Source organism: Schistocerca nitens, chromosome 1 (assembly GCF_023898315.1).
Source record: "Schistocerca nitens isolate TAMUIC-IGC-003100 chromosome 1, iqSchNite1.1, whole genome shotgun sequence".
In the NCBI taxonomy this organism is placed as follows: domain Eukaryota; kingdom Metazoa; phylum Arthropoda; class Insecta; order Orthoptera; family Acrididae; genus Schistocerca; species Schistocerca nitens.
Window position 1 is genome coordinate 658,083,022 of NC_064614.1, and position 144,179 is coordinate 658,227,200.

Here is a 144,179-nt window from a genome sequence, read left to right on the forward strand (position 1 = left end):
CGCGGTTGATTTGAAGGTTATTTTGGACAGTTCGAGGGGATTGTTTGCCCACCCAGTTCGCTCAACGTGGATTCCGTCGAACAACAATGGGACGTAATCTAAAGATCAGTTCGTGCACAAAATCCAGCACCGGTAACACTTTTACAATTATGGACGGCTATAGAGGCAGTCTTGTTGAGTTGATGTCACGTCGAGTTGCTGCACTACGCCGGGAAAAAGGAGGTCCGTCACGGTACAAGATGTCCCATGACTTTTGTCACCTCAGTGTATGTCTGCTTCAGGCACAGATATTTGTTAGAATAACTGGGAGTTCTCTCAGCATATAAGAACGCCTCCCCCTGTATGCATTAATTAAACCAGGAATACTTTCCTTACTCCACTGTGGAGACGTTTGCGGTAATTAAAATGTACCTTGAGCTTATATTCCCTAGCGCAGCCACGTTTGCTATGGCTCACTATCTTCCAGTCTGTGAAATCAGACGTCAACAGAACTCCTGATTGGCCACCGTAGGTAGAATTCAGGGAACACTGCAAGGGAAATAGCATCGGAGCCATCGCGGGAAAAGATGCGAATCTCCCTCCAGAGATGAAGGTTCGCAGTCGACGGAGAAGGCTTGGAAGCCGTTGCGCGACCCAGCAAGTAAGCTTTTAGCGAATGTTATTGTATGTGAGATGGACTTTAAGGTTTGTTTACATTGGCTTTTTTTGGGAATATTTGGGCGCAATAGCGTTGCCGTCAACATTGATGAATGTAGATGCAGTTCACGACAATTTTAATGTTGGTCTGGACAGTATTGCAGACGTTGCAGGTAGTTGCCGACATATGGCCGAGTAGTTGCGACATATTGCCGAGGAGCTGCCAGTGTTGTCCACCTAGGATGGAGAATCTTTCGTGTTGGAGGGCAATATCTATCTCTGTCTCACAAGCTGTGATATAGTCACGATCAGAACAGTCATCCAGAAAGTCAAGAAATAAGTGAGATAAACGGTCTAGGGACCGATGACCTCAGCAGTTTGGTCCCTTAGGAACTTACACACATTTGAACCAGTAGCTGAAAACCGATCGGGGTAAGTATACTACTGTCCAGTCGCATTCAGCTGACCGCCTACCAAAAGCCCGAATAACCACCTATTGCAGTCAGTGAGGTTCTGGAAGGTACCGACATGGATGTGGACCCATGCCGCCTCCAGTGACGTGATCAACTGCGCTAGGTTTCTCGGTTGAGGATCCATGGCTCGAACAGCCCGATCGAGGTGGTCCCGCAAATTCTCGATGGGTTTCAAATTGGGGAAGTACGGTCAACTCATCCTGGTGCTCTCCAAACCACGCATGTATACTGCGACCTGTGTGAAACGTTGCATTGTCCTGCTGCTAGATGCCATCATACTGAGGACAAATAGGCTGCATTCAGGAGTGCACATGGTCCTGAGGGATAGATGCATGCTTGTGTTGATCCACTGTGCCTTACAGAACGACAAGATCAACAAGGGAATGACACGGAAACATTCCCCAGACCATAACGCTTCATCCACCAGCATGGGCACTTTCGACGATTGTAGCAGGGTGTTTACTTTCAGACGTTTCACGCCGTACATGCTAACGGCCATCTGATCGATGGAGCAAAACACTGTCAAGATCACCTGTCACCACTCGCTGGACCGTCAGATGCGGTACTGGCGTACCAATTCCAACCTTCGTCCCCGATAACAGCAGTCAGCGTAGGAGCCTGCTGCGGACGTCCATACGCAGCAACGTTCTCTGAAAGGCCGTTGGGGAGACACTGTTGGCACCACCTTGGTTCATCTGGGAGGTCAGTTGCTCAACAGTTGCACGTCTGTTCACCCGTACGCATCTCTGCAGTCGTCGTTCACCCTTGTCACCTTCGGCCAGTGGTGTATCACAGTTGCCTCGGCGCCGGTTTTTAATAGCGCCATTTTGCCACGGTATACTTTAACCATGGCGGCACACGCACAGTTTGCTAACTTAACCATTTCGGAAATGCTTCCACCCTTGGTCTGAAAGCCAATCATCATACCCTTCTGGACGGCAGATAAATCGCTCCGTTTCCGCATTACAACGACTGCACTGTTTTCCGCGTCTACTTCGACACGCTTTATTATATCCTCCACTGCTAGTGCTGCCACCTGCCGTCTGTGATTGGTGATTGCACGTCGACGTCGAACATAGAAGATGGACACATTAACATGACTGACGGTCTAGTCTGCTCTCTTTGGTATTTGCATCGCTTTTAGCACTTCTCGGACAAATTGCTTATACGAGATATTCTAAATCATGATTCGACATTCTGGAAAAATTCTGAGAAAAGGTATGCATAGAGCACCAGTTCTCATGTTAGATTTTGCGAAACATTCCTGTTACTTAGAAAAGAATACGTGTACAAAACCCTATTTATCTCGTTCTTTCTAACTTATTCCTTGAGTGATCTAAAGGCAGTAGAACCACACTCACTTCCACTAGCTCGCATTCATCATTTTATGGCGGCACTTTAACCCCCTGTAAACACTTCTAGTAGGAAATTTATTGCCACGAAATTAGTCAGGCAGTAGTGGCTGGTACTGTTTTAGTACAATTGGCTGCAATTCATGTGACCGCAATACTGTCGAACAACATTGTCGGGACACAGTGTCGGTATTTAGCAATTTTTGTGACCTGTGGAAACGTACATTTACATTGCTTAGGAACTCGAATACAAGATAATCTTCGTGTGGTGTTCTTTTCTTTCTTTTTTGTTTTTGCTCCTGTTAAGATGCAGCATGGAATCGAAAATGGTTTTAAACTATATTTTACCGAATGAGATTTTCACTCTGCAGCGGAGTGTGCGCTGATATGAAACTTCCTGGCAGATTAAAACTGTGTGTCCGACTGAGACTCGAACTCGGGACCTTTGCCTTTCGCGGGCAAGTGCTCTACCAAGTGAGCTACCCAAGCACGAATCACGCCCCGTCCTCGTGCTTGGGTAGCTCAGTTGAGCCGTCCTCGTGCTTGGGTAGCTCAATTGGTAGAGCAGTTGCCCGCGAAATGCAAAGGTCCCGAGTTCGAGTCTCGGGCCGGCACACAATTTTAATCTGCCAGGAAGTTTTATATTTTACCGCTCCATCGAACTGGTTTATAAGTTTACGCTTTAATTCACGTTTTATTTGTAACAAGAAACAAATCAACTGTCTCATTGACTCGTGGTATCGCATAAATAACCTGATGAGTAAGTATTTCTTTAGGCAGAAAAATTGAAATTTGTGGTAAGGTCTTATTGGACCAAACTGCTGAGGTCATCGTTCCCTAAGCTTACACACTACTTCATCGAACTTAAACTAACTTACGCTAAGGACAACACACACACACATACACGAGGGAGAACTCGAACCTCCGACGGGGGGGGGGGGGGGGGGGAGCCGTGGGGCCGTGACAAGGCGCCATGGACCCCTCGGCTACCCCACGAGGCCAAGGGCATCTGGCGACTCTCGGGAACGACTCCAAATAAAAGTGGGAAGGCATTCAGTTTACCGTACGGAATTTTAAATATTTGTAGATATATCTCGAAATTGATAAACTGAATGTTTTATTATTTATACGTACCCATAGAAACTCCGGGAGTTGTGCGTGTTTCGGAAGGTCAGGCACATGCACACATGGTTATTGTCTCTCCACACAGCTTCAACGGTGTAGGAAATGAAGCTGACTTACTTGACAGCCTCAATCACAGAACCCCTTTTTTTGTTTGTTTCAACGAGTATTTATGAGACAGTTTTGGTAAGCAATATGAGCTTCAACTTACGAAGCACTAAAAAAACAACGGAAGTTGACAGATTTCTTTAAGTAAGCGTATCGTTGCAGTGGCATTCTTAGATAATTACTATGTTCGTTATTGCTGTCTTTCGTAATTCAGTAGTTTTTCGTATCCTGTTCCGCCTATTTTTCTTAAACCACTGTAACTGATAGATGTAGCTGCGTTACCAAAATTTAGAAATACCTCTGCAACTGAGACGTCAGGGGAATCTGATTCCTTGAACTCTCGATTCTCCAGACGAAACTGTAGTCGCAAGCCGAATAAGCCATTTGGCTGCGGATGAGATATTTCTGATAGGAAAACATACGGGTAGCGAAAAAGATTTTCTTCAAACTTATAATATACAGTAGGTCTAATGTAGTTTTCTAATTTTTGCTTTGATGCCTTCGAACGAGTCCTAATTTCCCATATCTTATCTTCGTGATCCTTACGCGAAATGTTTGTTGGAGGCAGCAGAATCTTTCTACACTCAGATTCCGAGTCTCTAAATTTTCTCGGTAGTCTTTTACGGAACTAACATCGTCTTCCTGCCAAGGATTCCCATTTGAGTTCACGAAGGATCTCCGTAACATTTGTGTGTTTATCTAACCTACGGTTTACAAATCTAGCAGCACACGTCTGAATTGCTTCAATGTCTTTCTTTGAATCGACCTTGTTGGGATCTCAAATACTCAAGAATGGATCGCATTACTATTCTATATGCGGGCCCTCCAAAGATGAGCTGAATTTTTCTGAAATTCTTGCAACAAACCGACGTCGACCATTCGCCTTCCCTGCTCGTTCCATTCCATATCGCTTTGCAGAGTTACACGGATGTCACTGTCAAGAAGCATATTACCAACGCTGTATCTGAACATTACGGGATTGTTTCTACTACTCATCTGCATCAACACATATTTTCCTATACTTAGGACAAAGTCCGCAGCTCGTTGTCTAGTGGCTAGCGTTGCTGCCTCTGGATCACGGGGGCCCGGGTTCGATTCCCCATCGGATTGGGGATTTTCTCTGCCCAGGGACTGGAAGTTTTTGTTGTCCTCCTCATTTCATCCTCATCATCATCATTCGTGACAATGGCTAGATTTGACTGAGTAAAAATTGTACTGCGTGAAAACCGGGACTTTGTACGGGCGCTGATGACAGCGCAGTTGAGCGCCCCACAAACCAAACATCATCATACTTAGAGCAAACTTCCATTCGTCACACCAACTAGAATTTTGACTAAGTCATCTGTAAACAGCCGCAGATTGCAGCTCACCCTGACCGTCAGATCATTAATGTGTACAGAGAGTGAGACCAATCATATCATACTTACCTGGAGCACTCCTGAAGATATCCTCGTCTCTGATGAACACTTGGCCGCCGAGGACAACGTACTCGATTCTGTTATGTGGTTTCTGCATACCTTCGTAGCGTTTCTGTTTTGCATGTTGGTATTCTTGTTGCTATGGATTTCTTTATCGATTGTAATTTTTTATTTGTAGTTTACTATTACTAACTGAGTTTACATATTGTCATTTTGTGATTTGTAGATAGTGAATGGAGCTGTGGGTGCCAGAAAATGGAGTACCACGTGGAGAAATCGGAACATTTCCGACATATTCTTTTGTTTGACTTGCTCATAATTCCTCTACGTCCATAATAATGGGACTAAATGAGTCCAGTCGTTGTCTAAGTGGAATTCTAACAACCACTTATCAGCTCTTTCTACCAAAAATACTCTCCTAGTTTGATGGTTTATTTTTAGTAACTATCGTCACCATGAAGACTTCATGATCGCTAATCCCTATCTCTATACTGACACTGTCGATAAGGTCAAGCCTGTTTGTAGCTACAAGATCCTAAATATTTTCACTGTGTATAGGCTGTCCAACCAGTTGCTCACGGCAGTTTCCGGACAGTTGGTTTAAAAGCACTTCGCAAGACTGCTTGTCCGTACTCCCTGCAATGAATCCATAGACGTCTAGTTTATACTCAGTAGGTTAAAGTCGTCTCCAATTTTTTTTGAATGATTGTCACAGCAGAATCGGGTGGCTGGTACTCACGTCCCGATAATTTCACAGGCTCAATTTCGACCTCGATAGACACAATATTTTTGTGGACTGCAGTGAACATCCCGCTCCCCCTCCCTCTCCCTCCTATGGCGTCTAACGTGTCTTGTTGATGTACGTTCCATGCCCCGATAAATATTTCGGAGCTTTTTAAATCGGATTTCAGCCAGCTCGGTTCCGAGAATAACTCAAGCGCGATTACTTTCCTTGAGGGCAGTAAATTCAGGAACTTTGTTACGAACACTTCGACAATTCACTCTTAAAATTCCAACAGTCGAAGTGTCTTTGCTTTGTATACAGTCTGATTTCGCTCTCTGCTTATCGATTGGCAAGCTTTTATCAGAGGATCTCAAACCACCGCCTAACCTAAAACACCTCTGTGTATACTCCAGAAGTACTCTGCTACCGAAACAGCTGCTTCCTTTGTGAAGCACACCCCTGGCCTATAGAGGGAGTCCTACAATTCTCCAGCCCATAACGTAGGTTCAGAAATCTGCAACCAAGATCGTCGCAGAATCGACGAGACCTTTGGTTCAGACCTTCCACTCGGCTCCAAACCAAAAGACGTGATCAGCTCTGGGTAAGATGCTGTAAATTGTGAGTTCCTATTGAACCCCGCAAGCGAGGCCAACAGTCTTCACCACTTTCGCCAGTCGTCCATACGTACTGAGGATGGCCTCACAACCCAAGTGACAGACATCATTAGTGCCAACGTGAGCCACATCGTGAACACAAGTGCACCTTACATCGTTGCTTGTCGTAAGCAGGGCCTCCTCCACATTTCAGATGAGATTTAAGAATTAAACTATAGAGGCACAAGGGGAAAGCTAAATATGCAACTTGCTACTCTCCTGGTGAGTAACCAAGGTAGAATGGAGCCTCAGTGACATTATGTCATATCTAAATTTATGATTTCCCCCTCCTGCTCCCCAGGGTCACATATACAAGATTTTCTAGGTTCCCATTATACCCTCCAAATACTTGTATTGGGGACCAGATACAGTATGATTTCAATAGGTTCCCGCGTTTTGGCACGTTACAGGTTCTTCACTACAGAAAAAAGTGTAAAATAAAGTATTCCACTGTTCCCGTCTTCTGGGTGAAATAGCGATGGCAATGATTGTGACTAACAGTTATTTTAAGCCTCTCGCTTTAACAATACTTATTGCTAACCTCTGTGGTGCCCGTGAAGTAAGGGTCGGACGATCTGTCGAAGAGCGTACAACGAGACACAGGCATATCATATCATTTATACTTATTATCACATCAGGTAAGTACTTAAAAATGTAGCAGTAATCATGCACAGTAAATAATGCCACTCTTTATCCACTAGAGGCACTTTACTGTAGCTCTGGAATGAGTTAATAGAACTAAATCTTGTACATTTTAGTATGTTTCTTTGTGCTAAAGTGAATACTTTCGTTTGTAGCAGGCAAATACTTAGATTTCAGGGTCTCAAAATTGTGCCATCAAGCTCTTTCCTCTTCTATTCAACTCAAGGAGAAGAGAATCCAACGCGACAACTTGACTACAGAGAGGGACAGCTAAACATGACGCATCCTGTGAAATCCAAGAATAGTTATTCGTAATGATGGATTAAAAAAACTACAGGGATAGACCAAGGCACCAAAACGGTAAACATAAGTTTGTCAAAGCGAAATATTTCATTGTTCCTGGGCAGTAGCCTACTATATTATTAAATAGGTATGGCCACTTCTATTTAGACTGCAATTTACCGTTTCATTTTGCTGCCGAGAGATGGCAGTGACAAGACGATCCACTTGGACGCCTGGATCCCATGTTAACCACTTCATATTTTTTTCTTTCAGAATCGCCGCAGCTTTTGGTCCTTGGCCGATTGTAACAATGTCCTGCACTGCTTGCTCTGGGGTTTTGTGCAACTCGCTTAAAAGGAAGCAGCAGTTCAAGAGTAACATGGGAGTACCCAGTGGCATGGTTTGAAGAGTATTTCTCAGAAGAATACATATTATATTTTTATTTCCAAATTTTAATTGTGCAAATAATGTAAAACACTACTTCATTATCGTCGTGTCTCAAGCTTAAAATTTTATTACATTATCTGAGGATGCACAAAGAATAAATATCAGGAATTTCAGATTATAAACAAATTAAATTTATTGCTACGTCCAGTATACAATTATGTATGCTTTGCAGTTAGCAGGTTGTTTCTTCCGATTAGCTATAGCTGCTGGCTCTAAACTTCAGAAGAGGACGTTTCATTGTTGATAAAGTGCCATACGTTTTAGACAGTAACTCTATGATGTGAGTGTAGAATGGTAGAGCGGAATTTATAAAAAATAAATTAGTTTTGATTTTCTGTACATTGATACAAGCTACAAACAAAAATACTAGGCGCTGGGGGCTGTCACATATAAAACGGAATCTCTTAATCTTATACGGACTCTGTAAGTACACGTACTGACAAGGGAACTTGATGGAGTGGCCCTCTTCGATTTTCTTCATGCTTATCTTGAAAGGGGGATGCCTGATATTGAATTTCCTGAAGCAGTAAAACAATTACCTTTGAAGATTATAAGATTTCCAAGCACTGTTCAGTATAAATAATTTCTAGCATTTTTGACATATTCGCCGACAGTTGAGTGACTAAAGCATAGTCATAATTATAAACTTGCTATTAGAATGCACAAAATTACTTTCATTTAAATTCGATACATGCTAATAAATGGAAATGTTAATTAAGAAAACTGAAACATGTTAATAATAATAATGTCTTTTCATTTTTATAATTGGTCGTATTAAAATAAATAAAAGTCTGATATAGGAACGCGAAATGCAATAGATCAATAAGGCTGTTCTGAAACTTTACAATTAGAAGGCTTTTACGTTATATACTATCCAGTCTGTAAGGTGCTATTGTAACATCCAGCTCGTGTCGCACGGTTGCGTAGCCCGCTAGGGGCTCTCAACTGCGAGTTCCCCTAAGGTATGACCAGTTTGCAATATGTCTTGACAGATACTTACAGTTATGTTTCACCATTGTTGTGGCATGATTAGTTGGTTTATTCCAACAATAATAAAATGCTGAAAAAGATATCATTCATTTTTCCGTTGTTCCATCACATTTATAAATCCAGATACGGAAAATAATAAGTACTGGTAAGCTGTGCAAGTCTATCACACAGCTAACGTGAAAGTAGCATCGGTTCTACCGAAGTGACAAACCAGGTGGCCGCTAGAGTGTGAGAAATTAGCGAAGACAAAAATCTGGGCAAATACTTTGCAAATTCCACTAAATGGGTATACGTTTGCTCGCATTGTTAGCGATTTTTCCTCCTGATCAGCACAGTATTGAAGAATTGCTATTTTGACCACGCAAGAATTAGCCAAGTGCGATCTCATTTGCTAGTTTTTCCATATAGAGATTAAAAATGTTACATGTTACAAGAATTTTTTATTGTTTACCACTGTAGTTTAAAACTCTCAATCCTTTCCTTTACTACAGGCGTTCATTGGAGCTCGTTAGTCTAATTAGTAATTATATGATTATTGCTACTATTTTTTCAGCGCAGGAGGATTAGGTTTTACTTTGTCTGCGTCTTGTATCCAAATTTAAGGGAAGAAATTCACTTGAGGGCGCTGACTAACTTTTTCCCCATACTCAAAATTGTTCTGCATGTTATATGATACAAGAACAGAATTAGGGGCTTTATTTAATTACTGTACTGGAACACAGTAACTGAGACATAGTTAATATAATTGTTCTTTTTCGAATTCTCGTAATTCAGATACTTTGTTGATTTGCAATAGTTCTGCTATGCTATTTCAAAATAGAATCTCGCATTTTATTGGTATAGGATTTCTGACTCATTATTACTGTTTTATTATTCACCCATCAAGTTTTACTTTGTTGGAATAGAAATTATACGAATAAGCGCCCAGAGGGAGGGAGGAACTCACCAAATATATTGCACGCACAGGTCGCCAAAACACCTGTAGTCAGCAACAGGTACCAGGTACCTCACGAACAATCTCGAACGCGGCAAAGTCACATTCGGTCTTCTAACGAACTGAAATTACAATTAAATCGATACCATTAGCTGCTGACGGGCGTTGATATACATCAACGGGGACAGTTGAAAATGTGTGCCCTGACTGCGACTCGAACCCGGTATCTCCCGCTTACATGGCAGATGCTCTATCCATCTGAGCCACCGAGGGCACAGAGGATAGTGCGACTGCAAGGATTTATCACCGGCACGCTCCACGTGAGACCCACGTTCTCAACTTATAGTCCACACACTACCTTCGTAGTGCCCCTGCCATTATACCCACTACTCGCGGCAGACAATCCACCGAGTCCCGTAAGAGTTCAGACAAATCGTGTGCATCTGCACTGAAGAAGGTCATCAACCGGTTAGCTTTAAACGATGGAAGGGGACTACGAATCTAATGTGTGGACTATAAGTTGAGAATGTGGGTCTCACGGGGAGTGTGCCGGCGATAACTCCCTGTAGTCGCAATATCGTATGTGCCCTCGGTAGCCCTGATGGATAGAGCGTCTGCCATGTAAGCAGGAGATCCTGGGTTCGAGTTCCGGTCGGGGCACACACTTTCTGCTGCCCTCGTGGATGTATATCAACGCCCGTCAGCAGCTAATGGTATTGATTTAATTGTAATTTCATTCTAGAGAGCTGCACGGTTACCAATGACATGTCCGAAAGAACAGATGCCATCTTCAAATTCTAAAGAACTGTCTCCACGACACTACCTCATTTTACAGATTAAAACTTTATTGTCATAAAATGCAAGTGATGATTTGTACTGATACCCTCGCGTTTCTGTAAATATAAAATTCCCTCCCCCTCCAAACCGCAGACACCCTACTCTCACCAATCTATACGTTATGAAGAACTTGTAATAAAACCGTAAATGACATAGCTTAATGACGGAAAGTTAAAAATCTGTACATCTACAATTGACCAGCAGCACATTTCAAGGTATTAGAATGTTGGCAACCAACTGGCACCCTGTAGCCTAGCTGGCCTATGCCATGGTCTTGGCTATCCAGGGCAGGAACTTGGAGACGCGCGTGTAGATGCCGGGGCTGTCCTTGTTGCCACAGCCGATGCCCCAGGAGACGACGCCCACCGCCACCCAGCGACCATCCTCCTCTTGGATCACCAGGGGGCCGCCAGAGTCACCCTGAAGACAACATATTATATTATACTGTAGTATACTTAGAGTTGTGAAAGTGTCATAGGCCACTGTTTACTGTCATAAGTAAGCATACACTACAGTTGTTTTCAAAGTAGCTTGGGTCGCTTGGGCCGGTATTACGCTGTCACATTTTTTTGTCAAAGCTGATACGTCAAACATTTATGTCAAAGAAATTTGATACTGTAATAGAGAACTTTGTCAAATTTCGCCTTTCGTTAAAGAAACATGATCAAATCTAGGGCCTCGCCGTAGATTTGATCATAATAGTCGTTCGTCTTCTGTTCAATGCAATGTGACATGTAACCGCTTGGAGCGCTGGCATCGATACAGCTGCAAAGTTTAGTTGGCGTGTTCCTTCTACTCTTTATAATAACCTTCCTTCGACAGGGGTAGGGGAATGAGCCAGGGCACAGTGCATGCTATTATTCATATGCTGATGGGCAGGTGAGGTACGTTGCAGGCGACTTCAAATTCACAATCACAGCTACAGCTACATCTGGAAACACTCAGGCAGCTTTTCAGCAAGCCCGAATAGAGGACGACATACACTAAAATAAAATTTTTTTCTTAGCTCTCCGTTCTAGTTCGTTTATTTTTGAAATCTGGATGCCACAAGTTAAAAAGTGCATCATCTGTTTCGTACTTTTCATTAATTTTGTAGTTGTTGGAGCACTAATTCTATTAACTAAATTATTCAAAACTAAAAATATTTCTTAATGCTCATATAGTGCACTAAACATTTTTTTAACTTCAGATCTTCCTCCTTCAGTGCTTTATAAATCACTTCAAAAGTTTCTGGAATAATTTTGGTTAATGTGCACTGCGGTAATCAAGTGCTATACAGTAAGCTGGAGTAGCTCTCTACTGTAGCAGTTTTATGGTGAACCTGTCTTCTACACGTATAGCATTACTCAAGTGGGCATTCTGCCTTGTAATATAAGGAACCACTTTACTGAGCAAGTACTGAAAAGCACTCTCTTCCATTCGTAATTTATATGACTTGACGCCCTCCACTTGCAGCTCTCGTAAGGAATTTCGCTGAATGCTTTTATTATCTCGACGTAAAACCCACGGCCTCACCCAAATATGTTTCCTTTTTTTCCCCCGCTTTTCTTCCAAATGCACACACAATGCAGCTGTGGTACAAACAATCAATTATTCAAAATAACAATCACAATCGTATTATTTATAAAATAAAATCTATTTATAAAATAAAATCTGTTTATTTATGTAACTTTGACTAATTGCTTGTAGATTACGCAAATGATTACATACTAATATTATAACTTTACAGTGTAAATTGCCCTGAAGATGACCCCATCGTGGGTTGAAACTGGTTGGCGGAAAAATAAATAATGCGAGCGTGACTGTTATTTTGAATAATTGATTATAAGTAAATTAATCGCTGTTTATCTCCATACAACTATGTTGTCTAAAAATTTGTGGTACAAACGACTGCAGCGCATAATAACAAGTCGTTGTTGTCCGCCATCTTGAACTCTGACGAAAGATATGAAAACAGTGTAATACCTCTTTTTCGCGCCATGTCAAATATCTGTGTCAAAGAAATTTGAAGAATATTTGATCATATTTTTTTGTCAAAGAATACCGTCCTTAAGGTCGTACCGATGTTACCTGTACGCCTGTACGTTAGGTGTGTTGCATATCAGTCGGGCGTTACCTTACAACGATCGTTTTCTTTACGTATTCAACCAGTATTTTACTAGGTCCCTCGAAAAACTGGAAGCGGTGAACCGTGTAGAAAGAGAGTGAGGATACATAAAGGGCCGCAAGGCCAATGGAACATTTTTGTTCTACATAATTATACTCCTGCCCGTTACTTAAAAATAAGCAGCATTTATAATAGAAAGGAAACTGTCAATGTTAAATTCCAATATGATTGGAAAATTATTGATTGTAACATGAAACAGTGATGCTTTGGCAAAAATAAAGCAACCAATACAGAATTATCATATAGCGCTAGAAAACGCAATTTCCTCAAAAAGAAAGGTAACATTAAAAAACGCAAAATAAAAGTATATCAAACATCGGTTCAATATTTCGCTGAACTTACACAAAACCTGTTTCTGTTCTTCGTAAACATCATTCGCACTTATCAATAGTGACAGAAAACTCTTGCCTTTGATCATGATGAAGAGCTTTCTATTAAGTACAAAGTAACTACAATAATTACGTATTTTTTATATTTCTGCACGTAAACTGCACTTGCATCAAAAGTAATTACTTTCGTTAAATAAAAATGCAGTTACGAGTTCAACTAATTTTTATTATTTATAAAATGCAGTTTATATGTCGTAAGGATATAAAATGCACAGTGGACTAACACCGAATGATGAGCGGTTCTAAATTTGTGTGAAACAAACAACCAAATAAACAAAAAAACAAAGATAAGTCGTCGGCTTCCAGTTTCTTTCTTACAAATGCATGTATGAAACTTCCTGGCAGATTAAAACTGTGTGCCCGACCGAGACTCGAACTCGGGACCTTTGCCTTTCGCGGGCAAGTGCTGTACCATCTGAGCTACCGAAGCACGACTCTCGCCCGGTCCTCACAGCTTTACTTCTGCCAGTAAAGCTGTGAGGACCGGGCGAGAGTCGTGCTTCGGTAGCTCAGATGGTAGAGCACTTGTCCGCGAAAGGCAAAGGTCCCGAGTTCGAATCTCGGTCGGGCACACAGTTTTAATCTGCCAGGAAGTTTCATATCAGCGCACACTCCGCTGCAGAGTGAAAATCTCATTCTGGAAATGCATGTATGTTTCTTTCTCTACCAGTGTTAACAGTACTTCCGGTAAGCCTACAATTTACTATGTCATTTATGTATTGTACCAAAACCACCGAACAGTACTAATGCTGGAAGGAAGCCACATATTGTGACTGCTTAAAAAACTGCTCGCTGTGCACTAGTTCGACACTATTGTCTGTAAAATTGCGGTATCAAGAAGTAGACATGCGATTACAATGGCATTTATTCCACAGGAGCCTCTAGACGCGCGACGCAGAGTCAAATAGGGTCAGCATATGCTGCTAGAGAACACGCTGCTTTGCGGTTTGTAGACGCGTCAACAAAGCATCGACAGTGGTTGCATGAGGACCAGGACGAACAAGTGGCTGACTGATGATATTCACGACATGTTTGATGGGCGAACGTGCAGACGAGGGAAGCAGTGGTACCTGTCATCCTTCGAGAAGGCTTGCACATTCCTCGCCACATGCAGCTGTGCGTTGCCTTACTGAAATATGCCTTGGGGACCTGCCGAAAGGATGAGTAGAACCTCGGGCTCTAAAACTTCCCAGATGTAGCAGTTGCTGTTCGGATTGCCCTCAATACTAATCGCACACTTTAACTTCGCCCCTATGTTGAAGACGCTGAGAGCGAAAGCTTGAAATCGGCTCATAGCGCATTAGCTTCTGGTACAAGCCTCGCCTTATTGTCCTAGGGCAGCCAACAAATAGGTTATCAAAGAAACGAACATATAATGGGTTAATGCGTAGCAAAAGGGATACGAAAGATGGTGGCGAGCCGTTAAAAGGAGCAGATACATCCCCTTCGCGCATTCCTTGTATAATAATATTAACCACTACGCGTAACACCCGACATGAATGAATACTACGCAGAGTGTTAACTAATACGTGGGAGAACTCTGAAGAATGGATGGAGAGTTAAAAAAGATGCAAAAAAGTTCAGATACAGATGAAGGGCTTATTTCAATAGTTGTACAAGTCCAATTTTGTTCATTCTGAGATACAGAGTCCTAAAGTTAAATGAGCGCTGAAAAATCTGCAGTTGAGATACCAGAAATATTCAGGTATACGAGAAATATTCAAGTATATATACTTGAGTAGTTCTGGTATCTCAACCACAGATTTTTCAGCGCTCATTAACTTTAGGACTCCGTATCTCAGAATGAACAAAAATGGACTTGTACCACTATTGAAATAAGCCCTTCATATGTGGCCTTTTCTTTATTTTCTTAGTTACAAACACTTTTTTATGTTTGATTCATTTCTGTCTTTTTGTTTATAAATTTCCAGCTTGATCCTGCACGTATTTTTTCTTTTCAAATGTTGCCTTCTGGTGGCTAAACGAAATGGTCAAAATATTTACCATTAGCTCTAACACAAGCCTCTAAAGCACAGCATGGTTTGCCTTCCCCATCCCCCCCCTCCCCCCTATTCCATGTGTCTGTTGTATTTGCTGAAATCCTTCTTGAACATGCTGGCGAAAAATGTCAACATTCACATTAGGTCTTGAATATACTATGTCCTTTGTATGCTCCCAAAAATTAAAATCCAACTTACTGAAATCAGGATATTGAGCAGACCAAGATGCTGCCCCAAGATCGATCCATTTTTTGCTTACAGAGCAAAATGATGCGGAGCTCTACCATGCATGAACCACTTGTTTAGATGTAAGTGTATTGGAGAGTCTTCCAACAAAATATTTAAGTGCTGCATTAAAAGCTCACTGCATGGTGCTCTATTCGGTGTTCTATGCAAAATGAAAAGTCCAGTTAATCTGTCTACAGTTATCATAAACTGTTGCTGATATTGTAAGACGTTGTGGTCTCCTGACCTTCAGTGCTTACATATTCCGCCCTCACAATCATGTTCCGTACATCAAGACGCTTCATTCGAACCCAAACTCGATAAGATAAAGTCAATGTTGTATGAATTCATGTAAACGATATGCAATTGACAAGTGAGCACACTATGGTTGAAATACTCAAGGCTGGCGTGCACACATACATTCCGGACACGACGGTCACAGATGCTTTTAGTTCGGGAGAGAGGCCGCATAGCGGGACGCCAGGCTCTTCAGAGGACGACCCAGCCCATGTCGGCCGGTGACCGCCCGTAGCAGACAGCGTGGGCCCGAGTTGAAAAGGGGGAACGACCCCATGTTCAGCTTAAAAGCAAATTCCGCTACATTGTGTGGGAGCGGCCAGCCTACGCATTCTTTACATATAGCACGCAGTTTCAGAGATTTTCACAGGGAGACAGCAAACGCCAAACGCCAAAGCTACAAGCTTCCGGATTGGTCGCCTTAAACGAAACGTCGTTCTCCCGTTTTAGAAGAGCAATGCTGATTGGCAGACGATATTTCTGACGCCTTGAGCTGAAGGAATAATGGAAGAGACCGAAAGATATACCCCTTCATGTCTGGCGTGGAGATGCGCGGTTCGGTTGTCGCTCTTGGAGCGAGAACACGTAACGAGAGCGTGCGCGCTCGTACGTGTACTCGAAAGAGCGAGGAACAAGTCTCTCCTCAGTACTTCACTGGGAGAGCACCTCTGTCGAGAGCGAATCAAAGGGCGACTCTATATTGAGTCCTTGCGATTAAGCATTGTTCACTGTGTTGGCCGACACACATATTGTGCGGTGTGAACTGACAGAGTTATAGTTAAACGCCTGCGAGCGAATTTTTAGTAGCATCGCGGTGGACTGGTTATCTGACCGGTGTACCACGCCAATAGTTAGACTAGGGGCGAATAGGAATCCTTGACTTCATCAAGGCATAGGGAGAGCTTTATTGGCGAAGGTCAATTCAGATAGATCGAGAGTTATTTTACTTGTCAGCAGCGAGCGGCGCAGACAGCAGTTATCGCAGCTTACGGTATTGTGCGCTACAGCTATTGCAAGCCCCATATTTCCTCCACAACAGTACACTTGACTGCATTTCACACCCGACAGCCTCGACCGTACCTAGCAACATTCTAAAGGATAAAATGGCTCTGAGCACTATGGGACTTAACTGCTGTGGTCATCTGTCCCCTAGAACTTAGAACTACTTAAACTTAACTAACCTAAGGACATGACATACATCCATGCCCGAGGCAGGATTCGAACCTGCGACCGTTGCGGTCGCGCGGTTCCAGACTGTAGCGCCTAGAACCGCTCGGCCACTCCGGCCGGTATCTAAAGGATAATTATTCAAGTTGAGTAAGCGCGCCTCTCAGCCATTCTGCCAAGGCAACAAGCATCTTAAACTTTGTATAGAAATTTCATTAGCGAATCCTATCCTTGAGAGGTAACTTCACATTCCGAAAAGAACCAGGATATAACTTGTTCAATTCATAACTAAAAGTGCCATTGAGATTTTTCAGAATTTTTACAAAATAAATAATAACTTTCGTTAGTTTCATGTTTTTCTTACACTAAATAGCGCTTCTCCAGTACCCAAGTATGCCACTAGTTACGTAAGAAATTTTGTGAATTTTTGTGTCATTTCCTTACAGCGGACGACTCCAGAAGATATTTATTGTTGAAAGTTTTTCAGGCAGTTCTCTTTAGAACGTTAGGAGCGTTTGTCTGACTTCTGTAGTAGTGTGGCAGTGGAAATTGCATCTTGCAGGAGCCACAGGGTAAAGGGTACATCTCTGATTAATCCGTTGCGCAAAATAACAGAATAATAGATCAACCCCACACTTCAGAATGTCTTGTTTCCAAAACTGCAAAAGGATTCTCATCCGCCCATACATGAGTGGGATGAAAATTCTGCAACCCATTCCTGGTAAACTATGCTTGATCAGTGAATGGTATGGTAGACAAGAAGTGTTGTTCCTGAGAACACGTCCCCGATAACGAATTACAAAAACCTTTTATGCTTTGAAAATCTGTTACAGCACGGCCTTGCATTGTCTGAGCATGGTATGGATAAAGGAGATGCTCTCGTAATACTTTTCACTTTGTCACAAGGTGCATATTCTCAGTTTGGGCTATTTTTCTGGTACTGATGCCATTACTGTCAGTACGACGAAGTACCTGATCGTCTAAATCAGGTGCTCTAAACTAGTTGGTTTTCCACAAGGAAATGACCTTTTCTCAAACGACTATATCTTCACAAGACGCTCACGAATTCTCTGAAAGGCCATATTGTTCGGTAAATGTCTATTACGAAATATTTCGGCCTAAAAACGTGTAGCTTCAGGCGCACTGCAATTTGCATTCCATACTTCAAGTGCATGTCCACCGTGTGCTCATTACAAAACATTTTAGCCAGAAATGTACAGCACAAGCTAGTCAAATAGGAAGGAATGCGACCGAGCAGGCGTCACGCCCGTGGCAAATAGTCAGACAGAACACGTCGCTCATTAGCTGAGGTTACTAACCCATGACTGTTCGGAAGTACCCTTCTCGGACATAGCCTATTCGATTCCTGGTAGAGGAATAATGTTCAGTACACACTAAACACTAGTCCAGTGAGAACTGTAGAGCAAGCTTCCACTACTAATAGTGATCTCAATACTAAAATGTTTTGTTTAGTTAGTACGATGGAAACTAACATAAACATAAGAAGCCTTTGACTTATTACTTCCCAAAACAAAAAAACATTTGAAAAGAAAAAAAATACCTGTAGAACCAAAATGGAAACTGAAAAACAAACGAGACTCAAGCGTAACAGCAAAAAAGTGTCTGTAACAAAGAAAATAAAAAAAATTGGCCATTGCTTATTTTTGAATATATCCATTCCCCAGAGCTTTCCCACATATTAGCTATCACGCCGGTACATAACAATCACTTATTTCTGCTGTGCACAATACGTAACTAAGTTTGAGAAAGAGCACAAACATTTCGAAGCGGCACAAAATCAGCCGACTTTCATTGATGAGAGAGGGGACAACTTAAATTGTGGGATTAACATGTAAGGGGCGAAACCGCATGTTATAGCCCAATGGCGCCCCAAACCACCACACTTGGCGTTTGTTCGCTATACCACCCGTCAATGCAGTCTGCCGATTGCGTTCTCGACAGTAGTGTCTAGAACGTACGCGGCCATCACTGTAGGTCAAGATGAAGCAAGACTCGTCCGAAAACACTTGGTATGACACTCAGAACGCCAATGGCGATGGAAACCGAAGCAGTAGTATGCGTACCATCGCTCAGGTCTCAGCAGGTGGTGTCGAACAGTCGAAACAGACACATCCACACTGATTGTAGTGCTCGAACGTCGAACCACCAGTGTGGACGAGGCCAATTTGTTGGTTGCGGCCATGCAGACAAGATGGCGGTCATCCCGCGGTGTGGTCACACCTCGTCCGCTCTTCCATTTGTACTGACCTTTTCTGCCCACTGGTTCGATACAAGAGTCATTGTCGTAGCAGCGTGCCCTGACTGAGGTAAAATGTCACAGTTCATCAAATGTGTTTTCGGAGACCAATAATTCTGCCCCGTTCGAACTCACTGAAAAGACTATATTGCGCCCTTCGACGTCGACGAGAGTTATCGGCACTCCCTTGCACGTTTCCACATCGTTTGAGTGCTTGCACCAAATGAGCGTGGCGAAACACTGAAATGTTCAAATGTGTGTGGATTTCTAAGGGACCAAACTGCTGAGGTCATCGGTCCCTGAACATACACACTACTCAAACTAACTTATGCTAAGAACAACAGACACACCCATGCCCGAGGGAGGACTCAAACCTCCCGCGGGAGGGGCCGCGCAGTCCGCGAAACATTGACCTCTCCGGCGCTGCTGGTCCTACGTGTGGAATATCTTTCTGCAATCTTAATCACTGTTGTACACGCGTTTCAATTTTGAATGATTCAGACTATTCTTCTGGTTGTTATTATCTTTAAAAACAGTAGCATAGTAATGTTCCTATTGCTCCAAAATTGCAAATACATAAACGGATTTGTAGGAACGTACTGTTTGCGACACAGCAACGAACGTGAACACAAGTGTTAATAGAAGTAATAAGACCATACCTAGAATCTCAGCTTAGGGGAGGGAAGGAAAAGCAGCTCAATTTTAATTGAAAATAAAGCCCACAGCTACACTACTGGCCATTAAAATTGCTACACCACGAATATGATGTGCTACTGTCGCGAAATTTAACCGACAGGAAGAAGATGCTTCGGGCATGGATGTGTGTGATGTCCTTAGGTTAGTTAGGTTTAAGTAGTTCTAAGTTCTAGGGGACTGATGACCACAAATGTTAAGTCCCATAGTGCTCAGAGCCATTTGAACCATATGAAGAAGATGCTGTGATAACAAATGATTAGCTTTTCAGAGCATTCACACAAGGTTGGCGCCGGTGGCGACACCTACAACGTACTGACATGAGGAAAGTTTCCAACCGATTTCTCATACACAAACAGCAGTTGACCTGCGTTGCCAGGTGAAACGTTGTTGTGATGCTTCGTGTAAGGAGGAGAAATGCGTACCACCACGTTACCGACTTTGATAAAGGTCGGATTGTAGCCTATAGCGATTGCGGTTTATCGTATCGCGACATTGCTGCTCGCGTTGGTCGAGATTCAATGACTGTTAGCAGAATATGTGGGTTCAGGAGGGTAATACGGAACGCCGTGCTGGATCCCAACGGCCTCGTATCACTAGCAGTCGAGATGACAGGCATCTTATCTGCCTGGCTGTAACGGATCGTGCAGCCACATCTCGATCCCTTAGTCAACAGATGGGGACGTTTGCAAGGCAACAACCATCTGCACGAACAGTTCGACGACGTTTGCAGCAGCATGGACTATCAGCTCGGAGACCATGGGTGCGGTTACTCTTGACGCTGCATCACAGACAGGAGCGCCTGCGATGGTGTACTCAACGATGAACCTGGGTGCACGAATGGCACAACGTCATTTTTTCGTATGAATCCAGGTTCTGTTTACAGCGTCATGATTGTTGCATTCGTGTTTGGTAACATCGCGGTGAATTCGTCATCGCCATACTGGCGTATCACCCGGCGTGATGGTATGGGGTGCCACTGGTTACACGTCTCGGTCACCTCTTGTTCGCACTGACAACACTTTAAACAGTGGACGTTACATGTCAGATATGCTACGACCCGTGGCTCTACCCTTCATTCGATCCCTGCGAAACCCTACATTTCAGCAGGGTAATGCGCGACCGCATGTTGCAGATCCTGTACGGGCCTTTCTGGATACAGAAAATGTTCGACTGCTGCCCTGGCCAGCACATTCTCCATATGTCTCACCAACTGAAAACGTCTGGTCAATGGTGGCCTAGCAACTGGCTCGTCACAATACGCCAGTCACTACTCTTGATGAACTGTGGTATCGTGTTGAAGCTTCATGGGCAGCTGTACCTGTACACACCATCCAAGCTCTGTTTGACTCAATACCCAGGCGTATCAAGGCCGTTATTACGGCCGGAGGTGGTTGTTCTGGGTACTGATTTCTCAGGATCTATGCACCCAAATTGCGTGCAAATGTAATCACATGTCAGTTCTAGTATAATATATTTGTCCAATGAATACCCGTTTATTATCTGCATTTCTTCTTGGTGTAGCAATTTTAATGGCCAGTAGCGTGTTAAAGATCTGTGTTTATTAATTAGAAGAGGTACTAATGCAACTCTTTGCAACAAGTACTCCTCATTACAATGTACTTAACAGATTGATTGTACGAAGGTCGTTCAATAAATAATGTCCCCAATTTCGGAACATTTTAGGTGCTTCAATCTGAAGATTCCTCTACAATTTCCAGAGTTTGAAACCGATTCGACAGATGTCAGAGCCGTGTTGAACCGCCAAAATGAAATCTACGCGAGACACTCGTTACAAACAACGTGCTGAAATTGAATTCTTGGTTGCGGGGAAAGAAATCGTCGTGGAGATCCATAAACGTTTCTGTGTGGTGTATGGTAGTGATGCATTATATAACAGTACTCTTGAGTGACGGGAGAATAGAGCATCAGGAAGAGTAATGCCATACTCGGCCATGTTCGGAACGTCTTTTCACGGCCACTGCTCCCTCTGGTGAACCGCGCGGGTGTCATAATTCGTGCAGAGCGGTGTGGCAGTTAGCTCTACGGCTACCGCTGAGAGTTGGAAGTGCGTGCGCAATAATTGAGACTCTTGGATATTCAAATGAGTGCTGAAGATGGTTTCGACGGATGCACGCAGGAGGCCGCAATATTTAAAGTAAAGCAATTTCATCAGAATTTTTGGAGTAGCCTGACGCTTCTGGAGATGCCTTTCTGTCGCGGGTCGTTACGGTACCTTGGGGTATCACCTTCAGCCGGTAACAAAAAGCAGACACTGCAGTGGCACCACCCGAAATAACCGAAAAAGAAGAAATTCAAGGCAACTCCCTCTGCTGGCATAGACATGATGACAGTCTTTTGGTATAGTGATGGTGTCATTATTGTGGAAATGCTGCTAAAAGAGACAATCGTTAATTCAAAAGCGTATGTGAAGACACTGAACAAACTCAATAAACTCTTCCGACGTCCCGTCTGACATGAATCCAAAAGAAATCTTGTTCCTAAACGACAGTGCTCGAACACACGCAAGTCTTGAACACGGAAACCCATTGCCAAACTGCCTCATGTGCCGCACAGCCCACACCTGATGCCCTCGGACTGCAATCTTTTTGAGCCACTTAAGATGCTCTGCATGGGATAGACATGGAAGATGAAGAGAGCGTGATCCTTGCAGGGAAAACATGAGTACGACTTACAGGACTCGACATTCTGCTAACGGGGAATATACGAGGGCGTGCTGAAAAGTAATGCCTCCGAATTTTTATGTGATAATTCTTAATGCTCTTTAAATGAAACAGACCTTATCAACATTCTTGATGTACACATACTTGTTTGTGGACGTAGTCACCCAGGCGACGAGCACGTTTCTTCCAATGAGAGACCAATTTGTTGACACCGTCACTGCGAAGTGCTTGGCATTGTCGAAGCCACGACATCACCTCTGCTTGCACCGCTTCATCACTATCAAAGCGAAGTTGTCGACGACATTCTTTAAGTTTTTGAAAGAGATGAAAATTGGAGGGGGCCAAGTGGGAACTTTATGGAGGATGATCGATGACAGTGAACCCAAGGTGTCGGAGTGATGCAGATGTCGCAGCGCTCTTGTGTGATCTGGCATTGTTATGCTGAAGGAGAGGGTGCCCCACGTGTGGACAAACTCTACGAATTCGTAACTCAATTACAGCACGCTGTTTTTCAGGCATCAACATACATACGTTATACACCGCCATGGTACACACTATAATTCGGAACCCTCTAGTGGCAGAAGGGTGTGTAGAAATGAAGAATAAATATAAAGAATGTTAATAACGTTTGTTATATTTAAAACGTTTAAGAGATTGCACATAAAATATTTCGGGCATTACTTTTCATCACTGCCTCATACGAGTATGCTCTTACATAATGTCGGTATAAGGCCACGGAATGTAATGAAATCTGTGTAAAAAGTTTTTAAAGAAATAATCTGCATTGGTTATGGAATAATTTTTATTAAAAGTCACGACCGGTTTCGAGCTACTAGAAGACGCACCCTCATGTGATAAAGATTATTTTTAATATGTCATCCTCGAAAGGTAGCTGCCTTTCGGCGATGATCTGTTTAAAAAAAGGCTTTATCAACTGAGGATCACTTTCACTATAGTCTAATACCGCATTTTGTTTCAATGATAACTGATTTCATTCAAGTACTGAACAACTGTACAATGTCAATGACACATGGCTGATTAGTGGACACTGGACACGCCACCTGCGTCTGGGCCTGGCTGCAACTGCTATCATTCAAGATATTCAGTACTTGAACGAAATCGATTATCAGTGTCAAAAGAGTGGGACAATTCATTTCAATAATTCAGCTTTCGTAGGTTTACCCATATGACGACACGTCAGGCCTTCCTAACATATTATCATCATTGTTCTTCTGTAACCTTCGTCGGTTGTGCTGTCCTTGGAAGTCAACAAAGATTCTACGATTCTGCAGAAGTATCTCGATGAACCTGGTTAGGCTGAAGTCCGTGGTCAAGTTGTGGAGCTTAGTTAACCGTAACCGATGGTTGACGGTGTCGTACGCTGCTAATAAGTTGACAAATGTCATTTCGGCCGCCCCCAAGAACTTCAAAACTATCTTCTAAGAGTGCGTGAAATGTAGGACTTTTCTAGTACAATTTGTGCCAGGATGAAATCCAGATTGTTGAAGTATAAATAAAGGGTCAATTACAGGGAGAGGGCGATTTAAGATGTGTCTTTACAGTAGTTTCTAGATGTGACATAGTACTGCAGCTGGTCTAATGTTCTTCGATTGTCCTGTGCTTTGCCACGGTTTAGCAGGGCAACTACTCGGCTCTTCCGCCATATCCTTCGAATCTCGTATACGCAAATACATTGTTGAGCAGTAGGCACATGCAGGGTTAATATGGAAAGATGGGATTACGACAAAGAGGACAGTGTCAAGTGCGACTGTGGAGGAGACCAGACAGTTAAATATATGCTTCAGTGTCGACTGTCTCCAAACTCATATATGGGACACGACTTGTATCAATCCTCAGCGAATGCAATAGAAGAGGCGGAACTTTGGTCGAATTGTACATGAAGTAATGTTTGTTGATCGTGTAAATATGTATGTTTCTGACACAAGAATAAATAGTAATACATCATCCGCGTTCTGTTTTGTTATGAGATTTTTTGCGTATGCACTTCAGATGGTTCTTATCTTCCTTCTTTATGCTGCTGTGTGTGCTGCCGTCCAGCATATCGACCAGCATCTCCTTCCACATGCCATTTTAAGACTGTGTTCGTAAGTTCCTCTTTATTGCTTTAACATATGTCCTGTCCAGTTTCTTTTTGTTCTTTTTATTACACTCAGCAATTGTTTCTGCTCTCCTATTCCTCCTAGTACCTCTTCGTTTTCGCCCTGGCAGTCCAACATACTCTTTCCATCCTCCGCCATGTCCACAATTCAAAAGCCTCCAGCCTAACGCTATACAGGACGACACTCAATACAAAACATTATTTCAGTCTTTACCATATTGCTGCGGAAAACTCTCCTGTTCCTACAAAATGATTCTTTCACCATTGCTACCCCGGTTTTAATTTCTGTGCTGCACCGTCAAAAAAATTCTCTGGCTAGACACCCCTGCCGTAAACTGTCGTATAATTGATGAGCCGCCGCGCGGGGTAGCTGCCCCGTCTAAAGTAAAGGCATCTTGTTGCGGTCCGCGCGGCTCCCCGCTTCGGGGGTTCGAGTCCTTAGCGTAAATTAGTTTAAGTTAGTTTAAATAGTTTCCAGGCTTAGGGACCGATGACCTCAGCAGTCTGGTCCCATAAAATCTTACCACAAATTTCCAAATTTTCTAATTGATGAGCTAAAACTTTGGGACCACAACCAGCAGCGAGATTGAAAGCCATCTGCTGGTGTTGTGGGCATGTGACACTGCAAGGAAAATATATAAGGGAAGCACAGACAAATGAGCAATCATTCCAACGACGATACGGAGCGCAGATGGGGAAATCCACTGATGTAAGTGACTTTGACAGTGACATGGTCTGGCGCCTAGATACGAGCATCTCGGAAAAAACGAAAACGGTCGTCCGTTCACTTGCTACCGTCGTGAACGTCTATGGAAATTGGTCGAACGACTGTGAAACCATATGTAGGCGATAAGCTCTCAGGACATGGAAGTTGGAGGCTTGTCCACCCCATAAAGAAGGTCTGCCGTACAATGCTGGCGCAGGTACAAGTGTTTCAGAGCATTAAGTGCACATTGTTGAACTAGAGGCTCCGCAGCAGACAACCCTTACGTTTTCCTATGATGACTCGATGAGATCGTCAATTACGTACGACTGTAGTAGTTACAGAATCGTCAAGATTGGCCATGTATCAATGAAAACATATCACCTTGTCCGAAGAAAGACATTTGTTGCAGCAGGTCAACTATCGTGTCCTAATACGCCGTCATCCATGCGAACGTCTCCTCGAAACACGCACTACGCCACGGGCAGGGACCGGTGGCGGTAGTATTATGCTTTGGAGGATACTGACCTGGATTTCCACGTTACCTGTGAAGTAATGACAAGCACCGTGACAGCTGTGGATTGTTGTGATCAACAGTCGGAAGACTCTCCATGCTTGCTTGTCCTGTGCAAGGCTCTTCATCTTTGTGTAACTACAGCAACCTACATCCATTTGACTCTGCTTACTGCAACGAACCCTTGATCTCCCTCTACAATTTATACCTCCTATATTTCCTTCCATTACCAAATTAACGATTCCTTGATGCCTCAGGATGTGTCCTAACTACAGATCCCTTCTTTTACTCAAGACTGCTTTATCACCCAAATCGACTCTCTGTACCTCCTCACTACGCAATCCATCTACCGGTCTAATTTTCAGCGTTCTTCTATAACACCACATTTCAAAAGCTTTTAGTCTCTTTTTGTCTCAACTGCTTATTGTCCACGTTTCACTTCCACATAAAGGTACACTCCAGACGAATACCTTCAGAAAAGACTAAATAGCACTTAAATTTGTATTACATGCTAGCAAATTCCTCTCTTTCAGAAACTCTTTTCTTTTTAGTGCAAATCTGTATATTATGTGCTCTCTGCCTTGGCATCATCAGTTATTTTGACACCTAGACAGCAAAACTCATCTACTACTTTTAGTGTCTCATTTCCTGATCTGCTACCTGAGCATCGCCTGATTTAATTCCACTACATTCCATCAAACTTGTTTTATTTTTGTTGATTTTAATCTTACAATCTCTTTACAAGACACTGCCCATTCCGCTCGACTGCTCTCCCAAGCCATTTGACGTATCTGACAGAATTACAATGTCATCAGCAAACCGCAAGGTTTTTACTTCTTTTCCCTTTCCAAATTTATGCTTGATTTCCTACATAGCTTGCTCAATGTACAGATTGAATAACATCTGGGACAGGCTACAAACCTGTCTCACTCCATTTTCATTCCTTCGTCTCTTATAACTGCATTCTGATTTCTGTACAAGTTGTAAATAGCCTTTTGTTCCCTATATTTTATTCCTGCTACCTTCAAAATTTCAAAAAACTTACTCCAATCAACACTGACAAAAGATTTTTCTAAATCTGCAAAAGATTGTTCTAAATCTACAAATGTTACAAACATAGTTTTTCTCAACTTATCCACTAAGATAAATCGTTGGATCAGTATTACGTAGCATGGTCCTACATTTCTCCTGAACCTTAACTCGTCTTCCTCGAGGTTGGCATCCACCAGCTTTTCCATTTTCTGTAAATAATGGCTCGATAGTATTCACACCTGTCACCTGCCTTCATTGGAATTATTGCAGTCTTCCTGAAGTCTGAAGATATTTCGCATGTCTCATGGATCTTGCAAACCAGGTGGAATAATTTTGTCATGGCTGGCTTTTCCTAAGGATTTCAATAAGTATAATGGAATGTCGTCTACTCCTGGAGTCTTGTTACCACTTAGGTCTTTCAGTGCTCTGTTAAATTCTTTTCGCAATATCACATTTCCCATCTCATCTTCATCTGCTTCTTCAGCTCTTTCTATAGTAAAGTCCTGAGTTCGAGTTTTATAGACCCTCTATACACTCCTTCCTCCTTTTAATTTCCCTTCTTTGTTTTATAGTGGCATGCCATCTAAGCTTTCCTCCAAACATCTCTTTAATATTCCTCTAGGTGACACCTATCTATACCGTAGTTATCCACGCTTCTTTAACTTTGCATTTGTTTCCTACCCATTTCTGATTAGTCACTTAGCACTTTCTGTCAATCTCATTTCTTTTTTTTTTTTTGCTACATTTTTATATTTTATTCTTCCGTCAGTTAAATTTAATATCTCCTATGTTATAGGAGAATTTCTACTGGTCCTTGTGTTTTCAGCAATTGAACATCTGCTGCCTTTGTTATACCATCTCTCACAGTTACGCTTCCGTCTTCTGTTGCATTCCTTTCCCCTGTTTTAGTCAATCGTTATTTCATTTTCTCTCTGAGATTCTGAACAGCATCTGGTTCTTTCAATTTATCCAGGTTTCATTTACTTAGTTTCCTGCTTTTTTTCAAGGTTATATACTTTTATTCTGCAGTTGGCAAGCAAAAAATTATGGTGTCCACATCCGTCGCTGGAAATTTTTACAGTTTAAAATCGCTGTCTTACTATCATACCGGATGTCTGTTCTAAGAGTCGTCAGGCGCATTTTCTCTGACGTTCCGGCAGATATTTGCAATTTTGTTTTTTCAATGTGTTTCTATAGTCAGCCCAAATAAACAGTGCTCATCACGTCTTTCATGTGCCCCCAGAGTCGGTGGAAATCATTTATTTCTCGCTTCAAAGAAAGTGATTTTAAAGCGGAATCTCAAGTGCCCATTCGATTGAGCGGTCCTAAATTAGTTTAGTGCGATACTCATTTTATCGAGATATAGTAACATGGACAGTTAAGCACGAAGAATAACCAGTATTCCTGCAGCGAATGCGCCGTTCTGGCCTGCGGGGACTGCTACCCCCATAAAGTAGCGCTGGTCAGTCGCTGCTAGAGTACTGTCTGTTCTTCGTTTTTTACGATCCATGTTAGAACTGGACTTAAGTGGGCTGCTCTGTCAAATGGGCATCCAAGTTAAAGATCTTTTGATTTGTAACGGGAAAGAAACAGACACTTTCCATTGACAATGGGCGTCACTTGAAAGATAATATGTATAGTTTTTGGCCGGCCGAGGTGGCCGAGCGGTTCTAGGCGCTACAGTCTGGAACCGCGCGACCGCTACGGTCGCAGGTTCGAATCCTGCCTCGGGCATGGATGTGTGTGATGTCCTTAGGTTAGTTAGGTTTAAGTAGTTCTAAGTTCTAGGGGACTGATGACATCAGAAGTTACGTCCCATAGTGCTCAGAGCCATTTCAACCATTTGTAGTGTTTGTTTGGGCTGACTCCAACTACACACCGCAAAAACTAAATTCCAGATATATTCCGAGACACCAGAGAAAAATCGCCTGACGACTCTTAGGAGAGATACATACGCTGCATAATCAATCTAAAACCTTCCAGTGTGTTCAAGTCGTTTCATGATACAGTCCTTATTCATGATTCTTAAACCGAATGTTGGGGATAATTAAATTATGATCTGTGAAAAATTCTACCAGGAGGCTTCCTCTTTCATTTCTTTACCATCGTCCTTGTACTCCTGTTGTTTTTCGCTCTTTTCGTGTACATACTACCGAATTCAGTCACCAAAGACAATAAAATTTTTGTCTCCTTTAGTTAGCTGAATGATTTCCTTTATTTCATCATTCAGTCTTTCAACCTCTTTGTCACCTGCGGAGCGAGTTGGTATTTCAGCTTGTGCTTCTGTGGTGGCTATTAGCTTCGTGTCTATCGTGACAAGTATAAAAGCTGTGGAGTACGTGAACATTACTGCGGAATATCTGCAATCGTGCATGCTTGGTGTCTTCCCCAATGGCACTGGCATCTTACAGCAGCATAACTCTGTGTGTCACGAGGCCAGACTCGTACTATGGTGGTGTGAGGTGCTTGGTGGTGAACCCACGTTAATGTTTTAACCACCTTGTTCGCTTGGTCTGAACCTGATGTAACAGATCTGGGACGCTATCGGGCGCACGCTCTGCGATATAAAACAGGTCATAATACAGAGGTGTCCAAAAAATGTATCCACTGTTTAAAAGTTAATAACTTGCAAACTAATTGACGGAGTTGTCTCATTTTTGGTGAAAGTGTAGCTTAAAGTCCAACTTAAAGATATCACTGTAGATGTTCGAAATGGTCACCATTAACATCCACACACAAACGATGCCGCCGAACTACAGCACGAACTACTAACTGCAACGTGTCCAGTTGGATATTTGCAATTTGCACATGAATGCACGATGGACCTCGAAGTTCATCCAATGTGCGTGGCTTGTCTCGATAACCGACGTCCTTAAGTGTTCCCCACAGGTAAAAGTCCAGAGGAGTTAGGTCTGGGGAACGTGGTGGATTCTCCACAGCACCTCTAGGGCCTATCCATCTTCCTGGTAGATTTTCGTCGAGATACGCCCTAACATGATTTTGGTAGTTGGATGGGGCACCATATTGTTGAGAGTAAACTCTTCCGTCTCCATACAAGTCTCGGATGGCAGGTAAAATGGATATCTGAAGCATCTGAAGGTACACCTCACCGGTAACTGTGCCGTGAAAGAAGAATGGCCCAATCAAGCCCCGGTAAGACAACCCACACCACGCTTTTACTCCTGGCAAATTCACGGCTTTGTCTACATGGACGTTCGGATTTTCGGCGGCCCAGTAGATGCAATTGTGGCAATTTACTGTACCATTGAGTTTGAACTGTGCCTCATCAGATCACACAATCATCTCTGCAAACTCTTCATCGTTGCGCACCATGTTAGTAAACCACTCGCAGTACTTCATTCTACGATCTGAGTCGTCCTCGTTCATTGCGTGTAGCAATCGTGGGATGTAACACTTCGACTTTGCTGTATTCAAAATTCGCCGAACACTTGAGCGACTCACCCCAGTTTCACGGGCACAATGTCTCACAGACTTCTGTGGTGAGCGAGTGAATTGTTGTAACACACGACGGGAGTTAGCTGGACTTGTTACTGTTACAGGTCGTCCAGATCGTTGTTTGTGTACATCTTTAACACAGCCTTCGGCTTCAGATTTGTCTCGAATGCGACGAATCGTTAAACGTGTCGATGGCTCTCTTTGATACTCATTTCCCCATTGCCGTTGAACCTCATTAATGTTTTCGTACTTAAAATATTACTTCAAAACTGACTTCCTTTCATCGAATGTAAGCCTTGCGCCAGCCATGTTTGCTCGAATAACTAGGTGCAACTAAGAACAAAACACTGACTATCTGGCGACTGTCATCTGACAAAACAAAGCAACGCAATACAACGCTTGTGTGGCGATTGCCGGAACTACAAACCATTACACTACCAAAGATGAGACAACTCCGTCAATTAGTTTGCCAGTTATGGACTTTTAAACAGTGTATACATTTTTTTGGACCCCTCTGTATTTAGACTGATCACTGCATCATGTTGTATGATATTAATATTTCTCTCATAATCATGTCTTCAAGAAGAAATGTGCAGCATGCTGGTGTGTCGCGTGCAGCGAGTGCCTCACCTGACACGAGTCCTTGCCGCCCTCGTATGCGCCTGCGCACAGGTGTGTGTCCAGGATGGGCTGCGAGAAGAGCGGCTCGCAGCGCTGATGCGGCCACACGGGGATTCCCACCTGCCGCAGCACCGGGCTGCCGGGGCCGCCGAACTGGATGGAACCCCAGCCTGCGCAGAAAGTTAAAAGTTGTGCGCTGTAGGAACGTTTGCGAGGGGCGAGTCAGGGTCTAGGGAAACAGTCCTACCGCCCCGCGGCTGCCAGTGATGCAGATAAACGCTGCCCTATTACTTGACTTCATTGTCAGCCTTGCCGTGTTGTGTTTCGTTGTTCGCATTCAATCAACAAGGGATGTTGGCCCACTGGCGGACACACAGTTCATAGGAGTCCTATCAACATTTTACAATAAAACTATTTCATGGTGAAAATACACATTAATACTAAAATTCACCAAAATAAATAAAAAATAAGTATTTTTCAACATCATTAATTGTATTTTAATAAGTATTTAAAATGATATTGTAGTGCCCACAGAATTTTACGGAAGTCGGGAGACACTTGTTTTAAAAAAAAATGGTTCAAATGGCTCTGAGCACTATGGGACTTAACATCTGTGGTCATCAGTCCCCTACAACTTAGAACTACTTAAACCTAACTAACCTAAGGACATCACACACATCCATGCCCGAGGCAGGATTCGAACCTGCGACCGTAGCAGTCACGCGGTTCCAGACTGAAGCGCCAATAACCGCACGGCCACACCGGCCGGCAGACACTTGTGTTCCAGCCGTTTCGAAAACGCGTTATTTTAAAACAGGGCGTAAGAATGAGCATGGGATACTGCACCCATTTATTGTGTGTGCAGGCGAAACTAGAAGGCAGATAACTCGTCGGCGCTGGCAAGTGTTCAGCGCGACCTGCCAAGAATAAGCAAATACGGCCCGGAAGCTCCGTGGCCAGCTGCAAAGAGTAATGTAGCATTGTATAGTTAAAAAACAAATGGAGAGACTCGAAATAGTGACTGTTTATTAGACGTTGAACTGCTGTTGAGAGTACGTGGACTGAACGTGGATAGTCAGCCACGATAAAAGCTTATGTATTAATTGTGTTCAAAAATGTGTAATTAACTGATTCTGGGTGCACGGTAATGTGTGGGCTTACGTCATAAAGTTTAGTTGTTTTTTTGTACAAAGTGGAAATAAATAAGTTCTGGTGCATTGAATGATATTCCAAGAGAACCGTATTTTTTAAATAAGAAGAGAGACAGCGAGAGAGTGAAAATTTCCCCTTCCTAGCAGTGAAATCTTCGGAGAAGCGTCCGGGCAAGCAGAAGACATCGGCGCTGCAAGAAACTAGAAGCAGCATTCTTCAACAAGTCCACGAAAACGCTTAACATTACACCAGGCCACTGCAATATGTTTGTACTGTTTCCAACACAGAACTCAATGTGTGAAGCACAAAACACTGGGAGTGTGAACACAAAAAGAAAATTAAACAGAACAGTAATATCATTGTTGTTATAGAATTTTAAAATAACAGTTGAGTGCTCTCTGTGAAACGTTGTGCTCTTTGAAGACTGGTAGATTTGGCTGATCGTAAGGCAATTTCGGAATGTCGCTTCGTGGAACCCCCAAAAAATTTATTACCTAGAGTTTCCGGGATGTTCCAGATTCAAACGTTCCGCTAAATCATTAGCTAATTTTGAAAGTTCTATTTTGTTTACGGGCAAAAGTTTAAATGTTTAAGAAGTTTGATTAGCTCGTCTTTCAATTGATTAATGAAAAGATTAACCTAATGAGCTCTTACGCAGGGAAAAGTGCTCTGCTGCTTCTCTGATGCTAAGGTTTCCAGCTAGTATGTCATCGGTAGCTTTTTTCATTGTCTCCACACCTCATTTTGATTTCAGCTGCCATTCCGACACTATTCCTCTCAATATGCATGTAATATTAATTTTCTCCCCAGTATTGGGTTCAAACGTAGAGTCTAACACAGAGGCCAATAAAATAGGCTTAAAAAGACTTACTCTTATTCATATACTGGTAAGTATTTTTAACAAAAGAACGCTATTTATTCTTAATTCATGCACATTTTAATCAACATTTTAATTGTTTCGTGAGACTTATCAGAATGTGCTCCAAAATTCTTATAAGATTATCTGCTTAGGACTAGTAACAATGCATGTTCCTTTAACAACGGATTTCTTATCACTAATAGGTACAAAATGAAAGGGGCGTGAGACACAACACACAAGCGCGTTTGGTTAAAAGTTTAGGACAGTCAGCTTCTACTGTCTTGCACATCAGCCACACAACGTAGACCCAATTCGACTAACAATAATGCTCTTACAATCATAGGTTTTGCTCCAGACTGTACCACAGAGCACACTGGTCTGGTTGCTGCGTTCCTGTCACATGAATTCCTTGCAGGTGCAGACACTAGTGGCTATACTTTATTTATGAAAAAGAAAATCTGTGTTCTCGCGAAATAAAGTTCTGTTGCTGTTTGCCGACTAGTGCTATAGCAGTTTTTTTTCGAATGCCTCTTAATTTATCACTAATATCTTCCTATTCTCAACGACTCACGGACTTACTTGAAGTGTGATATGACCATTTTCCACCTCCCTGCAGCACCGTTTATCTTGACCACCCGAGATTTCTCATTTAAAAAAATAAAAATTTGCTTTCCACACAAAGTAGCCGTCTCTCCTGTGTAATTCATCTCTGATCAGTTTGGCTCTGTCGTACAAGCCTAGAAAGTCGAAGCCAAAGTGTCTGGTGCAGGTCTTCCATTCTGCCCCAACTCGGAGATCCACGGTCACTGCTGGGAACAATGTTACAGATTGTGCGTTTCGTCGAAATGCCACAAGCAAGACTGGTTGTTTTTACCTTCTTTGCCAACCGTTGGAAAGAACCTAGTATGATATCAGAACATAGACAGCAAACATCGTTTATTCGGATGTGGACAATAATAATAATTTGTTGCACCCAATGCCCTCAATTCCTGCTCTCCTCTTACACTGCTTCCCTTGTGCAACGTACCTAGTTCTCCCACTAACAAGCTACTAACAGTCAAGTAGACACGTGAGCTGCGGACCAGACTTTTCTGCAGAGAAAACAGCATCCATGGGAGTAGATATACTGTACTTGCAATACTCGGGAACCTCAAGTATGTTTTTCGGAATAGCTCCCTCAGTACACCTACTTTCAACACTTTAGAGTTGTTCGACTGACGTAAAAACAACATGTGCACGAACTTTAGACAGTTCGTTCCAAATTCGAAAATATCATTCGCAATGGTATTCCATAACAGTTAAAATCAAAGAACGTACATCCCAAGCTTGTAAATAAGGAGACTTACTTACATTCAATAGGAGCTAAAATAAAAAGTGTACAACAGCAGATAAAAATAAAAATGAAGCGAACTTCAGTTGTACAGGACGTCCGGATTTTGAATATGTTCGTCGAAAATTAATCAACCGTCAGATCTTTCAAGATTGTAAGGAAATTTGGTATCGCACGGCTTGCAGTGTTTCTCGAAACACATGTTTTCGACGTTAAGTAGAGTGAAATGGAACGTCATGCATGTACCTATTCATCTATTGTAATTGAAAAACTGATTGAGGCTGATAGTGCTAATGATTAGTTACATCAGAAACAGGTAGAAACAATAAATTTCATAGCAACCAGCTGTGGCATAATATAATTTTCGATTACAAAAATTTATTGCGACAATCACATAAATAAATATTCGATTTGAGAGAAAATAGTTTTACGAAGCGATGTACCACTACTGTGACCAATAGAATACACAAAGATAGGTCACAAGTATCGATTTAGTACGGAACTCGTAAACTATCAAAATTTCTCAAAAAGTTTCGAGTCTCGATTAATAAAAAAACAGAATACTCTTAAGACAGTGATCCTGCATCAGTGGTCATCAAACTGCAGCCCGCGTGCAGCATGCGGCCCAAATCAAGCGTTCGTTCTCAGCCGTATTTTATAGTACAGGTAGTGCGCTTCTAGCAACTAACAGTAGAATATAACAACGTCAACTAACGTTGAGAGCTTCTGAGCAGTATAAGATAGCGCAAATGTATATGTTCATAGATAGAGAGAGAGAGAGAGAGAGAGAAAGTATTCTCTGAGGTGAGCGTCAAACTTCATTCAGCTCACGGCCCAGTTCATCAACGTCAATTAAAATGGTTCAAATGGCTCTGAGCACTATGGGACTCAACTGCTGAGGTCATTAGTCCCCTAGAACTTAGAACTAGTTAAACCTAACTAACCTAAGGACAGCACAAACATCCATGCCCGTGGCAGGATTCGAACCTGCGACCGTAGCGGTCTTGCGGTTCCAGACTGCAGCGCCTTTAACCGCACGGCCACTTCGGCCGGCTAATTAAAATTAAGCACATCTTATACTATTAATGTCTCTGCAAGTATTTTTGTTTGTTGCTGAGCAAGCTCGTATAAGATAGCGCAGATGTAAATGTTCATAGATAGATAGAGAGAGAGAGAGAGAGAGAGAGTATTATTCTGAGTGGTCTACACTCTTTCGGCGGCATTTACTGCGCTGTCTTATACGATTTAATACAAAAGGTTATTACAATATTTGTTCCCCCATTGATATTCTTCTAAAATATTGGCACTAGTGCATGCAGTAGATTTTTCAGTGCACCACTAGTAGAACACTCCAGCTTCTCTGGATACTTTGCCGTTAGTTGACGCCCTTGCTCTCTTAGATTACATCATCCTATAAATTTTGATTCTAGTATCTTTATATATATATATATATATATATATATATATATATATATATAGAGAGAGAGAGAGAGAGAGAGAGAGAGAGAGATACGCATCTGCCTCACCAGTGACGTAGGCTGTCCTATTGACGAAGCCCTCGTCGATGGCCGGTAGACAGACGGGCATGACGTAGGAGTTGAAGGCAGCTCTGCGGCGCAGGCGCAGAACCGCGACGTCGTTCTCGTAGGTGGAGCGGTCGTAGCGCGGGTGCATCGTGGCCTCCACGACGCGGAGGTCGACGGCACGGGTCTCGTCGCGCCGGTCCAGGTCGTACTCTCCCAAGCGTACTGTGATGTCGGTCAGTTTATGCCTATGAAAACAGAAACGACCATTACTTTCTCTCTTTCTGACATTTTCAATTTGTTCAGACTTCAGTGAAGGATATGTTCGTTCTGGAATCTTTGGCCGTTGTTGGTTTAACGAGTTTTCTCGAGTTTCGCCAACAAGAGTGGCTAGTATTGTCAGCGATTCATCCTCCAGTGCTGGTGGCGAACTGGACTCTAGCCTGTGTCTGTAGATTAAATTCGGTGATTCAGCTGCCCATACCAATGAGTTTTATGAAACCTGCAACACCTTCAAAAACCACCCGCAAGATCTTCATATTCTCTCGCTCACAACGTGCAAACTATTGGTCCTACAGAATAAATAAACAGGATCTTTTCGTAGGAAATTTAATGTCGTTTGAGTTTGTACAGGCATACGTTTTCGCCCAATGCTACGGTTTTCGATGTAGTCAAGAAAAACGCATTTGAAGGTCACATTTGGATGTTTTTCTTGAATAATTAGAAAACTATGGCCTCTAGCGAAAATGTATTCCAGTACAAAATGTAGCTACCTTATATTTCCTACAGAAGGGTCCAATTCTTTTTTTTTCTGTAGGACTAAAATTTGCACTTATGTGGCGAGAGGACATGAAAATTTTGTGTGTGGTATTTGAAGGCATTGCAGGTTGCATACAACCCATCGGTAGCGGCAGCTGAATCACCATGTGTGTAACCATTGCGCCAACATCTGAGGGCTGGTCATTACCATTGTGGTTCTCCCCTTGCTAGCTGTAACGGTCTTTCGTTGCAGCCTGGCAATTCAGGATCCGTTTAACTTGAGACTTTTTTCCTTCTTGATGAAACTACTGTCATTTTTGTGAATTTCTATGGCATCCATGAACAAACAGGCGTGGAAGCACTTCTCTACATCGAGAATCTGCGTATCGCTGAATTTCAATATGTGGCTAGAGTCGCATTGCGCGTTTGAGCCACGGCCGACTCCTCCACTTCCAGAACACAATAGCGTTTACCTTGAGGTGACGGAAATCATGGGGTAGCAATAAGCACATATACAGCCGGCGATAGCATCGCGTGCATAAGGTACAGGTAATCAGTGCATTGCGAGGCTGTCATTTGCACTTACGTGATTCTTATGAAAAGTGTTTCCGACGTGGTTATGGTCGCACATTGGATTTAACAGACTTTGAAGGCGGAATGGTAGTTGGAGCTAGACGCATGGGACATCTCATTCCGTAAATCGTTAGAGAGTTCAGTATTCCGAGATCTCCAGTGTCAAGAGCGTGCCGAGAACCGAGATTACCAAATTCCAGGATTACCTCCCAACACGGACAACGCAGTGGCCAACGACCTTCATTTAACGACCGAGAGCAGCGGCGTTTGTGCGGAGTTGTCAACGCTGACAGACAATCGACACTGCGTGAAATAACCACAGAAGTCAACGTTGGGCGTACGACGAACGTATCCGTTGGAACAGTGCGGCAAAATTTGACGTTAATGGGCTATGGCAGCAGACAACCAACTTCAGAGCCTTTGCTATCACGACATCACCCGTAGCGCCTCTCGTGGGCTCATGACCGTATCGGTTAGACCCTAGACGAGTGGAAAAATGTGGCCTGGTCAGATGAGTCACTATTTCAGGTGGTAAGAGCCGATGGTAAGGTTCGAGTGTGGCGCAGATCCCACGAAGCCATGAACCAAAGTTGTCAACAAAGCACAGTGAAAGCTGGTGGTTGCTCCGTAATGGCGTGGGTTGTGTTTGCAACGAATGGACTGGGTCCTCTGGCCCAACTGAACTGATCATTGACCTAAAAGTATTATTTTCGGCTACTTGGAGACCATTTGCAGCCATTCATGGATTTCATGTTCCCAAACATGTCACCAGGCCAATAATTTTTAGCAACTGGTTTGAAGAACATTCTGAACAGTTCGAGCGAACGGTTTGGCCACCCAGTTCGCCCGAAATTAATCCCATTGAACTCTTATGGGACGCAAAATCTGCACCGGCAACACCTTCGCTATTATGGACGGGTATAGAGGGAGCATGGCTCAGTATTTCTGCAGCGTACTTCCAACGACTTGTTGAGCCCATGCCACATCTAGATGCTACACTATGCCAAGCAAAAGAAGGTCCTGCAGGATATTAGGAGGTATTCCATGACTTTTGTCATTCCAGTGTGCGTTCGATGATTCTGGTATTGGTGGATAATTTGGTCATTACAACACATACTTTTCCACATGTTCACGTTATGCGGTATATACCAGACACTGCGAGTGGATTTCATTGTTTTTTTCCAATCTGTGATACTCTCTGATCTTCTTTGTTGATTTATAAATGGTCTCTTCACCGTGTACGCGCAATAAAGCCACATGTATGGCAGAAAGTTCGAAACGGATATTTCTTCTTCCAATGAAACTGTCAAAAAAATTTCACTGCAATGACATTTCTTTTTAAATCTCCGAGGTATTACAATAAATTGTGATGCAAAATTTAATTTTTATCTACTGTTGTCACAGACTTTTCATTTTCGCTCCCAGTGATTCTTGGTGAGAATCTATGTTCTTTGATTGGAGTGGAACATCATTGTGAATGATATTTTCTGATTCTGAACGAGTTGTCTGAAATTCGTGTACAGCTGAAATTATTTTAAAATCAGTCGAACAACTCGAAACTGTTGAAAGTAGGTGTGTAGGTCGAACTATACCGAAAAATGTACTTGAGATACCCAAGTATCGCCAAGTATCTAGCATGCGTCAGTAAGTATTAATCATACGTCTTTCCTGGCTCGGGTGGTGATTGAAAGTTTGTGTAGGCAACGTCCCTGTGTGTTGGTTTTCAGTTCACGGCTGGGCGGGGTAGCCGTGCGGTCAAGGGGGCTTGTCACGGTTTGCGCTGCTCGCCCCGTCGGGGGTTCGAGTCCTCCCTCGGGAATGGTTTTGTGTGTGTTGTCCCTTGCATAAGTTAGTTTATGTTAGATTAAGTAGTGCGTAACCCTAGGGACCGATGACCTCAGCAGTTCGGTCCCATAGTCCTTACCACAAATTTTTTTCAGTTCACGCTGTCGGGAGAATACCGTATGACGTGTACATGCACTGAAGTCTCTGTTGAAGTGATCGACCGATCTATCAGCACCAGAATCATCGAACATAAACAGTATTGTAGGTTAGGCTGTGGTTGGCGCACGTGGTATGTGAGGCCGACCACAAGATAAGATCTGCCGATACGCGGGTGCTCACTGTGGAGAAGAGATGCCAAGTCTGTTTCTTCAGAGAGCCATAGAAATACCCAAACGTGACCATAGTTTCAACAAGAACGAAGATATCCTCAAGCTAAGCGCATCCTAGATTCCTATGCTGCAGAGAACTGAGTGACAATGGAGGAAAAAATAGACAGATGCATTATCCAATTGATAGCCACTGTTCCGCGTGGTGGTATCCACATTAATTTGAAATTTCCAGAGGATACAGTCTGTTTTGAACAATACGCTGCAAACATGGATGAGTTATTGTTCTGCCAGTATACTAATTTGTATAAATCTACATACCCCAGTACTAATGTATTTGGTTCGTTTCACTGGACAACATATCTGAAAATGGCCGAAAAAGGTACCCTACGGATATTTTAATTTGCAGTAACTGACTGACGGTTATGTGAACAATTTATTTGCACCCTGTATCAGTTAGTTCAGAGCACCACTGTCACACTTCATAATATTAGCAATGCGTCGAAGCACTGTTCTTATAATGCCATTTTTTGCTCGTTTCCCTTTGCAGTGGACACACCTGACAGTAAGTCGAGGCCGCAGTAGGTTGTAATGGCCTGAAACACACATTATTGTGGGATCGACGACAAACGGCCTTTTTCGGAGCTGATCATTTCAGTATTACTGTGCTGACTTGAAACACGTAAGATTGCTATAGAAGAAGACAACTCCCAAAGTCCATTATCCACTATTTATATAATATTGGAATGTTATATACACGCATCAAAAAAAGTTTTGCAACACACCGGTTCCCAGAACTGCTGAAGATAGACGTTGGCTGTGGATATTGTATCATAGACACAGTCCCTTTGACTGTTCAGAGATGTCACTAAACCCGTCCAAAGATGTAAACAACCACGCATGAGCAGCGCCTATTAGACGGAGGGGCTCCGACACCCGATCAGTTCGTCATTCCACCAGGAAGGAGGCACACGGCTTGTGTTGTCTGTAGTTCAACAAGGCCTAGACGGTCAATACCGCGGGCCGATCGCGTCCGCATTGTTACTTTGTGCCAGGAAAGGTTCTCAACAAGGGAAGTGTCCAGGCGTCTCGGAGTGAACCAAAGCGATGTTGTGTATCCTTGATGACTGCACGACACAAAGCTTTACGCCTCGCCTGGGCCTGGCAACACCGACATTGGACTGTTGATGTCTGGAAACATGTTGCCTGGTCGGACAAGTCTCGTTTAAATTGTATCGAGCGGATGGAGACAACCTCATGAATCCATGGGCCCTGCATGTCAGCAGGGGAATGTAAAGCTGCTGGAGGCTCTGTAATGATGTGGGGCATGTGTAGTTGGAGTGATATGGGACCCCTGGTACGTCTAGATACAACTCTGATGGGTGGCACGTACGTAAACATCTTCTCTGATCATCTGCATCTATTCATGTCCATTCTGCATTCTGACGGACTTGGGCAGTTCCAGCAGGACAATGCGACACCCCACACGTACAGAATTGGTAGAGAGTGGCTACAGAAGTGCTGTTTGCAAGAGATCTCCACCCCTCGTACTCTTATGGATTTGTGGACTGCCCTGCAGGATTCATGGTGTCAGTTTCCCCCAGCACTATTTTAGAGATTAGTCAAGTCCATGCAACATCGTGCTGCCTGATGACTTCTGCGTTCTCTCGGGGGGTGGGGGGTGGGGGTGGGGTGGGGGGTGCTACACGATGTTAGGCAGGTGTACGAGTTTCTTTGGCTTTTCAGTTTAGATACCATTCAGTTTTTTCTAAAACATGTGACGTCTTGCCTCTGCGAGGGATTAAACGGCAACAAAAGTTTAATTAATTCAGTAGCGAGTTAGGATGTGAATAGGGACTTCATAGAAACTTCAACCCCTCCCTCCCCCTCTTTTATAGATGCCCTCTGCATCTAGTACGCAGCGATATATTTCTGCAAGAAATTCATTCGACCATGGGAAAATAGCACAGAACATTTTAATAAGTGTGACTTTCCTGGTCATGAAAATTTACGTTTCATTGGACTGTTCTTTTCCTACTTATTGCTGTGAAAAAAAAATGGCTCTGAGCACTATGGGACTTAACATCTGTGGTCATCAGTCCCCTAGAACTTAGAACTACTTAAACACACACATCACACACATCCATGCCCGAGGCAGGATTCGAACCTGCGACCGTAGCGGTCACGCGGTTCCAGACTGAAGCGCCTAGAACCGCCCGGCCACACCGGCCGGCTATTGCTGTGAACGTCAGTTACTGAATGGGTTAGAATTTATTGTGTCTACTACTTACGATAGAAAGAAAGATATAATGAAAGAGATACAAGAGAATTAAAGAAATGTACTGAATCTGTTGGTGTGGTAGAATAATTTCTACCAAGTAAGATGGATCCGACGTTGTGAGTGCTAGTAGTCTGTGTTTTGCTGTTGGATGTATGTGCAAATGTAGTTTCGCGCAAATGTAATTTGCGATTTGATAGACGAGAAGCTGCCATTCGACTGAGACCTTACTATACAGTTCTGTTTCTAACATGAAATTCGTAATATTCTTCACACTTTAAGCCTCAGTTGTTAGCAGTAATGAGGAAGAAATTGGTGTTCAGCTGTTCATATCAATACAAATTCTTAGTAAATGCTTAGTAGACGTTATGGACACCGTAATAAAGTGCAAGTGCGGCCTTGGCGTCCAGCTGACCAGCAGTAGCTTTCCAAAAACGTTCAAATGTGTGTGAAATCTTATGGGACTTAACTGCTAACTCCTAAGCTTGCACACTGCTTAACCTAAATTATCCTAAGGACAAACACAAACACCCATGACCAAGGGAGGACTCGAACCTCCGCCGGGACCAGCCGCACAGTACTTGACTGCAGCGCCTTAGACCGCTCGGCAGTAGCTTTCCCCCGGACTACCGAGCATTAAGCTGTACAGATATGCACCAGCCGCTAAGGTGTCTCACGTGGTTATGAGAGCAAAGAAATTTGGATAGTCCGATTTCATGGATGGTGAAGTTAATTACCTGCCATCGGAGGACACATCAGGTTTGCAGGATGCTGTAACAGCCAGGTGAGGAATTGATAATAGACTTCGAGTATTGTGACAAGGAGTTTTCATATAATGTTTTGGAATAGGGAACATTTGCCGTTATGAGTATGCATCACTCGCTGTCCTTTTCCTTTTGCGGTTCTCTAGAAAATTAAAATACAGGAAGCTGGCCAAGACAATGAGGAAGAAAGGAGCAAAGGAGTAGTTGCTCCACGGCATTTCTCTGCATTTAGGGAGAACTTTTGAAAATGAAATTAATTTACAAGTATATAAAAACATCTAAAGTAATAAAATATTCCGTGTTATTATGCCGTGATTCGATGGACTTGACACTGAAACCAAAAGTTTCGTTCCCATCTGCAGAGGATATTTTCAAGGGGGATCGTAGTTTCTTTGAGTGTCCGATTCACACCCTGGCTCGCTACTGACTCCAGCAAAATTCCGCTTACTAGTGCTCCCGCGCAGTGGTGTGACGTCACATGCTTTGAATACCCGGACGCAACTGGCCGTTGTGCTTGCCGTCGTGAGCTGTTGCTGTCACCCAATGGTGAAAGACTGGAACACATCTTATTCAGCCACGGGATCCAGATGTCATTCAATTTCACGCCCTCCTCCTTCCCACTGAAATTCCCGGGGTGTTTTGTAATCTCTATGGCCTCTCTGTACAGCTTTTCATGGTACCCGCTTGCGACTGCCAGTACTTGAGACTTATCAAAATCAATCGGGTGGTCTCTTTCTTTCAAAGCGTGTTCCGCAACAGCTGCTCTGTCAATCTCTCCCCTTCTTCAGTTGCCCTTGTGCTCTTCTAGTCATTTTTTTGTCACTTCTTTTTCTTCTGGTTTTTGATTTTTGTTGGGTTTTAATGTGAAATCATCCGACACGCCGTAATAGCCCGGAATATTTTATTAATTGTGGCATTTCCCACCGTGAAAGTTTACATTTTAGAAAAATGTCTAGTTCTTAAATGTTCAAATACCTGCCCGAGAATCCTAATTTTTAATATCCTTCGGGAATGTACCACAGTCATTCAAAATTTCTAAAAATGACAATGTGATCGCTTGTAATTATTTTTTAGTTTCCAATATTCGCCAAATTTCGGTTTCAGTACACTTGTCACGCTGTAGCTGCAAGGAACGGACTGTAAATTTTTCACATTGACAAAAAACGGCAAAATTAAAGGCCGTGACTGCTTTTTAGTACAATGAATAAGTAATCGGTTTTTGACAGTACATTTTTCACAACATTGACAAAAAACGGCAAAATTAAAGGCCGTGACTCTTTTTTAGTACAATAAATAAGTAAAAACTTTTTTGACGTGCGTGTGGACAGGATATCAACCTGACGTAAGTCATGCTTTCTTACCATACGCCTGTGACTCGGTCGTTTGGTAACTTGTCCTCACACACGTCGAGTACGTTTTCACCTGGTCATTGTACTAATAAACCGTCATTGCTTGCAATTCTGTCATTTTGTCTACACCTGCATCCATACTCCGCAAACCACCTCAAGCTGCGTCGCGGCGTGTTCTTTGAGCAACACTGTCACTTTCTCCTTCTCCTGTTCCAGTCGCGAATGGTTCGCGGGTAGAATGATTACTGGTAAGCCTCTTTGTAGGCTCGAGTCTCTCTCATTTTACCTTCATGGTCTTTTCGCAAGATATACGTACGGGAAGCGGTACATTGGTTGAATTTTCCAGGAAATACAATCCCCTAACTTTAAGAATAAATCACACGGTGATTCAGCATGTCTCCCTTGCAGCGTCGGCCATTGGCGTTGGATGACCACATAACGTGTCGCTTTCGTGCTTACTACACTACTGGCCATTAAAATTGCTACACCAAGAAGAAACGCAGATGATAAACGGGTATTCGTTGGACAAATATATTATACTAGAACTGACATGTGATTATATTTTCACGCAATTTGGGTGCATAGATCCTGAGAAATCAGTACCCAGAACAACCACCTCTGGCCCTAATAACGGCCTTGATACGCCTGGGCATTGAGTCAAACAGAGCTTAGATGGCGTGTACAGGTACAGCTGCCCGTGCAGCTTCAACAAGATACCACACTTCATCAAGAGTAGTCACTGGCGTATTGTGACGAGCCAGTTGCTCGATCACCATTGACCAGACGTTTTCAGTTGGTGAGAGATCTGGAGAATGTGCTGGCCAGGGCAGCACTCGAACATTTTCTGTATCCAGAAAGGCCCGTACAGGACCTGCAACATGCGGTCGTGCATTATCCTGCTGAAATGTAGGGTTTCGCAGGGATCGAATGAAGGGTATTGCCACGGGTCGTAACACATCTGAAATGTAACGTCCACTGTTCAAAGTGCAGTCAATGTGAACAAGAGGCGACCGAGACGTGTAACCAATGTCACCCCTTACCGTCACGCCGGGTGATACGCCAGTATGGCGATGACGAATATACTCTTCCAATGTGCGTTCACCGCGATATCGCCAAAAACGGATGCGACCATCATGATGCTGTAAACAGAACCTGGATTCATCCGAAAAAATGACGTTTTTCCATTCCTGCACCCAGGTTCGTCGTTGAGTACATCATCGCAGGCACTCCTGTCTGTGACGCAGCGTCAAGGGTAACCACAGCCATGGTCTCTGAGTTGATAGTCCATGCTGCTGCAAACATCGTCGAACTGTTCGTGCAGATGGTTCCTGTCTTGCAAATGTCCCCATCTGTTGACTAAGGGATCGAGACGTGGCTGCACGATACGTTACAGCCATGCAGATAAGATGCCTGTCATCTCGACTGCTAGTGATACGAGGCCGTTGGGATCCAGCACGGCGTTCCGTATTACCTTCCTGAATCCACCGGTTCCGTTTTCTGCTAACGGTCATTGGATCTCGACCAACGCGAGCAGCAATGTCGCGATGCGATAAACCGCAATCGCTACAATCCGACTTTCATCAAAGTCGGATACGTGATGGTACCCATTTCTCCTCCTTACACGAGGCATCACAACAACGTTTCACCAGGCAACGCCGGTCAACTGCTGTTTGTGTATGAGAAATCGGTTGGAAACGTTCCTCATGTCAGCACGTTGTAGGTGTCGCCACCGGCGCCAACCTTGTGTGAATGCTCTGAAAAGCTAATCATCTGCATATCACAGCATCTTCTTCCTGTTGGTTAAATTTCGCGTCTGTAGCACGTCATTTTCGTGGTGTAGCAATTTTAATGGCCACTAGTGTAAATGAAGCTCTAACGAAACGAGCTGCTCTTATTTGGATATTCTGTACTTCGTCTATCAAACCCGCTGTGTGATTGGACTGACGAGCTTCTAGCAAACAAAACATAGTACGTCATTCATAATGGAGAGAAATCTTTAGAAGTAAAAGTAATATAGGACCATTACTTTCCACAGTATATATAAATGTCCAAGGCGATAACACAGAAAATGCAGTGAGTATTCAAGGGTGATGTTGTTGTACACAGAGAAGTCACGTCAGTATAAAACTGTAGCGAAATCGTAGAAGACCTGCAGACCTGCAGACGTGGTGCGGACCACAGACTGACGAGCAATATTCAAGTATAGGTCGAACGAGTGTTTTGTAAGCTACTTCCACTATGGGTGGACTACATTTCCTGATGATTCTGCCAATGAATCTTTGTCTGCATCTGTCTTACCTGCGATTAGATCTATATGTTTGCTTCACTTTAAATAGCTCCATACACATACATCTACCCATTTTATGAACGTAACTGCTTCCAGCATTCGTTCTTCAATCATGTAACCATACAATAACGGGTATGTCTGCCTATTTATATGGGATACATTACCCCAGTTTTTATTAAGGATCTTTTGCCAATCTCAGTACCAAGCGCCGGCGGTCTGCAGGTCTTCTTGTATTTCGCTACAGTTTTATACTGACGTGACTTCTGTGTGTACAACAACATCACCCTTGAATACTCACTGAATTTTCTGTGTTATCGCCTTGGACATTTATATATACTGTGGAAAGTGATGGTCCTATTTTTGTTTGCTAGAAGCTCTTCAGTCCAGGTACACAGCGGGTTTGATATTCTGTACTCTCGTATTTCGTTTATTAGACAGCAGTGGGGAACTGTATCGAACGCCTTCCGGAAGTCAAGGAACACGGCATCTACCTGGTCGTCGGCGTCTACTGTTTTCTGGGCCTCGTGGAGGAACAGAGCAAGCTGGGTTTCACATGATGATTCCTACACAGGTGATTTTCAGTCTTCAGAAATGTCATAATAAGCGAACATATAAAGTGTTCAAGAATTCTACAATTCGATATAAGAGATATAGGCCGATAGTTTTGACAACTTTGTATGTAACTGTCTCCTGTTCCTTGCAGCTACCACTTGACAGTGGCGGAATAGACGAAAATGGCAAGTGAAAAATAAACAGTAATTATAGTCAATGGCGAAAATGTTGTCATGTTAGAGACTTAATTATTGTTTTTCGTGCTGTTCCCGACTTGTTTCTGTAGGCCGGCGGGTGTGGCCGTGCGGTCTAGGCGCTTCAGTCTGGAACCGCGTGACCGCTCCGGTCGCAGGTTCGAATCCTGCCTCGGGCATGGATGTGTGTGATGTCCTTAGGTTAGTTAGGTTTAATTAGTTCTAAGTTCTAGGCGACTGATGATCTCGGAAGTTGAGTCGCATAGTGCTCAGAGCCATTTGAATCATTTTGAACTTGTTTCTAGTGAATAGTGATTATTATCTGTAACAGAGTGAATCGGTATTAACTGATGACCACACACATTCTAGATTAGCAATTGGGGAAAATATACACTTAAATCTTTTCGAGGGACCTCTGATATCTCTCATTTTCTTACGAGACTCATTTCTCATTATGTAGGTAGGAGCTAATAAAATATTTTCGCATTCGGTGGAGAAATTTGGGGATTGAATTTTCGTGGTAAGATCTAGCTGCAATGAGAAACACCTTTGTTTTATGAATGCTATTCCAAGTCGCTTATAATATGCATGACATTTCGCGATAATACAGCAGCCCTTCTTTGAACTTCCTCGATATCCTCCGCCAGGCCTGCCTGTAAAGATCCTATACAGCACAGTAAAAGAAGAGGACGGACAAACGTAGTAGATTTGTTGCAGCTTCCAAGTGTTCTGTCAAAACTCGACCTTTGCTTCATCTTCCATCCAATATTTTCATTTTCTGTGTAATGGTTCCAGTTTATATTGTTTCTAACCGCTTGTATTTATTAAAGTCTACAACCTTACATTTGTGTTAAGAGGCGTGTTTTTTAAGTAAGGTCCATTTGAACATAAGTACACAATGAAAGGTTATTTCAAAAAAGCAAATTTATTTTCAGAAAGTACATACTTCACTCTATTTTTCGACATAGTTGCCAAGTTTGTTCAAACATGTATCATACCTCACAACCAATTTTAAAACACCCTCTTCATAAAAACTTGCCGCCTGCTCCGATAACGAAGAGATCACTGCCGTTTTCTCTTTGGCCTTCACCTTTACAGGCGAGTGTGTGTGTCTCCATTCCATGCTCTGTTGCCTTGATTCGGGCGTGATACGCGAAACCCATGTTTCGTCTCCAGTTACGATCTGACTCAAGAAGCCGTCACCTTCTTCGTGATAATGAGTCAAGAGCTTAATTTCACACTCAGATCTTTGTTTTTTTGTGGTCCTCTGTTAGGAGTTTCGGGACCCAACGGAAGCACAGTTTACTAAACTTAAGGTGTTCAGAAACAATGCTGTAAAGCACTGATGTCGACAGGTCAGGAAATTCGTTTGAGTTGTGAAGCGCCTGTTTTCACGAATCCTTGCTTCAACTGAAGACACCAAATCGTCTGTTATCAAAGAAGGGCGACCGGAGCGGTCCTCATCATGGACGTTGTCACGGCCATCTTTGAATTCTCGTACCCACTTACGCACTTTGCTTTCACTCGTAACAGTATCACCGTACACTTCGCAAATCTGTCGATGAATTTCTGCAACAGACAGGTTCCGTGCTGACAAAAACCGTATCACTGAGCAAACCTCACACGTGGCGGGCGAGTTGATAGTCTTAAACATTCTGAAAGCACAGAACAGAACCGTACAGGTTAGCTACAGAGTTGAAATTGAGCACACTTGTTCCAGAGGCACTCCGATACACGACGCACGCGCTCGTTGCGGTATGCGCGCGAAATACTAGTGTTTGCGACAAAACGGACCTTACTTAAAAAACACGCCTTGTATTTATTTATTTTTGTTTTCGCCGCTCTTCAGGCAAACGATCTTAAAATGTCTAAAACGTATTGAAATTTTTACACGTCATTAAAAAATGAATATTTTCACAAAATAAAGATGGAGAGCTGCCTTGGTTAATAGGTAAATAGGTGTACATGTGTTTATGGATGGGGTCCGCCTTTAGCAAAACACAGTTTTGTTTTATATCCCAAACATGTTTCACTGCAGATGCAGTGTCATCAGTGAGCTTTTATTTTATGGCTGTAAAACATAAAGAATGATTTTTACTGTTTGTACACGTGTAGATATTAGTTCTTAAAATACTAATTACAATTTTTTTAAGAAAAAATGGCTCAAATGGCTCTTAGCACTGTGTGACTTAACTGCTGTGGTCATCAGTCCCCTACAACTTAGAACTACTTAAACCTAACTAACCTAAGGACATCATACACATCCATGACCGAGGCAGAATTCGAATCTGCGACCATAGCGGTCGAGCGGTTCCAGACTGTAGCGCCTAGAACCACTCGGCCACACCGGCCGGCTTTTTGAAGAACACATACCTTTTTAGCACGTGGTTTTTCTGAGGTATTATGTTTTTATATAACATTCTTTGTGTTTTACAACCATAAAATAAAAGCCCACTGATGATGCTGCAACTGCAGCGAAACATGTTTGGGACATAAAACAAAATAATGTTTTGCTAAAGGCGGACCCCATCCAAAATCATATGTACTGTTAAAGCAAACACGGACAAAAGAGCTTCAGCCTCAATTTGATAAATATGTTTACGCAGATGAATGAGGTGTTGAATTTTTGTAGACTCCCAGGAGTAAGGATATCGTGGGATCTTAGGTGGTGTGTAGGTTTTATGGAGGTGGATGTTTGTTTGAGGAACTTCGGAGGGTGTCGAGGGATGAGGTACTGAAGCAAGCCTGGATGACGGTGGAATGGAGTGACGAGGACGGAAGCCCTTGTGTTATTTATCAGGTAACCGAAATGTAAATGGAGTTTTTCAGTACTCACGTGGAGGACTTCACACTTTTTATTGTTTAGGGTCAATTGCCACTTTTCGCGCTCTGCAGGTATCTTGTCTAAATCATTTCGCGATTCGTATTGATCTTCTGATGACTTTAGTAGATAGTATCTGCTAACAATCTACAAGAGCTGCCCAGATCGTAGCTTTGTTGCAGTGCTTAGCGCAGACCGCCATCTGTCCACATCTGTCCATGTTGGAGAGTGTGGTGGCCGGTAGGCGAGACGCAGCAGCGGAGCGGCGCGGTACTCACGGCTCGATGCAGTGCGCGGCGGTGAGCACGTGCGTCTCCGAGATGAGCGCGCCGCCGCAGAAGTGCTCCTCGCCGTAGCGGATCAGCGCCACCATCCACCGCCACTCGCCCTGCTCCGTCTTGCCGCAAGCTGCAAGCGCCACATCATCCACTGTCACTTTCTTCTCCAAGGGCGGCTTAGCAACGGTTAAAAGGGAGGTCTGCAGCCGAACAGTAGCACTTACACCGCAACAAGATGGAAAAAAATTGTGGATGGCTCATAGCACGGCGTTTACTTCACTACATACGACTCTAACTCGCACTGTCTGATCACTTTATAGCAGCTTGTTTCCTGTACCAACCAGACAGAGAGTGTACATAAGAGGTTGAAATAAGAGACACATACACTGCTTGAGAAAAGAAGTAAAGCACCCAGAAGAAGAGGCGGAAACGAAATTAAACTTCACCGTTTGAAAGAGTAAGAGATGGTATTCGATGATTAGAACATTGTGCCAAATTTACAAAGAACTTGGCAGTATGACGTTGCAACCCGTCTGGGCGTCATAAACCATCTACGTCCTCTCCCGAAGCAAACTAGCACACAGTTGTTGTCACTAGTCCTTGACATCCTGGAAACTGGCATTGAGATGGAGTAGGCGTCCGACCTGTTCCAACATGTGTTCTATCGGGGCAGGTCCGGGTACCTTGCTGGACACGGCTGCACCTCAACGTCACACGGACAGTTGCATGAGCATTGTAGTAAAATGATACAATGGTACTGGCGCATACAAGATAATACATGAAGACGAAGGGTGTCGTGTGCAGTTGTGCCGTCAGAGTTTGGTATAAGGCACCCTGGTCTCGGCTGGTCCCGGCGGAGGTTCGAGTCCTCCCTCGGGCATGGGTGTGTGTGTGTGTTTTTCCTTAGGATAATTTAGGTTAATTAGTGTGTAAGCTTAGGGACTGATGCCGGCCGGAGTGGCCGAGCGGTTCTCGGTGCTTCAGTCTGGAGTCGCGGAACCGCTACGGTCGCAGGTTCGAATCGTGCCTAGGGCATGGATGTGTGTGATGTCCTTAGGTTACTTAGGTTTAAGTAGTTCTAAGTCCTAGGGGACTGACGACCTCAGATGTTAAGTCCCATAGTGCTCAGAGCCATTTGAACCATCTTAGGAACTGATGACCTTAGTAGTTAAGTCCCATAAAATTTCACACACATTTGAACATTTTGAACACCCTGGCCTCCGCGCGTTCCAAATTTACTGCATTTCCAGACTGAAATTTTCGCTCTGCAGCGGAGTGTGTGTTGATATGAAACTCCCTGCCAGATGAAAACTATACCCTGGACCGATCGAAACTCGAACTCGGGACCTTTGCCTTTCGCTGACAAGTGCTTTATCGACTGTGCTACCCAAGCACGACTCACGTGCCATCCTCACAGCTTTATTTCCGTCCAGTACCTCGTATCCTACCTCCCAACTTCACAGAAGTTGTCCTGCGAAACTTGAGGGACTAGCACTCCTGGAAGAAAGGATATTGTGGAGACGCGGCTTAGCCACAGCCTGGGGGATGTTTCCAGAATGAAGTTTTCTCTCTGCAGCGGATTGTGCGCTGATATGAAACTTCTTGGCAGATTAAAACTGTGCGCCTGACGATTCTCGAAGTCGGGAGTTTTGCCTACCGTGGGCAAGTGCTCTACAGAACGAGATACCCAAGCATGACTGACGACCCTTGCATTTCTTTTGGACAACAATGGATTGGACACGACGTTCTTGTTCTATGGCCGATATGATCGTCAGCTTTATTCCAGTGGCCTTCTTCTGAAGACCCTTGAAAAGCCTAGTTTACGAGATTTCGGCCGTCCTGGTTGGCACAATTGTCCCATGTGCGGAAGTAGTACACCAAACTTCTGGGATTCTGTCACCGTAACTCTGAACTCACCACGTTGGTCAACATTTTGAACAGTTCCTGAAACCGAACAGTTTTGCTTTTGTTACGTACTGTAACTGTACTCTAACAGAACATACGAAAACACTATGAGAAAAATATACCTCTTTCATCGGACGGTTGTTGCATTATTCTGTTTTGTTTTTGTACGTTTTGATAATTGTGTATTACATGCTTTCCACCGTTGTGGAGATATTTTTACAGAAACTAAGGTAATAGCGCTAACAAACTGAATAAATTATAGTTACGTTATTACTCTGTGACGAGCCATCAGGACGTCATAGGCCCATTACACCAAAGCACCCAGAAAACGCCTCCGAACAATGTACGCACCACCATCTGTTCTCGTAGGTCTGCTGAAGTACTTTCTTCTAATTGCCTACAACTGTTTCACATTTGCTACAGAAATGTTTATTCACAGTTCGAGGACCAATCTTTGCTGCTTCTTAGCCATAAAATATTTTAAAACAAATCTTCCTTGATCTTCAGTTAGTAGTTTTTCTACCATGCGTCAATATACTTAGATAAGAGAAAATATTTAGAAAAACGCCATCAGCAGACAGCACTTACTTGGGTTGTTGAGCCTCGAGACGATTTCTTCCAGTGACGGCGGAGACCCGTCCCCTGGCAGCACGGGGCCGTCCTCAGCGGTGGGTTTGTCCGGGCAGCAGATGCCTACAAAACTGCGCGCCAGCACAACCACAGACATGTCATTCTCAACGATCTCTAGGGTATGTTCAAGGCCATATACATTTGCAATAACTATAAAGGAGAGCCTGCAACACTGTACAGTGCACGTTCTGAGTGTCATCTGCAGACTTGAAAAGGTTAACAAGTTGCAGATAAAATAAACTAACGCTACGTAAACAATGCGTGTCTTAACAGTAAATGTAATTTGAGGATTCTGCCTTCATTCTTCTGTACCAATAGGGAAAGCTGGGCAAAGTGTCCATGGCGGGAAAAGTGGCTAATCGGATCCTGGGGACTATAAGATGCTGGTCTTAACGTAACCTCTCTGGAGGACCTTGTTAGTAACGTGTTTGCTATGCTGCTCTTCGGAGTCATAATAAGTTTTAGTTATCCTGATGTAAGGTTAAGTGTCAGTTTGCGCATTAAATATTGAGAAGGAATGTGACTCACGTCATTTAATGAATTTGTGTTGAAAGTGTCATATCTTGACTCCGTAATGCCACTTTTAGTTACCGAAATTTCGGTTGGTTGGTTGGTTGATTTGCTGGAGAGGACTAGACAGCGAGTTCATCTGTCCCGTGATCTAGGATGGCAGAAATCAAGGGAGGAACAACACAAACAGCACAGTCCAGTCAAGGAGAAGGGATAACGTGTAAACTAAGAGGGAAAAGGGACGTCAGAGCAGGAGGAAGAGAAAAGAACAGGAGGGAGGTCGGTGCAAACAGGAAGAGCAGGGGTGCCCCAGAAATGCTACGTGCGGTGGGGCACCAGCACAGCCACCGATTTGTCCCAGCTCCCACACAATACCAATACCGTGATACAACAGGGACAACACAACAGGAAAGAAGACACAAGAAAAAGAGGAACAAAACAGCACAACAGACCAGTTAAAATGTAGGGAAGAGGCAGGGGAACCTGTCCAGAATGGAGGGAATGTCAAGGCCTCCATAATCAAAGCCAACACTAGCTGAGGGACTTAAATTCCAGAGCAAAATTCAAGGGCTTATACTTGAGAGCCCAAACCACTTTAACGAAGAAACTCAGGACAGAGGTAAACATGCGAGGGTCATCCGCTAATATCCGAGGCAAGGAAAGTGGGAAGGGCCAAATGGTGGGGGCAGTGAGTGAGGACTGTTTAATGAAGCAGATGGCCCCATAAATGACCATCAATAACACAGTAAACACTCAACATGTGGCGGGTATGTGATAGTGTTCCGTGCCAACAGAATAAACGAAAGCATATCCTACATGATTGGTAGATTTAGAGCCATTGGTGTAAAGAACTGTAGCATCCTGAAACTTCTATAAAAATATTTGGAACAAATAACGGAATACCACTGGAGGAATGGAAACTTTCTGACCCCAGATGTGATCCATCCGAATCTGTGGCCGAGGAACTATCCAGAGGAGGGAGGAGGTGGGAAGAGTGGTCGGGAGAAAACGTGAGGAAGTGGAGAAGGAGGGGAGATGGAAGTCATGGCGGACAGAAGCGAGATGGAGCCCAAACAGTAAACCCACCAATGGGCAGGCAGTGGATGGGTGACAGCCCAAAGCCACAAAAAGAATAGAATGGCAGGGGTGAGCAGGGGAAGAGCAGATAGTGATGGAATAGGAAACAAGGATCTGGGACAGCCGAATCGAATGGGGAGGGATCCTATCATCAACAAGAAGACTATCGATAGGGCTAGTGCGAAAGGCACTGGTGGCTAAACAGGTATCACAATGATGAACCAGGTCCAAGTGGAGCAGCGTGGAAGGGGCATCTGGTCCATAAACTTGACAACCATAGTCCAGACGACACAAAACTAATGCCCAGTAAAGGTGGAGAATTGTCAAATGATCTGCATCCCAAGAAGAGTGGCCAAGGAAGTAAAGAAGATTGAGTTTAAGGAAACAGGCAACCTTCAGATGACGCGTATGGGGCAATGAAGAAAGATTGTTGTCAAGAAGAAGACCCAAGAAACGGAATTGGGGGACCATAGTCGGACGCTGGGTGTCGAAGTAGAGTTCTGGATCAGGATGGATCGCAGTATGGCGACATAAATGCACCACCATCGACTTAAGAGGCGGGAACTGAAAACCCTGTGAGAGTGTCCACATGGAAGCACACCAGATGATATCATGGAGCTGTCGTTCCACAGAGGCCACCGAATGGTAGCTAGCTCAAATACAGAAATCATCCACATAAAAAGCAGGGATGACCAACGGTCCAGCAGAGGCCACAGGTCCATTAATAACGACGAGGAAAAGATGGACACTTAATACGGAGTCCTGTAGAACGCCTCTGTCTGCGGAGAGCTGAGAACAATGTCAACACAAACAACGACTGGTGGAACAGGAACTGTCGTATGAAAATCGGGAGGGGGCCCCGAAGATCATACTTACGAAGTGTAAAGAGGATGTGATGCCGCCAAGCTGTGTCGTAGGCCTTACGAAAATCGAAGAAAACTGCGATAAGACGGCGGCGCTGAGAAAAGGCCTGCCGTAGTGCAGTTTCCAGTCACACCAGGTGATCGACCGGAGACTGTCCCTCCCAAAAGCCTCACTGGTAAGGAACTAAAATATCCTGAGATTCAACGACTCAGTTTAGCTAATGAGCCACCAACTGTCCTAGTGACTTGTAGGGGACATTGGTCAGCCTGATGGACTGGTAACTATCAAGGGACGACAGACCCTTGCCAGGTTTAAGGATGGGAATCACAACACTGTCTCTCCATTGAGAGAGGAGAATGCCTTGGAACTAAATACAGTTAAACAGCTGGAGGAGATCTTGGCATTATGGAGGATTGAGGTGTTGAAGTGGTGGTAATGGCTGTGCTCCACCATGCAACTGGTCAATGGTGAACCAGCCTGTCCAGTAGGGTACAGCGACGCTCGCAGCATGGATTATCTTATTGGACAGATCACGGACAATTTCATGAATGCAACCTGATGAAGAGGTGGAAACACGACCTGAGAGGTATACAGAGGCCAATCAGCATGACGGAAAGCCCAGTGGGGTAACAAGGTCATCTGTAGGCGAAAAGGGAACGAGAAAAACTGTGGGAAGCGGTCAATATCACAGAGTTCATCACGGGGCGACCAGTATAAGGAAGAAAGAAGGGGAGGGGAAGAGAGCGAAAGATCAAGGGCAGAGAAAGTGCCATATGTGGCACTAAAACGAGTAGGGAAACCATAATTAAGAAGGCACAGGTGATGCCCCATAAGAAATTGGTCAGTGAGGGGCCCTTGGCTAGATGAAAACTGCTGTCCTATGAAGGATGATGGGCAGTAAAATTCCCAAGAGAAGGTGGGGAGAGGGGAGATGCTAAATGAGGGCAGTTAGGACAGCAGATGTAGGTGGCTTTCAGGAGGGAGATATAGACTGCAGACTGTAGCCACAGAGTCCAAGAGTACCCGAATGGCAACTGCTTCCAGTGGCGTAGGAAGTGGGATCCATGTGCTAACAATATCCACATGAAAGCCTTCAAAGGGCTGATCCAGTTCCGACAGAAAGCACAGAACCCATAAAGTGTTGGTGAGTGAGTATCAGTAAAATGAGATTCCTGGAAAACGACACAAGCTGCGAAGTAAAAGGCAATTGCAACTTTGGTAGATGAGACTACTATCCATTACAGTTCCATTGAATAAGCACAGAGTGGGTATACAAATGGGAGGCAGATGAGCTGTAGACAATCACGCCACCGGGACACTGTCACCAAGGATGGGATGACATCCATAAATAAGAGGTCAGACTCAGGTTGTGAGGGGGGCACAGAGGGAGAGTAGGCTTCTGCAAGATCTGGTACTGAAAGAGAGCCGGCGACATTGGGGCGCACAGACTGTGTGCCCCATGGTCGAGTTGTGGTAGCAGGCATGAGAGAGGCCAGCGGGGCGGGAGGGGGGGAGTCCTGGGAGGGAGCCCCATCACCACTGGGTGCCGAAGAAGATTGGCACTTTTTGGCTGGGGAAGGGAAGTGGCAACTGGAGGGGAAGGTATGAGAACCACAGGAGATAGGGGGAGGAGAGGACTACTGGACTGGAGTAAGGAAGGAGAAGGAGGGTGAAAGGACATAACAGAGGCAGAAGTAGAAGTCTTCGACACAGGAAGAAGTTGGTTAAATATCTGATGAGCCTCAGTGTAAGGGAAACGACTCAGGGACTTAAACTTTTGTATCTTCTTTTCTATTTTCCTTCTTAGAAGCTGGGAAGTCTGGTTAGCATAGAGAGTGATAGTCATGACAACACACTTGGGTGGCTCCCTTCATGGAGTGGTTGTCCACATTCACCACATAGAGAGTCCACCGTATAGTGGGAAGACATAAACCCAAAACGCAAGCACCGAAAACACCTCATGGGTGTCGGAACATACAGATTCTCATCACATTGATAACACAACTTTGACATTCTCTGGGATGGAATCTGCCTCAAAAGCCAGAATAAAGGTGCCAGTATCTGTGTGATTGTCCTTACGACCTTTCTGCACACACCAAACAAAATGAACACCCCATCATTCCAGATTGGCCCGGAGTTCCTCATCAGTTTGAAGGATGAATTCTCTATGTAAAATGACTCTATGAACCACATTCAAAGACTGGTGAGGTGTAATTGACATTGGGACGTAGCGAAGATGATCACAAGCATGAAGGGCTGCAGATTGGGCGAGGGAAGACATTTTGATCAACAGGTAACCCGAGACTTCACTTCACCAAAATTGTCTTCAATATTTTCCACAAAAAATAACGGCTTTTTGACGATGAATATGTACTCGTCTGTCCTAGTATGGACCAGGTAGTGGGGAAAGTGTTCCACCACAAGCCGGCGATCCTGGCTCTTCTCCCGGGGTATAGCCAGGGAAGGGAAGGCTACAGGGTCGTAAAAACAGCAGTCAATAATCCGTCACCAACTGAAGAGACAACCGTAGAAGAACAGCCAGTTTTTTGGAGCTTGACACGTTTCACATCCAAAGCCTATCACCCACTCCAATCAGGGGCTCTTCCTAAGGGCGCCACCCAAACACAGCAAGGGCCATTTGGCACGGCGGTCATTTCCGAGAATTCTGATGATCCAGAATGGCAAGTAACCACTCCTACCACAGCTCAGTTGTCAGAAGTGTGATCATTGTGTTGCCAGGGGATACATAAGAGTTGTCAGATGGGTACAAAAGAGCGCCACCACACAGACTGGCTTCGTGCACTGGTGACATGGCGGGGCAGAGGGGGGGGGGGCTACAGCGGGGAAGAGAGGGAGGAAAAGAGGAGCAAAGGGAGGGGAGGAATCCAATTAGTAAAAACTGAATTATTTAAAGTACTTGACTTGATCCTAAGGTAATTGAACTATTCGATATTATACTTCATTAATTATAGATCACAATCACTCATTTATGCGTACATCCGTCTATTGCTACTCAGTTTAAAAAATAGGAATCCTTAGCCTGGCCACTTTGCTTGGCTGTCCCATACATGTTTCTGTGATTTTTACCATTTTCATTGAGTTTCCCTCTATTCTACTGAACAGTACATTACATAGAAACTTCCTGGCAGATTAAAACCGTGTGCCCGACCGAGACTCGAACTCGGGACCTTTGCCTTTCGCGGGCAAGTGCTCTACCATCTGAGCTAGTCCGCAAGCACTTGCCCACGAAAGGCAAAGGTCCCGAGTTCGAGTCTCGGTCGGGCACACAGTTTTAATCTGCCAGGAAGTTTCATATCAGCGCACACTCCGCTGTAGAGTGAAAATCTCATTCTGGAAACATCCCCCAGGCTGTGGCTAAGCCATGTCTACGCAGTATCCTTTCTTTCAGGAGTGCTAGTTCTGCAAGGTTCGCAGGAGAGCTTCTGTAAAGTTTGGAAGGTAGGAGACGAGATACTGGCAGAAGTAAAGCTGTGAGTACCGGGCGTGAGTCGTGCTTTGGTAGCTCAGATGGTAGAGCACTTGCCCGCGAAAGGCAAAGGTCCCGAGTTCGAGTCTCGGTCGGGCACACAGTTTTAATCTGCCAGGAAGTTTCATATCAGCGCACACTCCGCTGCAGAGTGAAAATCTCATTCTGAGTACATTAGATTATTCATGTAGCTTTTATCTTCTGCAGTACAGCTGGTAATTTAACTCATTTTATCGTTTGAATCTTCGTTGTTAGTGGTGGTGGTTCATAATAACAAGGAAGCAAATTTTCTGCAGAAAATCACCTCAAGATGTAGCTTTCACCCTCTACAGTTCCTTCCAGCACAACGGAAGTCATTCTCTGATGTCTTAATACATGTACTGTCATCCTGTCCCTTCTTCCTGTTAGTGTTTTCCAAACGTTCCTCACCCTTCTACAGCACCACATCTTTAGCACTTCGATTATCATCTTTTCCGGTGTTTCCACAGTCCATGTGTCACTTCCGTATAACGTTGTCTTGCAGACATATTTCCTCAAAAATTGTTTATATTCACAGGACATGTATATTAGTATGTTCTGCCGAAAATGATTCGCATTTAAATCACGTCAACCCGCAGGTTCAAGGTCAACATCGATATCAAGGCGCAACACCACCCACCGCTAAACTGTGCCTGTGGCTCTCATTGTCGTCATAAACCGAAGGTAATGGACCAGTGTGACTTGAACAGACGTGCCCGATACCTCGCTCAAACCATACCGTCAAATCAATGACTTTGAAAGAGGGCGCATTATTGGCATGAGAGAATGTGACGCATTCATCTGGGAAACTGCTGCTCGTGTGGGTCGAAGTGTTTCGACAGTGCAACGGGTGAGTGCAGAATGGTTCACGGAAGGCCGTAGAACGTGTTGAGACGGGTCAGGTCGCACCACCCATAACCCCCTCCCCCCCCCCCCCCTCCCGAAACCGTCGACACCTCATCCAAATGGCACTGCAGGACAGGTCCGTGTTCTCCTGGGCTCTGGCGCAAGAGTGGAATGGGTGTAACACACCGTACACTATCATGGGTGACAGTCCGTCGCCATTCATTATAGCGTGGATTACATGCGTGTCATCCACTTATCTGCCTACATTTGACGAATGTGCAGAAACATGCTAGACGGCAATGGTGTGCGGAAAGACGTCACTGGAGACAGGAATGGCAACAGATAGTGTTTTGGGACGAATCCAGGTTCTGTTTGTTTGAAAATGATGGCCGCATTTTGTGTCGCCGCAGACAGGGGGAACGACATTACAGTGACTGCATTCGCATGAGAGTTCAGCGCCAACTCAAAGCCTTATAGTGTGGGATGCTACTGGATACAACCATAAATCACAAATGTTGTGTGCCCAGGGCACTGTGACCTATGTGAATGACATCCTGCGACCCTTAGCCATACCCTTTCTGCACAACACCCCAGACGACATTTTTCAGCAAGACAATGCACGAACACATGTTGCTGAACGAACTCGTGCCTTTTTGGTGTCACAGGATGTCAGCCTTTTGCCCTGGCGTACCAGATTTGTCGCCAATAGAAAATGTGTGACTGTGGTGAAACGACGGGTGCAGTGCTCTGACCCAGTGCCAACCAAAGCAGATGAACTTTGGAACCAGGTGAATGCAGCATGGATACCTATATCACAGGACGCCATTCGCGTCTTATACGAGTCGGTGCCATCACGCATGGAACAAGTTATCACGGTCCATGGCGGACCCTGGCCCTACTACGCAACTGGACACATGCTGAACTGAGGCGATTGAAATGCTAATTATTTACGCAGAACACACTAAGGTACATGTCCTGAGAATGTGAGCGTCCTATCTCCAATCGTTCAAAATGTTCTGTTTTTTTTCTGAACATGAGTGTAGTTATTTTGCTTCCAAGGGAATAGTCTACTTCGTGGTCCCCAAATTTGAAATGAAGTTTCTCACTAATCTCATTTCTACCACTCCTCATTACTTTCTTCTTTCTTCGCCGTACTCTCAGCCCACATTCTTTACTTCTCAGACTGTTCATTCTATTTAGTATCTCCTGTGATAAATCTTCGTTCATGATTTTCTTTCACCCTGCATTTTAATTCCACTCTTAACTCTATCTTTTAATTCCGTCGTTGCTTCTTCGATAAACATATCCAAGAGTCTGAAAGAATGATTGCAACCTTGTTTAAACTCCTTATAATCCTACCACTCCGTTCCTCGTCTCCCATTCTTATTGTTCCTTCCAGTTTCTTGCACATATTGTGTATTACCCATCCGTCCCTAAAGCTTATTTCTATTTTTCTGAGAATTTGGAACATCTTGCACCATTTTACATTGTCGAATGCTTTTTCGACGTCGACAAATGGTATGAACGAGTCTGTATTTTTCTTAAGTCGTGCTTCCATTATCACCGCAACCTCAGAACAGCCTCTCTGGTGCCTTTACATTTTCGAAAGCCAAACTGATCGTCGTCTAACGGATCCAAACTTTTCTATTCTTCTGTGTATTATCCATGACAGCTACTTGGATGCACTGTGTTCAGCTGATTGTGCGATAGTTCTCGCACTTATCTGCCCTAGCTATCTTCGGGATCGGTGGGGACGGTATTTTTCCGCAAGTTTGGTGTACGTCTGGAGACTCATATATTCTACAAATGAACTACAATTGTCATTTGGTAGTTGCTTTCCATAATTATTTTAGAAATTCAGTTGGAATTTTATCTATGCCTTCGGCGTTATTTGATAACAACACTTCCGAAGCTCAGTTACTCCCAGACTCTAATATTGGATCTCGTGTCTTCCATACTGACTCCGATTTCTTCTTCTGTCACTTCACCAGAAGTCCCTCTCCCTCGCTACCTCGTAAAGGCCTTCAATGCACTCTTTCCACCGATCCACACCCGCCTCGGCGTTCAACAACAAAATTCCCCGTGGACTTTGTAAACACGTTTGCTTTTAATTTCAAAAAGGAGTTTTGACTCTTCTGTATGTAAATGGGTGCTTCCGACGACTTTTCTGTTTCTTCACATTTTTCATGTAACCGTTCAGCCTTAGCTTCCTTACGTTTATTATTTATTGCAATTCTAAGTGACTTACGTTGCTGTACTCTTTTGTTTCTATGAGCATCTTTGTACTTCCTACTTTCGTCGATCAATTGGGAGCCGTACAGTAACATAGCGAACTTCAAATCCACACCATCATTTCTCAGTATTTCAGTATCCGACTCCTTTTCACGTTGATTGTGTAGGGCAAGTCTCTTTAACTCAGCCTGCTCTTCATCATTACTAAACTGTGGCCTGGATCTACATTTTCTCATGGGTTCGCCTTTCAATCTAGTATCTGATATCAGAATATCTGCTTGACCAAGATGTAATCCAACTGAGATCTTCCCGTGTCTTTAGGCCTTTTTCAAGTATCACTCCTCCACTTGTGACTTTTGGAGTGTGTATTCTCTATTATCAGCTGAAATTCATTGCTGAACTGTGTTAGTTTATCTCCTCTCTCAGTCCTGCTGTCAGGCCCATATTTTCCCATAACAACGTATTCGGTTTCTCGCCCTTCCACGGCGTTCCAATCCCCCCCCCCATAGTTATTAGCTTACATCTCCCATTACACACTGAACAACCAGTTCAGTGTACTCATATACTCTCTCTATCTCTTCATTTTCTGCTTGCGACGTCGGCGTGTATAGCTGAATTATTAGTGTTGGCATTGGTTTGCTGTCGACTGTGACGAGAATAATTATATCACCAAATTGGTTAAAGTGTCTTGCTCTCTGACCCACCTTCCTATCCATAACGAATTCTACTCTCTTGAAACCATTTGCTGTTGTTGCTGATATTACAACACATTCGTCTGAATACAAATTTTTATCTTCTTTCCATTTGACTTCTCTGACTCTAACTACATTTAGACCGAACCTTTGCAATTCCGTTTTCAGATATTTATAGCGTCCCTACCACACTCAGACTTCTGACAATCTACGCACAGACTCGTAAAATGTTACCCATTCGTTGGTTATGTGTTGGATATGTGACTTTACCATCTAATAAGAAAGACGGATGGGGAGGGTAATATGATATGGAAATCGAGGTAGAGTGTATTAAGTTGGATTTGGAGGGAGAGGTTAAACTTAGGTGGGAGCGGAGATCCATACAAGATCAGCATAGATGGGAATGTGATGGATGAGGTTCCTTTAGGCATGTACGATGATCGTAGAACACAGCTCGCATGTTTGTTCGAATAGTAGTTTTAGTCTATTGTTGCCTTTTTTGGATGGTTTGTAGGTGGTCGTCGATGATGTGCGATGCGGCAGTTGCGTTGCAGTGCAGAGAATAGCTGTGAAGAGACAGGTTTGCTGACCGATACAACAACAGTGCCATACTGGTGAGCCAAAACGTTATGACCACTGCACATCACGAGACGGAATTCTGCCTGATGGCATTCAGTTCACGTAACGTGGTAAGGAGATTAAGGGTGGTTGTAATTAAAATTTCGCTACTTGAGAGGGCTCCCATGAAAAACGAGTGATCGTAAGACAATGTAACCTTGTGGAAACATTTATAAGGCCATGCGGAAGAAAAAGAACGACTCAGCTATTGAAAGGAAAACATTTTAATTTCCTCGTGAGAGGGTAACATTTGTCAACTGTGTACCATGTTTACGTTCCAGGTTACAAACATTGTTCAATATCACAAGTATCTACATCCACGACAGCCTGGAACCATGGACCATGGAATGTTCAGCGGTCGTAACGCAGCTCGTGCACGGCTTGAAGACCGCTCATTGCCTGTAGCATTCTCAGCCATGGCGGCAGTAACTTCTTCAGCAATTTGTGGGGCAGCTGCCGTCGGCCTCTTCCAGGAGCAATTCCCAAATCACCAGTTAATTGGAACTTCCCAATTATGTGTATCAAGCCCGGTGCAGAAAGACGATCTTTCCGTATTCCTTTAGCGTCGACACTAGCGAAGAGCAACAACACTAATGACTTTCTTTCGATAAAACAAACTTAGAGTGAAGCCTTGCTCACCTTGTTCAGACCAATGTTGACAGTGCAAATGTAATGCACACTGATGCTTGTGATTCAACCCTGCGTCGCTGTACTACCGCCCCTGACGGCAAGTCGTGGCACTAACACAACTAACAACGCAAATCGTGCAGTGCACAATCCGAACTTCATCCTTATAAACTTTGGTACCGATATGGTAAATAGTTTTTTGTCTACAGTGTCTCAAATAGCGAGAGTTTAATGATCATCACTTTGAATATAAGCGGAGATACGAAATGCAAACGGGGAGATCCAGTGACATAAGCGACAGCGACAAAGGACAATTTTTTACAGCCCGTCACATAGGACACTGCATCTCGGAAATGGCAAGCTGATCGGCTGTCAGGGTGATAAGTCGTGAGCATATACGGGAAATGATTAAATCCCGGTGAAACCACGATTAGGTACAAGGCGTTCAAGACCCACACCTCATCTCGAAACATGGAAATCGGAGTGTTGTCCGCTCTGTAAAGTAGGGCAGGCGACCATCTGTGGCATATCTCACGACAGAGTAGAATGCTGGTACAGGCACAAATACCGGGTGATCAAAAAGTCAGTATAAATTTAAAAACTGAATAAATCACGGAATAAAGTAGATAGAGAGGTACAAATTGACACACATGCTTGGAATGACATGGGGTTTTATTAGAATCAAAAAAATACAAAAGTTCAAAAAATGTCCGACAGATGGCGCTTCATCTGATCAGAATAGCAATAATTAGCATAACAAAGTAAGACAAAGCAAAGATGATGTTCTTTACAGGAAATGCTCTATATGTCCACAATCATTCCTCAACAATAGCTGTAGTCGAGGAATAATGTTGTGAGGCCGGCCGGGGTGGCCGAGCGGTTCTAGGGGCTATGGTCTGGAACCGCGCGACCGCTACGGTCGCAGGTTCGAATCCTGCCTCGGGCATGGATGTGTGTGATGTCCTTAGGTTAGATAGGTTTAAGTAGTTCTAAGTTCTAGGGGACTGATGACCTTAGAAGTTAAGTCCCACAGTGCTCAGAGCCATTTGAACCATTTTAATGTTGTGAACAGCACTGTAAAGCATGTCCGGAGTAATGGTGAGGCATTGGCGTCGGATGTTGTCTTTCAGCATCCCTAGAGATGTCGGTCGATCACCATACACTTGCGACTTCAGGTAACCTCAAAGCCAATAATCGCACGGACTGACGTCTGGGGACCTGGGAGGCCAAGCATGACGAAAGTGGCGGCTGAGCACACGATCATCACCAAACGACGCGGGCAAGAGATCTTTCACGCGTCTAGCAATATGGGGTGGTTGTAATGAAAACCCATGTCATTCCAAGCACGTGTGTCAATTTTTACCTCTCTATCTGCATTATTCCGTGGTTTATTAAGTTTTAAATATATACTGACTTTTTGATCACCTGGTATTTCGGAGCACAGGGTTCATCGCAAATTGTTGAGCGTGGCGATCTGCAGCCAATGACCGTTACATGTTCCCATGTTGGCCTAACGAATTATCAATTGCGGTTGCATACAGCACGGGATTATCGAAACTGGATCGTGAATCAGTGCAAACGGGTCTTCTAATCTCATAACTCACATTTCGTGTTGCACCAGTTCGACAGTCGTGTCTGGAAGTGCTGTCACCCGTGGGAACGGCTGCTCGAAACATGCACCGCGCCAAGGACGCTGGTAGGTGGGGGCGGCATTATGCTAAGGACATTCACCTGGCCTTACATGGGACATTTGGCAGTAATCCAAAGCAATGTGCCAACTTAACGTTACTGCGGATGATCTGCATCTCTTCATGCTTGATGTCTCCTCCGAGGGCGAAGACATTTTCCAGCAGGATAACTGTCTGCTTCATAAAGTCAGAATCGTACTGCTGTGGTTTGAGGTGCATGATAGGTAACTACAGTTGATGTCTTGGTCACCGAATTTTCTTGACCTGAAACCGATGGAACGTTTCTGGGACGCAACAAGCACGCCACCTCTGCGCCAACAAACCACCGATCCGTAAAGTACAAGAATTACGTGACCTGTTCGCAGACATCTAGTGCCACACACGCTGGTATCCTACCAACGACTTTTCGAATCGACGACACGCAGAATTGCTTCTGTTTTGCATTTTAAAGATTGACCAACATTCTTAAGCAGGTAGTCATAATGTCTCGGCTCACCAGTGTATGTTACGTTTCACTAGGGTGACAGTCCGTGTGATATTCGCTGACGAGTAAGCAGTGTGGACTCACGCCCTGTTGATGATGCACATGGAGTCGAGCAGCCTGGTGAAGGTCCTGCGGAAGTCGGACGGCAGGCAGTACTGCAGCGAGCGGCAGTGGCCCTCCTGTCCGGACGCCGTCAGGCAGCGCTGGTACGCCTTGTCCTCTGGTTGCGACACCTGCCGTACACGCGGGACACTGACACCAAGAATGACCTCTCTCGTCTCAATCTACAATAAACTTGGCTGCAGTTCCCTACACTTACCCGTTTTCGGACGTGAGAACTAGCTTCGACCGTTTACAATCAACCACTTGTGTTCATCAACACATAGCAATAATGCTGTGTGCAGAGTACGCATAGCTCTCCTGCTAGCAGGTAAAGTTTCCCAAGCCCAAGATACTTTAGTTTATAAATTATGCGTAGTTCCTATAGCAAGATTAGATTGCTTTCACGAAGTATACTACCATACTTTCTACACGCTTATAAGTTAAAAGTGAATGTAAATTCGGTTGTGACATACAGAATCAAAAATAATCTAGCAGACAAGGGAAATCTACCCTCTTCATCTTCGCTGAATCAAGCAGAACTCTAAAATATACTGAGAAAACGCTGTATATTGTGCGAGACTACCACTCATTAATCTGAAACAATATACACTATCGAAACAAATTATTAAACCTGTAAAGACGACATCGATTTTTGTCTGATGTCGGCATATATAATAGATGTACTGATAATGGTTTCACCATCGTCCGCCAACAGATAGCGCAGGGACGACACGGGCAGGACGACGAGCGTAGTGCTCTGCTGCAGGTGGGTCTCGTCGTCCTCCTCCGCCTTAAAGGTGCCATCCACCTGCAGCAGAGCACTACACTCGTCGTCCTGGCCGTGTCGCCCCTGCCGTACTAATGGACAACGGCCGTAAACAGGCAATAGCCGGAAATTCAGCGCCATCGGGCGTCAGAAATACACTCTACAAGTGCTACTACTATTTTCATCTATAGTAATGTTTTCTCCTTGTTCTGAAATGTTATTTCACTGATTTAAGGATCTGTCCTGTAATTTTAAATTTTACATACATTTGACCTAAACAGTAATAGTAAATTTCTCATATTTTAGGCTTTTGAAAAATAAAGACTATCTTACAGAGGACGATCGCATCTAGCGCAAAGAGGGGGAACATAATCTAAAAAAAATTTATATCTATATAAGACCGGTGTTTTACATTTTATAGCTAGTTTGACAACGCATGAACCTATTTTCAGTGTATGCCGCCTTTAGGTATGAACTATATGTATTTCACATAAATTCAGTTAGATTACTAATAAGCCTGGTTAAATATTGCACTTATTTTTAGATTTTAATATAAATTTTCTTTTGTATTGTTATTGAATCTGAAGATGGTCATTGTATGGCCGAAACCGGCAATGACTGTCATAAGAACGTGATTGCGTCTATAGATAGCGCAGTGACATATCTAGCCCATTCTGCCTGCAAGCAAGTAATGGCCGTTTGCGCGTACAACGTAGAGCTGGTCAGAGCTGTCTCGTAGAGTGCATTCGTCCGAGACACACTGATCCCACACCAGGCTTTATGGTCTGGGGTGCGATAAGCTACAACTCTCGTTCACATCTGGTGCTTTTGGAGGGGCCGCTAACCGGCGCTCTGTACGTGCAGAATGTTATTAGGCTCGTTCTTATGCCGTCCTTGCAACAGGCAGGTGATGCGTTGTTCCATCAGGATAATGCTCGCCCACACGCTGCCCGTGAAACTCAAAGTGCTCTGCAAGACGTGCAGCAACTGCCCTGGCAAGCACGATCTCCTGACTTCTTCCAGTAATTTTCGGGTTTGTAGCCGGATCCCATCAACATTCTGCCACGATATTTCGGCCCAGAGATGTCCGGCCATCCTCAGGTGAGTAGACGAAGTACTGAAGAACCTGTGGTGGCCAGTCTTTTTATGGAAGACCTCGAGGAGAAAGCTCTTGAGTCTGCTGCCTTAAAGCCTACGGATTCCTGGCGTTACGTAGATGATACTTTCGTTGTATGCCTCATGACAGACAAAAACTGGAAAAATTCCTTTGTCAATTAAATTCTTTACATGAGAACATCAAGTTCACTTTGGAGACTGAGAAAGATGGGATTTTACCCTTCTAGACGTGTTAGTACGCCGTAAGAATGATGGGTCTTAGGGACATTCGGTGAACAGAAAACCCACACAAACAGATCTACATCTTCAGGCGTCCAGCTGCTATCACCCCGCACAAACCGCCGCTCTTCTTAGTACTTTAATTCATCGGGCGCTTGCAATATCGGATGATGATAGCCTTCACGAAGAATTAGTACATCTGGAGAAAGTTTTTAAAGAGAATGTCCATACTTCGCGTCAAATACGGAAGGCCATGCACAATTATAATAACAAGAAGCAACTCTCTGAGGAGACATGACGACTATAAATCAACTGCGTTCCTTCCATATGCCGGGAACGTGTCTTCTAAAATAGGCAGGTTACTTAAGAATAATAATATTAGTGTCATCTTTCGTCCACCAGCAAAGAGTAGGGCCTTAGTCGGATCCGTTAAAGACGATTTACAATTGACGAAGGCGGGTGTTCATAAATTTCCCTGTGAGTGTGGCTCTGCATATATAGGTCAGACGACGTTGTGTAGAACACAGACGACACACCCGTCTGCGGCAACCTTTATAATCAGCAGTGGCAGAACATTGCATTTCCATGGGACGTTCAATGGAATACAATAATACAAAAAAAAATTAGCACCGATTTCCAGCTTCTGGGACTCTGTAATTAAAGAATCCGTGGAAATACGTCTTGCTGACAATTTAATGAATCCTGATAACGGCTTTCAGCTGGATAAAAATTGGAATCCAGTTATTAAAATTATGCACTCACAACGGAATCGACATCCTCAGTCGATACTCAACGATTAGTCTGTTCTTACTTCACCACTGAGGGCAGCACACACAACTTGGGTGCGTCGCGTATGTCATCTCCTAACGCATGCGCCGTAAACCGCCAGTACGATTCCCATGCGCGGAATTCGCTATAAATACCATTACTGCATCAGGTCTCTTCAGTACTTCGTCTACTCACCTGAGATTAGTCGGACGTCTCTGCGCCGAAATATCGTGGCAGAGTGTTGACGGGATCCGGCTGCAAACGCGAAAATCACTGGAAGAAGAAATACGCGGGGAAAATTTCAGAAGTCATTTCCAAACTTGTCTCCAATTGGGCACGTGTGGGATATGATAGGACGAGAAGTGACTCGTACAATTCGTAGAGCAAAACTCTTACAGAAATACGTAAAAAGGTTGGGCAGGGGTGACATAACTTACACCAGGACAGTATTCTCCATCTGTACGATCACTTGCGGGCCAAAGTCAGTCCCTGCACTGCCGCCCGTGGAGACTACACCACATACTAACTGGGTGTTTCAGCATGGGTCGGTACCTGGTACCTCAGAACCGCTTGCGCTATTTATCTGTAAATGTAATCATTTCGCATACTCTATATGCACTGTTACAACAACAAATCCTGAGAGAATTGGAAGCCTGTAGAAGGATGTACTAATTTTTTCTGGCAGTATATATTACTCTGCAATACACATACACCCATATCCCGACCGTAGCTGGTTTAAAAGAAAATTCCATTCGCCAAGAGAAAGACAAAAGAACATGGAACTCCTCTTTGGTGTGTTTCTCTAGATGAATACAACAGACATGACTGACCTACAATGCACATATTTGCACCAACGAGCGCTTGAAATATACAGGGGATGGACAAAGATGTGGAAACGCCAACGCACAACATATTACCATGGCAAATACGGTGTAGGAAATTCGTTCGCATCCAAAACAGTTTCCAGTCGTCTCGGAATGGATAAATGCTGGTGCTGTGTGGTTTTCAAGCGAATATTATTCTTTCTTCCTGCAAAATAGTGGCAAGTTCAGGTACCGATGATGAAGGTGGGTAGGGATAGAGCATTCTTCTCTTCAACGTAGACCACAAAGGCTCAGTCATACTGAGATCAGATGACTGTGGTAGCTGGGGGCTATGTGACAATTAATCCTCATCCTCACAAAACCAGTCACGGACGATGTGACCTGCGTGAACAGGGACCCTGTCGCCTTGGAACACAACAGCACTACTGAGAAACAGACATTATACTCTGGGACGAGCCAGATCAGCCAAAACTGTCACATAATCCTTGGCAATAATGTGATCTTCAAGAGTAATCATGGGGCTCATGGAATACCAGGAATACCACCGAACTCCTACAATGTTTCACTCTTGGGACTAAACTCGGCCAAAGGTTGGAAACAGTGTGAGACAACAGGTATCCGACCAAATGACTTTATTCTGCTGCTCCATAGTCCAGGTTTTATGGCTTCGGTAGCATATTTTTCTGTTACGGAGATTTGTAGCACTGATGACTGGTTTTGGAGTTCCAGTTTCTCGTGCAGTTCTCAGCTTATGGCGCTCGCTTCGTGTTCATTTGGTGCTGACAGGAACCGCGAGTGCGTCATTCAGTTCTGCAGTGCCTTTTGACTTTTGCAGCTGTTGTCGTCTTTTTCTTCGCCGTAATCCTCTTAAATGATAGTCTCTTGCGATCACTTAACACACACTTTCGTGTGACGTAGTGGATGATAATTTTATCTTGGAACTCTTCCATTTGGTCCGTGTACTACTGTAGTGGATTATGTTTTTCCGCTTTCCGTGTATGCGGTACAGATCTTCGATGTGAAGCTCTGAAACACTTCTGCTGCTTTGGTGAAGGAAGCACCTAGCGTATGAGTACCAACAATTTGCCTTCGAATGCACTGAATTCCGACATAATGCGCTCACAACAACCCGGAACGCTGTTCTAACCACAAATGACACTTGCAACGTAGGACAACGCACAGGTCCTGTTCATGGTCTAATACAACAGAGCAATCTACAGGTTGACTAGTATCTGCATTTATGTTCATGCAGGCATTTCTCACTGCTTTTTCGTATTACTACTGTCCACCCCTTGTAAGTTGCCCATTGAAAACGGACTCGACTGGGTGATTTTAACGCAATCTCATGACTACTGTCAACATATTACAGACAAAATTGATATAAAACTGACATCAATAACTATAACTGATAAGAAAGGGAAAACAAGTGGGGAACAAAATTATTTATATTTGCCCTGAAGCGTTTCTCACTAGTCGCCCCAGCCATTTCCACCATCAGTGTATTTGTAACCTACCAAAATTGTGCCCATGCCGCCACAAACTAACATAGGGCTTACGTCGTGTGAAAAGCTTACTACAAACTGAAGCTCTTCACAAGCTTAGTAGCTCTTACTAACAGGCGATGGTTCTAGAATAAGTATGTCAATATTTATAGCTGAACCTTACCAGTGTTTTCGTGTCATTCTTCTCTTGTGGAGAAGCAACTGGCACCAGTGCAAATACTGGAACACGAGAAAAGCAAAGGGAAATTTGGCTTAATAATAATGACCATTACTAACCGTTTATGAAATGATACAGAAACTGACAGATGAATCTTATAAAACATAGTTAAAACTCACAGGGCAACCAAAATAGAGAGAGTGAAGTGTTCGAAAACACACTTACCTTCGTTAATGCGAAGTGCCTTAAAAAAACAGCGCATTATTTCCGGTAACAATAACTACAACGCAATGAAAAACACACGAATGCACAGAATAAAGATCTCCTCCCATGACCACTGGCCCACAACTCATACCCTAGCGGAGACCGCGCGATATTATGCAGTATTCTACACACAGACCCCCTTTCGCACAAAAGAGTAAACCTAGTTTTCCAGAATAACGTTAAAATCAGTTTTTCTAGTAGTAATAAAGTTCAGTCAAAAGCTATTCATGATGCAAATCTTGTCTATGCTCCCCACAGAAAATCTGGAATACACAATATTATTCAGATAGGTGTAAGCTTTGAGACAAGATAGACAGAACCCAATGACATTTTACGTCTCGATAAACTAAACAAAGATGCATTCGCAACTCATATTGCTGAATAACATTAGTTGCCAACAGGAATATCTTACACCTAGCAGTTAAGTGGAGCATTAAGATTCTAAGAGATAGATGCCCACACACAAAAAACATCACCCCTAACCAAGTTATCAACGAGAAGACTGATTTGATAAATATTACTTTCCTAAAAAATCTACCACAAATTGCTCACATTTCTCAAGCAGTCTGCAGATCGAGTTACAATTCTTAAAAAGTTGTGTAGCGATATCTCCTATATATTTACTCATATTGATAAAAAGTACGTAGAAATTTTATTGGCTCTACCATTCCATCAGCTGCAGTTCTGACGAACCACTGTTACTTGACAAAACAGAATCAAGATGAATGGAATCCAGTTAGCACATGAGACTGTGATTTGCTTACAGAAAGGTGGTGGTGTGATTTTTTTTTTATTTACTTATCTATCTGGTTCCGCGGGGAAATGTGAACCAGAGCTACGTGCTCAAGGAATATTTCAGTGTATAGTTTACAGAATGCCGATAAGAAAATTTGTAAACAAAGTAAGTGAAGAATCAGAAAACACGATAAAAAATTGAGAGAGTATACGAATATGAGTAAATAATAAATATGAATAAATAACAAGTTACAGAGAAAAATTTTCAGCTACTGTGAAGTCAACTTGGATATGAATACTTGATTTTTATCGTTTAATTTTTTCAGTTCTGCTGGTAACCTAGTGAAAATGAAACCTGCTGTATAGTGCACACGTTGCTGTACAATGCTTTTAGGAAGTGTTATCCAAGTGTATATTGTTTATCCATAATTTTTTCACTGAATGAATGTTGTAGTTTCTTTTGAATGGCATAATATTGACAACAACCGATTTCACCATGTAATATGCAAGGTGATCCTTATTAGCGTTTAAAAAGCCTCGAAGCGATGTAGATGTCGCTGAGACAAGTAATTTAATATAAGGGACAAAGGGCACAAATGCCGGGAAATACCCCAAAAACTGATGAGAAATGTTGAACATGTGGCGTCGTCATATGACGTACCTCACCGCGCGTGCAGCCGTTGGGTTTGGGCGTGAAGGGATGATTGAGCGATACAGTACTTGCATTCCCGCAAACGGCGCCAATTTCGAAAACCTTTGTAGATGTTATCTGTTGTAAACATAGAAGTAACAAAATTGCTATCCTCGCTGTAACTAAATAAAAGTCGTTCTTATTTTGTGTTTCTTACCTTTTGTCCCTTCTTTTTTTTTTTTTTTTTTTTTTTTTTTTTTTTTGTTTGTAGACATTATTCAATGTCGAAAACATAGGTCATATACTGGTAATGATGGAATTCGGAAGCTTATACCCATGTATTTGTAAAACAACGGTAGGCTTTTGTTGTACTGTACTTCATAATAAGCCAGCGGAGACAGCGAGTTCGGTAAATAATAATCACTACCTCAATTAAAACACGTAATTGCCTAATGCAATGAAAAAATTGCTGCCTGCCAGACGCAAACTCCGAATTCCAAACCCCAGCTAAAGTCGCGCATTTGGGCCTGGAGCCACATCGACGTGAATACTTGACTTGGATTGGGAAGATCACGTGCGACAGACCGATAGGCTCAACCGCTGCACGTGCGGCGAGGTACGTCATCTGGTGATTTCAACATTTGTCATCTACTTCTCCGGTATTTCCCGAAATTTGCGAACCCATGTGTCTTTGTATTAAATTAAGTGTCTCAGCATCATATACGTCACTTCGGAGGTTTTTAAAAGTGAATAGACAACATTCCATTAGAACTACTGATAGCCTTGGGAGAGCCAGTCCTGACAAAACTCTGCCATCTGGTGAGAAAGATGTATCAGACAGGCGAAATACCCTCAGACTTCAAGAAGAATATAATAATTCCAATCCCAAAGAAAGCAGGGGTTGACAGATGTGAAAATTACCGAACTATCAGTTTAATAAGCCACGGCTGCAAAACACTAACACGAATTCTTTACAGACGAATGGAAAAACTGGTAGAAGCCTACCTCGGGGAAGATCAGTTTGGATTCCGTAGCAATGTTGGGACACGTGAGGCAATACTGACCCTACGACTTATCTTAGAAAATAGATTAAGGAAAGGCAAACCTACGTTTCTACCATTTGTAGACTTAGAGAAAGCTTTTGATAATGTTGACTGGAATATTCTCTTTCAAATTCTAAAGGTGGCAGGGGTAAAATACAGGGAGCGAAAGGCCATTTACAATTTGTACAGAAACCAGATGGCAGTTATAAGAGTCGAGGGGCATGAAAGGGAAGCAGTGGTTGGGAAGGGAGTGAGACAGGGTTGTAGTCTATCCCCGATGTTATTCAATCAGTATATTGAGCAAGCAGTAAAAGAAAAAAACAAAAGAAAAATTCGGAGTAGGAATTAAAATCCATGGGGAAGAAATTAAAACTTTGAGGTTCGCCGATGACATTGTAATTCTGTCAGAGACGGCAAATGACCTGGAAGAGCAGCTGAACGGAATGGGCAGTGTCTGCGAAGGAGGATATAAGATGAACATCAACAAAAGAAAAAAGAGGATAAAGGAATGTAGTCGAATTAAGTCGGGTGATGCTGAGGGTATTAGATTAGGAAATGAGTCTCTTAAAGCAGTAAATGAGTTTTGCTATTTGGGGAGCAAAATAACTGATCATGATCGAAGTAGAGATGATATAAAATGTAGACTGGCAATGGCAAGGAAAGCGTTTCTGGAGAAGAGAAATTTGTTAACATCGAGTATAGATTTAAGTGTCAGGAAGTGTTTTCTGAAACTATTTGTATGGAGTGTAGCCATGCATGGAAGTGAAACGTCGACGATAAATAGGTTATATAAAAAGAGAATAGAAGCTTTCGGAATGTGGTGCTACAGAAGGATGCTGAAGATTAGATGGGTAGATCACGTAACTAATGAGGAGGTACTGAATAGAGCTGGGGAGAAGAGAAATTTGTGGCACAACTTGACTAGAAGAAGGGATCGATTGGTAGGACATATTCTGAGGCATCAAGGGATCACTAATTTAGTATTGGAGGGTAAAAATCGTAGAGGGAGACCAAGAGATGAATACACTAAACAGATTCAGAAGGATTAGGTTGCAGTAGGTACTGGGAGATGAAGCAGCTTGCACAGGATAGAGTAGCGCGGAGAGCTGCATCAAACCAGTCTCTAGACTGAAGACCACAACAACAATAAGAATCACCCTGTATGTACTAGGATGCTGAGTCAGAATTCCCAGACACTTGAATAATAATCTATATGCAGATCATTCTGGCGGCCGTTTCTTCGGCTGTTAATATTCTTTGGGAGTGCACAGAACTGCTCCAAAATATCTACATCTGTATGACAACTCTGCAGTCCACACTCAATTACTTGGCACTTTCAGACTATTTCTCGAACAACAAATGGAAAAAATAACCCAGATCTTTCCAATCAGTTTCTTTTATTGCGACGTTTATTTCCACCTATGTAGGTGGGAGTCAACAAAATATTTTCATGATCATGTGAAACAAATCCGCCACACTTCGAAATAAATTCGCTGGACGCGAATACTTGGTTTCAGCTGTATTAGGTAGACACTATAGAAGTACTACCTACTGGTGACCTATGAATATTTGTGCCTGACCGGGACTCGAACCTGTATGTCTCGCTTATCGCCTTAACTATTATGCTATAGACAATAACATCGTGGGTCTCGGTTCCTCATTGTCTCATTATCACTTTTGCGGGAATACAGAGCATAGCTGAGAGAATTTTGTAATGAGTGTGCGAGACTATGCTAGAGGGATGTAGACAGTGTCAGACATGGAAGTTTGGATGGGTCCGGGGGGCGTGCAAGGATAGCATAATGGTTAAGGCGTCCGCTCGCGATGAGCGGGAAATCTGTATTCGCTTTCCCGGTTGGCACAAATTTTCATACGTCACCATTAAGTAGTACATCTATACCTAACACAGCTGAAGCCAAGTTACTCGCATTCAGCAAATTCATTTCGAAGTAATTTCGGACGGCTGTCTATCGTCAACAACGCCTTTCCATCCGGAAATGCAAGTAAAATCCGTCACAGTTGTAAGATGCTGTTATTGACCAAAGCCTTTACGCGACAGTAGTCACGCCCATGCTCAAGCAACTATGTACTGCTACTACTACTACTACTACTACTAATACTACTACTACTACTTACTACTACTATTACTGCAGTACTAATACAACAAGTAATATGCAAATATCTACCGTACGCTGACTTTCGTAGATCTTGCCTACTAGTTGTGTGGTTAAAAAAAAAAGTTCAAATGTGTGTGAAATCTTATGGGACTTAACTGCTAAGGTCATCAGCCCCTAAGCTTACACACTACTTAACCTAAATGGTCCTAAGGACAAACACACACACCCATGCCCGAGGGATGACTCGAACCTCCGCCGGGACCAGCCGCACAGTCCATGACTGCAGCGCCTTGGACCGCTCGGCTAATCCCACGCGGCTTGTGTGGTTATGGACGTGACGTCCAACTTCTGCCAGATTTCAAATACACATCATGATGCAGCTAAGACCCGGAAACCGTGGCAGTGTATAGCGACTTCTGTCGTGGAAGACTTCGGTCAAAAAAAGCATTTTCCTACTGTGGCGGATTTATTTACCATGAGCATGTTACTGAACAGTTGTGGATGTCCAACCAAAAAAAAATTATGTCATAATTTTTTTTTCATATTCGGAGCACAAAGAACTGAAATTTCGTGAAAAGATCTCGCCGTAATGAAAAATTCGATTGTTTTAATGATTGGCAACCTCACTTCCGTATCGTATGCGTATCACTCTCTCCCTTGTTTCGTGATAAAAATATAATACCGTACGAGATAATACAGTAAAAGTAAGCAAAGTAAACTAGTCTTGTATTTCAGTCTGAGGGACAGTGCAGATCTTTCTTAATGTGAAGACAGCACCATTCTGTGTCTGCACGAGATCTTGAACGTGATACTTTACATTTACCGTCAGTCCTGGTAATTTATAGTGGTTGACTTCGCTGACTGTTATGACCTTCTTGCGAAAATAAAACTTCACTTTCAAAAGCCTTTCACCTCAGAAATTGTACGAGGTGTGATCGAAAAGTAACGAGAATTTTTTAATTTCGCTGGCTTTTTTTATCTTGTTGGTACATATCTGATATCTATTTGCATTTTCAGCTGTTTTTAATATTTAGTTTATCGTCTTAAAGGTTGTAAGTGTTTTTGAGTGCTCGACGAATGTTTTACTTTCGAAAAAGATGAATTAAGCAATTTGCATTAATTTTTTTTAATGGAATAAAGTGCAGCACCGCATTCGAAATGTTGACTGTGACTTTTGGCGAATCTACTATGAGTAGGACAAGAGTTAACGGTTAGTGTAAACTTTTCAAAGAAGGTCGAGAAGGCATTGAAGACTAAGACCGTACTACGCCGTTAACACATCAATTACTGACCACAACACGGAAGAAGTAAAGAAAATTGTTCTGTAAAAGCGTCAAATCACAATCAGAGACGTTACTCACGATGTCGACATATCTTTGCCTTATTCCAAGCAATTTTTGAATGTTCTGGGCATGATACATATAACAGCAAAGTTCGTTCCGAAATTGTTGAGTCTGGATGAAAAAAGACGTCACATAGACATCACTCAGGAATTGTTGAAAGAAGTCAGCAACGATCCAGAACTTCTGAAGAAGATTATAACAGGTGACTAAACATGGGTATACGGGTATGACGTCGAAACCAAGGCTCAATTATCCCAATGGAAACTGTGTAAAGGCCAGGACCGAAAAAAATCGACAAGTTCGATCACATGTGAAGGTTGTTCTCACCGTGGGATATTGCATCATGAGTCCCCGCCTTATGACTGTACGGTCAATAAGGAGTACTGCCTCCAGGTTATGCGCTGTTTGCGTGAAGCAATTCGAAGAAACCGGTCATGGAAATTGCATCACGATAATACACTCCTGGAAATGGAAAAAAGAACACATTGACACCGGTGTGTCAGACCCACCATACTTGCTCCGGACACTGCGAGAGGGCTGTACAAGCAATGATAACACGCACGGCACAGCGGACACACCAGGAACCGCGGTGTTGGCCGTCGAATGGCGCTAGCTGCGCAGCATTTGTGCACCGCCGCCGTCAGTGTCAGTCAGTTTGCCGTGGCATACGGAGCTCCATCGCAGTCTTTAACACTGGTAGCATGCCGCGACAGCGTGGACGTGAACCGTATGTGCAGTTGACGGACTTTGAGCGAGGGCGTATAGTGGGCATGCGGGAGGCCGGGTGGACGTACCGCCGAATTGCTCAACACGTGGGGCGTGAGGTCTCCACAGTACATCGATGTTGTCGCCAGTGGTCGGTGGAAGGTGCACGTGCCCGTCGACCTGGGACCGGACCGCAGCGACGCACGGCTGCACGCAAAGACCGTAGGATCCTACGCAGTGCCGTAGGGGACCGCACCGCCACTTCCCAGCAAATTAGGGACACTGTTGCTCCTGGGGTATCGGCGAGGACCATTCGCAACCGTCTCCATGAAGCTGGGCTACGGTCCCGCACACCGTTAGGCCGTCTTCCGCTCACGCCCCAACATCGTGCAGCCCGCCTCCAGTGGTGTCGCGACAGGCGTGAATGGAGGGACGAATGGAGACGTGTCGTCTTCAGCGATGAGAGTCGCTTCTGCCTTGGTGCCAATGATGGTCGTATGCGTGTTTGGCGCCGTGCAGGTGAGCGCCACAATCAGGACTGCATACGACCGAGGCACACAGGGCTAACACCCGGCATCATGGTGTGGGGAGCGATCTCCTACACTGGCCGTACACCACTGGTGATCGTCGAGGGGACACTGAATAGTGCACGGTACATCCAAACCGTCATCGAACCCATCGTTCTACCATTCCTAGACCGGCAAGGGAACTTGCTGTTCCAACAGGACAATGCACGTCCGCATGTATCCCGTGCCACCCAACGTGCTCTAGAAGGTGTAAGTCAACTACCCTGGCCAGCAAGAGCTCCGGATCTGTCCCCCATTGAGCATGTTTGGGACTGGATGAAGCGTCGTCTCACGCGGTCTGCACGTCCAGCACGAACGCTGGTCCAACTGAGGGGCCAGGTGGAAATGGCATGGCAAGCCGTTCCACAGGACTACATCCAGCATCTCTACGATCGTCTCCATGGGAGAATAGCAGCCTGCATTGCTGCGAAAGGTGGATATACACTGTACTAGTGCCGACATTGTGCATGCTCTGTTGCCTGTGTCTATGTGCCTGTGGTTCTGTCAGTGTGATCATGTGATGTATCTGACCCCAGGAATGTGTCAATAAAGTTTCCCCTTCCTGGGACAATGACTTCACGGTGTTCTTATTTCAATTTCCAGGAGTGTACTCCCGCTCACACCACAATGATTCTTCCTGATTTATTGGCAAAAAACCCGTTATGTTGCCCCTGCAACCGTATTCGCCAGACATGGCTCCCTGCGATTTCTTTCTATTCCCGAGCCTGAAGAGAACGATGAAAGGACGTCGTTTTGTGACCACTGGTGAGAGAAAAACGGAATCGTTGAAGGAGCTGAATATCATAACTAAAAGTGAGTTTCAGAAGTGCTTCCAATATTGAAAAAGTGGCACAAGTGTATTATATGCGAAGTGGATTGCTTTGAAGGGGATATAGTTGATGACGATGAATAGGAAAGATTCTGTAAGAAAAAAAAATCCCGTTATTTTTTGATCACTCCTCGTATGCATTGCATTTTGTTGTAGGAGAAACATTGACTCTGACTTAGTGTTTTAATTCCACGACCAAAGCACAGCATAGATCATGTATTCTTATTGTTTACGGTTCTGGCCTCATTAGCCCATCTACACATGTAAAATATGGTGAGAACGATAGACACGCGCGTCAATTGATGCAGGGTGCTGGCTATTACCCTGACCATATTTTAGATGTGTAGATGTCTAATGCGGTCAGAGCCCGCGAACAGACTTCCGGTGTGGGTGCAATCAGCGCGACGCTCAACACACACGCCTCGCTATCTGGGGACATCCGCGAGCGCCCAGCTGTGGCAGATCCTCGCAGGAAGAGCTGCTGACATGCGCCGCGCCCCTCACTCTATCTGCCCGCTGACGTGGAGAGGCCAGCACGTATTCCAAACCTCAGATCCTCTCGAGTGCCACTGTTCCGCACTCGGAGTACAGAATACAAATTCTTTCAGTCCGCTATTTCATTCACACTGGTTTTTATTGTTACTGTCGTTGATAATCTGAAAATCTACAATGGATCTGACGAAATGGAATTTGGAGAAAATGGCAACGAAATGAAGCTTCAACAGTTTTGACAGTTCTGTAGATAGGGAGAGTTACCTGCTTTTGGCTAAAGTACACGCATGACGAAGTGTGGCTTCAACTACACTTTCACTTATTAGATTAAGTCACCTCGTATATATATTGACTCAAGTAGCAGATCTTTTACCGAACCATTAGCCGAGATATTGTATCGGGATTACATTTACATAACAAAATTTCGTTTCAGCTTGTAATCTGTATACCTTTTGCCACAGTTTAAAAATGAAGCTCTATATTTTAGTTTACATCTACTGGGTGGGCGAGAAGTCCCCGTGCTCCCGTTATTATAGAGACTGGTAATTAAGTTATTCCTTACCGATTGTTGGAATTCGTGTTTACATGTTCTCGCAGTCACAATCGAGTTTTAATCTGTAGCTGTGGGATATGTGAGCAGTCATAGTTACACTATTCAGGAGCATTTAGTGTCTACTGTGCGAGTGCACGAACAACAACACACATGGCATACAATGAGGCACGTTATGTGATCATTCCAGGGGAAATTTAATAAGACTTCACTGCTAAAGGCAACACTTCTGGATTGAAAAGGCGTGCTTTTGCTTTCGACTGCTTAAAGACAGGTCGCGGAGTGTAAGGAAGGAGACACGAGAAGAGATATGTGCCGGAGTCTCTGTTTCGATTGGACATCTCCGACTAAGTCGACACCTAAAAGTGCCTCGTAACTCGGTATACCGAGAACAACTCACAGAACGCATATGGGTGCAGCAAGATACTAAGCTTTTGCAGTGCATTAGTTCCTAAATAAACACTTTTCTGGACAGTGTATATGTCATGATTCGTCAGCAAACTAGCTCCCTTGAAATGTCCACTAAGAAGTCCTGGTCTCATCACACCAGACAACTCGTTACCTGCACGTCGTTATGCCGCAAAGGAAGAACTGTGCAATGCTGTCGATGATATATCTCGCACTTTAACTTCGCCGTCTAAGGCGCCTTGTCATGGTCCGCGCGGCTGCCCCCGTCGGAGGTTCGAGTCCTCCCTCGGACATGGATGTGTGTGTTGTCCTTAGCGTAAGTTAGATTAAGTAGGGCGTAAGCAGTTTGGGCATATAAGACCTTACCACAAATTTCCAATTTCGGGCATGCCCAAAAATATGTCAAGAAGAATATGCAGGCGTATGCAAATGTGTTTACTGCATGATCGGGAATATACCGACATACACTTTATACGTAAGTAACTACTTATGCTACAAAAAAATAAATTAGCATTCGATACTAGGGTTAAGGGAACTTCTCGCACAGCCCGATGTCTTTACATCGCAAGCTATTTTGCGCTGTGTGGCATAGTATGCTTCGGGTGCAATTATCATTCCTCCCCCTTAGGTTTCCATTCGCGGATGGTGCTCGGTAAACCTCCGTATGAGCTCGAATCCAACGATGTTATGATGGGCTTTCTCACTAAGAAAGGTGTATGTGGGAGAAAGTAATGTTTTTCTCTATTCTTGTTGGAATATACGTTATTGGAATTTCAATAGCAAATCTCACCGTGAGGGACAAGGGATGTTTTTTAGCGTCTCTCACTGAAGTTGAATGAGTATTTCGCTGACCCCCCGCGTTTACCGTAGGATCGTACATGTTATGGTTTATTCAAAAGAGTGTTTCGGTGCTGGATCATCCCTGAGTTACTATTTAGTGGTAATTGCCTCATCTCGAAGAATGTGTCAGAGTAAAGTACCTACTAATTATACGCAGGTTAGACGAAAGTTTGGCATGGGGCGTCTGGTATGTGCTGTCTACAGGTTGCAGCACGACTTATAGGAGTTATGAAGGCAGCGGCGGCCATGATGAAGTCCGTCATCTTATGTTTGGGTTACGTGTTTCAAATGTGAAGGCACATTATTTTGAACTGCCTCTTTCTCAGGAATACACATATGGAATTTCTTTTAAGATATCTTTATTTGTGTAGAAGTTATGGCACGTTAAAGTTCGAAATTGCACGGTGATCAGTTCTGTTTATTGTTGTAGGTGATCCACAGTGGCACCTACACAACATGCTGCTTACTTCAATGCCCGGCATCCGGGAGAAATGACATTTCACATGTAACAGTATCCAAGTTATTGGACAAATTTCGTGCCACAAATTCTGTGGTGGACAAGCCACGCAGTGAGCGTCCAGTATCAGCCACAGACGAGGAGACTGCAACATCAGTTGTGGCATCGTTTGCGAAAAGTAAACATCGCAGTACACGCCGGTTATCAGTCATATCCGGAGTCGGTCAGCCTTCAATCCTGTGGGCGTTGTACTCACACGAATGGCACCTGTACAGCTCACAATTGTTACATCATGTCACGGAGAATGACCCTGATCTGCGGATGCAGCTTGCAGAATGAGCTCTGGATTAGTGTAACATGAATCCAAACTTCATACTACAGGTGTTGTTCAGTGACTGTAACTTACATCTCTTGATTTTTATCTGTGGGGACATTTGAAATCCATTTTAAATCAACTGTGTATGAGGTAAAAATCAACAATGTAGCCCATCTTTTCCGGTGTACTGAGGAGGTGTGTGCCACTGCTGACCCACGGATCATGCGACGGATCCTGAGACTCCGATTTTGTGTTCCGTGCAATGGAGCTCACATTGAGCATATGCTGTAAAGCCGACTCTGACAAGTGTCCTAAACTTTAATAGGTCATAAGCCCTACGCAAATTAAAATATCTTAAAACAGATTTCAAATGTGTATTCCTGAGAAATTTCGAGAAGATGTTGATCTTATATTGTAGGAATCGTTCAGTAAGGGATTTTTCGAAACTCCATACCTAAGGGAGTGAAGTTGGGGATTAAAGTTTTTCTTGAAAATATGTCGCTGTTAAGGTAATGTTGAAGATAGAACTACGGAAATAGGTATTTAGTTTCCTGGTTAGAAATATAAAAGTACCTGCTTCAGAATTTCTGGAGACTCAGCCACTAAGGGGGTAAAATAACGAGTGAAAGTTTATTTTGAAAATAAATCTTTATTGATGTACTGCTGAAGCACTTTTAAAGCTACATCTATGAAAATTGGTATTTGACATCTTAGATAGAAACAAAAAATTACGGACTTCCGTGTTTTTGGAAATTCACCCCCTTGTTACAAAAACAGGAGAGGGAAGTTTTTATGGAAATACTTCATTAGGAATGCATTTTTTAAACTATATCTCTGAAAATTTGTATTTGGCTTCTCGGTTAGAAATTTAAAGAAAAATACGTATTTCATGGTTTTTTGGAGATTCAACCTCTAAGGGGGTGAAATAAGGGATGAAAATTTTGATGAAAATATTTCATTGTATCAAAATGTTTTAAAGATAAACATATGAAAACGAAGTTATGAAATATGTGTTAGGGAACGAAAGAACTCAAAAGGCAGGTTCAAAAAGACATCCGACTCCAGTTACAAAAATCGCTTTTTGGTCATAAGCACATTCGGAGAAGACCGTGCTGCTATGGCCTTAACTAACGTCAAAAGTTTATAAGATGTTGCAGTTTGTGAACAAGATTGAAATTCGATTAAAGAAAAAATAAATAAAAATATGTGCAGACCTTACAGTCTCCGAGATTCTGCGTTAAATTGAGTTATAATACGTTTAGATTGCTTGCCATTTCTAATTGATAATCTAAAGTCTTATCTTGTAAGTATATTTTTTCTCAACAAACGTATCGAACTACTTTCGAAGAGTATACCACTGCAATTTGCGTAATTTCTTTTAATGATATGATTGGTGGTGAATGTTCCGGACAATTTCTGGTATCCACCACCGTAACTGCGCTAGCCGTGCCATTTTAGTGAACGAGTTTAGGACATCAGGATAATAATTTAATTATTGTAGATTGTTTAGGCCGACCTCGGGGAAGATCAGTTTGGATTCCGTAAAAATATTGGAACACGTGAGGCAATACTGACCTTACGACTTATCTTAGAAGAAAGGTTAAGGAAAGGCAAACCTCCGTTTCTAGCATTTTTAGACTTAGAGACAATGTTGACTGGGATACTCTCTTTCAAATTCTGAAGGTGGCAGGGGTAAAATACAGGGAGCGAAAGGCTATTTACAATTTGTACAGAAACCAGATGGCAGTTATAAGAGTCGAGAGGTATGAAAGGGAAGCAGCGGTTGGGAAGGGAGTGAGACAGGGTTGTAGCCTCTCCCCGATGCTATTCAATCTGTATATTGAGCAAGCAGTAAAGGATACAAAAGAAAAATTCGGAGTAGGTATTGAAATCCATGGAGAAGAAATAAAAACTTTTAGGTTCGCCGATGACATTGTAATTCTGTCAGAGACAGCAAAGGACTTGGAAGAGCACTTGAACGGAATGGACAGTGTCTTGAAAGGAGGATATAAGATGAACATCAACAAAAGCAAAACGAGGATAATGGAATGTAGTCGAATTAAATCGGGTTACGCTGAGGGAATTAGGTTGGGAAATGAGACACTTAAAGTAGTAAAGGAGTTTTGCTATTTGGGGAGCAAAATAACTGATGATGGTCGAAGTAGAGAGGATATAAAAGGTAGACTGGCAATGGGAAGGAAAGCGTTTTTGAAGAAGAGAAATTTTTTAACATCGAGTACAGATTTAAGTGTCAGGAAGTCGTTTCTGAAAGTATTTGTATGGAGTGTAGCCATGTATGGAAGTGAAACATGGACGATGAATAGTTTGGACAAGAAGAGAATAAAAGCCTTCGAAATGTGGTGCTACAGAAGAATGCTGAAGATTAGATGGGTTGATCACATAACTAATGAGGAGGTATTGAATGGAATTGGGGAGAAGAGGAGTTTGTGGCACAACTTGACAAGAAGAAGGGACCGATTGGTAGGACATGTTCTCAGTCATCAAGGGATCACAAATTTGGCATTGGAGGGCAGCGTGGAGGGTAAAAATCGTAGAGGGAGACCAAGAGATGAATACACTAAGCAGATTCAGAAGGATGTAGGTTGCAGTAAGTACTGGGAGATGAAGCTTGCACAGGATAGAGAAGCATGGAGAGCTGCATCAAACCAGTCTCAGGACTGAAGACCACAACAACAACAACAGATTGATTAGTTCTGTTGAGTGATCTTTCATAACGATCGTAAGAATCTGAAGTTACACTATGTGACCAAAAGTATCCGGACACCTTCAAAAACATACGTTTTTCATATGAGGTGCATTGTGCTACCACCCTCTGCCAGTACTCCATATCAGCGACCTCAGTAGTCATTAGACATCGTGAGAGAGCAGAATGGGGCACTCCGCAGAACTCACGGACTTCGAACGTGGTCAGGTGATGGGGCGTCACTTGTGTCATACGTCTGTATGCGAGATTTCCACGCTCCTAAATATTCCTAGGTCCACTGTTTCTGATGTGATAGTGAAGTGGAAACGTGAAGGGACACGTACAGCACAAAACCGTACAGGCCAACCTCGTCTCTTGACTGACAGAGATCACCAACAATTGAAATGGGTCGTAATGTGTAATAGGTAGACATCAATCCAGACCACCACACAGGAATTCCAAACTGCATCAGGATCCAGTCCAAGTACTATGACAGTTAGGTGGGAGGTGACAAAACTTGGATTTCATGGACCAGCGGCTGCTCATAAGCCACATAGCACGCCGATAAATGCCAAACGGCGCCGCGCTCGGTGTAAGAAGCGCAAACGTTGGAGGACTGAAAGTGGAAAAACGTTGTGTAGAGTGACGAATCGCGGTACACAGTGTGGTGATTCGATGACAGAGTGTGGGTATGACGAATAGCTGGTGGACGTCATCTGCCAGAGTGTGTAGTGCCACCAGTAAAATTCGGAGGTGTTATGGTGTGGTCGGGTTTTCTATGAAAGGGGCTTGCACCCCTTGTTATTTTGCGTGGCACTATCACAGCGCAGGCCTACATTGATATTTTAAGCAACTTCTTTCTTCCCACTGTTGAAGAGGAATTCGGGGATGGCGACTGCGTTTTTCAACACGATCGAGCACCTGTTCATAATGCAAGGCCTGTGGCGGAGTGGTTACACGACAATAACAACCCTGTAATGGATTGGCCTGACAGGGTCCTGACTTGAATCCTATAGAACACCTTTTGGATGTTTTGAGACGCCGACCCCTAGCCTTCAGTTCGTCGGTGTCAGCAATTGGTGTGACGAAGACTCTGTCCTTGATATAGTTCCAGAGAAAAAAGTCAAGAGGCGTAATGTCTGGAGAGCGGGGTGGCCAGTGTGTTGGATTGGAAGGAACGGTCCAACACCCTGGCCACCCCGCTCCCCAGACATTACGCCCCTTGACTTTTTTTCTGGGACTATATCAAGGACAGAGTCTTCATCACACCAGTTGCTGACATCGACGAACTGAAGGCTAGGGTACAAGCTGCTGTTGGTACTGTGACAGAACACATGTTACGAAACACCTGGCGGGAAGTGGAATACCGACTCGACATTCTCCGAGCTACCAAGGGAGCACATGTTGAGGTTTACTAACGTAAGTGGTCTTAAAATAAACTAGTAACACTAACCTATGTAATGGTATAAAATGTAACTTATTATGTCCAAAGGTTATACTGTTATAATTTTTTTTTATAATCAGGGCAAGACTTTGTGCTCACCCTATATTATTTTCCGCAGGAAGTGTGATGTATTGCTGTTCACGTAGGAGCAATGTGGTTTGCTGATTTAAGTTTTATGCAAAAGAACTGGTAATGAATTCTCCTCGTCTTATGGTGTGGATTGGCACATCGTCACGATACCTGTTCCGACCACATTTTTTGATGGGTTCCGGTACGCTAATACTAATTTTTATTTGGACATGTTACAAACGTGTCAATATTTCAGTCTAACGAGGAGTGGCCACGACGCTGGGATCATGGATTTACTTCAGACTTTGTACGCCTTTCGTTGGCCATTAAAACAACATAATGTGCAAGTAGAAAGCTGCACTACTCTGGCAATTCCGAAAAAATAGCAAGAGAAGTTTTACGCGTCTGTTATGCAACTGACGTATCCGTGCAAAACTGCTGGCCACAAAAAGTAGTTGTAATCAAGTGGCCAATGGAAAACAGGTCAACCACTTTCGTTTGCACCGCATCTGCCTCGCTGACACACTCCTGTGCAGACGACACAGACGCTCATCGAGCCCCAGGAGTCTCATATGGTCCGTCGTCGAAGTATGGTGGCTCGCGCAGCGTATCTTGGCTTTCCTTACCCGACTAACACCTTCTCAGATCACTTTCCAGACGCTTTTATTCCCAGCTGTGATTCTTTACACCACAGCGAAAACTAACGCTGTTAATGGGATACACATGCATACGGTACGCTACCTTTTTGGCCCCAACAAGAAATCAGAACTGGGTTATTGGATGTACATTAACGATCGACACTGTGCACTTGTTCGCAACCCCAGATACAAGCACGTCTTTTCCAGTTTTCTATGGAGCACATTTCACGACCCGCCTTCCAGCTGGAACGTCTGAGCCATGAGATGCTGATGCTTATTTTGCCAGTATGATGCTCTGAATGCACTAAAAACTGAATCTCGATTAAAATTTCGAGAAGACACATTTGGATGTCCCGTCAGTCCGAAGGCGCTAGCGACTCCTGGAATTCTGGTACGTAGAATAATTAAAAATAATGTTAAAAAATAACTAAATAAATAAACGGAAAAGTACATAACAAAAAAGAACAAAAACAAAAAAAGGAAAAAAGGAAAATAAAATAAACTAAAGAAAAAAAACTGCACAAATACGTCAATTTTCATCGCTACTCTGTATGTCCTTCCCCCCTACTTTCTTCCTTTCCTACACCCTTTTAGTAATAGGTTAGTTGTTTTGGGGTGGGCGTAGATAGGCGCCAACGCCTGAAGAGGTACAATTTCTTTTTTTGTTAGGGCACAAGTGACGGTGGCTCAAATGTTCAAAAGTGTGTGAATTTCTAAGAGACCAAACTGCTGAGGTCATCGGTCCCTGGACTTACACACTACTTAAACTAACTTATACTAAGAACAACACACACACCAATGCCCTAGGAAGGACTCGAACTTTCGGCGGGAGTGTGACGGTGACAAGTAGATCTTTTTTTTGTAATTTCCCTTTCCAGTCCAGAGGCGAAAAAAATGGGGTAGCGTCTAAAAAATAAATTAAAATTATTTAGTTAAAAAAATGGATAGCGTTCTTGCATTGCGAGAGAATCATGTTCGAGGCGACGGTTCGAGTCCTACTGACACGTTTTATCTAATCCATACTTTTTTCATTACTGGTCACATTATTTAATGTTCATGACATTTGAGAGGTAATTAAATGAAAGAAACCTACGTGTATTTTCAAGAAGTTGTAGTGAATTTCATGTTATTTTACTACTTACTATTTGTAATTAAATTTTCAAGGACGAGGGACAGGCTTGGAAAGTACAATCAAACCTCAATAAATAATGATGCGAATGGTGTTATTCACAATTATTAATATAGTAAGTCACAATATGCCAGACCACAAGATTAATGTACAATTACTCGTCGGATGAGCTCTCGACATCACATGTTACAGGATGGTATTTGTCATGCAGACATGGAAAACACTACCAAGGGTGTAGAAAGTTTGAAGTAAATGTGTGATCCTAACGTCGTGGGCTCCCCTTGTAAGACAAGGGAATTATGGATCATGTGTGGAGCTCAAACACACATCGCTGTTTAGGAGCGTGAGTTTCTTGACGGAGTGGCCGTGGTTAACCAACATCTACATTTCCGTTGAAACGCTCAGTGCGAAGCCAAGACCTTACCGTGTTGGACAACTCATTAGGTGAATAATCATGTCCTATGTGCCTCAACGTCGCTACAAGAATAATGATGAACTGCGCTAGGTATATACTCTATACTGTTTCGACCTTAGGTTATGAGGACTTCTCGGACATAACGTAAGCAGCTGAATTATAAAACGATTCCCATGAAAAAATGTGATCGAATCAGCAACACTGATACCGGTATTTTTGGCATGTACTACTCATTTATGCTAACATCAAGGACTGTATGCAGAGAAAAATCCCACACCAGGGAATAAGGGTGACAGTTGGCAGTTCAACAACTCACTCAATAGAATTCACGAATTCGGCACTTGAGGAGCACAGATTTACTATTAGTCGCAGAATGCTTAGAGATAAAAATTTGCGTCGAAGTAGCAATCGGAAACACTGTTCCCCGATTTGTAATTCTATACGAAAGCATTAGAATCAGAAACTGCGCAGAAAATATTGCAGACTTTTCCACTACTTACATGCACAGCAGAGTAATATAGACGGCATTTACGAAAGAAAAACATATTCGCTCGAAAACCAGTCTATGGTTTCTGCAGCCCATCCAAATCAATGTGTGGTATCAAAAGTGCTTACAGTACGTACCAACTGCTGTAAGTTGAGCTGCGACCTGTAAATCACGTCATCGGAGAGTAGCTACTGGCATCTCCCCAGTTCTAAGTAATTCAGACGGTTTAGGGGACAAATACCAGTACACAGCAACCAAATTGTGAAAACTAACATAAGGCATCGTAGTTATCCAATAATCTTTGACAGAACGGAAAATGCATTCTCCTCATAGTCCTTGCGACACTTACCCAGCAGCAGCGAAGCCAGACACAACCGATTCCCGCGACCGCACATCTTCATCTGAGTTCGCGACTTCCGCCCTGCTATCGCTGCCGCCTCTGTGCGCGTAAAAGAATGCCATACAGTGCGGAGTTCTTTGTTTCATTCTGTATAGAAAACCGTTCCCATTCCTAAATACTTTGACTCGTTTATTCCGCTTGTAATGCAATTCTTTGCGTACCATATTAAGTCTAAACCACCGATGACAGCCAAGAGCACGTATGGGTACATATTTCCACCGCCATCTATATAACTGTTTGTGTCTTCAGTGCTTTGACTGGCTTGATGCGGCCTGCCACGACTTTCCTTCCTGTCCCAATCAAAGGGTGGCACTTAACCCTGCGTCCTCAATTATTTGCTGGATATATTCCAGTCTCTGTCTTTCCCTACAGTTTTTACACTCTAAGAGCTCCCTACAGTACCATGGAAGCTATTCACTGATGTTTTAACACACGCTCTATCGTTATGATCCGTTTTCATATCAATGTTTTCGATATTTTCCTTTCTTGCCTCAGTTTGCGGAGACCCACCCCATTTTCATCTTATCAGACCAAGTAATTTACAGCATCCTTCTATTGCACCGTATCTCAAGTGCTTCGATTCTCATATTTCCAGGTTTTCTCAAAAGTTCCAAAGTCATTTCCATGTGACGCTGTACTCCAGACGTGCATTTTCAGAAATTCCTTCTTCAAATTGAGGCCAATATCCGACACTAGTAGAGAATTTTGACCTGGAATGCCCTCTTTGCCCGTGCTAGTATGCTTGTGAAGTCCTCTTGCTTCGAAGTCAGCAAAATTCCTTCACTTCTTCTACTTCGTGGTCCCAGTTTTGATGGTAATTTTATCACTACTCTCGTTTCTGCTACTCCTCACTATTTTCGTATTCCTTCGGTTCACTCTCAATCCAAAGAGTGTGTCGTAAGACTGTTCATTCCATTCAACGTATCCTGCAAATATTCCTCACTTTCACTGAGGAGAGCAATGATATCAGCGAATCTTTTCGTTTATGTTTTTTTAACCTAGAATTTTAATCCCACTCTTGAACCTTTCTTTTAATTCCGTCATTGCTTCCTCGACGTTCAGACTGAATACTCTTTTCAATCCGAGCACTTCGTTCTTGGTCCTCTATTCTTCTCGGTTCTCCTAATTTTTGTATATTACCCGCCTTTCCTTACTTATCCCTAATCTCGAGTGATTACGCTGAGTTATGTTTCACCCTGTTTCCAGAATAAATCTTCAAAGTAGTAATTAATTTCGAGTTTCCATCCCGTAGTTTGTACCTGGAACACAACTAAGCTATCAAAAGCGCTGCCATGTGTCAAATTTCCTTGAATCGACTGTAGGAGTGTCTTAAGTCATGGAGGTAAAAAAATAGAGGTGGCATTACGACATAAACTTGAAGCCGATGTCCTCCATCTTAACTTGCCCAAAACATTAGGTTCAACGCAGTGACACTTCCACATGATGCCACTCTGTGTCGTATTATTAGAGCAAATACCCATTCAAGAACAGAAAACTTTCAAAATTGCCTTACTGAAATTATTTTATTCACGTAAGCTCTATAATTTATAGTACTTAAAACAGTTTTTGCGACAGAAATAATGAACAGAAACACTTGTAAACAGTATCCTGCTAGTTTTGTGGGCTACTTAAAATGGTGCCCACTCTGGCTCCAAAACAACCTACAGTGTAAGTATGTAGCGCCAGCTTCCTTCTTTTCTTATATACTTGGTCTTAGTAGTAAACAATAAATGTTAAAAACGTCTACCACGCTGCGGCATTTTTCACATATTTCAGTGTTCATGACGTCATATCTCTTGTAGTATGTGTGAAAGAATGGTATATTTTGTAACGTAGCTACAGCCAATATTGCCTATTTCTTGATGATTGAATATTGCCTATGTTCGACTATGAAACTGGACTCGATAAGAAACCTGAGCTATCAGTAAACGGAATCTAACCTGCATAACACTATGTGCATGTTGTATGAGTGTCAGTTTCACTGTCATTTAAGCCCTCAACAGATCGTTACATGAAAACCTTAAAACTAACACTTTGATAAGCTATCTGACTGCGTTTTTGAACAAGAATTTACAAGTGATACAGAATCTGACTTGTGCAACGGAATTTACTGGACTAGAGTACATGACATGTTGTGGTGTGTCAGTATCTCTGTTTTGGCCCTAAGTTTTGGACTCATCTCTTCAGATGACTGCCTATTTCCTCGTGGTTTACAGCAATGCGCAGCAGCATGCAGCAGCAGCACCGGCTAAAGATTACTGTTACTAAGAATGAATTTAATGAAAAGGAGTTTCCTTGGGTCATGTTAATTACTAAATAACTTTTGAGAAGGGATTTCATTAATTAAGTCTATTTAAAATTTCAGAATCATCATGAAAAATTATTAATAATGACAATGACAAATGACATATGTGTCAATAATGGCTGAATGAGAGATTAACAAATTATTTCAAATTCTGAGTTACGTTAACGTTCAGTAACCACAACATATTATTTAGATGTGGAGAATAATTATTATTATGTGGAGGATATGGAGGCTTCCAGGGGCGCCGACTTATAAAAATATTGGGGCTGCCCATACTAGATGAAAAATAGTGAGTTTTAAAGTTTTTTAAGCATTTTAGAGTTATATGGTAACATTAGAACCCCGAAAACTGAACTCTCGAGAACTCGACACTTAGGGAAACTCGACAAGCCTGAGACATTTTTTGGCTTTGGAAAAAGAAACAAAACATAAACATGCTCGGTATTTTCGTAAAAAGCTTATTTGATTTACAGTAATAACCATGCTTATAGACTATTACAGAGTAGTGAATATATAGCTCCGAAAATACTGAAATTATATTTAAATAAATCCTAAACTATCATTAAAAGAATAAAACATAAAATATTGCTGTCGCACAGTAATAGCACTTTGATTAATAAGTGAAATAGCTAATTTAAGCTTACATTGAATAAGGCTCAGGGTTCATTAAATAAAAATAATATCTCAAAGTTAATAAAGTTCATATAGAATGTCTAATACTTTCAGACAAAAAGTATGTAAATAGCGGGTTTTGATTGGGTCTTACACAATAAAAATATTTACATATTTGAAAATAACTAATACTGTACTATAGTAATACAGTACTAAACTAGTACTAATATTTCGAAACTGAAAATTTAACATTATGTATGTATTTAATTCTCTACTTTATAAAGATTTTTAATATTTCTCTAAATGCCATTATTAGGGCTAGAGTGTCTGTAGCAAGGTGCAAATGTTGACCGTCTGACTGGATTACTGAATATGAAGTCGCTGATGACTGGTCGGATATCCAATTCATCCAAAACATCTCAGTGGGCATGAAACACCCAAGTTGTTCTATCGCTTCTGTCCCATTGTTGATCGGAGATATGACTTCAGACGTCTAAGGGGTTAAATGGATGTTCTGCTGTTGCTGTCATGATTGGGACTACTTGAAGAAGCTTAATGAACTTAACTACTTCATATATGATTTCTCCAACTGCAGGCTCTTGTGTAATGTACTTTCGTACATCTCGCATGGTTTTTGAAACCATTTGTTACATGACAGTAGGGGATATGCGTTCCAAGTTTGGTTTAAATCAGTCCAGTGGTTTAGGAGGAGAAGTAAATGAGCTTCATGATTAGTATCCCACAGTACCAAGCATCTGATGTGCTGTGCAGTCAATAAGGCATCATGCACTTTCGGTGCATGACACGAAGATACAGTAAATACATATTCATTTCTAGTCGTTCGGCGAAGTGGGAATTTAGTGTGCAGGTAAGCATGAAAAGCATTAATATGCCTCACTGTTAGCTTTGAAACTCAGTACTTAAGTTTTGAGACTATAAAGGCTCTATCGGCGACATAGCATGTCATATTTTATTCCCAAAAAATGAAGTTCCTGACTTTCGCGAGAGCTGCAGTGCACCGTTTGTATAAAACTTAGTAGTAAAAAGCAGCTTCAGATGGTATAAGGTTAGTAAAAAGCATCTTCAGATGGTATAAGGTTTGGTCTATCTATTTTTGACTGCGTTAGTAAATACAGGTTCTCAGACATTAATAATTATCTAGTAGAAAACCAGGCGTAATTCCAATTAAGGAAACTAACCACAGTTCATTGGAAGGAAGGGGAATTTGGTTTTGGAGTCCCGTCGACGACCAGTCCATAAGAAACGAAGCAGAAGCTCAAACGCGGAAAGTGTTGAGAAAGTAATCGGCCGTGATGTTTAAAAGACAGCATCTCCACATTTGCCACAAGAGATTCAGGGGAATCGCAGAAAATGGAAATATGATTGGGCGGACATCTGAATCGTCTCTTCCCGAATACTAGTGTAGTTCAATAGCACTGCGCCGCCTCGCTCACCAAGTTTACAGGATGCAGCCGATAGGTTAATTGCCCAATGGAAGTTAAAAAGGAGTGGTATGGCCACCACAACATGTCGTGTCTAAAACTATTATTTACTTTAATTATATGCAGCAGTAATTGACTCAGTCTCGATTCACTGACAAGGTACCAACAAGAATCGAATTCTGTTGCTAGCTGTGCACGTACGTTCCTTGTGTGCCAGTACTGTTGGTGTATCTAAACTGCAATTGTCCAGTGGTAACGATTAGTGAACATCTGCAGAAGTCTCGTGGAAACGTCCGTTGGCAGATATCGCTCATAGTCAGGCACTGCTCGAGATTCACAATAAACCGATAAATCACTAGCAATGAAGGAGAAATAGGGACTCTGGATGTATTCAGAATAGTCATATATGAACAAAAATCAATTCTCTAATGTACTGTTTCATGTAAGAAAATCATCACTTGATATAAAAGAGTCATTACTTTACCGAGAAAGTGTTGCACCTCCGTCGTCTAAATTGAGTGTGTCCCGTTTCCTCCCTTACATTATCATTTCGCTCTTGCAATGACAAAAAAAGAGTACGTAACAAGCGTCGTTCCCGGAGGAATGATCGATTAGTACTAAGACTATCAGTAGCAGTAGTAGTAGTAGTTGTTGTTTAATCCAGATATAAAACTACATCTAGGCTCCTGTTGTATTGTTATTCCTGAGAAGGAAAATAGAGAAATAGATAACTTACCACCCCATTGCCAACTAATATTATCGTTTACACTTTTCTAAACACGATAAATAACGCCAATGATCTGCTAGGAAGGCCTAACGCGTAGAGCTTGGGAGACAGTGACGTTACCTACACCATGGTCCGGTCCGCTCAATGGAATAACGATCATTCTCCTGGCAAACTTTTCAGACTGGATTTTATAAGCTTTTATGACAAGTCTAGGCAAATACTGGTTATATTCCCCTACAGCCGCCTCTGATACATAATATTTCAAATACCTAAAGGCACCGGACAAAATTTACGAAGTTTACAGACAGATAGCTTACAAGATTTTCCATGTTCTCTAAAAATAAAAAAAGTCATAGGAATAGTAATCACATCCAGACACAGAGATAAGGTAATAAAAGTAAATCCAGGATGAGCGTATCCTGCACAAGTAGGCATAACATTAAAGAAAATTAAAATTATACACTCCTGGAAATTGAAATAAGAACACCGTGAATTCATTGTCCCAGGAAGGGGAAACTTTATTGACACATTCCTGGGGTCAGATACATCACATGATCACACTGACAGAACCACAGGCACATAGACACAGGCAACAGAGCATGCACAATGTCGGCACTAGTACAGTGTATATCCACCTTTCGCAGCAATGCAGGCTGCTATTCTCCCATGGAGACGATCGTAGAGATGCTGGATGTAGTCCTGTGGAACGGCTTGCCATGCCATTTCCACCTGGCGCCTCAGTTGGACCAGCGTTCGTGCTGGACGTGCAGACCGCGTGAGACGACGCTTCATCCAGTCCCAAACATGCTCAATGGGGGACAGATCCGGAGATCTTGCTGGCCAGGGTAGTTGACTTACACCTTCTAGAGCACGTTGGGTGGCACGGGATACATGCGGACGTGCATTGTCCTGTTGGAACAGCAAGTTCCCTTGCCGGTCTAGGAATGGTAGAACGATGGGTTCGATGACGGTTTGGATGTACCGTGCACTATTCAGTGTCCCCTCGACGATCACCAGTGGTGTACGGCCAGTGTAGGAGATCGCTCCCCACACCATGATGCCGGGTGTTGGCCCTGTGTGCCTCGGTCGTATGCAGTCCTGATTGTGGCGCTCACCTGCACGGCGCCAAACACGCATACGACCATCATTGGCACCAAGGCAGAAGCGACTCTCATCGCTGAAGACGACACGTCTCCATTCGTCCCTCCATTCATGCCTGTCGCGACACCACTGGAGGCGGGCTGCACGATGTTGGGGCGTGAGCGGAAGACGGCCTAACGGTGTGCGGGACCGTAGCCCAGCTTCATGGAGACGGTTGCGAATGGTCCTCGCCGATACCCCAGGAGCAACAGTGTCCCTAATTTGCTGGGAAGTGGCGGTGCGGTCCCCTACGGCACTGCGTAGGATCCTACGGTCTTGGCGTGCATCCGTGCGTCGCTGCGGTCCGGTCCTAGGTCGACGGGCACGTGCACCTTCCGCCGACCACTGGCGACAACATCGATGTACTGTGGAGACCTCACGCCCCACGTGTTGAGCAATTCGGCGGCACGTCCACCCGGCCTCCCGCATGCCCACTATACGCCCTCGCTCAAAGTCCGTCAACTGCACATACGGTTCACGTCCACGCTGTCGCGGCATGCTACCAGTGTTAAAGACTGCGATGGAGCTCCGTATGCCACGGCAAACTGGCTGACACTGACGGCGGCGGTGCACAAATGCTGCGCAGCTAGCGCCATTCGACGGCCAACACCGCGGTTCCTGGTGTGTCCGCTGTGCCGTGCGTGTGATCATTGCTTGTACAGCCCTCTCGCAGTGTCCGGAGCAAGTATGGTGGGTCTGACACACCGGTGTCAATGTGTTCTTTTTTCCATTTCCAGGAGTGTATATTTCAGAAACAACAGCACACAATTCACTCGCTCTGCCTGTCTCTTGCTCCCTCCGCCCTCCCCACCCCCCTCGCCACCTCTGCAGGTGGCATAATCATTACACACAGTCTACTTCTTTATATCTCTTGTACAGCATATTTATTCCACAGTAAGGCACTCAACATCTTTTATTATCAACTAAAGGGTGTCCCAGGAGGAATGGACAATATTTAGGGATACGACAGGAACGATCGTTCGTGGCCAAAAAATTTAGTTAACATGAGATGAAACTTAGACACAGATACCTTAAGATCTATGAGCACTTGTTCATTTTCGGTATTGTGAAACACATCTCTTCTACTGAGCACGTGCTCACACCTCTCAAGGTATACATTTCAGAGCCTGTATGTAGCGCCTCGAATGATCGTTCACGTCATATCACTGAATGCTGAGCATTCCTCCTGGAACACCCTATACATGCTCTCGAAAACACTTTTGCACGGATACACTGAATACACTAAAAAGTCTTACAATTTTTGTAAGTGCTGCCTGACAATGGTGTTTAAACGTTACTTTATATATAACAGAAAGAGGATTGTGCATCTGAGAATTTCCTTTTCTTGAGTAACGAATGACGTCAGGTGTCACCTAATTTGCAGAAAGTGACGAACTACAATCCATCACTTTTAATGCCATTGTGAAACTTAAACACAAAAGAAAACGTGCACAATACTGCACGTAATTTATGTAAACAGAAGCATGTGCTATGCCTGGGGTAGTCAACCTTTTCTATCTGGCGTCCGCTTTTATATCTCTGTGGGTAATAAAATTTTCTAACCGACCACCAGTTACACATTAACTGTAATTTACAAAGCAGGGAAGTAACTTTACAACAAAATTTTGTGAAGCAGAGCTAAAGCATGTTAAAGCATATAATAATTTATTATCAAATACTTCATGCCCACACTCTTCGAAAAACAGATGGTTTCAAAACACAACTGCCTGCCGTACACCATGAAAGCTGAAAATCCCTCTAGTGGGTGCTAGGGACTACGTTTACTGCCATTGTGCTAGACAATCATGCTACTATCCGAGCCGGAAATTGACTATTTTCCTAATGGTTTTCTTCGTGACTCTATTTCCATCGTAGCTATGGCAATTATGAACGTTTTAGTTCTTGAATATTACTTCAGATCTGCTGTAGTTCTGTTGCCTCTGTAACCTTCCTTCTATACAAAATCGCGGTCTCTACACTGACGGGAACAGAAAGCATTCGGACAGTTAGAGGAGGTTGAAGTCGAAAAGCAGTGGTTTGCAGTACGGTAATGTAAACAAAAGGCAGAAACACTAATAAAAACCAAGTAAGCCATATAAATAAAAGCGAAACGCACCTGGTTAACACAGTAATATTAAGAAAGAAAAACCGACAATGATCCATTACAGCAGCTGCTGTGTAACGTGGGCATGGAGAGAAACATACTATGATACTTCAGTATTTCCACGCCAGTAGGATATATTGATTAAAATTTCATCCTTATGTGAGCATATCTTTCATTGTTTTTAGTACAGAAAAAAGACATTTCGACATATGATGAGTCGAGGAAGTACCTGGTGTCTGCTGGATTTGTCTAATGCCACTGGATCTTTTCACTTGGAGATCGCAACACGACACCCGCGGAGAACATGCAGTGTCGCTTTTTGCCATCTTTCTGACTTTGAGACATTTCGAATCCTTGGTGTGAGGGGCAGGGCAGCACGAAACCGACAAATCGCACATACAGTTAGCTCCTGCGCCGTGACCGCAGAAACGGAAGGGACGAGATGGACTCAGGACAACAAGGAGAGTAGGTTTAACTCCTTTCAGAAGGACCACACCTGTAGAAGAAGGTAAAACTGTTTAACTGGCTCAGACAACTAGAGACGGATGACGACAGCATAAATGTGATAAAAAGTATCCGGATACTCCCCAAAACATACGTTTTTCATATTAGGTACATTGTGCTGCCACCTACTGCCAGGTACTCCATATCAACAACCTCAGTATTCATTGGACGTCATGAGAGAGGAGAATAGGGCGCTCCGCGGAACTCACAGATTTCGAACGTGGTCAGGTGATTGGGTGTCGCTTGTGCCATACGTCTATACGCGAGATTTCCACGCTCCAAAATATCCCAAGGTCCATTGTTTTCGATGTGATATGAAGTGGAAACGTGAAGGGACACGTACAGCTCAAAAGCGTACAGGCCGACCTCGTCTGTTGACTGACAGAGACCGCCGACAGTTGAAGAGGGTGGTAATGTGTAACAGGCAGACATCTATCCAGACCATCACACAGGAATTCCAAAGTTCATCAGGATCCACTGCAAGTACTATGACAGTTAGGTGTGAGGTGAGAAAACTTAGATTTCATGATCGAGAGGCTGCTCATAAGTCACACATCATGCCGGTAAATGCCAAACGACGCCTAGCTTGGTGTAAAAAGCGTAAACATTGGACGATTGAACAGTGGAAAAACGTTGTGTGGAGTGACGCATCACGGTACACAAGGTGGCAGGGTGTGGGTATGGCGAATGCCTGGTGAACGTCATCCGCCAGCGTATGTAGTGCCAACAGTAAAATTCGGAGGCGGTGGTGTTATGGTGTGGTCGTCTTTTTCATGGAGGGGGCTTGCACCCCTTGTTATTTTGCGTGGCACTATCACAGCGCAGGCCTACATTGATGTCTTAAGCAGCTTCTTGCTTCCCACTGTTGAAGAGCAATTCGGGGATGGCGATTGCGTCTTTCAACACGATCGAGCACATGTTCATAATGCATAGCCTGTGGCCGGCCGCTGGTGGCCGAGCGGTTCTGGCGCTACAGTCTGGAACCGCGCGACCGCTACGGTCGCAGGTTCGAATCCTGCCTCGGGCATGGATGTGTGTGTTGTCCTTAGGTTAGTTAGGTTTAAGTAGTTCTAAGTTCTAGGGGACTTATGACCTCAGCAGTTGAGTCCCATAGTGCTCAGAGCCATTTGAACCATAGCCTGTGGCGGAATGGTTACACGACAATAACATCCCTGTAATGGACTGGCCTGCACAGAGTCCAGACCTGAATCCTATAGAACACCTTTGGGATGTTTTGGAACGCCGAATTCGTGCCAGGCCTCACCGACGGACATCGATACCTCTCCTCAGTGCAGCGCTCCGTGAAGAATGGGCTGCCATTCCCCAAGAAACCTTCCACCTCTTGACTGAACGTATGCCTGGGAGAGTGGAAGCTGTCATCAAGGCTAAGGATGGGCCAACACCATATTGAATTCCAGCATCACTGATGGAGGACGCTACGAACTTGTAAGTCATTTTCAGCCAATTGTTCGGATACTTTTGATCATATAGTGTATGGGCAAAAGTAACAGGGACTGTGTCGCCACAGGCCGTAACACATTACTGGAAGCTAATTTGATATCTCGAGTTGCCATCTGTCGTTAACGCTTACACTGCACCACAGACAACAGTGATTTTCATGACGTAGAGCCGAAGTCAGCTGGGACAGTAATGACCCACTCGTAGCAGATCGACGCCCATGTTTCTGTTGAAGCCCCGGCAAGAAGCCCTGGAAACAGCCATTGTAGAGACCCATACTTCTCTATCTTCTGGAATCCTGGTGTGGGGAAATTTTGGAAATGACAACAGGACGGATTTGGTACTTGGTGAAAGGAAGCTGAATGCTTGGCAGTTGTGGAAACTGTGGTAAACACTGGTGTCATATACCTCATGGCCAGCATATGAAATGGCTTATCCCAGAAGGCTGACAGCTGGCTACAAACAAGTGAATTTCTGCGACAGGCCAGAATTGCGGATCAGTTGTATATTTGACTGATGCGGCTAGCCAATCTCAGTACCATTGTTCTCTACTAAAGCGCTGGTCCCGCCTATCGGATCTAGTCCTTCATACATGAGCTGAGGCCAGGTTCCCTCCTGTCTGGGGTAAATCGGCGAATTTACATGACTTATCCGCAGACCCACGACTAAGGTGCATTTTCGACAGGCCAGCCGGCGAAATTCAAAAGTTCTGGATGTATCGTATCGAAAGTATGTTGCACAGTGAAAGTATTTAGGCCCTGTTGCGTTGTAATACGTTTTCGGATTTTGAAACTCGTTTATATCGTAAAGAGGAAGTTAGCTTGGACAATAGTAGGAAGAAGATAGTGGCTGTCACCAGAGGTTTGCATAGTATCTTCAGATATATTTGTTGAAAGAAGAATAGCACCAAATGTTTCTATTGGCAATCACCATTCCCACTGTTCATCCTGCCTTTTTCCGCTTCTTTCAGATGTCTCCTCCTTTCTGGGGTCTTTCCTGAGACTTGACGTTGAATTTTTGTTACCTAGTTTTTATTGCATTGTAGTCCTCAGCTGGGATATAGTCTAGAAATGGTACAACCACCTCTTCGTACACCATTTTCTTCCATTCGTGTTCGATTAATATTAATGGGTTGATTTCCATAAGATGGTCCTCGATGTGGTTATAGGTCCAGTCCTTCGCTATACCTGAACCAAATAAGACTAGTAACTCTCCAGGCTTCCCCGGCGAGATCCTGACATGTGGAATAATCGGGTCTACTGCCGGATGTTTGTGACGCTCTGGCACAATATTTCGGCCACGTAACTCATTGCCTTCTTCAGGTGCTACCTGAGGCTGCCGTATTGGAGCATCTTGTCCAGTATTTGTGCCCAGAGGGCGCTGGCTGCTTTCTCTGCCGTCCGCGCCCGTCTGGCGCTGCCTGTAATGTGTTGTCTCTTCCCCGGTGCTCCCTCGGACGTCTGCGCTCGACTTGGTCGCCGTCTGTGGCAGCTGTCTGAGGCCCGTCCTGTGTCGGGCGTTCCGTTCACGGTCCGCGCCCGCCTGGTGCTGCTCCTGAGGTTTTGGCCCTTCCCTGGTGCTCCCCCAGACGTCCATGCCCGGCTCGTCCGCCATCTGTGGTCGTGGCAGCTGTCTGGGGCCGGACTCGCGTTTGGTGTTCCCTTCGTGATCCGCGCCAGCTTGACGCTGCTCTGAGGTGTTGGCACTTCCCTGGTGCTCCCACGGACGTCCGCGCCTGCCTCATCCACCACCTGCAGTTGTGGCAGCTGTCTGAGGCCCGTCTCGCGTCGGGCGCTCCGTTCGCGGTCCGCGCCCGCCTGGCGCTGCTTATAAGCTGTTGTCTCTTCCCTGGAGCTCCCTCGGACGTCCGCGCCCGACTTGGTCTCCATCTGTGGCAGCTCTCTGAGGCCCGTCGTTTGTAGGGCGTTCCGTTCGCGGTCCGCGCCCGCCTGGCGCTGTTCCTGAGGTGTTGGCACTTCCCTGGTGCTCTGACAGTCGTCCGTGCTCGGCTCGTCCACCATCTGCGGTCGTGGCGGCTGTCAGAGGACTGTCCTGCATCGGGAGTTGCGTTCGCGGTCTGCGCCCGCCTGGCGCTTCTCCTGCGTTGTTACTATTTCTTGAGGAGTTCCTTGGTTCCTTTCGTTGGGCCCTGATAAGCTCCAGAGCCGGACTCCACGCTGAGCTGAGCTGGTAACCGCTGTCTCGGTTTATTAGGTTGTCTGTGACCTTGATCTCGATGGCCTCCTTTATGACACTGTCCCAAAATCTTGGAGTCTGTGTCACAATTTCGATGTTGTTGTAGTCCATTGAATGACCAAGCTCCAGACAGTGCTCCGCTATGGCAGATTTGGTTGCCTGTCCGAGTCTGGTGTGCCTCTGGTGTTATTTGCGCCTGATCTCCACCGTCCTGGTTGTCTGGCCAATGTATGATTTTCCACACTGGCACGGGATGTTGTAAATGCCTGGTTTATGTAGCCCCAGGTCGTCCTTCACACTCCCTAGCATTGTCTCAATTTTGGAGGGTGGACAGAAGATACTTTTTATATCATATTTTGAAAGAATTCTGCTGATCTTTTGCAGAAATAGGTCCAGCATATGGCAGGTATGCCACCTTCTTCGCCTCCTCTGGTTCAAATGGCTCTGAGCACTATGCGACTTAACTTCTGAGGTTATCAGTCGCCTAGAACTTAGAACTAATTAAACCTAACTAACCTAAGGACATCACACACATGCATGCCCGAGGCAGGATTCGAACCTGCGACCATAGCAGTCACTCGGCTCGTGAGTGTAGCGCCTCCTCTGGCTCCTCTTCTGCACCCTGTGGTCGGCTGGTAGCACAAAGTGCCCTTTGGGTGTCTGTGGAGGAGTATCCATTTCTGCTGAACGCCAGCTGTAGATGTTCTATCCCTGAAGCCAGACTTTCCGTATCCGACAGAGCCCGAGCCCTATGAACTAATGTTTTCAAGACTCCATTCTTCTGTGCCAGGTGGTGGCAGCTACTGGCTTGAAGGTATAAGTCAGTGTGGGTAGGCTTACGATACACACTGTGCCCCAGAGTGCCATCTGCCTTCCTCTTGACCAGGACATCCAAGAATAGGAGCTGTCCATCCTTCTCTAGCTCCATAGTAAATTTTATACTTGTGTGACTTGAATTTAGATGTTCCAAAAAGTCATCTAGCTTCTCCCTGCCATGGGGCCAAATGACAAAAGTGTCATCGACATACCTAAGAAAGCACTTGGGTTGGTAAGTGGCTGATGCAAGTGCTTCCTCTTCGTACCTTTCCATGAAAAGGTTGGTTACGTCGGGCGCGGACGTCTGAGGGAGCACCAGAAAAGAGGCAACACATTACAGGCCGCGCCAGGCGGGCGCGGATGGCAGAGAGAGCACCCAGCACACTCTGGGCACAAATACTGGACAAGATCCTCCAATATGGCAGTCTCAGGTATCACCTGAAGAAGGCAACGAGTTACGTGGCCGAAATATTGTGCCAGAGCGACATAAACATCTGGCAGGAGACCCGATTATTCCACATGTCAAGATTTCGCCGGGAAAGCCTGAAGAGTTACATCAGAAGACTCTACTGGGAGGTGATGTACCTTAATATCAAGAAGCTGGATAAGCTTCGTCAGAGAAAGGGGAGGATGCTGAGTTCTCTCAGTTTCCTTCTGTGATGCTGAGAGGGGGATGTAGTTCCTGTCTTCGCCAGGTTCAAGCATCATGTCAACACCAGAATGGCAAACAGAATCAAACACCGTGCCAGCCTCGCGCTGGTAAGAGAAAGAGTGCGTGACGTGCGCCACCGTCTAGATGTCACATCCAGGGAGTTCCTGTATCTCCACCTTTCCATAGCAGCTAACCTGACCCGAGAAGACTGGGACCAGGTTGATGGTGCCTCCTGGTCCTTGGCTGAATGCACCATGAGGAAATCAACAGCATGTCAACAGGCCAAGTTTGAGGGCCTTAACAAGAAGGTACTACAGGATGGGGACACATGGATAGTGGTCAACCTGAGCGACAAGCAGATTGTAACCTCCCCCTCACTTATCGACATTAATGACAGTGAAAAATTAAACCGCGTGTACCTAATGGAAATTTGGGAAAAGCAATCGTCACCGAAGTTAATCTGTCAGTAAAGAGGGAGGATAGGGTTACATCTAAATGAAAGGCAAAATGCAAATGAAACTGGTGGAAATTAATTTTGAAAAGGGGTAAAGTTAATAAAGAAAGTAAATGTGCGGCCATTACGTTAACAATTAACTAGCGGTAATTAGATATTTGAGATATTGTCCTATGGACAATTACTATAGTAACTGAAAAAGAAAAGTTATTACACATATAATTAGCACTAGAAGCGTGGCAACTGAAGGTTGCCACGTGTAGTGTGAAAACTGAAAGTTTGTCAGAAGTAATAAATCTCGCTACACTCTGACTTAATTTAGCAAAAGAATTAATAAAACCGGAAAATTGAAAGTTAATTTAGTGACTGAAATTAATAGTGAGCTTTGTTTCTGAAGCACATCGAAATTCAGTAAAATACAGTTAGTCTTGAGCTGCCTCAACAATCATTTCAAAAGCTACTTGAATCCACGCAATTTTGAAATAAGAGATTTAACTTTGAACTTGAACTAAATGATTCTGAACAATTAACAATAGTAAAATTTAGTACGTACCAAGCTGAGCTGCAGTCACAGGTAAGCTAAAATATGCTAACAAAACTCGCACTCTTAATTTGTGTTTGTGTAATCTAAATATTGTAGCCAGCTATGAATACCTTAACTGAACTTTGAAATTAAAGTAGTGAAATCGAATGCTATTACTTTAATGCTGGCGTTTGAATTTCAACGACACTTGGGTTCATTCCGGAAAAGGAGGGGACCCTGCTTGGTAATGCAATTGGGACAATGAGCAACAAAGGTTCATGCTACGTTGCTGTAATTTAGTGAGAAAAATTTAACAATTTGAAAAGCTGAGGTCTGCCATACAGTTCTAAAACTTTACGTGCTACCAGTCTCCCTTGTTGGTTGATTGAAGGTTTGAAGTCGCCGATCGAGGAGGTGGCGACAGTCACTCATTGTCGGCCGTCGCTGTTGCAGAAGCTGGATGTTGGCGCGCCTTCTTCTCGACACGGTCACCAGGCGAAACGGGCTCTTGATGTGCGCCAGCTAATGCTTCCCATCCGCAACACCGTGTCAGAAACTATCATAGCAAGTCAAGCGCAATTACATGCTGCCCAACCCCGAAAGCGCGGCAACTCGCGGGAGCGTCACGAAACACACCTGCTCCTCTGCACCACCCCAGCCAAACTCTCTCTGCTCAGCCCGCGCTCCACGCGGCAGAGTTAACACTACCAAAGATCCTAAACACTTTCGTTCTTCACATGACCTATCGATGTATTCGTTCGATAGCATAGTTTTCCCTAGGCAAGACCCAGCGTAAAATACAAATAATATTTACAAAACAAACCAATTATACATCGACATAAATGGATATATATATATATATATATATATATATATATATATATATATATATATAGTAAAACAATTACAATGTATAAAGACACAGAAATGTCATATCTTGAGGTAACAAAACAAGGAAAAAAGTTATAGTACAATAGATGGAAATAGGAGGATCTGCATTTCCGGCGTTACAAGCTTGATGAGGCCACCTCAAAAGCACTCAGCAAGGGCCTCAACTTTGCAGTGACTCCCAGAAGCATACCCGTTGCAGCCTTCATCAGTTCAGTTGAGCAGGTCGCCAACACGCTACCTTCCAATGTGTCTGAAGAGACCCGCAGGGAGATCTGCAAGGCACTCACCAGGATGAAGCCCCCCAAATCCAACATCTCGAGCGAGGAGAGGGTGGCACTCAGGCAGCTACGGGAGGATGAGAGCGTTGTAGTTCTGCCAGCTGATAAGGGTAGCTCCACGGACATCTTAAACAAGTTGGAGTATGATAGGAAGGTACTAAAACTTCTGGAAGACACTGCCAACAAACCACTAGATGGCGACCCCACTGACAAGGTGCACAAGTAGACCTGGAAGTTGCTGAAGGAGACAGGTCTACCTGAACAGGACATCAAGAAGGTTCATCCCAACACACCTGTACCATCCAGACTCTACGGACTCCCCAAGGTCCACAAGGAGGTGGACCCTCTTCGCCCTATTGTCAGTAACATCGGCGCAGCGACATACCTCACTGCACAGTACCTAAAGAGGCTATTGGCACCATATGTGGGCCAATGTGCACACCACATTCGGAACTCGGAGGACCTCCTACAATGGCTAAGGCAGCTACACACCGTGGACTCTGACATCATGGTCAGTTTCGATGTGGTGTCGCTCATCACTCGAGTGCCACTCAACGATTCACTCAATATCATTGGAGAGAAGTTCAATGGTGCCCTGCTCGACCTGTTCAAGTATGTACTGACCTCAACATATTTTCTTTATGGGGGTGAATTTTATGAGGAAACGGAAGGAGTGGCAATGAGCAGCCCTTTATCACGTGGTAGCCAACCTTTTCATGGAAAGGTATGAAGAGGAAGCACTTGCATCAGCCACTTACCAACCCAAGTGCTTTCTTAGGTATGTCGATGACACTTTTGTCATTTGGCCCCATGGTAGGGAGAAGCTAGATGACTTTTTGGAACATCCAAATTCACGTCACACAAGTATAAAATTTACTATGGAGCTAGAGAAGGATGGACAGCTCCCATTCTTGGATGACCTGGTCAAGAGGAAGGCAGATGGCACTCTGGGGCACAGTGCGTATCATAAGCCTACCCATACTGACTTATACCTTCAAGCCAGTAGCTGCCACCACCCGGCACAGAAGAATGGAGTCATGAAAACATTAGTTCACAGGGCTTGGGCTCTGTCGGATATGGAAAGTCTGGCTTCAGAGATAGAACACCTACAGCTGGTGTTCGGCAGAAATGGATACTCCTCCACAGACATCCAAAGGGCACTTCATGCTACCAGCCAACCACAGGGTACAGAAGAGGAGCCAGAGCAGGTGAAGAAGGTGGCATACCTGCCATATGCTGGACCTATTTCTGCAAAAGATCAGCAGAATTCTTTCAAAATATGATATAAAGAGTATCTTCTGTCCACCCTCCAAAATTGAGACAATGCTAGGGAGTGTGAAGGACGACCTGGGGCTACATAAACCAGGCATTTACAACATCCCGTGCCAGTGTGGAAAATCATACATTGGCCAGACAACCAGGACGGTGGAGATCAGGCGCAAATAACACCAGAGGCGCACCAGACTCGGACAGGCAACCAAATCTGCCATAGCGGAGCACTGTCTGGAGCTTGGTCATTCAATGGACTACAACAACATCGAAATTGTGACACAGACTCCAAGATTTTGGGACAGTGTCATAAAGGAGGCCATCGAGATCAAGGTCACAGACAACCTAATAAACCGAGACAGCGGTTACCAGCTCAGCTCAGCGTGGAGTCCGGCTCTGGAGCTTATCAGGGCCCAACGAAAGGAACCAAGAAACTCCTCAAGAAGTAGTAACACCGCAGGAGAAGCGCTAGGCGGGCGCAGACCGCGAACGCAACTCCCGATGCAGGACAGTCCTCTGACAGCCGCCACGACCGCAGATGGTGGACGAGCCGAGCACGGACGACTGTCAGAGCACCAGGGAAGTGCCAACACCTCAGGAACAGCGCCAGGCGGGCGCGGACCGCGAACGGAACGCCCTACAAACGACGGGCCTCAGAGAGCTGCCACAGATGGAGACCAAGTCGGGCGCGGACGTCCGAGGGAGCTCCAGGGAAGAGACAACAGCTTATAAGCAGCGCCAGGCGGGCGCGGACCGCGAACGGAGCGCCCGACGCGAGACGGGCCTCAGACAGCTGCCACAACTGCAGATGGTGGATGAGGCAGGCGCGGACGTCCGTGGGAGCACCAGGGAAGTGCCAACACCTCAGAGCAGCGTCAAGCTGGCGCGGATCACGAAGGGAACACCAAACGCGAGTCCAGCCCCAGACAGCTGCCACGACCACAGATGGCGGACGAGCCGGGCATGGACGTCTGGGGGAGCACCAGGGAAGGGCCAAAACCTCAGGAGCAGCACCAGGCGGGCGCGGACCGTGAACGGAACGCCCGACACAGGACGGGCCTCAGACAGCTGCCACAGACGGCGACCAAGTCGAGCGCAGACGTCCGAGGGAGCACCGGGGAAGAGACAACACATTACAGGCAGCGCCAGACGGGCGCGGACGGCAGAGAAAGCAGCCAGCGCCCTCTGGGCACAAATACTGGACAAGATCCTCCAATACGGCAGTCGAGTTGTGGCAGCCGTAGCGCGCGGGTCACTGTAGCACGAGGGGCTCTGCTACTGCGGGAGAATTAGTGAGAAGAACGTACTGCGCGCGGGGTGGCAAACTGTCGTGCTGCTGTTCTAACATCAAGAAAGCAAATTGTCAAACCCTAGCGCGCGGTATGGTGAAAATGAGCAGCATGGGAAGAGATGTCGCGAGAGGCGGCAACTCGGTGACAGAAGAAGAAGTTTCCCCTGCTCCCGCCCTGTACATCAAGTGCAGAGAGATCGAGTGGGTGCAAATCTATGATGAGATGGGCAGAGCTGCGACAAGGAGGTTGTCGTTGAGTCCGTTAACTCCGACGCCACCATCAAGCTCCAGGCTGCGAACTGGGACCACTACAGGGCCCTGAAGGCCCTTGTGGCCGCTCACACAGTGGACGCCCCGAAAAGAAGTGCGATGGGTGAGAAGATTCGTCGCAAAGAAGTCACCAAGGCGCTCCTGAGGGGACTGCCTTGGATTCTTACGGAGCGAGCAGTGAAAGAAGGGCTGCGCCGCCAAGGTTTTGTTGAGGCAACCGTCAGGTTGCACAACAAAACCAATAAGAAGAAACCGCCGCTGTTTATTGTCGCCACACCAGCGGCTTTCACGTGGAGCCGGAGACTCTCCCCCCCCACCCCCCCCCCCACCCCCACCACCCACCCGGACATGAAGCCACAGTGCTTCAAGTACCAGGAGGACGGGAATGTGGCAAAGCACTGCCGCAACGCCGCCAGGTGCGGACGTCAGCATGACACCCGCACCTGTACCAGCACCAAAGACGTCCAACCGACGTGCGCCCGCTGCGGCGGTGAGCACGTCGCTAACTGGCGCGGATGCCAGGCCTTCAACGGCCGAAATCCCGCCACAGCACAGGAAACGGCGCCCCAGGCAAAGAGGAGACGCTTCAGAAGAAGGAGACGGCAACGTTCTGCAGCCGCTGCGAATAACGGAAGGACAGAGGCAACAGCGAGAGGAGGAGGCAACGCCGCGGGAACAACGGCGACACCCGGAGGAGAGGAGACGACGGCCACCGCTCACGTGCGGCCGCCTTCCCCCGCCGCCAGTGGCAAAGGCGGTGGAGGGGGGCGGCGGCGCGACGCAGCGTGTGGGAAGACGGCGGCGACAGCTGGTCCCGACATCGACTCGGCCCTCCAGGAGGCGGAAACAAGATTCCGCATGGTTCTCCATGCGGAGATGGAGGTTGCCTGCCTCACTCTCCGTGAATCTCCGCCGCAATACAATCAAGGAAACGCAGGCGGTGCAGACGTATGAGCAGCACAAGGACGACGGGCCGGCAACAGAAGCAACACATCCCAGTCGTGACCAAGCCACACAAACGGCCTGACCGAAGAGGATGACCATCAGTCGAGCCACACAGGCGTCGTCAGAAGACAAAGGAGCACCGGCAGCACGTAAGGACACAAGCGTCCAGACCAAGGAGTTCGTTAATCACTAGGACGTCCTTGTAGACAACGAAATCCTGGACGTCACCAACCCGAACTTGGCCAACCGCTATGAACACCAAATGAGCTTCATGCAAAGCAGGGATCTCATAAGAAGAAAGGCGGAAGCCCGAGAAGTACAGAAGAGAGCAAGAGCAGGAGCGTAACAGAAGACGCGATGCCACCCTTGCCTGCCGTGAACGCCAGCGCCAACGCTGGCAAGACGACAAGTAAAGAGAAGGCAAGACATGACAAGTAGTTCTGGGCGGGTTTTGCAGGTTTTCCTTGGCCGCTAAGATAAATACCGGAACTGTCTCCAACAAACTCCTGCAAATAAATTCCCAATTGAGAGAAACCGCCCCCTCTTTGCACCCCAACAAGATAAATAAAGAGTGCCACCACAGAAAAAAAAATTTTACCCCATGGCTGAAAAGAGCCCTTCTCTATCTGAAAAAAAAAAAACTCCAATACGGCTGTCTCAGGTAGCACCTGAAGAAGGCAAAGAGTTACGTGGCCGAAATATTGTGCCAGAGCGACACAAACATCCAGCAGTAGACCCGATTATTCCATGTCAAATAAGACTTGCTGTCACGTGAAAACCACGGAAAAACTCGCGGAATTTCCGAACGTCGCCCACAGCAGAAATGTGCTCTTGCGTGCCCAGTTAGAGAGGCTGGATCACCGGTTCCCAGAAATGCAGGTAACGGCCCGAACATCACGCCTCCACTAACGCACAGGCGAGTCTTGCCGGTATTCCAGAATCCGTCGGAAACATCCGGCGCCCGTTGCTAAAATCCGCTTATGTGTTGTTTATTAATGAAAGACCCCACACTGCAGTTCACACAGAAAAGGCCTGATAATGTACAGATCTTTGAAATAATTTGTCACCCATAGAGGACTTCTTGGATGCGATGTTAAGGCGTTCACTTTCATTCCGGCCTCCAGCCAGCAATTTTCATGAATTGACACAGCATGTCTATCAGGCAGGGCAACAAATTCCCCAAGGAGACATTCGGAGGCGTTTTCTTCGACGACACAGAGTGTATTCGTGCCCTAGAGGTCTCAGTTCATTGTGGTGTTGATGATGGACATCACTTCTGAATGGAACGAATGTTTAAACATTAGATGGCAAACATCTCCAACGAATCTGATAAATTTCAGATCGATGCTTCTTGATACAACACTTTCCATTTCCATCAGCGTATGTCACGAGTTTCACTACCGGTGTGGCATTTTATATCGCGCTTGTTATTACTAGAAGTGTGACATGACATTTGTAGGATGGCATATCCCACTTCAAAGCTTCCGTGGCGACGAAAGGTGTTTGAAGATTTTTAGAAGACAAGGAGGAAAAGAGAAAAGTTAATGGCTACAATGGACGCCGTGACAAATTACTGCGGAACTGGCTTCTGTTAAGATATACTTCTTGTCTTGATCTTGCACAAGCTATGTTGTTTAAGAAAATACATTCCTGGAAATGGAAAAAAGAACACATTGACACCGGTGTGTCAGACCCACCATACTTGCTCCGGACACTGCGAGAGGGCTGTATAAGCAATGATCACACGCACGGCACAGCGGACACACCAGGAACCGCGGTGTTGGCCGTCGAATGGCGCTAGCTGCGCAGCATTTGTGCACCGCCGCCGTCAGTGTCAGCCAGTTTGCCGTGGCATACGGAGCTCCATCGCAGTCTTTAACACTGGTAGCATGCCGCGACAGCGTGGGCGTGAACCGTATGTGCAGTTGACGGACTTTGAGCGAGGGCGTACAGTGGGCATGCGGGAGGCCGGGTGGACGTACCGCCGAATTGCTCAACACGTGGGGCGTGATGTCTCCACAGTACATCGATGTTGTCGCCAGTGGTCGGCGGAAGGTGCACGTGCCCGTCGACCTGGGACCGGACCGCAGCGACGCACGGATGCACGCAAAGACCGTAGGATCCTACGCAGTGCCGTAGGGGACCGCACCGCCACTTCCCAGCAAATTAGGGACACTGTTGCTCCTGGGGTATCGGCGAGGACCATTCGCAACCGTCTCCATGAAGCTGGGCTACGGTCCCGCACACCGTTAGGCCGGCTTCCACTCACGCCCCAACATCGTGCAGCCCGCCTCCAGTGGTGTCGCGACAGGCGTGAATGGAGGGACGAATGGAGACGTGTCGTCTTCAGCGATGAGAGTCGCTTCTGCCTTGGTGCCAATGATGGTCGTATGCGTGTTTGGCGCCGTGCAGGTGAGCGCCACAATCAGGACTGCATACGACCGAGGCACACAGGGCCAACACCCGGCATCATGGTGTGGGGAGCGATCTCCTACACTGGCCGTACACCACTGGTGATCGTCGAGGGGACACTGAATAGTGCACGGTACATCCAAACCGTCATCGAACCCATCGTTCTACCATTCCTAGACCGGCAAGGGAACTTGCTGTTCCAACAGGACAATGCACGTCCGCATGTATCCCGTGCCACCCAACGTGCTCTAGAAGGTGTAAGTCAACTACCCTGGCCAGCAAGATCTCCGGATCTGTCCCCCATTGAGCATGTTTGGGACTGGATGGAGCGTCGTCTCACGCGGTCTGCACGTCCAGCACGAACGCTGGTCCAACTGAGGCGCCAGGTGGAAATGGCATGGCAAGCCGTTCCACAGGACTACATCCAGCATCTCTACGATCGTCTCCATGGGAGAATAGCAGCCTGCATTGCTGCGAAAGGTGGATATACACTGTACTAGTGCCGACATTGTGCATGCTCTGTTGCCTGTGTCTATGTGCCTGTGGTTCTGTCAGTGTGATCATGTGATGTATCTGACCCCAGGAATGTGTCAATAAAGTTTCCCCTTCCTGGGACAATGAATTCACGGTGTTCTTATTTCAATTTCCAGGAGTGTATGTCTGCCTGATTAGTAATCGAGATTTTGTTGTGAAAGCTAATGTTGTTGTAAAAGAAAGTGCGAATATAGAAGGTTTCAGGTGCAACTGCTTACTTAATTTAAGTAGCTTGGAAGACAATCAACGCTCCGTCTCAGCACCTATCCACTCATCAGGTTTAAGAATAAGAAGTCCTTTGAAGACTGCTGGAGCACGGTTAGGTGCACTGATTAGCAGGTCCACCTAAGCAAACATCAAGAAAGGCGACCGAAAGAAATTTCAATAAATAAATCTATTGATATCAAACACAAAAGGATTACAGATCGTACAAAGGAGACGTAATAACGATTCCATACGAAAAGTCACCGTTATTGCATTCCATATTGATTTTCGCTGGCGAAAAATAAAAGTTATTGTGACAATCAGCCGAAAGTGAAGGCTTCTTCAGAATAGTGTCACACTTACGAATACTCGAGATACACAGAGTGAGATGATCATTTCTTTGCATGATGGATACTGCATATTACATTTTTCAGGTATGAAATGGAAAAGAGATTCTGATGATGATGTTTGGTTTGTGGGGCGCTCAACTGCGCGGTTATCAGCGCTCGTACAGAGTCCCAATTTTTTTTCAAAGTCCAGCTTTTTACGCAGTCCAATCTAGCCACTGTCACGAATTATCATGAGGATGAAATGATGAGGGCAAAACAAACACCCAGTCCCCGGGCAGAAAAAGTCGTCAATTCGGCCGAGAAAAAAAAAAAGAAAAAAAAAGGTTGTGTTCCTCTATTGCGCCATGCATGTAATGGTGTCATAACTCCGTTTAATACAATAATGCAGAAGTCATTCGTGATTTGCGAGCTATGTTTATTACACTGCTTGAAGGGAGAAAATATTTTGTGGCACTGAAAAAAAAATGGTTGAAATGGCTCTGAGCACTATGGGACTTAACATCTGTGGTCATCAGTCCCCTAGAACTTACAACTACCCAAACCTAACTAACCTAAGGACAGCACACACATCCATGCTCGAGGCAGGATTCGAACCTGCGACCGTAGCAGTCGCGCGGCTCCGGACTGAGCGCCTAGAACCGCGAGACCACCGAGGCCGGCTGGGGCACTGAAGAATATAGTGCAGCGAAACGGTTCCGTAGTGCAGTAATAAAAACGAACGCTTTGTTGTAATCAACATCAAATCTATATTTACAAATTAAAAATATATAGATAAAAATTAGATGATGCAATAATAAAAAATGGGCGATATATTACAAATATATAGCAATTAGGACACAAGACAGAAGTGAGACCTACTTTGCAATACTGAAGTCTAATTTTATCTTGCTAATTTTGAATTTCTACAATATGTCAAAAAACGCATTATTTAGGACAAGGCTGTAACTCTAAAAAGATGTAAATTTGCCGCTGACTAACACTCTTTTCTCAAAAAAAAACATATCTATGTGTATCCTGAATTATAAAACGGGCATTTTTAACTATGATCTGCTCACGTTACAAGTCGATGCTATATTTAGCAGAACGGCAATAGGATGGCGGTCTCAGAAGCGAATACAAGGGGGGCCTGCTTGCAAATAAAAGCTCTGTTGTGAGAAGAATCGTCGCTTTGAGATGTGAGACGCTCAGGCGGCCAACTGGCCTCCGCTACTTAGAGCTGAGGTGCGCTCTGTACGCAGCTACCGCCGGCGCTTCTGCAGCGCGTCTGCATTGTCCAGCAGAGGTCGAAGCACGGCCCGCTCCTCCGCGTCTGTCAGCAGGTGCTCTGCAGTCATCGGCTGAGGGCTCTGAAACAAACCGCCACACGGCCCGCTTACACTCAGGTGATGTCAATGTTACACGAATAGAGGCATGATATGTCCGACGGCGATAAGGGCGAGCCCAGCGTGGGCTCCACCTCCCTCAATCCCCTCCCCCTCCAGAACCTAGGAAAACAATCTTTGCAACTCGAACTCGCATCCTTTCCCGCGAAAAAAAAGAGACCCATAAATTAAGTATCAGTGTGGACAAACCCAGAATATAGACGGTATATCATAATTAATAGCAAAAACTGGAAAACTTGACAATATTCTATAATGTTTCTACACTATCGGCCATTAAAATTGCTACACCAGGAAGATGACGTGCTACAGACGCGAAATTTAACCGACAGGAAAAAGATGCTGTGATATGCAAATGATTAGCTTTCCAGAGCATTCACACAAGGTTGGCGCCGGTGGCGACACTTACAAAGTGCTGACATGAGGAAAATTTCCAACCGATTTCTCATACACAAACAGCAGTTCACCGGCGTTGCCTGGTGAAACGTTGTTGTAGTGCCTCGTGTAAGGAGGAGAAATGCGTACCATCACGTTTCCGACTTTGATAAAGGTCGGATTGTAGCCAATCACGACTGCGGTTTATCGTATCGCGACATTGCTGCTCGCGTTGGTCGAGATCCAATACTGCTAGCAGAATATGGAATCGGTGGTTCAGGAGGGTAAAACGGAACGCCGTTGTGGATCCCAACGGCCTCGTATCACTAGTAGTCGACAAAACAGGCATCTTATCCGCATGGCTGTAACGGATGGTGCAGCCACGTCTCTATTCCTGAGTCAACAGATGGGGATGTTTACAAGACATCAACCATCTGCACGAACAGTTCGACGACGTTTACAGCAGCATGGACTATCAGCTCGGAGACCATGGCTGCGGTTACCCTTGACGCCTGCGATGGTGTACTCAACGACGAACCTGGGTGCACGAATGGCAAAACATCATTTTTCGGATGAATCCAGGTTCTGTTTACAGCATAATGATGGTCGCATCAGTGTTTGGCCACATCGCGGTGAACGCACATTGGAAGCGTGTATTCGTCATCGCCATACTGGCGTATCACCCGGCGTGATGGTATGGGGTGCTACTGGTTACACGTCTCAGTCACCTCTTGTTCGCATTGACGGCACTTTGAACAGTGGTCGTTACATTTCAGATGTTTTACGACCCATGGCTCTACCCTTCATTCAGTCCCTGCGAAACCCTACATTTCAGCAGGATAATGCACGACCGCATGTTGTAGGTCGAGTACAGGCGTTTCTGGGTACAGAACATGTTCGGCTGCTGCCCTGGCCAGCACATTCTCCTGATCTTTCACCAATTGAAAACGTCTGGTCAATGGTGACCGAGCAACTGGCTCGTAACAATACGCCAGTCACTACTCTTGATGAACTGTGGTATCGTGTTGAAGCTGCATGGGCATCTGTACCTGTACACGCCATCCAAGCTCTGTTTGACTCAATGCCCAGGCGTATCAACGTCGTTATTACGGCCAGAGGTGGTTGTTCTGGGTACTGATTTCTCAGGATCTATGCACCCAAATAGCGTGAAAATGTAATCGCATGTCAGTTCTAGTATAATATGTTTGTACAATGAATACCCTTTTATCATCTGCATTTCTTCTTGGTGTAGCAATTTTAATGGCCAGTAGTGTACATCTACACTGGTGCCCAAAATTAAAACAACAAACCGAAATTTTGCAAGTCTGCGTTTATTTTGCCGCAAAACAGTATAATCACGTGATTGTGAAGTAGAAACAATATAAAGAAAACAGAACGTAAACAACTGCAACATGCGTAACGGTAGACCAAATTGTACTTCGTTTTTTCCAACTTGACAGGTTTATGCACACATTCCGAAACTGATTAATGCGCTTAGTATGGGGTGTGAGCACCTCTGACAACAATACAGGATTCAAAAACGACGGGGCATGCTGTGAATGATGTCGTCAATCTCATGTTGAAGCAGTAACGCCCATTCTTCCTGCAGCGCTGCTTGCAAGTCTTGGAGAGTGGTTGGTGCATGCTGACGTGATGCAACACGTGTCCCTAGTCCATCACAGACATGCTCTGTGGTATTCAAGTCAGGAGAGTGAGGAGGCCACGCCATGCGTGCAATATCTTCCATTTCCAGGAAAACTGAACCACCCATGCTCTATGAGGTCGAACATTATCGTCCAGCAACTCGGAACAACCGCACACGAGGTCCCAAGATCTCGTCACGATACCTGACAGCAGTTAAACCTTGCCGATTTAACCGTACAGTTTCATGAAGAGGTGTTCGAGTGGTCAGTATAATCCCTGCCCACACCATTAGGTATCCTCCTCGATATCAGTTTTATTCCACAACGGTTGGTCCCGAAATCGTAGCCGGCCGGAGTGGCCGAGAGGTTCTAGGCGCTACAGTCTGGAACCACGCAACCGCTACGGTCGCGCGGTTCGAATCCTGCCTCTGGCATGGATGTGTGTGATTTCCTTGGGTTAGTTAAGTTTAAGTAGTTCTAGATTCTAGGGGACTGATTACCTCAGAAGGTAAGTCCCATAGTACTCAGAGCCATTTGAACCAATTTTGAACCGAAATCGTATTCCACGTTCTCTCGAATCCGTCGAGGATCGCTCCCCAGACCAAATCGGGACGCATCTGTGGGAGTAACATTGGCCCATTGTTCTACCCCCCAGGTGACATGTTACTGCTCCACTCTAGACGTTCCCGTCTGTAAAGACGCATTAAAGGTAAACATACAGCAGGTCTCTGACAATAAAGGCCGCTCTGCCGAAGCCTTCTGTACACCGTTTGCCTGGATGCAACACGTCCAGTGGATGCTACGAGGTCAGATGCCAGTCGCTGTGCAGTACTAAGACGGTACCGTCGTGCCTTTACAGCCAAATAACGGTTGTCTCTTTCTCACGTTACACGTGTCGGCCCCGGTATAGTGTCGATCTCTATAAACTATCGCCACATCCGAAAAACAACAGAAAGATTCACATTAAGCCATCGGGCCACATCAGTTTGCGGCTGTCCTGCTTCCATTCTTCCCACAGCCCTCCACCGCAGAGAGCCTGGTAACGCAAGTGTCAACGAAAAACAAGGTGCCGCAGCCTTAAAACCTGGGCTATGGAGCAATGGAAGAATGTCATTTGGTCGGATGAATCTTGTTTCCGATTGTTTCCAACTTCTGGCGTAGTTTACGTCCAAGGATGAAATATGGCGTGGGTTCGGTGATGATTTAGGTAGCGATATGGTGGTTTTGCACGAGCCCCATGGTTACTCTGAGAGGACGCGTCACTGCCAAGGATTACGTGGCTGTCTGACTGTTTGGCTGATCGGATCCATTCCATGATGGGCTATAACGTTTCTTCCCCAACTGTTATCTTTTGTTCCAAGACGACAGGGCCGCTATTCACGCAGGACTGGTTTTGTGAGCATGAGGACGGATTTCTGCATCTCTCCTGGCCACTACAATCACCAGATCTCAGTATTACTGGCCGTTGTGGTCTACGTTGGAGAAAACGGCTCATGATCGCGGTATGCCTCCATCATCGTTCCCTGAATTTCCCATTATCTCGCAGGAAAAATGGTACAATATTCCATAAAAAACTGTGGGGTCTGTGTTTATTCATTACGACTGGAAGCTGTTTTGAATTCCAACTATTTTCCTGCGCATTATTAGGGATGTAACGTGTTGTGTTTTTCGTGTTTTCAACTTTTTGTCCACCCCCTGTACATTGGAGACATGAAATGGTTACAAAGTGTTCTTGGAATATAGGTTTTCTAGACTTATCCAATTGACTTTCGAGACAACACCCTCGCTTGACTTTCAAGGAATCCAATTTAAATTCCCAAGCATTTATGTTAAACTTTTGTTTGGAGCACACCTACCTATTACGACACTGGTAGCGCATCTCTGAATTAGTGCGGTGTCTGTTGTCATGCCCACTTGATAAGGACTTGAAACACAAGAACATTACTCTCCGGTTGTTCGCACTAGCGTTGTGTTTGCGACTTCGTTTACAAATGCATTCCACTTTCCGAGAGCCCTTACCACAAAGGTAACTCTTCCATTCGCCCTCTCTAATACTGATCAAAAATGGCTCTGAGCACTATGGGACTTAACTTCTAAGGTCATCAGTCCCCTAGAACTTAGAACTACTTAAACCTAACTAACCTAAGGACACCACACACACCCATGTCCGAGGCAGGATTCGAACCTGCGACCGTAGCGGTCGCGCGGTTCCAGACTGTAGCGCCTTTAACCGCTTGGCCACCACGGCTGGCTAATACTGATCACTCATAAATACTTGTAGCCGGTCGGTGTGGCCGAGCGGTTCTAGACGCTACAGTCTGGAACCGCGCGACCGCTACGGTCGCAGGTTTGAATCCTGCCTCGGGCATGGATGTGTGTGATGTCCTTAGGTTGGTTAGATTTAAGTAATTCTAAGTTCTAGGGGACTGGTGACCTCAGAAGTTAAGTCCCATAGTGCTCAGAGCCATTTGAACCATAAATACTTGTAGCATGTGACATGTCAAAAATATTCTGCACTAATCTTGTAATCAGATACAATATGATTCCTTCTCCTTTTTGTAGGAATGTGTAATAGCCCGAAGAAGGAAAACGACCAGGCAACGTTTTACCCACGAAACAGAGCTTCAAAATAGTGAAAGTCGATCACATAGCAGAAGGTTCTGTACTGAATCAACAATGGTCACATTACAAGCAATGGCCTGCAGGAAGATTCCAACAGTCCTCCTGGAAACACACCTTGACAGCGGACTTCTCGTCGATTCCAGTGGACCTCCGTAGGAATTCTCACAATGACTGCTCCACAGCAAACAGAAACAAAAACATTCCCGTAAACATGCGAGACAGTGGCGAATGTGTGGTTACGAGCCTGCATTGACTTAAGTGTAAATCAGTGTCCTAGTTAGTGCAAATGATTTTAATTACTCCACATCTAACTGGAGTCAAATTTCACCCATTGTCCATGGTTGGACAATGTGTTAGATGCACCATGATGCACTGGTACATTTTGTTGCTTATATGAGATGACGTCTAACATACCAATATGGGCGAAGGTGGATAGGTCGAGCAGGACCTGTACCTTAGCCTCCAAGATCATTTGAACTAAAGTCTCTGGATTGTTCTTTTTTGGATCAGCTGAAAAGTTGTAACGTTGATACGGTGGAAGAACTATAGCAGCGGATTGTACAACTTTCTCAATGTTTACAAGAGGCTCTGCGAGGTAATACTTCAACTGGTGATGGGACTAGAGCATTTGTTATTCTACGTATAATGGCTGCAGGAATTGAAGCACTTTGCTGATGTACCAATCACCAACAGTAGTACTGATACCAGTGTGGAATGAACGACTGTTATAATCCAGAAAATTGTATTCGTCTACGTCAATCAGTAGCTGTCCTAGCGAGCAATTGACGTACACATATAGTATTACAGAAATTGGAAGGTAGCCGTTGATACTGCCAGATTTCGTGTGAAAATTTTTGCTAACCATTACGCGGCGGTATTCTCGCACCATGCATTTTCGGCTCTCTCGCAGACGGCTCTTTTTTGGAATCATGTTTACTTCAATATTTTTGCATCTATTATCATATACACAGAAGCGGCAAAGAAACTGGTACAATCATGGGTATTCAAATACAGAGATATGTAAACAGGCAGAATACGGCGCTGCGGTCGGCAGCACCTGTATAAGAAAACAAGTGTCTGGTGCAATTGTTAGATCGGTTACTCCTGCTACAATGGCTAGTTATTAATATTTAAGTGAATTTGAACGTGGTGTTATAGTCGGAACACGAGCGATGAGACACAGCATCTCGACCATTCCACGAGTGTACCGTGAATTCAGGAATCCGGTAAAACGTCAAATCTCCGACATTGCTGCGCCCGGAAAAAGATCCTGCAAAAACGGGACCAACGTCGACTGAAGAGGCTCGTTCAGCGTGACAGAAGCGCCACCCTTCCGAAGAATTGCTGCAGATTTAAATGCTGGACCATCAACAAGTGTCAGCGTGCGAACTATTCAACGATACATTATCGATATGGGCTTTCGGAGCTGAAGGCCCACTCGTGTACCCTTGACGACTCCACGACACAAAGCTTTAAGCCTCGCCTGGGCCTGTCAACACTGACATTGGACTGTTGATGACTAGAAACATGTTGCTGGGTCGGACGAGTCTTGTTCCAAATTGTATCGAGCGGATGGACATGTACGGGTATGGAGACAACCTCAAGAATCCACGGACCCTGCATGTCAGCAGGGGACTACTCAAGCTTGTGAATGCTCTGTAATGGTGTGGGGCTTGTGCAGTTGGAGTGATATGGAACCTCTGATACGCCTAGATACGACTCTGACAGGTGACACGTACGTAAGCATCCTGTCTGATAGCCTGCATCCATTCATGTCCATTGTGCATTCCGACGGACTTGGGAAATTCGAGCAGGACAATGCAACATCCCATACGTTCAGAATTGCTACAGAGTGGCTCGAGGAACACTCTTCTGAGTTTAAACACTTCCGCTGGCCGCCAAACTCCCCAGACATGAACATTATTGGTCATATCTGGGATTCCTTGCAACGTGCTGTTCAGAAGAGATCTCCATCCCCTCGTACTCTCACGGATTTACGGACAGTCCTACAGGGTTCATATTGTCAATTCCCTCCAGCACTACTTCGGACGTTAGTCGAGTGCATACCACGTCGTGCTGCGGCACTTCTGCATGCTCGCGGGGGCCCTACACGATATTAGGCAGGTGTAGCAGTTTCTTTGGCTCTTCAGTGTACTTTCATACATGGTATTTGTTACTATTAATTGTGATACACCGTGTGATAATGGATATTTACCAGTAACAGATATATTAAAGTATTTGTTGTGATATACAAAAATATTTCGTCAGTCACACACGTGAGCAGCGAATATACAGGAAGGCCAAATTTACTTAAAATCAAATCATTTGTTGTACTACATAGGACTAGAAGAGGGATAAAGTTCAAGTGTACGTTTTATTCTACACAAGAAGATTGAAAACTATTTTACGGTTATAGAAAGAATCTTAGATGGAATAGCAAGACCTTTTTTAAAAAATAAACAAAGTATTATATTCCATGGAAATTGTAGTCTGCTCTCATATTATGGTGAGGAGGCAGAAGATCTCGGTTGAGAGTTACAGAAACTGGGAAAGAACAGTATATACAACTATAATGTGGTAATGGTGGAATTTTAATGCAAAATTAGAAAACTTCGAATGCGATAGCAGAAACGACAGAACTCATACGCTGTTAGAATTTGCTGAGAGAAAAAAAAAAAAAAAAAAAAAAAACCTTAGCTCTTTCTTCCAAAGAAGGCCAATCGAAATGCATATGGAAAGACCAATGGAGCTAAAAATGAAACTCACTACATTTTATCGAAGCACTTCATCCTAATCCCTGTTTCAAGTTCACCGAAGATGAGAAGATTTAGAGTTAACGTCCCTTCGATGTGAAGGACACTAGAGACAGATCACTACGAGCAGCTCATTTCCAGAAGGGTGGCATAGGAAACGAGCCTTGTCCAGTTCCAGGGAACACTGTTAATATTTGCTTGATTTACGTGAACCAAGAAACATTTTGAAGCCTTCAGAATGTTGATCCACCTCTCTCAGTTCATAGGAATAGCAGCCCACAATCCAGATTCTTTTCTCCGTGGTCCTGCATTGTTTCAGGCAAATGTGGGAAGAGAAGCTTTAGCAAAATGAGGCAGATTCATTTTACCTTTCTTAGCAGAACTCAAGCAACATTTATTTTCGAACAGTTGGTGATTTCGCAATGAACAAAAAGGCGTGATCGTATGTCACTGTGCGCTACATCTAGCTTGCCAGACAGAGAAATGAAACAAACCTGCACCAAAATCGCAGGTTGGTTAAATAACCGCTAGAGCCTGCTTGTGTACGGTTTCCCCGCACCTTTCTAGCAAAATTCAAAAACACACACAAAACACTAAAATCGAAAGAACAAATTTTACACAACTCGCATACAGAAGAAGTATATAACTTTTTCTTCGCATCTTAGGTTAAACTGACTATGCAGTACTACTAGCAGTACCATGGAAAAGCAGATGACAGATTCAAATACAGAGAAAGAAACTTGAAGAAGTGTAATTCATCCACGAAAGAAGTGGCTTAGAAAACACTTGTTTGATAGATTCTTGAGTGTGCTCATCACTCTTGGACCCTTACCAGATTGGATTAATGGGAAAGATTGACAAGAGCCTACGAAGAGCGGAAAGTTTCGTCACGGGATCGTTTAACCGGCACGAAATCATATGAAAATGCTGAACCAACTCAAGTGGCAGACGCTACAAGTGTGGCATTATGCTTCACAGAGAGGTTTACGATTGAAATTCCAAGATAGTAACTTCCGGAAAGAGTCAGGCAACATACTAGGTGGTTATAATTAAACTTTCCTTATTTAAAACGTTACAACACAGGAACCAATTACCGTTAGAGTACCAAACTTGATAGTATTAATGTCCAGAGTATGGAGTGCATGATATCCATACGTCACAGCACCACCGTCCAGTTCCAACTATAGCCACCGGCTGCCGTGATGATTCATCGTGATTTATAGTCACACACACCTGATCACTCGCAGTATACTTGTTGACGTATCAACATGAGCCTGGATAAAAGGAGTAAGGCATTATTGGTGGAGCTCAATCATCAAAATCATAGTAACGCTGCAGCTGCACTTTGAGAATACCGCCGGCTGAAAGGGTTCCTGAAGGGTCCTCTTTAGCATGATGAAAAGTTCAAATCAACTGGAAGACCAGTTGAACCACAGGTGGTTGATAAAATAGGCAGCGCGTTTGCTGTGTCACGAAAGTTGAACATCCCGTGGTCCACTGTAAGGAAAGTGCTTCGAACCATTCTCAAATGGTATCAGTACAAAATCCATATCGTACAGCAGCTTGCACCACGAGACGCACAACGACGTGTTGACTTCGCTTTCACTTTCTCTCAGGGATTGAAGGTAACGAAAGCTGGCCCATGACCATCCTATGAATAGACGAAGCTCACTTTTCTCTGATGGGTGAGATGAACACACAAAATTGCCGAGTGTGGGATCTTCACCTCCAGTCACTGTGCATGATGTTCCTCTGTATGGTGAACGTGTCACCGTGTGGTGTGGCTGTACGGCTACATTCATCACTGGCGCATTCTTTTTTGAACAGGCTGGCGCTCAAGGATCAAAGACGTGCAGTTTGACTGGCCAGCGTTACCGCGGTGTACTTCGCCAGCATGTCATACCCGCCCTACAGGAGAGAGACGTATTGAACTCAACAGTTTTCATGCAAGATGACGCCCCATCGCACATCGCTCCTGAAGTTCACCTGCTTCTCCGAATCACATTTGGCCGACGCGATCAATTTATCTCAATCCCTATGATTTCTGGTTGTGGGGCTACTTGAAGGACAGGGTTTACAGAGGAACTTTCACACATATCCTGATCTGAAGCGCAGCATATCAAGAGAGGTAGCCAGCATAACTACGGACATGCTTCGTCCTGATGAGCAGAATGCAATCCTGCGCTTTCTTACACTTCTGGAGACAGATGGGCGCCATATGGAGCCCTTTATGTAGCAGTAACGGTACCGGCATAATGGTATGCAGTACCATAGCAGAGCATTAAAAGTGTTTCAACTGAACTGATTCTGCATTATTTCTCTTCCCCCTGTCCTTGATATTAATGTTACCAAGTTTGGTATTCGTACGTAATTAGTTTCTCTGTTATAATGTGTTAAATAGAGAAAGTTTAATTATAGCCCCGCGGTACGTTCTCTCATATACTCGTATGTCTCGCGGAATGACCACATCGAAAAATTCCGATAAATTAAACTTAATACGGAAGTTTACCGGCAGCTATTCTTCCCACGCGTTAATCACGAGTATAATAAGGAAGAAGGGTAAAAGAACGGATACGCAAAATTACTGACCAATAATCCCAACACCAATTTAGTGCAGAATCCTTGAACATATTTTCAGTTCGAACATAACAAATTTTCTTGAGACCGGAAAGCTTTGATCTACGAATCAACACGTATTTAGAAAGCACCGCTCGTTCTAAACTCAGCTTGCCATTTGCTACGATAAAGAACGACAGGAAGATTCCATATTTCTGGATTTCCGAAAAGCATTTGACACGGTGTCCCATTGAAGAGTGTCAATAAAGGTACGAGCATATGGAATGGGTTCACAGATATGTGAGTGGTTCGAAGACTTCTTAAGTAATAGGATCCAATATGTTGTCCTCGACAGCGAGTGTTCATGAGAGAACAGGATACCGTCAGGAGTGCCCTAGCGAAGTGTGATAGGACCACTATTATTTTCTACATACATGACTGATCTGCAGACACTGTGGGCAACAATCTGCGCTTGTTTGCTGATGATGCTGTCGTCTACAGGAAGATGTAGAAGTTAAGTGATTTTAGGAAAATACAAGATGACTTAGACAAAATTTCTAGTTAGGATGATGAATGGCAGCTGGCTCCAAATGCAGAAATATGTAAGTTAATGCCGATGAGTAGGGAAAACAAACCCTTGATGTTTAGACCAGCATTAGTCGTGTCCTGCTTCATACAGTAACGTCGTTTAAATGTCTCGGCACAGCGTTGCAAAGCGGTATGAAGCGGAACGAACATGTAACGATTGTGTTAGGAAAGGCGAATGGTCGGCTTCAGTTTACTAGGAGACTCTTGGGAAAGTGTGGTTCACCTGTAAGGGAGACCACATACAATATGCTGGTGCGTCCTATTATTGAGCACTGCTCGAGAGTCTATGATATACACCAGGTCGGATTAAAGGAAGACATCGAAGAAATTCAGAGGCTGGCTGCTAGATTTGTTACCGGTAGGTTAGAGCAACACGCAAGTGTTACAGATATGCTTCGGGACCTCAAATGGGAATCCATGGTTGGAAGGCGATGTTCTTTTCGAGGAACACTAACGAGAAAATTTTGAGAACAGGCATTTGAAGCTGACTGAAAAACGATTCTATTGCTGCCAACATACATTTCGCGTAAAGACCACGAAGATAAAGCGAGAAATTAGGGCTCATACATAGGTACCGGGTGATCAAAAAGTCAGTGTAAATTTGAAAACTTAATAAACCACGAAATAATGTAGATAGAGAGGTAAAAATTTACACACATGCTTGGAATGACATGGGGTTTTACTAGAACCAAAAAAAAAAAATTATTGCTAGACGCGTGAAAAATCTCTTGTGCGTGTCGTTTGGTGATGATCGTGTGCTCAGCCGCCACTTTCGTCATGCTTGTCCTCCCAGGTCCCCAGACCTCAGTCCATGCGATTATTGGCTTTGGGGTTACCTGAAGTCGCTAGTGTATCGTGATCGACCGACATCTCAAGGGATGCTGAAAGACAACATCCGACGCCAATTGTAAGGGGTCCGTAGGCCCTTACTATAAATTTGTACTCGGCACAGGTCGATAGGGCGAACAATCGATTGTGTCGGGATGCGAGAGCGAGTGTGGAGTTGAGCGAGTGCCATGTTGCGGGTAGAGGTGTGTGGAGGTGTTTGTTGAAATACAAGGCTTTAACGGAGAAGGGAGTCGCCATCGCCGTGGTTAGACCCCCTTGTACTAGAATAATACCGGGAAGGTGAAGAAGTATTATTACGAAAGTGATCAGTGACATTTCTAGGGCCGATATTTGGTTTCGCGTCTACCGCGCCGGCATCACCTTGGATTGCAGTGTTGGATTGCAGTGTTGGATGCAGTGATGGATTAGCGTGTGACGATAATGGAAAATGAAGAAGCCTGTGCTGAGCTTAGCCATAATTAGATATGTATGACGAAGGCAGTGGCTGTCTCCTTTTTTTGTGTTTTTGAGACGAATATAGGTTCGCAATTAGTGAAACTGTGTTGGTGTTTTTCTTGTTACCAGACATTTCATTATCACAGTATTGAACAGGACGAACTGGAAAGTAACAACTTCCATAGCAGTCAATTCCGATTACCAGCCCCATTAGGTACACGGTCATATTAATAATAAATATTGGGCTGCTATTCGATCAGATCGGTTCGGGACCCAACGGAGGTGTTACACCTTGGCTTACCGTGAAAGGACAAGTGCAATCTTCGGATGAATAGTAAAGAACAATAGGTAATTTTATCTTGCTTAACTTGAAAAAAAATGTTTTTCAATTTCCGATGAAGACAGAGTATAAATTTTAAAATCGCGACAAGAAACAGTGCGTCTTGAACAATACGAAGTAATAGCATCTTACGATTGTAAATAAACTGTTTTTTCGCCATATTAGATAAGAATAGTAGTGTCGATAAACTGTGTTATAATGTGCAAACGCGTAGATCCGCGCAAAAAACTGTGAAAAGTGAACACCAAAGAAAGACACGTGTGAACATTACCACAACAAAACGAGCCAGGAATTCGTCGCGAAAGCTTTTAAAGAAGTGGTTAATAGTAATATTATGACCGAAATTGCTTTTTGAATAATGAAAATCGAGCAACTTCAAGTGGACCCGTAAACTGTTATGCAGGCGACAATTTATGTGGCGACGCAATTGTTGAATGATGTCACGCAGACCCGTGCAGCAGCTGCGCCAAAGAGCTTCGATCCGCGAGGTGATTTCACACATCATCCCAACTACCTGTGCAAGGAGTAGGTCAGACGCAGACGCACTACACTGGGCAGCGATCAGCGCGACTTCAAGACACCGAGCGCCAACCCGGCATCTAGCAGCCGAACTACAAACTACGCCTGCCTGCAGCGCCATGGAGTGGCCGACTGAGAACTGCGACGACTCGCCACAGATTTTCAGCACGACTTCACGCGGCTCCGGCGGCAGTACAGCGCCACGCCCACTTCAAACGCCAAAACATCGCGACTCGTGGTAACGTCAGTTGGTGAGTGAAGACAACTGGTTAGCATAACATTAAATTTCAGTATACTGTCTTCACGATAAATAAACAGTTTTAAACTGTGTTTTACCCTAGGACAAGTGCCAAATTACAGTAATTTCCGAAAAGTTTGCGAAACATACTCTGAAGTATAGCATACTTATTTATGCATACTGCGCTGTCTAAATGGTGATTATACAGATATGCTCATTGTTTTTGGAGATTTTACATTTATAGATTTAATGAATGGTGTGATTTGTCTTATTTAAAACATTTTACATAAGCTGTGTATGTGAAAATTGATATTTGAAATTATTAGGTTTTGAGAGTCGTTATGTTCAGTACTCATACGTATTGTATCAATTTTGGGATTAACTGAAGATACTACAGTTACTGTTTGATTAGTTTAGCGGTAATTATGAGTGTTTTGGGTTACCAGAGGTTATTTTATATTACTTGCCTGTGCATTAAAAATAAACCAAACATGTCTACTGAAGATAAGCAGGTTTGTGAGGCAGTAGTTGAAAGGAAAGGGATAGGACAGGAAGACAGAGATGATTCAGGAATCAGTGATTATGGATTGTCATTAGAAAGCCCATTAGCACATTCAACTAGTTACCCCGAGACACCGGGACAAACGACGAGAGATAAGCCAGTTTCAGAGGGTGCAGATATACGGTCGATGTTAGCAGACCTGCTAAAGGAAACCAAGGCAACAATAAAGGAAGGTTAACAAGAAACTAGAGAAAGGGAAAAAATATTCCGCAAATCATTAGAGTAAGGTTTACAAGAAACTAGAGAATCATTAAAGGAAGATTTACAAGAAACCAAAGAAAGCTTCGAAAAATCATTTAAGGAAACTCTAGCACAAAGAGATCAAAACATCGCAAATGAAGATAGAATATAATCTGAAGAAGGAAATGCAGGAGTTACAAGAACGACTGAAGATGGACATCAACGAGCGAGAGAGTAAGCTACAGAAGAGCATAGACCAAGTCCATGGAGATGTGGAGAAGATGGAAGGAAAGTTAACAAAAAAGATAGAAGACGATATTGAAAAACTAAAGCCGAATTGGGAGAAAGGATCACCGAAGTCGAAACAAATTGCAATCATCGAGGTGACGCAGATGCAGAAACAATGCAATGATGCGGTTAAGGGGATAGGATATAGGCAAAACCAACTGGCTGTCAATCTGAGAAATGCTATAGCCGTGCAACGAGAAGAGGATAACAAGAGGGTTGCAATGGAGGTCAGGCAATTACAACAGGGAGTGCAACAATTGGAGAGCAAGACAGAAGAAATTGATAAACGAATTAGCAATGCCACTTTAACCGTTGGGGAAGGTAGTCTCGTTACCTTGATGAGCAGTGATAATCGGTACGTCCAAAATAATACAGGGCAGAAGTTTAAGCTGAAAGGAGGGTTGCACCCAATGATATTTATGAAATCGTTAAAAGGAGTTTTCCCAGCACATTTCAAAGACGCAGACAAGATTCAATTTGCAATAGATAGGATGGAAGGTGAGGCCTTCACTTGGGGAGTCAGGAAGAAGGAAGGGACTACTAGTTATGATCAGTTTGAAGGGGAATTCTTGAAGAAATACTGGTCCAAAAGTCATCAGTGTGCAGCACTTGAGGACCTACTACACCGCAAGTCACTTAATACATGGAGAGGAACGTTGAGAGAGTTTGCCAAACATTTGTGGGAATTGAACGAGACCTTGAAACAACCCCTGTGTGATGACATAATGATATCAGCAATAAAAAGAAGATTGAGCCGGAGAATGCAAGAAACTGTATCCAGGAGCCTTGATGGAGATACTGGAACAGTTGGAATCTGTTCGATCACAGGAACACAATTAAGCTAATGATCAAAACCGAGAGCGAAGTAGTGACCAAAGGAATCATTTTAATAATTCGTCTAATTATAGAGGAAGAGGTGGTGGCCATAGGTATAGGAACCATGGTGGTGAACGGCAGTGGAGAAATGATTGGAGAAGGAGTGAAGAACCAAGAGATCATGAGAGAGGAAGGGATAGGCGAATGAATGACACAGTGCATATAGAAGAGGTGGAGAGACCGGAAAACTGAATGACACTCCAGACGAGGTCCGGAGGTCAGGAGTGAGAGCTACAAGGACCAGAATAAACCTACTAAGACACAACAATGGTGGAGATCTAAGAGGAGATCTACTGGAGGAAAGAAGTAGGATTCCCAAAGAACCCATACTACCCATGATAGGGATCAAGCTATGTGGGCTGAATATTGAGGCATTAGTTGATACAGGAAGTGAAGCATGTGCAATATCCAAGAGGTTATATGAACAAGTACTGAAAGCAAACATTAGCTTGCCTAGTTTCCCGGTGAGTGGAGTGAGAATTGTGAATGCGTTGGGTGCAAGGAGTAAACCTATTAAAGAACAAGTGTTGATTACCTTCGAGATAGAGGGAGAAGAATACGAAGCAACATTTTTGGTGGTGGCTGGACTGAACACATCAATTATTTTAGGAATAGATTGGTTGAATGAAGTTGATGCAGTAGTGAGTTTTGATGAAGGTACTATCAAGGTCAAAGGAAGAAAGGGAGAAGAGAAGAGGTTAAAGGTTGCTGAGGGTAGTGCAATCAAAGAAGAGGAAGAATTTAAAAGGATAAGTTTGTGTTATGAAGAGGAACCCACAGTAGGATACGGGGAAGAGGAACTAGAAGAAGAAGTGTTAATGTACTTTGAGGGATTAGCATGAGAGGATCGACGCGAAGAGGATAAGATCAGTAAAAAGTTGGAGGAAATGACACACCTAGATGAAGAGATTAAGAGGAAATAAGCCACAGTATTATACAGGCATCACAAGGTATTTTCTCAACGGCCAGGTATCATGAAAGGGGTGGAGTGTAAGCTAAAGATAAAGAACCATAAACCATTCAATATAAAACAGTATTCCATTCCCCAGGCGAAAAGAAGAGCAGTAGATGAAGAGATACAGAGGATGATGGACCTTGGTGTTATAGAAAGGGCCAACAGTCAATATAACAACCCCCTATTTGTTGTTGATAAGAAGGATGGAAAGGTGAGGATAGTTTTGGATGGACGAACAGTGAACAAGATCATCGAGCCGGAGCGGGATAAGCCTGAGACTATAGAAGAACTGATTCAAAAATTCCGAGGAGCGAAGGTACTTAGTAGTATCGAATTAACTGCTGGTTACTGGCAAATACCATTGGCCACAGAGTCCCGCCAGTATACAGCATTTACTAATGGAGGGAGGTGCTATCAATTTAGAGTGTTGCCGTTTTGGCTTAATGTGTCAGTGTCTGAATTCATAAGAGCGATGGATAAGATACTGGGCGAGGAGTTACTTAAAAAGGTCACCGTCTATGTGGATGACCTCTTGATAGCAAGTGAATCATGGGAAGAACATTTGAATAGATTGGATGCAGTCTTGGAAGCTTTTGAAACCGCAGGGGTAACTGTAAACCTGGACAAGTCGGAATTTGGCAAATCAAAGATAAAATTCCTGGGCCATATAATATCAGAGGAGGGTATCTATCCTGATCCTAGTAAAATGGAGGCTATTAGAAATTTTCCGAACCCTCATAGTAAGAAGCAGTTGCAAGCATTCTTTGGGGTTTGTGAGTTTTATAGAAAATTTGTCAAAGGATCCGTACTTAATGCCCCGAGTATGAGGGAATTGACCAAGGCGAGGATGACGTGGCATTGGAGTGCAGAGTGCCAAACCGAGTTTGAGAATATCAAGGAAGCACTATATAGTGCAGACATATTGTACCACCCGGATTTTTCCAAGGATTTTTATTTGGGAGCAGACAGCTCTGACTATGGACTGGGAATACATTTGTACCAAATGGAGAGGAGCGGAAATGGTGAGTGTGTAAGGACAATAGCGTTCGGTAGCAGGAGTTTAAATGCTTGGGAGAGGAAATATTCGATTACTGAAAGGGAGGCATTGGCAATTGTGTGGGGGTTTAAGTGGTTCCGTTATTATTTGGCGGGGAGGCATGTGGAAGTAGTGACTGACCATAAGGCCCTTACATTTCTGACCACAAGCAAGTTGAGGCATAGCAGACTAATGCGATGTGCCCTGGCATTACAGGACTATGACTTCGAGATAATTTATGAGCCAGGAGCAACCCATATAATACCTGATGCCTTGTCAAGATTACCAGCTGACTCGAGAGGAATGTTGGTGGACAGGCCAGAAGGAGAAGGAGTTAGAATTAACCTGATGAAAGGAGTACAGTATGAAGAATTCATAAGGAAGTTCCTAAAGAATGTGCGCAGGGAACAGAACGAGGACGAGAAATTAAAGACAATTAAAAACAAATACAGGTGTGCAGGAGAGGAAAGAATTTGCACATTTTATTATATTCATAATGGGATACTTTATAAAAGAAACAAGGAGAGTGAGGAGAACTGGAAACTCTGTGTGCCTGAGCATGTGGTAGAGAAATTAATTTGGTGTGCGCACTATAGTAATGCGCATTATGGACTGAAGAAGTGTCTGGAAAAGTTGAAGTTAGATTGTGCATTCAACAACATGGGAAGGCATATACGTAAGATACTGAGTACATGTGACACTTGTCAAAAATCTAAAACGATTACAATACAGCACAAAGGATATATGCATCCAATTGTACCAACAGCAATTAAGGACATAGTTGCAGTGGATCTCTTTGGGCCATTTCCTGCCTCACGAGGGAATTACACACAAATCTTAGTAGTGGAAGAACTGGTTTCCAAGTACATAAAATTTTACCCATTAAAGAAAGCCACTAGTAGAGCCATCATTAACCAGTTTAAGAAAGACTATTTTCAAAAGGTGTGTATTCCTAAGCGAATTTTGAGTGATAATGGGTCACAGTTTAGGTCAAAGGAGTGGACAGAGATGCTAAATGAGCACAAAATAGAGCAAATTGCCATTTCTAGAGCAATTTAGGTCAAAGGAGTGGACAGAGATGCTAAATGAACACAAAATAGAGCAAATTTCCATTTCTAGATATAGGCCAGCTTCTAACCCTGCAGAACGAACAATGAAGGAATTGAACCGTTTATGCCAAACATACTGTCATAGGAAGCATGGTTCATGGAAAGAATATTTGGAAGAATTTGAGCGGGTCAGGAATCACCTCCCGCATGATTCTACAGGGTTTGCACCATGTGAAGTATTGTTCAATCAAAAACCTGACAGTATTTTTCGCGAGTTGCTAGTCTACCCACCAGGAAGTTCATTGACCTGAGAAAGGAAATTGGAGCTAGTGGAATTAAGTATGAAGGAGAAGGCTAGGAAAAGACAGGAAAGACACGATAAGCTAGTGAAACCGATAACTTACCGAGTGGGAGACTTAGTACTAGTAAAGGTTCATGCAAAATCAAAGAAAATAAACTCTGAAATACACAAATTCAACCACGTTTATAAGGGACTGTACAGGATTATAAAAATTGGTCATCCTAACACGGTAGAGTTGGAATATGCACGGACAAAGAGAGTGCATGGTAAGGAGCATGTGGAAAACATAAAAAGGTAATACTCAGACGAGAACAGGGATAACCCAGATGAGGAAGTGGAACTCGATTAGGGCGAATGTCTAAAATGGGAGTGTTCAAGCTCCATGACATAGTTGAGTAATAGGTGTTTGGAACATTTAGTTGTTCAACGGACATTTGAAAAAGGGGAACGTTTATTTGCATTGTATTTTCTGATGTATTATAACTAGAACTTCATATTTCATATCGACGATTACCTTAGAATGGGTGTAAAACTTGTAACAACTAATTTGTATTATATAATAACTCATATGTCATGTGTTCACGTAATAATTTTTGATTGTATGTTGTGTATTACATTCAATATGGACTATAGAGGATTATTGCTGCTTGATAAAAAATTGTGATTTGGACAATGCCATGTTTGTGAGATGTAATAACCTTTTGTAGAATATTATTGTGGATGCAGCCCACTACCGGAGTCGAGGGATTATTTGGTGAATTGTAATTTCATTAATTATTTACACTGTGTGTTTTGTTCAGATGTAATGATATCTAATTTCATTGCCGATTCTTTTACGCCAGAGGCTCCAAAGAAGTTTTCGAGGGCGGGGATGTAAGGGGTCCGTAGGCCCTTACTATAAATTTGCACTCGGCACAGGTCGATAGGGCGAACAATCGATTGTGTCGGGTTGCGAGAGCGGGTGTGGAGTTGAGCGAGTGCCATGTTGCGGGTAGAGGTGTGTGGCGGTGTTTCTTGAAATACAAGGCTTTAACGGAGAAGGGAGTCGCCATCGCCGTGGTTAGACCCCTTTGTACTAGAATAATACCGGGAAGGTGAAGAAGTATTATTACGAAAGTGATCAGTGACATTTCTAGGGCCGATATTTGGTTTCGCATCTACCGCGCCGGCATCACCTTGCATTGCAGTGTTGGATTGCAGTGTTGGATGCAGTGATGGATTAGCGTGTGACGATAATGGAAAACGAAGAAGCCTGTGCTGAGATTAGCTGTAATTAGATATGTATGACGAAGGCAGTGGCTGTCTCCTTTTTTTGTGTTTTTGAGACGAATATAGGTTCGTGATTAGTGAAACTGTGTTGATGTTTTTCTTGTTACCAGACATTTCATTATCACACTATTGAACAGGACGAACTGGAAAGTAACAACTTCCGTAGCAGTCAGTTCCGATTACCAGCCCCATTAGGTACACGGTCATATTAATAATAAATATTGGGCTGCTATTCGATCAGATCAGGTCGGGACCCAATGGAGGTGTTACACAATGCCTAACCATAACTCCGGACATGCTTTACAGTGCTGTTCACAACATTATTCCTCGACTACAGCTATTGTAGAGGAATGATGGTGGACATATTGAGCTTTTCCTGTGAAGAACATCATCTTTGCTTTGTCTTACTTTGTTATGCTAATTATTGCTATTCTGATCAGATGAAGCGCCATCTGTCGGACATTTTTTTGAAATTTGTATTTTTTTTTTGTTCCAATAAATCCCCATGTCATTCCAATCATGTGAGTCAATTTGTAGCTCTCTATCTACATTATTCCGTGATTTATTCAATTTTCAAATTTATACTGACTTTTTGATCACCTAGTATACAAACAGTCGATTTTCCCTCACTATTTACTAGTGTAACAGGAAAAGAAATGGCTAGTAGTGGTACAAGGTACCCTCGTTCACGCACCGTATGGTGGCCTGCGGACTAAGTACGTAGATGCAGACATACAAGAGGACAACAGACTGGGATACCAGAAGCACCCTATGCTTCACCCCATAAGGTGGCTTGCGGAGTGCCGATGTAGATGGCGATCGTGGTAAATGGAAGAATTCAAGAAGTTTGTAGATCGGAAATTAAAGTAAAACGAAAATAAAAATAGTGTGAGTGTTGCAAACCAGAAACTTCTCGTCGGCCCCTGTCGCAGCCGGCTTCCCCGTGACGTCGGAGCCGTTCCGCAGCTGGCCCTGGGCGGGCGCGCCGCGCTTTTGCGTCCTGGCCCTCGCCCCACCCTCAGGCAAGCCCTCCGATCCCTCCTCCTCCTCCGCCTGCTGTTCTTCTTCCTGACGATGGCCTATCGGTCCCAAGTTGAACTTCGTGCCGAAGTTGCTGCTGTTTCCGAGGCCCAACAGTTCTAGGTCCTGCAACAAAGCACAGACGCTCTTCAGATTTTGAATATAGAGAAGACAAAACAATATGTAGTTTCATATTCTCCGTTGTTGACAGTTTTGTCACCGTGACTGTACTACTTTCGTACAAAACAGTACGGAAACAAACCGCCTTCAGTCACTAATCTTAATTCCGTTACAATGCACCACGTTTTAGAGCCGTTTGGGATCATTTCAGGAGCTCCATATTTTGCCACCAGACCCGTTATATATACATAGGTATGTTACAAATTCTGTAACGCAGGTACAATATTTTACAAAACTAAGACAAAAAGGGAATTTCTTACCACTTTCAATAGTACGTTGTTGTTGTTGTGGTCTTCGGTCCTGATATTGGTTTGATGCAGCTCTCCATGCTACTTAATCATACAGTAAAGCTGCATGCCCTCGGGAAAAATTACGGCCGTACTTTCCCCTTGCTTTCAGCCGTTCGCAGTACCAGCACAGCAAGGCTGTTTTGGTTAGTGTTACAAGGCCAGATCAGTCAATCATCCACACAGTTGCCCCTGCAACTACTGAAAAGCCTGCTGCCCCTCCAATAGTGTGTAATAAAATGAAACACCTGCAACCGTCGCTTTGATGTTATTTCATTATATTGTAACCAGTTTCGGAGACTCAGTACACCATCCTCAGGACTTAACAGTCGCCGAGGGATGAACTCCAATCGTATACTAGATCCCCTCAGTGGCGAACATCTATTAACTGGCTTTTGTAGAATACTGTAGAACATTGCCAAGAGGTTCTAGGCGCTACAGTCCGGAACCATGCGACCGCTACAGTCGCAGGTTCGAATCCTGCCTCGGGCATGGATGTGGGTGATGTCCTTAGGTTAGTTAGGTTTAAGTAGTTCTAAGTTCTAGGGGACTGATGACCTCAGAACTTAAGTCCCATAGTGCTCAGAGTCATTTGAACCATTTGTAAAACAAATGCTATGTTATCGGCCATCAACTACCAACTTTCCATAGCGGATACGTGCTAAAGCATGTGTAAACATACATGTTAATATGTTTATACATGTTGAACCTAAATACTATGTAACCACTACTGACAACAGAAAGTAATACTCCTTCTTGTATCGATTTTATACAAAACTGTAGCTGTGTTACAGCACTTGTAATAGGCCTGTATACATTTAACAGGATCTGTAATGACTTGTTTCAAACAGTGATGTTAGAATCACGTCAGTGTCCTGAGGCAGAGCCCACAGGGCTCGAAATAGACCGTGCATTGTAATAAAATCGTGATTTATGACCGAAAGCAGTTTGTTTTCTCACTGTTTTTGCGAAAGCAATAATATCTTTCTACTGCATAAAAATTGCAATTCACTAACAAGTTTATATCACAAGGCAGAACGATAACTGATAGCGACATTGAAAAGAATTTAGGGAATAATTGTTGAAACAGACTTAATGTATATTTACATACACTGGGTAGTCTGTAGTATTATCCGTGAGCATTCTACACCACTTTGATTTTTGCATGAGCACATAGAGGATGCCGTCATCCAGTATTGTCTATAAGAATGAAGACTTATAAAAATAAGAAACTGTTGTTTACTTTCTGTGTCAAATGTTCTCAAGAAAAAATAAATGCTATCACAACGATGAGGAAAGAAGTTTTATCAGAACTTGGGTAAAAATGAAATAAAGAAAGCTATTGAAAAAGAATATTAGATTGTAGATGTCTATGAAGTATGGGATTTTAAAAATAAAAGCGACATATTGTTTACAAATAATGTGAAAGATTTTTTGTAAATAAAACTATATGCAAAATCTTTACATTTTATATATCCATACCATTTTAGTATAATATTTTGGCCTATATATTCTTGTTTCATGTCATTTGGGATCATAATATTGTACAGTTGGATAAAGACAGCACACATCATCTAATCTTATTTTATTGCATTTGTATGCCCACCATAAAAACTCTTGGAGTCGATGGTTTGACAACTTTGGGTAGCTATTTTAATTTTAAGCTTTTTATACTCTGCTGAGTTAAGATAATCACATTTCCACATCTTTACTAAATTACACTCCTAGACATGGAAAAAAGAACACATTGACACCGGTGTGTCAGACCCACCATACTTGCTCCGGACACTGCTAGAGGGCTGTACAAGCAATGATCACATGCACGGCACAGCGGACACACCAGGAACCGCGGTGTTGGCCGTCGAATGGCGCTAGCTGCGCAGCATTTGTGCACCGCCGCCGTCAGTGTCAGCCAGTTTGCCGTGGCATACGGAGCTCCATCGCAGTCTTTAACACTGGTAGCATGCCGCGACAGCGTGGACGTGAACCGTATGTGCAGTTGATGGACTTTGAGCGAGGGCGTACAGTGGGCATGCGGGAGGCCGAGTGGACGTACCGCCGAATTGCTCAACACGTGGGGCGTGAGGTCTCCACAGTACATCGATGTTGTCGCCAGTGGTCGGCGGAAGGTGCACGTGCCCGTCGACCTGGGACCGGACCGCAGCGATGCACGGATGCACGCCAAGACCATAGGATCCTATGCAGAGCCGTAGGGGACCGCACCGCCACTTCCCAGCAAATTAGGGACACTGTTGCTCCTGGGGTATCGGCGAGGACCATTCGCAACCGTCTCCATGAAGCTGGGCTACGGTCCCGCACACCGTTAGGCCATCTTCCGCTCACGCCCCAACATCGTGCAGCCCACCTCCAGTGGTGTCGCGACAGGCGTGAATGGAGGGACGAATGGAGACGTGTCGTCTTCAGCGATGAGAGTCGCTTCTGCCTTGGTGCCAATGATGGTCGTATGCGTGTTTGGCGCCGTGCAGGTGAGCGCCACAATCAGGACTGCATACGACCGAGGCACACAGAGCCAACACCCGGCATCATGGTGTGGGGAGCGATCTCCTACACTGGCCGTACACCACTGGTGATCGTCGAGGTGACACTGAATAGTGCACGGTACATCCAAACCGTCATCGAACCCATCGTTCTACCATTCCTAGACCGGTAAGGGAACTTGCTGTCCCAACAGGACAATGCACGTCCGCATGTATCCCGTGCCACCCAACGTGCTCTAGAAGGTGTAAGTCAACTACCCTGGCCAGCAAGATCTCCGGATCTGTCCCCCATTGAGCATGTGTGGGACTGGATGAAGTGTCGTCTCACGCAGTCTGCACGTCCAGCACGAACGCTGGTCCAACTGAGGCGCCAGGTGGAAATGGCATGGCAAGCCGTTCCACAGGACTACATCCAGCATCTCTACGATCGTCTCCATGGGAGAATAGCAGCCTGCATTGCTGCGAAAGGTGGATATACACTGTACTAGTGCCGACATTGTGCATGCTCTGTTGCCTGTGTCTATGTGCCTGTGGTTCTGTCAGTGTGATCATGTGATGTACCTGACTCCAGGAATGTGTCAATAAAGTTTCCCCTTCCTGGGACAATGAATTCACGGTGTTCTTATTTCAATTTCCAGGAGTGTATATCCTGCATTTCGCATTTCTGCACTTCTTGTTAAAGTATTTCGATAAAGGTCATCCATTGTTTCTTTATTTTTATTGTTAATCGTCGCACTTTTAGAACATTTTTACAACCATACCAAAAACAGCCATGCTATTGAAAAGCAGTATTTGTTTCTTTATCAAAACCGTCTACCTTTGCTCCACTCTTTTATTTCTCCACCATTAAGTGCATGTTAAATATTTTTATTGTTTAAACTATTCAACCAACCTGTAGATTCTTTACTATAATTTTCTTTTTGTTATTTATCCAATACAGCAATTATGTTTTCAGGCAAATATTTAGATCTGTAAATAGCCATACAAACTCCAACAATTGTTAAATAACAGAATGGATCAATATTAGCTATCTCTAGAAATGGTTTTCTTAATGCCAGGCATGCTCTTTTCAAAATATCTACATCAGAATTGTAGCACTCGTCGATTTCTTTTTTTATATTGAAACCTAATTTTCTTTAACTCTGGAACTATGCCACTTGAGAAATGCTTCTCTGACTTTCGGTTTCATAGTGTCGGTATAATAATATACAGTACCTGGACTTGGTCCTACATAATTTTCATTTTCCTGTGTATTAAACAACTGTGGGAAGTAGCCTTTCTTCAATTCTTTCAAATCAAATGTTTCTGAAAAGTACTAAGTGGATCTTGTACAAAATTACTGCTATCTACAATTCTTACCTTGTGCAAAATTACTGCTATCTACAATTCTTAGACATAATTGTTTTATCTGCAATAACATCAATTTAGTTCCTGTGTAGATAGTAAATCATTTTATTGTATTTTCAACACATTACTTCAGAATGAATTCTGAAGCATATCCTTTAGCATAGTGAGCTATGAATGTGTAATCCCTATTTTCTTCGGATATCATCCACCTAGAGAATTCGTCATTTCTCTTAAATTGTGACTATTATGAGATTTGAAATATGTACATCAGATTCTTGTTGAGATTCATAATTAGATGATATCTATCTTTCTGTGTAGGTACAATTCACTCTCATAGGGAATCCAACTTCACAACTCTCAAACTGTTTACTGACAACTATTTTATAGGATTCCCAGCAATGAAAAACATAATACTCGTGGAAGTCTCCATTAATGTAAAGACCTCCTTCATTACAGTTTCCACAAGCACTGATTATAGTATGTTCAGCAAACTCTCTTTCACATATACTTACTTTTAGCAATCTGTTTTGCATGTAACTTGTATGACTTTTGATTTCCACTGCTTGTTTACAGTTTCTACATAGTTCAAAACCACATTTATGTTCTTTGGATCTCATACTAATGCGCTTACATCCTTCGCAATTATAAACTGAGTGTAAATTTCTAAGTGTTTTTTTTTAAGCCTTCTTCGTTATAACAGTATCTATTGCAAGTTTCACAGTTAACTTGTTTTCTGCACTTTCATGTTCAGGACAATTGCATAGTATACAGAGTTTTCTCTCTATTTTCATTTATCATTGTCTTTGTTGTTATATGGTCTGTTAAATTTATAACAGAAATACACCAAACTGAATTGAAATTCTCTGCACATACGACATTTATTTGAATATCCAACAATTATTCAACATTTTAATGTTATCTAAGGTTTTATTCATATAACTGATTACATCTGATTACATAATATGTCAGTTACCTCTTTTTGTAATTTTATATATCTTCTTCTCTAATTTTCTTAATTTCACCATTTACTAGTTCTCAGCTCAAAATATTATATGTATGGTGTATTAATACTGCAATTATTGGACTAGGACAGCACAGATTATCATTAATATTAATTCTTGTGGTACATCTTTAAGTCTTTGTCTTCAGCTAGATTTATTATTTTTTTACCTCTTCCACCTCTGCCTCCAGGAATTGCTAACATTTGAATATTAAATGCAGTATCTGATATATCATTAATTTCATCAGATATTAATATATCTCTGATTTTATTGCACCAAACTTGAACAGATTCTCGACTATAATTTGATGCATTATAGCCTGTAGAAATTAGGTAAAACATTTTTGAATTTTTTGTTGTCATGCTCACCTTATCTCCTTTTATAAATTAGTTCTGCTTTTTGCTCCTTCTACGATGGAACTGAGTGCTTTTTTTACATAATCTGTTTTCTCACTAATGTTATCGAGTTTGACTACATAGCATTGTTGAAAACAATTTTATTGTCAATGGACCATGCCTTAAATTTTTCATTAAGTCTTGATGTTATTTCTTTAAACTCGAACAAATCCTTTTTAAAGGGTTTGGCCTCTTTTTCTTGCTCAAATAGTTTGCTACTGAACAGATAAATTTGATCTAATCTCACTATTTTTTCTTGTTCCAGTGGTCGAGTTTTTCCAATAATGTCATCGCCAAATCTGTAAAAATATTTTAGATGCATGTTCTGGTCTTTATTTAGCATTCTGCAATAATTCTAGATGAAATTTAAACTTCTGAAACCCAATAGCATTAATTCACTCTGATTTCTTTACTTCACTGTATCCTCTAATAGCAACATTCATAGTTCTAGCTATGACTTCACCTATTTTCAAATTATCGAGAGTCATTTTAGGAGGTGGCAAATTAAGTGAAATAATTAAATATATTAAATCATCTTTTCTACATCTGCTATATACTCATAAATTATTCCTCCTGCAATAACAACAGAGTTGAGTGATCATAAACTTTCTCAATGAAGTTTTCATTTTATGTTTTGTTAGAAAAAGTTTTTCAAAAAATTTTTAAAAAAGGGTGTGCTTGTAGAAGGTGGTAAATTATATGAAACAATTAAATTAATTACATCATCTTTTTCAATCTATTATATGCTCGTAAATTATTTGTTCTGCAGCAGTCACAAAGCTGAGTGATCATAAACCTACTCAATAAAGCTTCAATTTTATTCTCTTTTATTTAAAATTTAAAAAATTGAAATACATTAGATGTTTGAAAAATTTTGGACATTAGACTTTTGAGAACACTTAACACTTTTGAAATTCTATTCTTGTGTCTCTTTCTGATATCAATAGGAATACAGGTCTCACATCTACTTGAATGTTTGTCCTTAAATCTTTAATTTCTTGACAACCAATAAATTTTTATGCTCAGTTTGTTGTTCATTCTTTTCCATTGATAATAATGTTTTAGAATTTTTATTACTCAAAATTCGTTTTAGATGTTACTTATAATTATGTGATTTAATATATTTTCCACATACTCAGATAAATTTATTATTATGTATAATATTTTGACAGTTAGTAATACATTCTATACATATACATGAATGCTTATCTTTTACTTATTGTTGTGAATGAAAGTTATCAATTTACTTCTCTACTTCACATTTTCTACACATCCATTTAATAAGAAAATTTTTCATTAGTTTAATAAAATTTAAAATGTAATAAATGAACACCCTTTCATGTTGCTGCGTACTAGATAACTGTATAGATAAAATATTTACACTTTAATTTTCTATTTATCACTAGCATTCCTACTGTGTATTTTATATTTCATTTATGAGTTCTCAGTACAATACACTCTTCATGGAAAGAAATTCTTATCTATAATTTCACACTCTGAAGGAAATAACTGAAAGCTGGCTAAATATTTTTGAAATTATTAACCATAACAATTATCAGCTGAATTTATGAACTTGAAGAGAAAAATGTGTTGACATTTTAACCTTTCAGTATGGAATTTAAGATGTTAAATATTCAGCACCTGAAAATTATTATTAAAATTTAAAATGTAATAAATGGAATCAATTCAAAATGCATCTGCTTCAGAATTACCTATGATGAATATATTTGAATTTATTAAACGTAGCAATTATTAACTGAATTTGTTGGTTGGTTTGTAGACATTTGCATACTGTTAATTAATCAAAGGAATATTTTAATCACTAATGATATTTATGTTTTGTTAAGTATGGAATGTCAGGGTGGATGAAGCTGTACCCTGCAAAACAAAATATACAGGCATTACGATGGTAGGACCTGACATAATTAATAAAATTCTTAAATCTTTATTTATTACAATCTTGAATATACTGAAATAAAACCCAATGATCCTTTGACACTAGAATATGAACATATTCAAAACGAAATCAAACAGTTAACTCCAAACAATCTTGTTCAAAAGAAATAGCTTTTATTGTGTGTCAAAAACTTCAAAAAATTAGTAGTGACTTGAGGAACTAAGGTTGCTGATGAAATTAAAGATTATTACAATACTTTAGAAAAAATATTACTCGAGTGTCTCAAGTATACAGCAATTGTCAAAGAAATAGATCTAAAAAAATTCTGCAGAACAAGTGATAGAAATACGATCAAAAGACCAAAAATGTATATGACTAAGAAATATAGTTTCTCATGTAGTATGAACAGGTAACAAATTATTTGGATTGTCACATCCAAGCAGTATGGCCAGAAAAATTATTTCATGGTTGGTAGTCTATTGCCTAAAAATCATCTTCTAGGAAGATTATCTGGTTATAAACTATTTATGCCACAGTGTATGAATATACTGATTATAAATTAGTAGAGCATAGGTTTAACACATATTTTGATGTACACAGAGTAGATAAAAGTAAAGGAAAATACACTGTTTTGTTGAGAAATCCCATAACGTTGTTGATGAAATAAATGAGAAGGCAACAATATTTATGACCAAACTTTTAATGTTCCCGATATAGAATTAATCTTTGTAAATGGAGTCGATCATTGACCTGGTCAACAACCAGCTGGCATATAATGGCAAGCAGGTCTATATGCTAACTAATGATCAGAATAATGATTTCAATGACAGATGTAGCTATAAAAGACCTAGAGATGCTATTTATGATATACAGGGTGAGACACTAATTTTTGCCACCAAGAATAACTCCAAAACATGATTGTAGGTTTAAAGTTTCTAAGACAAATGTTGCAGAGGCAACAGGGGCCATAATATAATGTTGGTTTTTGTTGTTGCCAGGTGGGGTTGCATTAATACCACATTGTGTTCCTTGTTCCTAAAAGTATTTCTTCCAATAACAGACCTAATATTTCTTGCAGGAATGTGCTTTGATTAAATAAGGACCTATAATTCTGACCTCCAAAATCCCACACCATACATTCACTGACCACGGTTTTTGGTGTGCAACTTGCCACAGCCAACATGGATCTTCAGTTGCCCAATAATGCATGTTATGAAAATTAACAATTCCATGGTTCGTGAATGTAGCCTCATCACTAAATAAAATAAAATTAATAAATGTGTCATCCATCTGAATCTGAAGTTGAGTCCATAGGGAGAATTACAATACTTACCAGTTAACTCTTGGTGGAGACTGATATGGTAAGGTTGATATATATGACGATACAGAGTGTGAACAACACTACACTGGTTCATACCAGATTCCCTTGCGATTTGACGGAAACTAATGTTAGGATCTCGAACCACACTGGCAAGAGTACCAATTTCCGTTTCCTCGTTAGTAACTTTCCTTTGCCGGATATGTTTCCGATGCATTAAAGATCCAGTTGTTCTCAGTTTATCATACACATATTTAAATGTACGACATGTGGGGAAGTACGTTGGAGATATCTTTCAGCATGTAAGTCTCTGGCTCTCACTGAATTTTGTTGGCATTCTCCGTAAATGAGAATAACAGTTAATAAATATTTATATTATTTATTTATTTTGACATTCCTTTACATTTTCTGAAGTAATTTTGCACTATATTAGCTTGCATAAATCATCAATACGTAGAGAAATGACATTTCGTCATTTAAAATTTTCTCTCATTGGTTTATGAAATTCATCAATAATTTCTTCACCAATATTAATAGATTTTGCTCCGTTAGTAACCAAA

At 43.6% G+C, this 144,179-nt stretch overlaps 1 protein-coding gene across 1 annotated transcript; it reads right to left on the reverse strand.

The window, feature by feature from the left end:
• Positions 1-7,965: 7,965 nt before the first annotated feature.
• Positions 7,966-89,494, reverse strand: LOC126258948 (proclotting enzyme-like). The gene is made up of 8 exons (XM_049955682.1): positions 89,436-89,494; positions 70,911-70,966; positions 65,535-65,683; positions 52,266-52,378; positions 49,773-49,902; positions 35,810-36,054; positions 30,952-31,112; positions 7,966-11,038 (listed from the first exon to the last, which is right to left on the reverse strand). The coding sequence occupies exons 1-8, from the start codon at positions 89,485-89,487 to the stop codon at positions 10,880-10,882; spliced, it is 1,065 nt and encodes a 354-aa protein (XP_049811639.1). The 5' UTR covers positions 89,488-89,494; the 3' UTR covers positions 7,966-10,879.
• Positions 89,495-144,179: the final 54,685 nt, after the last annotated feature.

Coding starts and splice junctions, on each gene's coding strand:
- LOC126258948 (XM_049955682.1), bottom strand. CDS start 89,487: ATGAAGATGTGCGGTCGCGGGAATCGGTTGTGTCTGGCTTCGCTGCTG. Junction 49,903..52,265: donor CTCGAGGCTCAACAACCCAA/GTAAGTGCTGTC, acceptor TGGCGCTTGCAG/CTTGCGGCAAGACGGAGCAG. Junction 11,039..30,951: donor GCGGCAAGGACTCGTGTCAG/GTGAGGCACTCG, acceptor TGTTGTCTTCAG/GGTGACTCTGGCGGCCCCCT.